At 41.9% G+C, this 144179-nt stretch overlaps 1 protein-coding gene across 8 annotated transcripts; it reads left to right on the top strand.

Moving 5' to 3' along the window:
* The first annotated feature begins 72776 nt into the window (after positions 1–72776).
* On the top strand, positions 72777–143721 carry dab1a (DAB adaptor protein 1a). 8 transcript variants are annotated; one of them, XM_028404074.1, is made up of 16 exons: positions 72777–72833; positions 103309–103591; positions 117293–117432; positions 118996–119094; positions 123730–123861; positions 127319–127438; positions 127858–127896; positions 128347–128409; positions 129759–129812; positions 133158–133304; positions 134950–135012; positions 135135–135231; positions 136060–136466; positions 136611–136806; positions 136889–137037; positions 138355–138435. In XM_028404074.1, the coding sequence occupies exons 2-16, from the start codon at positions 103522–103524 to the stop codon at positions 138433–138435; spliced, it is 1857 nt and encodes a 618-aa protein (XP_028259875.1). In that variant the 5' UTR covers positions 72777–72833; positions 103309–103521. The 8 variants fall into 8 exon arrangements, with proteins under 8 accessions (XP_028259875.1, XP_028259874.1, XP_028259876.1 ...); XM_028404073.1 differs by lacking the exon at positions 72777–72833 and adding an exon at positions 81086–81310; XM_028404075.1 differs by lacking the exons at positions 72777–72833; positions 138355–138435 and adding exons at positions 99975–100147; positions 141774–143721.
* Positions 143722–144179: the final 458 nt, after the last annotated feature.

The raw sequence follows: 144179 nt of genomic DNA, 5'->3' as shown, positions 1-144179 counted from the left end.
GGGATGAACACAACTCTAATCCTAATTTTTGTCTTCTGCTGCTGCCCTCCACTGTCCCCCCCCTTTCCTGTGCCAGTCTCCTTGTGCCTGTCATTTCCACTTTGAGTTGGTCAGCTGGTCTCAAACTCTCATTTTCTGTATAGTTTTTTTTTTAGTGGACCAGTCAAAAATTAATGGCTAATTCTCCACATGTTTTCCTGAATGACTAATGTAAGCTGTGCGGCTGGATGTGTGCCCTGGTATTGTGGTTGGAGTAGTAAACGGTATTTGGTGACATTAGATGCTGACATTTGTGTTTAGCCTTAGGGCACATTCAGATTGATTTCTACACACTGTCAACGTTAAAACCAATACCATCTCTGCCCTACCTTCTGACCCTTTCCTGCAATTTTACTCATTTATGAAAGCACTGAAAAAAATGTTTTACTGGGGTTGTGTGTGTGTGTGTGTGTGTGTGTGTGTGTGTGAGAGAGAGAGAGAGAGAGTGAAAATAAAGACAAAGCTGTGGGGGTTGAGCCATGGTGTTGCATTGTGAGCTTTGGGGCAGGCTTATATTTAATGGCTGGACTGGGGCTAAATGAGCTGAATTAATAGGGTCTGCTCTGAACACTTACATCCCTGCTAAACATACATTTGTGTGTGTGCCATTATTAATTGGGTCATCTTTCAACCATTACATGCCCTCTAAGCCTAGAATGAGTAGATGTTCATAAGCAACAATTTTTTATTTAATTATTTTTAGCAATATTTCTCATCTGTTGGTAACATTGTTTGTCACAAAATAATATTTTTATTATTATTTTTATCATCACAATTTTTTTCTGTATTTATTTTGCAATGGTCAGTATTTTTTCTCTTTCTTTATACATATCAGTATCTTTGCAGATGTTCTATCACATATAGAATAGTCTGTCCCTTGGTGAAAGTCTATGCGTGTGTACCAGGCAAAATGTTGGCTTAGAATTAAAGAGTCTTTCCCTAGTGTGTTTTTTGCAATCAGTCGGGTCCAGGATCACTCTTCTCCACACCCCCCAGCTCTTTTCCTTGTTCTTATGTCTGCTCTAGCTCATTAATCCCAAGATTTCCATATTGGTTCAGCCCAAGTCAGCCTCAGCAGGGGTCCGTCTCCCCACAAATAAGGCCAACCATTCTGACATGAAAGGATACAACCTCAGAAGAACAAAAAATTGTGTGTGTGTGTATGTGTGCATGTTTGTGCACATGCATGAGTATAGTATATATAAACCTATGTATGATTATTAGTAATATTTGTAATTTTTTGTGAAAAACAGAAATAAAAGATGAAGTAGTTATGGGGAGATAAGCGAATCAGTGTGAGTTACACTTTCAGGAGAAACTCTGCCACTTGTCTCTCACTATTTGAATCTCTGTCTTCCTGACCTTATTTCTCACACCAATGGTGTTGGATTGGGCAGGAAGCGTTCAGACAGACCATGAGAGGACCGTGTTCAGAGGGTCATTCAGACTGTCTCACTCTATCCTCAGGCAAAACTCAAAAAGTACAACCATGACTCACTTTGTCTCACAGTAGGAAATCCTCTTGATAATAATTGAACCCAAGCCTCCATCCTGCACAGGAAACTGTAAAAAAATACCTATACTAGTTTGCAAATAGCTCATAAAAAGTTCACACATAAACACATATGCATGCATACGGCGTGTTGTGCAGGATATTGTGCAAGTGTTTCCTCAGCAATATATTATCTGATTAGGCAGAATTAATGAGACCCAGTGGAATGATAAAACTCCTCTTTTGCATCCTTCCTCCCAGTTATCTTACCATCCCTTTATTCTCTACCTCTTCCTTTTTTCATTCACTTCACCCTATAGCTCCTGTGTGTTCCTCTCTCCTCGTCAGCCATTACCCCTCTGTTCTTGTTCCTGCTTTATGTCACTATTTAAAAAGGGTGTGTGGGAGTATTTGCCATTATTTCTTCTTTGGGTATTTTTTTAATTTCATTTTTGACAATATTGTTGGGCAACAAAAGATGGCAAACCGATGGCGAGACGATGTGCATATAGATTACATGCACATTGATGTTTGCCTATACCCTTAAGCCATTGTGTCACTTCACACAGAGCTGCATTCTTAATTTGCCAGTAAGTTATATTTAATCTGTGCACATAAAGAATTATGTGTGATTAAATTCTACTTGATATGTGTGAAAGTGAGGAGAAGCTGCTTTAACCAGCTGCCTGTTTGAATATGTGATCTGGCATAAAAAGAAGAGGCAGGAAATTTAGTCTGCTTTTATTTAATAAATAATACACATTATTTGTAGGACTCTTTACCCGCAGACATGATGATGTAGATTGTGTCTGTGTTTAGACTTTGTGAATTTGATACAGGGGTTGTTTTTTTATGATGCAAAATATACTTCATTATGAGTGACACCATGAACACAAGGACAAAGAGGGAGAGAGAATTTGAATATGTGTGAGAGCGTGCAGTTGTTCGTGTAGCCTTGGGGCTGCTTCTTCTGATTTTTTTTAAGCAGAGTTTCATGTCTTCCCTCATTAAATCACACAGCCTTTTTTTTTGAAGAATTATAAGCATGAGCATACTCATGTATGAGGTGTGGCTGTGACGGTAAATAATGAGACTGGGTTCATGTAAGCCAAATCAACATTAATCTTGTGAAATCCGGGTTTTAATTTTCATAAAATAGGTGAGGGTCACTGAATGCAAAAGGTTTGGATAAAATGTAAATGTCCAGGTGAGGTGCATATTCTTACAGCCAGTCATACAATAATAATAATGCATTGGTCTTATATAGCGCTTCTCAAAGCACTTTACATTGAAATGCATTATTCATTCACACAGTGGCGGTGGTAAACTACAGATGTAGCCACAGCTCCCCAGGGGGAGACTGACAGAGTCGTGGCTGCCAATGTGTGCCTACGGCCTCTCCGACCACTGCCAATTCATTCATACATACACCAGTGAGTGCACTGGAGGCAATGGTGGGTAAAGTGCCTTGCCCAGGGACACACAACAATGACTAGGGAGGAGCAGGGTTCGAGCCGCCAACCTTCTGGTTATTGGACAACCTGCTCTACCACTGAGCCACTGCCGCCCATCTTCATACAGCACTGCTTTAAAGGTTTTTGTGAGATCACACACAAGTCTTACACAGTAGCAGAATTGAGTTTATTGCCATGTAAGTGAAGAGGTTTCACATTACTAGGAATTTGCCTTAGTGATTTAGGGCATACATAAAACAAAAAAACATGCTCCATCAACACACATTTGCAGAGCAGCTTCCCACCTTCTGCCTATGAAAACAGTTGCTGCTTCTCTCCCTGCCGTTTCCTTTCTGATGTTGTCTAAATAAAAAGCATGTTCTATCATATTAAATGCTGTTTCTCTACTTCCAAAGTGAACCTTACCTCCTACATGGCTGTGGCTGTGTTCCTCTTCTGGGTAAATTAGTGAGAGTTCAGTCTCACAGCATTTTATTTTAAAAATCTACTGGAAACTGCTGCTATACTGATGTATACTAATGTGAATACTCTGATTGACTAAAATAGAAAGTTTCACAGCGGCTGACGCTATGCTTACGTTACGCTTCTGGTGTAAATCCAGCTGCTGATTCAGCTCATCTATGTGATGGATAGGCACTGTGCATGGAGCAAAACCAAGAGCCATTCTGGGTTCAATTTTGGAGATGGTCACTTAGAGATCACCCTCCACATTCATTCACGATCTTTTGCTCTTTATGTAAGTCAGAGTCGAAAAAGTATTTTCACATTAATACACAGAACTAAATGGCATCTAGTAGGCTCTCGAAAACACCAGTTTCCAAGAACTGCTAGTCACTTTTGAATATATGGATTTGCTGTGCCTATGGCATCTACAGTGCCTCTATACTTGGAATGATTGAATTATTCTGAACCAATATTTGAAAGATATGCCTTTATTTTCAGATTTACACTTTGATTACCTCTCAGTAAGAAAGTACATTTTGTTGTATAGTAAGTATTCTGTTTGTGGGACTGCAAGATCTCTGATCCTTCGATCATCTTGTCACTGGATTGTGCTTAGCAAGAAAATGTTTTTGTAAGCAATCTGCAACTAGATGGACTCTCCCCATCCTCTGTTTCTCCTTCATTTTTTGTCCATTCCAATCAAAGTGTGTTGGACAGATGATGGTTCCTCTGGAGTTTTGATTAATAGCATCACATTTAATTCAGAGGAGCCTGGTACTAAGAGAGTGAGAAAGAGAAATGGACAAAGAGAAAATAATAAAAGGAAGGGAAGACAGTGTGAGAAATGGGGGATGGAAACAGACATTCAGTTCCTTTGTGTTGCTCTGTAATAACAAGTCTTTCTGTCAGTTGTTTCTTCAGAGGATAAACTGTTTTTGACACTGCATCTCTGGAAAGACTTCTAGTTCATTTTTGTTTTGTTTAGGTCTACACTAGGTCTACTGAATTCAGTGCAGTATCATTAAAGGAATGGCAATTTAGATTAGACATTATTAGGTTAAGGTTAGGGTGAAAGTTGTGATGATTAAGGTTAGCATATGTGGCTAGAGAATGCATTCTGTCAATGAATGTCCTCACAAAGTTGTACAAGGTTGTGTGTGTGTGTTTGCTATGTTGTCTCACATTGCAGTCAGGCTGATAAGGTGAGAAACACATTACATCTGCTACACACTGACTGTCACTGCATCTTGTTTGTCAGTCTTGGCACTGCATGTTCACTGAAACTGGTGCACATCTGTGTTCACTGATGTGCTTGCTTATGTGTGTGTGTGTGTGAGAGAAAGTGTGTGTGTATACATTGAGGTGAGTTAATTTGAACTGCAGCCAACAAACATTTAATTTTCTCTGATGCTCCACCTTCACAGTCACTCTGTGAAAGCTGCAAACTCTGTATCATTAGCAGAATACATTAGTCTCTCCTTGTGAGCTTGCCAGCTAAAACACCTATTAATATTCACATCCCACTCTTAATGCAATCAAAGAAGACAAAGATGGCATCAATTTTAGGAGAAATTAACTCATCTCCAGATACTGTCGGGCTACAAAGCACATAGCACACATCACAGACATGCACCTATGTGTAATCATGCACACCTATAAGAAGTTACAACTGTATCTGTGTGTTTGAGTGATTATGTTCTTGTGTGGGTGAGAAATCCAAATAGAAAACGGGTTTATGTGTGGTGAAATTGGATTTTAATTGAAAGTGAAGCTTGAGATTAATCTGATTTGTGTTTTAATTTTATTTATGTCTCTCTCTTTGGTGGTAGTTAAAATCTTATATACTCAGCTTATACATACACTCAGTGACAAGAGTCAGTCTTTGCCTGTACCAGGCCAACCCCGCCGCAGGTAGTTTACCTGTGATATTCTTTATTTATATGTTGTCTTGTGCATTTTTAATTGCATTGAGGTGCTTATCTCTTTCATGCCAAGCATTTCAGTAGGGTGAGACACAGAGCTGTAGAGTCAGTCAGGATGTCCTGACCCCCTCTGTGTTGTGTTTTCATGGATGCTGTGTAAATGGATTCAAGCCTTACTTGCCCTCCCACTCAGCAGTTCTCCCAACCTTACTCCCTCCTCCCTGCATGATGCTTCAATATTTCTCTCTCTCTGCTGGGCTTCAGCCAGTTTCTCTGTGTGTTTTGACATGCATGCAGCATTCTTTCACATGCTGTTCAACCCAACCGGCTCATATTCTGAGTGTCTGTGATTTGTTTAGCCCTCAGCCATGGTGTGTAAGTGTCCATATGGGTATGTGCAATTACTCATGTCCCATGTACGTCTGTTGATCATGCAGGGGGACCTCATACACCTGCTAACCTGTCCGTGCACACATCTGAAGACTCTCTAGGCTTTTTGTGTTAATGTGTTTGTGCGAACCACAGTGAAGAGTTTAAGTAGTTACACGTTTGTTGATCACTCCCTGTGCGTGAGACCTTACTGTATGTAGTGATTTGTTGCATGAGATATTTGCTGGATACAGATGTGTGTTCATTAATGTTGTTTACTGGAACGCTGTTGCACCAGGAGTATTGATCCACACCAGGCTCTGTGTGCGTGTTTGTAGCAGTGAGACTATTGATCTCTACCAGTCCCAGTAGTGTTTATTCCTATAGCAAGTGTGTCAAAAGCCAACTGTAAGTAATCCCTCTTCTCTACATCTGCCATTTTTTCAGCTTTTTTTCTCTCTTGTACAATTTTTCACTCAGATTCAAATATCTTTTTAAATGACTGTTTTTTACTGCTGTTTTGCTTTTTCACAAACTAAAAGTGTGTTTTACGTATCTTTGTTTTTATCTGTTAGTTATGCTTTGTGCAACACACCAACCATCCTTACATTGTGGAATGTGAACATACACATCAAAATACATATGACTACATTCCACCTTTCCATTTTTTCCTGTTTTTTGTTCTTGCCAGTGAAATCTATTTATTGTGTGTGGTGGTTTGTGTTTGAAGCTACAGGGATCAGGCTATCTCTCTAATTGCTTTTGACTCCCAGCTTTCAGACACATTACCATGACAAGGCAGGTTCTGAATCCAAACTGAAATTACATGAATTGTTTGCGACAAAGCACAAAGACACATACATGCACTTACATGGATACATAGACTTTAATGCTGTTTAATAACAACCCACACTGTATCCAGTGCTAAGATTTTTTTTTGATTAAAGCTCAAGACTTACATGCAACACATTGCAGTAGGAAAACATGTATACCAGGTTCACATTACTGTTGGGGAGTTTTAACTGTCCCAGGGCAGGGTGTGTTTGTAGCAACAGCTGGTGACTCCAGTTGTGCAGCTGGACTCTGTTGATTAAACCGCTAAACTGTATTTTAGTGTACTGTGACAAAGGCGGTAACAAGAGATACAGTGCTTACCTGCACACAAACTAACAAATATTATATTTTCACTATGTAAACGTAACTCCAGAAACTGCAGGCTATCAAAACATGTAACTAATGTTTCTCTCTTAGAGTGTAAGAAACTGCTAATCTTCAGGAACAGACTTATTAGCTGCTGATAATTATTGCTTCCTTACAGCTTTACATGTGTTGGTTGAATTTGGATTTCAACAGTATGTAACATATTGATGTCTTTACATATAATAAGAGAATAGGTTGAGTTCAACATTTTAAAAATAAACTACCTGCTGTACTTTATGTACTGAAGATACTGAGGTTTAAAAATGTGTCATTATTTAGGTTAAAAGGAGAATTTTTCCCATCCTGGCAGTGTTGAAATCGCTTTAATCATACTGCCAGCCAAATATGGCTGCTACATATACTGTTACCTAGTGTCATACGTTTGTGTGATGATTGAATGCTTTCCCTTGGCTGAGTTTTTTAATGAACACAGTGCATTACTTGGCAACCGAAATATACACAATCATTTTATTGGTGTTGTTACTAGGTTCCATTACTGGAACTATTGGAACTGAGTAATGCTACTCCAGTGGCTTTAAACAACTCCAAAGTCTGGGCAGAGAAACAAACCCTGAGAGTTTTTATTCCCACTGGCCACCCTTAGTAAAATGTATGCACTTGTGATGAATAGTTGGGTAGTGAAATGGATTCCACAGGATAGGAGGGGAGATGAGAACTGGGAAGGGGCAGCGGTTGAAAAGAAAGGTGAGATCGTAATAATAAGATTGGATAAGAAACGGGAGGAGAAAGATGGAGGGCAGCATGGGTGTTATAAGTGAGGAAAGAGGTTGTTCAGGGTTGAGCAGTGAAGCAGAGAAGCTGTTGCACTCTAAAGTGTTTGTGTGTGTATGTGTGTGTGTGTGTGTTTGCAAGTAAGCATCTGCATTAGATGAGTTTTCAACCCCCAAAACTCAAGGAGCTGAGTGTCCTCTTACTGTCTCAAAGTCACTTTCCCTCCCCCTTTTTGTTGCTTTTCCTACCCATCTCCCCAGCAGCCATATTCATACGCTCCCCTCTCCTCCCTCTCTCTTTGACACAAAGTCTCTCTCCCTCTCTTCAGGGGGTCCAGTCAGCTCTGACATTAAGATTCACACCACAACTCCCACTCATCGAATAGAGGAGTATGACTAGGCTAGACATGCCTCTCCTCTGCTCTCCTCTCCTCCCAGCCTAACCCTCCTAAGATCACAGCAAAGCCTTGCTGAAGTCTGTCCCAAGTATGTTTTTTTTATGTTTTTTTTTTGTATGTTGAGACATTGGTGTGTGTGCATGTGATCAGTGTGTTGTCTCTGCTTTTCTCTTTTCTGCGCTGGCCTTGGGATTGCACCTCATTTCTAAATTTATCCTCAAAGTGTGCCACCTCTCCTGTGAGCTGCTGCTGGGATTCTGTTGTGGGGTGTTGGGAGGCAGAGGGCGAAGAGGGGTGTAGGGATTGCAGAGAAGGGGGGAGAGCAGTGGAAGTTGGTGGGTAAGCAATAATCCGGGGAAGAGAGGGGGGAGGAGTGGTGAATAAGTAAGGGGGTTGTGTGTGCTGTATGTATGTGGGACGCAGCAGTTTGCATCCTTTTCTCTGCTGTCTTCCTCTTTTCCTTATCTCTGCTGCCATCATCCCATCTCTGTCCCCAGGCTGCTGGGTTTATTTGGGGATTAGCATTGGGTTTGTGTTTCTCTGCTCATGTTGTGTGCATGTGGTGTTTGCACTCAAGTCAAGGCTTCTGTGGACCTTTTTTGTTTTGCATATTTGCATTAAAACATGCTTGTTGTACTAAACACAAGCTACGAGTGCATGTATGCTTAAGTAACCACGAGCAACACATACAGATGTGGACAGTAATCTGCAGTCCCTCTGCAGCAGATCACGTACATGTTGGGATTACACCTGGATAAATCTGTATTTTGTACAAGTGTATGTGTTTGGGAGGCTGATAAAGACATGTATTCACTTGTGAATACCCATGAATAGAAAATCAATATCCTCAGCAGGATTAATTACTGGGCACACAGCACGTGCTAGCACCAGTGTGTACATACTACCCCTGTACACACACATGACATTTGCTCATCTTGTACAATATTAGTAGGAGAATCTACAGGACTATAGTGTTATAGTCTGCCTGATACCAATTCACGTCTTCTTTGATGTTAAACAAAAGCGTTTATGCTGAGAGAATACGTGGCTCTGTACGTGTCAAGATGTGTGTGTTTTGTACAATAGCTGCCATGTGTGGTTAATCTCTCACCGACAATAGCCTCCCTGAGCTGCCAGCTCTCAGGCCCACAGGCCTGGAGTAAAGCCTGGGGAGCGGGGTTGGAAGTCACCCAGCCCAGACTCAAGGGACTAGGCTTGGACTGCCTCCAACTCTCCCTGTGTGGGGATGATTGAGGGGGCTGCAAGGACACTACTTTTCAGCACATGAGGAGACAGGGGGAGAGCAGAGGAGAGATAATGAAAGGAGAGGAGAACAGACGGGAAATGAATACGACAGAGAGGGAGTGAGCAGAGTATAGAGACTAAGTGGGGAAAAAGCAGTTAATCTTAAACAACCACAACATCAAACAATATAATTCAACATGTTTGACTATTTACTAAATCGTTGTCAGAGGTGAGTACACTATTGTACAAACACAACTTTATTTTATGTTTTTAGGTGTACTGTTAATACATCTGCCATTAGATGCTAACAGAACCTATGATCATATTGCCCACATTCATCCAATCATAGAACCAATACAACTGCAAAAGTCTGAGTAGGGAGACTCCCTTATATTTGTGAAAAGATGATGATGTTTGGTCTTGCAATGGTCACAAGCTATAAGGCAAGCTAGCCATTTTTATGGTTTCCATGGTGAGCTGACTACAATTTTTAACCCTTTTTACCCAAGCCTCTTTTTTAAGGCATCAGCTTGAAAATGGCATGCCCAAAATGAATAGAGTGTATCTCAGCAACCACAAGGTGTATTTGAATACCTTTGTCATAATAAAGGGAACACCTGGGAGATTTGCTCAGATGTGTACCGGTAAGTATTAGTTTGTATGCCTCTGGCTCTTTGTAAATTAAGATGGCACAAAGCAAAAATGAAAAAATACAAAAATACTCCTTTTACAATGAATATCAAATAAAAATATTTCAACATGACTGCCAGTCTTGAATAAACACAGACATGTTGGTCTATCTGAACCAAGCATTGATTACAAATTTACAGGAAAAAGACAGATTTTTTTTTTTTACTCGTTCTTTTATTTACTTTTTTATTCTTTATATTCTAATTTACCAAATATTTATAATATAGCAAAACAACTGTAACAGTGCCAATTGGTAAAGTCTCAGCTTTCATATGACACCTTGTTTGTTTGTGTGACTTGAAGTATCACAGAGCTAGCAATAACCATGTGGCAAGTGGGTCGACTTTGATATGAGAATTTTATTTTGATGATTGATAATTGATTTGTATGGTGTTAAGTTATGTTTGATGTGTGTAATTATGGCTTATATGTGCTTGTAGTAGAGTTTCTCCTGTTTAATTTGATATGCAATGTGATTATTTTTTTACATGGTTAGTACCGTGATATATGGTTTTTATTTTTGGGTGCATGAAAAAGCCCCCGTACATGGGGGCCGTGGGGTGGAAAGGGTTGAACAATTGTAGGAGCTACATCAGTAAACACCTTACTTCATATTTGTGGGTGAGGACAAGCTGCTAAATAAGAATGTTGCATGTAGCATGAAATCACAGATACTGTACATATACGTTTTCTGCACAGATATGTAATTTTATATAATCGTTCTTTCTCTATTCTACTTTCAATCACCATAGATTGAACTGAAAAGATACTATATTTAAGATTTTAAATTAGTTGTAAAGTTTACTTAACATTTACAACATGATTGGTGAGGACACCTGCTATAATTATTTATGGCATGTACTTGTAACAAGCAGTACTCTACCTTTACTCAGTGTAAGAGGGCTAAGGTGTGAAATTTAAATGGCAACAAAGCCCAGTTTGTAAATGTATTCATCCAGTTTCAAATGGGCTTAATTGCCTCGATTAAATAACCCTCTTGACACCAAGTGTAAAGATACAGATGGTGCAGTTTCAGAGTTTCTCTAATTTCCCCCCTGACGTAGTAATCTTTGAAAAGAAAGAGCACATTCAAAGTTCACCATCTGTATCTTTATGCACCACGATGAGAGGGTGATAATTTATATTTTCTTTGAAACCTCAAAGACTATATGCTAATCCTTTCTCAAATGATTCACATTCCCTGCATATGCTTGAATGTTACGTAATTGAGTCCAATAGACATTAATTACAAAGACACCCTATCTTTTCAGTGAAGAAAGAGGAATTCATAACAATTTTTAAATGGGAAGAGGACCACCATCATTTTGCTGTGTTACGAGCTGTACTCATTCGTTCCTTGTCATGCACCTGGATGTCAGGCTTCAGCAAATGCAATGCTGGGTGAATGCCACTTAGGGGCTGACTTGCAGTTATAATTTGTGAACTTTCTCTGTCACCTTTAACAGCCTATTAATTGGCTTTTAGAATTTGTTTGGCAAAAGTTCACAATATTTATTCTCCTTAGTGCCTTGTCTCAGTGTGCTAATGTTACCTTACTGTAGCAAAAGCCTGTATCGAGTGGATAACAGCATTGAATTTGCCTAAACCTTTAACTTTTAAACATTGACGCTGATGCGTCCAGTCAGTCACCTTCTTTTATTTATTTTTATCATTTTACATAAAACATCTGTTGCCTCTGCTCGATACAAACTAACTAGTGTTCATAGCCCGTGGCAGATCAACTAGCAAGTAACCCTTAACTTGATGTAAATTAGTGAAGCCTAAGCACATATAGTGATGAATACTGTGTGTATATTAGTCCCTGACGCCTCTTAAAGCAGAAATATTTCAAAATCCAAAATGTATACAGTTACAATTGAAAATGGATGTACAAACAGTAAAATCAGACAGTGGTAGTGCTTTGTGGTTTAAACAAAAATCCCCCAGACACAACAACACACACTGTAGCTCTCTTTTGTAGCTACAGACCGGGAATTGCATCCTATTTTTTCCCCCATAGTGGCTGCTGTTAGTGTGATTCTATGACCCTGTGGATTACTTTAATTCACATGGCTGCAAATACATGGCTTAAATGTTAAATGTGATCAAGACAAATGTTTGCTGTTACCTCAGCTGACTTATGCTGATGAAACATGAATGTTCCCCCTGGCTTTTAGACTGTACAGCATGAATGAAGCATGTGAAATCCACTCTAATTATTCTGACTAAAGCCAATCTCACAAGCTTTCAACCCATGCACATATACTGTATGTTTGTAAAATGTGTACATGACTATTTGTTGCCCTAATGCTTTAATGTCATTTTCTCTTCAGTCTTCCATCACTTGCGGCTGGCACATACACACATTTTCTGTTTCACAGACACCGTCAAAGATGCATATAGCAGAGATAATTTGTGGTGAGAAATGTGTTTTCAATAAGACCAGAAACTTATGGTTTACTCCGTGCTAAGAGAAGAGGGCAAAATGAGCAGTTTTTCTCCAAGGAAATATCTAGAAGGAGATTGGACAGCTACGGCACTATCACAGATAGTACATGGTAAATGAGCTTAGACTGTGGTAGTCAACAGGGAGATAACTATCTCTCTCTCTCTTTCCTTCGCTCTCCCTTTTGCTCTCTCGCTTCTGTCCTGTTTCTGACTTTTTTTCTCAGCTCTCATTTATTTCATCTTTTAATATGCTTTTTTTCCACTGCACTTTCCCTTGTGCGCACTGCTGTAACAGCATATCCATCTTGTCATTTTTTTTCATCTTTCGGTAAGAGAGCGAGAGAGAGAGAGCGAGAGGGAGAGAGATACTGTAGCCCTGCGTATTTAGCTTTGTGAGAGCATGTGGCTCGATCTGTGCGTGTGTGTTTGTGACTGCCACAGTTATGCATGCCTGCCTTCCAGGCCGGGCATAAATCATCATTAGAGATGGCAGGTATGTGCATGTGTGCAGTTGTGCATGTGCGTAAGTGTGTATTTGATTGTGCGTGTACAATCGGACAGACCAACTGCAGCAACTGTAGCCTGCCATGCTCAACAGGCTGCCTTATTGTTACAGCTCCGATGCTCTGTTCCACTTGGTTTCCAAGGTTTCCGAGACCTGGGACTGCTTTAAAACACAGACACTTGTATGCACACACACTCCGTGCTGTCACTGGCTATGAGTGACCTTGCAGAGTGATGAGAGACTGGTTGATAAACTCTGCTGAGAGACTATTTACTCCACCTCTATAAAATGTCCTGTACAATGCTAGCAGGAAAGCGGATTTGTGTTAGTGGACCAGTGGTTTACACACAAGCGCATGCTCTCTGCTGAGCAGCCATTTCATTGTGACTCTGGGCCTGCAAAGAAAAACAAAAGCTGGGCCATAACTACATTTCATATTCAAATCAAATTCCCTATGTTCTACTATAATGACTATTAGGTAGTGTGCTTCATCCTTTTTGGATGAAGCCTTGCCTAAATTACTTATTGTGTTTGAATGATTATTATTTGAATTACCCCTTTAAATTTACTCTTCTTTGTAAATAAATTGGAAGAAATATGTTGTTGCATAAGTACACAGAGCACTACAAACTGTATGGATGAGGTTAATGAGGTTTAGGTCTGCCTAAATCCTGCCCAGACAGCAGCAGGACCACACTGACATCCTTGCTATAATAAATAGTATATAAAAAAAAAACTCAACCGGAAATGTGCAGGTCAAACTGCCAAATCAGTTCAAATGATGTCATATCCTGATATTGACTCAAAACAATGTGCCTGTACAGATACTGGTTCACAGGTGATGTTATTGATCATAGAGAACATCTTTTAAATAAAGTTACAATTGAAAAAAGCGCACAGACATACTACAGTTATGTTGATTGTCACAAAGTATTAGAAAAGAATAATCACCATCACAGCATTTCATCCAAGCAAAGTTTGATGCTCTGAGAGATTAGATAGTACACATGAACCCTTAATGAAACAAACTCCTGTTGTGGGTAAGGGGTATCAGAACTGATTGAGTTGATTGATTGTTTCTTCTTGCTATACAGTCCACTCCCATTTGACTCATTTGTGTCTGGCGATGTTGAGGCCAAAAAATGATTGGTCACCCACACACTCTCACAGTAACAGATGAGTTTGGTGATGTAGTAGAAGAGGACACACGCTTTAGTTTTAGCCAGGGATTATTAATGATAATTTCCTGCAACCCTCTAGTTACTGCAATCAGGCACATTCATCTGGATGCTGACTGAGAACAGAGCAGAGGGGGACGGGATCTGTCTTATTTTCTGTCTGCCTTCTTCTCAGCCTTCTTTTCTTTTCATCTCATGCTGCATCTCTCGGGCTGATTTGTATGTCAGTCAGTGTCAGATCTTCCGTGCTAGTCCTCTCAGCTGTGTGGCATAGTATTAATATGCATTTTGTTATCTGTTTGAATATTGCTCTGCATTCTAAATACTCTGACTATCCCTCTGCTTCTGGTTTCATTCACCTGGCAGACCTCCAGTACTTTAACTGTCGTCTGTGTGTGTGTATAGGTAAGCGTGTGCACATGCTTTTATATCTTTGCCAGTCATGGCGTTGAGGGAGGTATCACAACTGATGCTTTCTTTTTTGCTTCCGTTCATTTGTATCCCATCATTCATTTTGTGTGTGTATGTGTGTGTGTAAATGGAGGTGCTAAAGACTCCAGCAGTGTGATCCACAGATCCATTATATTCTGCCTACCTTCTGACCAGCTAGGGTGTGTTTCTGTGTGTGTGTGTGTGTGAGTGTGTGTGTGTGTGTGTGTTGGACACCAGGCAAAGGAAAATCAATGGTATTAATTTGCAGAGGCAGTGGTGTGAGCTGAGGCAATCTGGTGCACACTGGGAGCCACGCTTTGCTCTGATTTACCACACACACACACACACAGACCCACCTTCTCTCCAATTTCACCTTCCCAAATCGCACCTTCCCTCCTCTCTTCTCCTCTTTGGTTTGCATTCAGAGACAATATCAGTTTACAGTTTATGAGGCACACAGGAATGTCACGCTTCACACACTCCCTGCCTCTCTCTCTCTCTCTCTCTCTCTCTCTCTCTCGTACTTCTCTCCCCTCTCTAGCTCGCTCGCTTGCTCTCTCACTCACTCACTCATTCACTCTCTTTATCGTGGTGCAGGTAATTAAAAGGCAGGCTGCTCCATGGTGGCAGCTGGGAGGAGAGGACTGAAGGGAAGGGCAGGTTAGAGTCACCACAACACATTGGCCACACTGTAGCTCTGCCAACACTGCACGCACGCACACGCACACACACACACACTCTGTTTGTCAAATTTACTCATACAGAGACAGGTAGCACATATTTTTGCAGTATAGATTTGTTTCAGGATATTTTAATTTAATTTTTAATTAAATCTGAGAGACAATAACATTAAAATTGACTCATAACTGGCTGGAAAAAGAAGATGTCCATGCCTGTAACTGTATGTTGAATATGACTGCTAAACAAAAGTCTGTTGCTATCCTTGTCTTTCTGAGCTGACAGCCACCTGCCATGAAATTCAAACTGAGTCAATTATCATGTTTTATGAGTTATTAAAACCAGCAGCATACACACAATTTTCACTGTGACAGTTAACCTGAGTTTGATAAACTCAGTGGGACATTTTTCATATTTTCATGATGTCTGATGATCTCGTTGATGGTTCAGATAAATATGTCATTCAGTGTAGAAGTAGGACAGCACTGTGTCTACATTACTCACAGCTATTTATCATGGCAATTAGGATGCATTTTCAGCTTAGTGGTGGATGTTTGTTGCATTTACAAACTAAATGAGCTGCCAATCTCCATTACTGTATATCATCAGTGTTTATCCTGGGATTTCAGTCATGAACAGTTGTTGTGATAAAACTGCCTTTGTCATAGTTATGTGGTTAAACTCACATACACATATACAGTTATGAGATTTACAGTAAATACACAAATCACAGGCACCCACTCGCATCTCGCCTCAATATGTCCAGCATCACACCAGACATGACTAATCCACTGTAGAGTGTCTTAATCCAATCAGACCTGTTGACTGTTGAACCGAGACTCAGAAGGCCACCGCTCTGGTATTGGTGAGATTTGTGCACTCTCACTTCTGACCACACACAAACACACACACACACAATACCTCTTTTTTCACTAATAAGAAGATAAACAACCCTGGGATGCTTTAAAAAAATAATTTACTAATGTCTGAACAGAAGATGGAAGGAATTTAATAGAGAACCAACACGTGTTTTGTGATGACCCGGTGACCTTTGATTAACAGTGTAATCATTTGATCACCACCTTAGTTGAACAAAAAAAGTAAAAAAAGTAGATACTACCAGCACTACCAGTCTGTGTGCACTACGGTTGCAGTGGTGTCATTTTAACACAGAAGAAACTTTAATGTGCTGCAACTACAGATAACACAGGCAAATACACAGAGTCTCAAATCACCAGCTTAAGAGAATTAGATAAACATATGGCCTATTTAAATCTGCTTATTTCTTGCTATGCTATGTTCAATGTCACAGTAAATGGTGGCCAGACAATAAGCAAGTTCTGTGACCTGTAAAACCAGGCAATTAGAATCTGTCCTAACAAATTGTTTTTCCAAGTAGTCATTTAGTCTTAAATTGTTGTTGTTAAACATGCAAGAAAACAATTTATTGTCATTTCCCTTCAATTTTCCAAACAGTTTGCATTCAATCATGTTTCATAATTTTTTATATCTTCTCAGCTTATAGTTTTAAATTGCATTTTGTCATCCATGCTGTTTGATTAGGATTCACCATAATCTCCATATTTATGAAGATCATCAAATTTGACCTGGAACATTGACCTTGAAATTGTGGCAAATTAATATAAGGGGAAAAAAGCCTTGTTATATAGTTTACATTTCAGCTTATCAACCTGGCATCCTGCTGCTGATTATGACTGACATGCATGGGTGCACACTGTTTTTAAGTGACTTTGATTTCTGTCAATGCAATATACATCAATAATATACAATGCAACAATGCAAAGCTTCCAGGTGGCGGTTATGTAGCACTTGCTGATAATCTCCACATGATGGTAAGTCACTATTTTATCTATTTTTAATCTCCTAAGCGGCACTCTATACGTTGCTATACATAGGATTGTACCTTATCCTTCTATCATTAGCCCAGTAGCAGTCAACATCCACACAGCCCCCGAGCTCACCCAGCTGTCACACGGACTAGAAATAGTGTGAAGAAAAACTCTGATGATGTACTGTGCTGATTTTAGTTGTGTTGACTCATCATTGACTATTTGCTGTTGTTTGTGAGGCTGTGGATTGAGGACCAATGTTTAGCTATAGCTTTTCTCTGTCATCTCAGCCGAGGAGAAAAAGAATCTTTTTCTCCAGTCTGCTTTCATCTCTGAGACCTCAGACTCTTGCCTGTTATTGAATAGCTGAGGAGTCATTTTCTAGTTCTTGTGTCGGGAAGAAGAAACTCACAGAAGACAAATGGTCCAATTCGACTTTAACAGGCCCATTCATATTGTAATAGAGGGCTGGAACAAAGCAAGGAGAGAAACCGGGACATTAGGAATGGCATTGTCAGCCTTACTCAGTGTGTTTGACTCTGTGAGTGTATATGTGTGAATGAGAGAGAGAGAGAGAATGAAAGGAAGAACGACATCGGGGTAAAGGGAGAGAGAGAGAGAGAGCAAGAGAGAGAGGTTTTTCTCTTTAATTCTCTCTGTTGGAGATGTACTACCTCAGGGATATTCTGCCATCTGATCCACTTTAGTAGTGTGGCAAACAGCCAGGGCATCTTTTCAATTACACAAAAATGGATAGTGTGTGTGTATGTGTGTGTGCATGGGTCTGTGAGTACAGAGGGGCAAGACAAAGACACAGCAAGGCAGAAAGAGGGAGTGAGGAGGCATAATGTGAGGCAGTGAAGGTGTAAGCCAAGAGGGTCTTGTATTCCTTCATTGCTGACTTGGGACTCATCTTGAGGGAAGAGTGCAAGATGAGAGAGGGAGGGTTAGAGAGAGAAAAGGCTGGAAGGGGGCTTTGCCATGGAGGGAGAAAATACTGCTCATCCTCTGTCTTTAAGCTGAGCAATAATTTAAAGTCTCGGCCCTCTGAAGCCTTGAATCCACATTGACTGGACATCTTAAATCAAATCAGGGCACTGGGATGGCTGCTTGGTGTGTGCGCGTGTGTGTTTGTGAGTTGGTCCACATCCACAGAGGGCCCCTGGTCTACTCTGAATTATTGACGGTGGAGAATAATTGATTGGTTCACCTTCAAGCCTATCAGCCTCCGTCTGAGTGCACCACCTCATATCAGTATGCCTCCTCCTGTTTTACTCTCACTCCCTCACACTTTGGCTGTGGTTATTTTCATTCCCGTTTTCTTTCATTTCTTTCTATTTATTTTTTTTCCTCAAAGGTTCAGTTCATCCAATAAGCACATCCATTCCACATGTTTCCACACTTGGTAGTTGCTCCCATAAATGAGGCCTATTATTATAACTATAATGTTACAATGGTCCTACAATTTTAAAATGTTCTTAAAGGGTAGCAATATTACTTTAAAGATGTTGGTCCATTCTAATATCGTGAAGCCACAGGAGTAACTATCATAAAAATTTAGGATATAAACAGTCATTTTTTCCCATTCTGTCCTCCCAGGTGCTGTGACAGCCCTGCCCCTGATACTGTGCACTATGCGATCAGTCATGGCTACCTATAGTGCACCAGGACATGTATCCAATCAATAACATGATTCTGCAGGCACAAGATTGCCATCACATAGAACTGCTACCCTGATACATGTGCGCATACACAAGTACACACGCAGGAGCAGAGGTGCATACATACATGCTGGGCTGACATCTAGCCCCGCTGCTTTGACAGGGCGGAGATGAGGTGAGGATGGATGGATAGATGGATAGATGAATGGATAGATGGGGGATGGAATGAAGGTAATGGAGAGAGGTGAATGGTGCAAATGCTGTTGCTGGATCACTGTCAGTAATGGTGGAATTCTGTTCTGGTTTAGGCCTTGCTGAGAGCTGGACTGTTTATGATAAGTCTCCAGGTATGGATTTTTACATCCTCCATAACTCTGGCTGGGTTTCTGGCAGGTCTTAGAATTTTAAACCCAACAAAATATAGAGCTCAATTACCAGCTTACTGACAAATCCTCTAGCCACAGTGTTTGCTGCATCTCTTGGGCTGTTTGGGGTCCTTTTTTTAAAGCTGCCATGAACCCTCCCCTTTCTTGCTATAACATGGCAGCCTGGAACAGCCTCTTTTTGAAAGCAGACTGTAGCAAAGATTCCATATACCTTTGTATTGTGTCAACCAGAGGCATTAGAAACACAGTAATCTTCTTTAGTCAGCATGCAATTCAAATAATATTTATGCTTATTACATGGACCCTGCAGTTTCATTTGAAACTGTAGAAATGCTCCAAGCACACAAGTGATAGTGTATCACAGTGCAAACTGTACATTCTGATTCAGCATTATTTCAGCTACAAAGGCGCCGCTGCAAATCCCCTACTGGCAATTCTCAATTCTCTTTTCTTATGTTAGTGTAAACAGTCTGCACATACTGCTTGTTGTATCTATATCAGTGTTGTGCTGGTGGGATGCATACAGTACTCAGGTGTGTTATGCAAATACATGAACCTGGATTAGACCAATGGGAGAGTTAGGATAGTATAATCCTCTCTCGTGTACATTTCATTATCATATTTACACCACAGCAGAAGAGGCCTTGTCCTGTGTAACAACCCCCTCTGACTCAACCCATCTCAGAGAGAGAAAGAGATACAGAGGAGCATTCTTCTAGTATCTCCTCACCCTCTACTTTCTCCTCTGAAAGTGCTGACTCCATCACAATGCCTCACAGCTAAAAGAGAAGCCAATTAACTGAATTCGTCTCTACTCTCTTTCTTTGTGTGTATGTAGGTGTGTTTGAGTGCATCAGAACCCACATTCATGTGCTCACCTGTTTGAGTGATGCTAATCCAGCTGCCTTAACTTTATACACAATCTGGGTACACACAAGTGATGACACAAAGAGTGGGAAACACACAATGCCACACAAAAGTAAGTCCATTCCATCTTAGCTGGGATAATGAATCATTGAAATGTATTTCTAAGTGTTTTATGAGCTTCTGCGTCACATTGTTCAGTCCTGCTGCTAGCATCCTTTGCTTTTACTGTCACATACTGGCAGAGGAACACAACTTCTCTATGGGATAGAATTATTAGATGGTCCTCAGTCTCAGCTCTATGTCTTAACTGTGACAATATGGAGAGGGAGAGTGGGAGAAAGAGAGTGGGTAATTGAGACAGACAGAGCAAGAGAGAGACTATAGTACGTGCCACCAGAGGTAATTAGCAGAGCAGCTGTTTGAGAGGGGGAAGCTATAGCCGTGACACTGCAGGAAGGAGCTGGGGGAATAATTAGCCGGTAACACCCGTCAAGCTCTCACAAAGCAGAGATGTGTTATTCCACTTCTGCGCTCTACTGAGGAATGCCAGACTTCCACACACAGTCCACCACCTACTGACTTAGAGCCTGCAAATCTTTCTCTTTAGATGAAGTAGGCTGTCAGATATGGATATGGTGTGTGTGATGTATCTGCTCCACAGTTCCATATTTAGTGCATGTTAATTGGGTATTGATCATAGTGCAGTCAGTAATGATGTATGACATTTTCAGGTGAGTCTAGCAGTAGAGTGCTTGTTATGTATGCATGCAAGTATGTGTGTGTTTGTGTGCATTTCAATTATCAATAACCACACTGTGTATTCAGTCAAACCTGCCGAGTGGAAGACATTCTTCTTTTCTCTCTTTAGCTCGATCAATACACTTTAGCGTAGCCAGACTCCGCACCATTGTGCATCACATTTTAATGCAACAAAGCAATATAACTCGAGCAAATGACATTTTCTTCTGCCTTTGTGAGAGAATTGATTCTAAACAGCAGGATAGTTTGTAATTTATTTGGCTGTGTGTAGTTTTAAAGTTGCTGTGTGGATTGTTGCTGTCTCTGGAAGTTGTAAAGAGAACGGTATTGAAGTAGAAGAGGCCACAGTAACTGAGTTCATTATGTCTGAGCAACTAGATCCTTTTGTAAAAACGTGAATTATTTGTATGCATTTCTGTTTTAGAATAATTGAATGACTTAATAATCATGTGTGTAGTTATATAATTTTATACTGGCTCAGTAAGGGATTCGTGGTTGTAGAATTGTATATAGTGTTCTGTCATTGTCAGTGTTGGTGTCTATGTGACACAGTGACATATTAAGCTTCTTACACATTAGGACTATATACGCCTCTGTCTGGGTACTTGGAAGGTTTAAATTAAATTTAAACATGTATATTATGATATTTTTGCTGTTTACATTGTGGTATTCCGTGTGTAGGTGGAATAATGTTCCCCTGCGCTCACTCCACAGGGCAGGGAGTCATCCATGAAGACCTAACTGTACAGCAGCAAATACAGTTACGGATGCTATTGTCATCTGTCTCTATCGGTCCACTGCTGTAGCGGTAACCAAGTTATGGTGCACCTTACCACAGTTATGTCATATCCCAGGTGTCACATCATCTGCCTCAGAGATACTATTCATCTTCAAATCTTTTTTTTTACCTTGAGCTGTTGGAAGCATCAGATTAAATCCACTTTTGTGTAAAAATGTAGACAATCCTATAAAAAAGACATCTCCCTGATAGTTGTAAATAATTACTTGTATAAGAGAAAACACATTTTTTGGCATTACTGACTCTTGAAAGCCTTCATAACCAAAAATTGCCATTTTTGTGTAATTATTATTTGATTTTTTTAAGGTAGGTTTCCTGTATGTTTTAAAGAGTTTCCACTTGAAAAGCTGGATTATACATAGCAGTGCTTCATCATGCTGTTTTTAATCATGTTTTTAGTTCAGTTTAATTAAAACTAAGAGAAAATTTGTATTTTTGAGGTGGCTGACAGGGATCATTTAATGAGTGTACAATATTTATTTAATTATGCCCCAGTGGAGGAGGACTTGTGTGAACCTCCATCACATGACCTTGTCAGACATTTATAGGCTAATCAAAGTCTGTGTTTGGTTGGCATGCATGCAGATGTTATTAACTCGGATATGTTGCTTCCTCCATCCTCCTCCAATTCCTCCATCCTATTCTTCCCTCGTCCATATTGTGGATAAGTGCCTCTCCATTTCAGCATCCACTGCGGTTATGAATAGACTCCATGGTGTGTTGACTCTGCAAGGAGGCCTGTCAAGTTTGTGTCCACTGTGAGTCCCTTTGTACTGTGCTGAAGCATTTAGCAGCTGCTCACTTTCTCCCCCCACACTCCCATGGAGTAGGTGAGTGTGTGTGTGTGTTTCCGTGCCCTAAGCACTCTCTACCTAGAGATTACCCTTCATTTTCCAGTGAGCCACTAGAGCTGCTGACACAGCTACTTCCTACGGAGAAACTTTGCATATGTATTGACTGTGTGTGTGTGTGTGTGTCTGTTGCCATGTCTCTCTCCTATTCCCTCCACAATACAAGCTACTGAATATTGTATCTCAGCTTGCCTTTGATACTGTCATACCTCTTCATTTCATTCATTATTCTTCATGTTCACCAAAGAGATTTGTATTTACTTTGCATTTTACCTTGTAGCTTTAGGCCTGTTAAGGTTGTTCACAAGTCCTTCAAAGCCCACTGGTGTGTATAAGACAGTGGACAAAAGTAAGTGTGTGTGTGTGTAATTTTGTATGGGTGATGCTGTGGGACTGGTTTTATTCCCAGCACTCCTGAGACAGCAGTCGGATGGGTCATAAATATACAGGAGCATCTGTTTGAGGTTAACACACATGCATATGCACTGTCCTAGCAACCGGAAGGGCGTTGGCTTTTTTCTCCCCTGACAAAACTGACACATCCCTGTGGGAGACTACATCGTTATGGCAACTGGGACAGTTGGATTTGCATATTCATGAATACTAATGAATGTGCTGGAATGGAAATTGAATGTTAAAACTTTCTTCTAAGGCCATATGGTGGACAGAGCTGAGGGAGGGACTTGAGTTCACTTTGAATTTGTTTATGCATGTTGTTATAAGAAAGATGGAAGAAAGACCTGATAGAAGGGTGCTCATGCCATGGATGGTGGGGTTACAGCACAGTGCTTCTGTTTTTTTTCTTTTTTTTGCTGCTGTGAAAAGCACTAAGAACAGTTGGGTTGGTAGTTATTAGCAGTGTTTCTGGCATGATGATGGGCACTCAATCCATTCTAGTCCAGGTGGGTGCAATAAACAGAAAGTCTTTTATGGCCCTCAGTCATTCTGCTGTGTTGTTTTAGTGCAGTGAGCGTCTCTTCAATTTCTTTTTCACTCATGGTTTAGGTTAAGTTTAAAAACAACTGCTTTACCATCCAGCACCACTATTGTAGCTACCATGTTGGCAAGTCCTGCCCGAAACCAAAGCAGACAGACCTGTCTTGCAGAGGACGCGACCTCCATGCAGCTACCTGGAACACATATATATGAAGAAACAAATATCACTGCAACAGAAACTTTAAAAATCCTTGTTTTCTACCTGTGTTTCTACTTGTACTTACCCCTGCCTGACAAGACAGAACTCATCAGTGGCCCTGGGCTGCTTTTAAGAATGCCATTTATTTCAGATCACACACATGGAATAATTGCGAAATGTTATCGCCTCCACTAAAATTATAATTGCCACCTTACCACACAGAACAGAACAGATGAAAGTACTCCTGCAAGCTTTCAGCACCATAGTGCACAACACAGACACACACACATGCAGTGAAGTAAGGGAGGAGAGAGGATTCCCTAGAGATTGTTGCTCCTCAAACAGCAGACATTTACAAGTGTTCCGTCTCATCAGGCCCCCTCTCTCCCCCTCTCTCTCCTCTCTCCCAGCTCTACACCATCACAGAGGGAGGAATACAGGTTAAGTTGTGTGAAATCACCGTGACAGTACATGCAAATTCACCGCAGCCCACCCACAATGGAACCTGTCAATCTGAAAGTCTGTCTCTCTCCTTCTGTATAGGCTTACCTAATCAAAATGAACCTTTTTTTTAGTGCCATCGAGATACTGAAGTACTCCTGCTTGAGGCTGTTCAGCTCCAGTCTGTATCTCATCTAGCCAATCGTTGTCCCTGGGCAGTTTGGCTTGTTCATTTTATTAGTTTTGCACCTGCATCTGTATGTATGAGTTGTAATTTGCATGTTTATGCAAACTCTCTTTTCTGAACACCAACATATACGTCCCTAAGAGCAATTTCACTCAACCGAGTTCAGGTCCCACCAGCAAATTATATGCTTCTTCTTGCATGTTCTTCAAGCAATCGTCTTTGGCAGAACATACTTTAAATCCCTATTTCTTTCTCTGTATATTCTCAGCTCTGCTCTCAGCCTTGCATTTTTTTCTAATGTTTTAGATGCATACAAGGCTTTATCCTGCATGTCTTTCCATACATACAGTAATCTGCTATGTCACCCTGTCTTGTGTGTATTGCTGGTCTTACAGAGTTATACTTTACATTTGGACCACACGTTTCTCTCTGGCAATGACTTCTGTATATTTTTCTGTACTGTGTTTTGTTAATGCAGTTTCTCATGAAAACTCTTCTTAAGGATTTCTTTAAGTTAAGCACAATGTTGGATTCAGGGATGACACGATGTATATTCAGAGGCCAAACTTGGTGAAGAATCACAACCATGCAGAGGTAATTTAAATCTCTGTATGTATGGGATTCATACAGATCTCTCAGGTGTTGCTAAGAAAGTTTGTTCCCTGTTTAATAACATCAGTTTTATCCACTTCAGTCATATGTTAGAAAGAAGTCAGATAAAGAAAACCTGTGAGGGGCTGGTGGTGTAGATCAGGAGCTGCCAGGATTAATGCTGTTCCCCACAGACAAGATAGAGTGAAAGAAGTTTGGACTCGACTCCGAGTGTGATGTTACACCTATTATCACATAGTACCCCACATGTGTATACATGTATATACACTTATTCACAGGATTGTACACAAGGACAAAGAAGTAGAATGCTACATATTATTTACACAAATACATCTTGTTTCTTTGAACATCTGAGAATAAACATTTTTTTGGTTCTTTATGATAATCAAGGCCAAACTCACTTTCTTCTCCCTCTATTTATGTCTGTGTTATCTGGAAGACTTTTATTTGCCTGTTTGAGGTTGTTGTCACAAGCTCAATTTGCATGCTGATATCAACTCATTATGATCTTTAACTGAGTTGATGAATGTAGATTATGCATCTTGCTACTTGCCGCAGTGGGTGCACATGTACATACACATGCATATCAGTACACACATGCATACAAACACACTCGCTGGGATCATAAATGAATATGTATGTCCTGCAGAGGGACGGAGGAGAGAAAAGATGAATAGTAGTGCTCTTGTACAAACTGATTTACTCTCTTCCAGGCAAAGCGGTATGAAGTAGCACAGAGAAGTAAGAGAAAAAGATTGCAGAAGGAGGTGAGAGGGGTCATTTATTCTCTGTAGCATTATTCTCTCACATATTGCGTCTTTCTTTCATGCTTTTTACTTGCACACCTACTCCCAGTAGGGCGTGCTACTTTCTTTTCTCTCTGTTTCTTTCCTCTCATGTATTTCAGCAGGGATAACAGGCTAATGTGATGAAACCAAACGGAGACAAGTTGTGGCAGCAGTAGGAAAGACGTCAACATTTCAAACAGCATGGATGACCGAGAAAGAGTAAGATGAATGGCTCTCATCCGTTCCAACAACCTGATGTGGGATTATTTCCTTTTTAATGGCTCTTTGTAATTAGAGTAAGAAGCCTGTTCCTTCTTTTTGTCTCTCTCTCAGTCTCTCTTCTTATCATTTAATCACTGTGTAAATGAAGTGATAAAAAGTGGAGCCAGTTGGAGCAGAGTGAGGAAGGCAAACAGAGGAAAGGATGTCTGGATTTAGATTGTGTTTTTGGCCACTCTGACTTGTTACCAAGCAACAGGCATAAAAGTCCTGAGTCACTGAGGTTTTTGTGGTGAAAGCAGCTGACCTCACCAAAGTCTGGGTCAAAGGTCAACTCAGCCTTCCTTCCAAGAAAATATTGACTCACGGCAAATAAAGCTCCACAGTTCCATGCTGCCCTCGGTGCTCATGCGCGGAAAGATGGAAGGAAACGTGCGAAACATTTGCATGTCCTTTGTGGCTATTTTCTTGTGTATGCATGACCAACACTCATGTTCATGTTTGGGTGTGTATATCGTTGAAGTGACCAAGTTAACCCCAGTAGCATGTGAGTCTGAATTATTCATAGAGTGAAAACCCATGAGACAGTCTATCCTCAGTGTTACAAATGACTACCTTCGTCTCTGTGTGGGGACCCAGGCTTCACGCAAGATGGCGAGTGTGGAGAGTTCATGTTTATTTTATGTTTTTACATGTGTCTCAACGCCACAAATTGTACACGGGAATATAAATATTTTACCATTGGATGTATCTGTAGTGCAGAAGACAACATTAAAAAAAGCAACATTATTATTATGATAAAAATTCTTTAAACATTATGCAGATTTTAAAGGGTTTTAAGGTCAGAGCCCCCACCCTACAAAACTAGAGCGGGACTGCGATGTAGTTAAAAATGAACATATACAATATATGCCACTTACGTAGTTTATGTATGTATTTGTGATGGTTGAAATATACATCACATTCTTATTTTACACTATTCTTTCCATGTGATTATATTAATATAATAATATTAGTTCTCAACAAATATTTATACAGATGTCAAAAAAACTTGTTTTTCTATTGCATGAACTCTCAGTGATACGTTTTATCAGCCTCAGGCTTCTTTTATTAGAAATATATGGAGAGGAGTCAATATTGCCTACAGAGACTTGGACATGATGTGTGATCAGCGCTACTAATCGGCAGAAAAGCAGACAGAGTGGGCACACCGTGACTCAGCTCCTTCCTCTTTGTGTCTCACTGTGTGTCTATTGCTGTGTGGGCTGGCCAGCAGCTCCCTGTGGCCCTTAACATCGATGAGGAAACCTTCAGTGAGCATTGATGATGACTCACAGAGCTGATTCTATAGTCATGAAACTGCTGGATTCTAGCTGGTTCTCACATACATATTGTATACACACACACACAAAACAAATGATCACGAGTTGACTGGCAGGTTCTTGCTGTGCATCTGCATCATTGTCTCCGTGCACCATGTTAAATCTGCAGAACGTTCATTTGTGGCGCCCTGGGGGCTGATTTAATGCTTGAATGAAGTGCTCACTAATAGCTTTGCTCACGTATGTGCCTACACATACACATACACAAGGCACTCACAAAAGCGCACATGCCTCATTCAGACAACTCCAACCAGTATGCACGCTTGTACTCGTATTAACAGCAATACAAATGGCTGCCACTTTTCTCTGTTGAGCAGTGAGAGGGAGGATGGAGGGGGGAAGACTGCCAAGATCAGACTATCAGGAGAAAACAGAGAGAGACACTGTAATATACTGTCTCTCAAAGATCTCTTGTTTTATTCCTCCAACTGGCATGTGTTTTGTTTAGCCCACGCTGTTCCAATATGCTAAATTGTTTATGTTTATGTGCAAGAAGAACATTGAGCAGAGATGACTGGGTCAGACACCAGCCACTTGTTTACATGCAGCTGTCTCTAATCATCATGTCACGAGTAAGACAGTGATTATAGAGGACGAGATGGAGACCGAGACAAAGCCTTTCTGCCCTATGGCCCTTTTGCTCACTTTAAAAATGTTTTGGACGTTTTCAGCTGTCAGCAGGACTTTTGTTATGATGCCACTAATAGATCATTTAAACATCACGTATAAAACAGTAATGGGACAGCATGCTGTAGCAGTCTATTGAATCATCAATGAATTGTATCACCCACACTTCTCACAAACCATAACTGCAGAAATTACCATCACCAAAACGCAACATTTGCTTGGTAAATACTGATGGTGGGTTTGTTCCACGCCCGTGTGTTTCCTTTGTGCTAGGCGCTCACATGTATGAGGTTAATGTGCAGAGTGTGAGTCGTACGGGAGGATTATTCAGATGGTTGTTGGGATTTTTATCTGCTTCATTTAAAAAACAGCAGCTTGTAATCAAATCCATGTGAATGCAGTGCTGCTGGCTTGCAGTATTGGGGGTGTTTGTGTCGTTTTGTACACTGAGGTGAATTTTTTTAACTGATGTTTAAATGAATTCACCAAATTACTACAATTTTGAGATATTCTAGTTAGTGTGACTGAGAGGCCTATAACAACGTGGGCCACGTTATTTCCACTAAATGCTAGAGCTACAAACACTTTCACACAACATTCATTGTGTAGTTTGGATATCGGTGTGTGCACTCATTTTATGTATGTGTGTGTGTGTGTGTGTGTGTACAGTGAATGAATGGACATGACTTTCGTGGTTTGGACAAGAATGTCAGCCTTGTAATCCAATCACAGAGCTGGTAAATTAAATTATAGAGAGCAGCTAAGGGATGGGTGTGTCTATACAGTGGCAGGCAGAGAGATGGAACTGGGCTCTTTGCCTAGAAACAAGGTTACATACGGAGGCTTTATCCACACTTACTCTGCTATTTTGTGAAATGCAGAATTTCTATGCTTTTTGGCCATTTGTCTTCATTCAAACACAGTTTTAGGTCAATAAAAACCGACCTTCAGGAAAACAGACATTTCTGGCTTCTGATGTGAGTGTGCACAATTATTTTCTTTGTTTACAACAGTGGATGTGGCCAAAATGGTGCCCAACGTGTCAACAGAAATCATTTTTAAACTATGTTTACGCTTTGTAATTCAAATGAAAAAAATTTATTTTAAAAAAATTGCTAATGGTGAAGGTTTCTTAAACAGGAAGAGATTAAATGATTAGCTAAATGAATTTAGAAAAAAAAACTGCTCTATTGTTTAGGAAAAGGATGTGCTTAACTCACTTGCTTCTCTAGGTAAACGCTAGTGTAATTTTTTTTTGAATTGGCTTTTTTCATTCTAACTATTGCACTTCCCATCCTGATGTGACACTATATAAATGGCTGTGGACAGCATGTGTGTCTTTCCTAGAAAAAGAACGGGAATGAAAAATATCAGACTAGGAGAGGCAGCTTGAGTTAAATGGGAAAAGCAATCACTTTGGTATAATACCAAATGATCTTGAATGTAAAAATTGCAAAGCAGAGGCCGGGGGAGGCTGAGTGAAAGAGAATGGAGAGATAAGGCACATAAAGAGTACGGAAGCAAAAAAATGCAGAGGCTGATGAATACAGGCAAGTCATAACTTGTATATGTCACTTGAAAAAAATGTTGTCAGTGTCTCTGTGTTTTCCTCTAAGTTTGCTTTCCGATCTCTCGGAAAAAAAATTAAAAAAGGTGCAGATGTATTGAAACCAAACACACATCCTGCCTGTGTTGAGTTCAACTGAACAGCTACCTTGTCATTTAAAAAGCCCCTGAGTACAATTAGCTAACTCTGTGTGGCTGCGAAAAGGGTTCTAAGAGATGCTGGTTTCAGCTTGAATAAGGTTAGCTGCTATAATGCTGCTGAATAAGGTTAGCGTTGCCCTTGTATATCTAAATGGGGTTCGCAATTGCAGCTTGTGCTTTGGTAATCATGACGTTTGTTCTCCGCTGAATGCTATCGTCGATGCTAACCCAGTTTCATCAATGCTAACTCTGTCTTCCAAATTGAATTAATTCACAGGAGGATGTCAACAATAACCCCCAGAGCGTGTATGAGAGGGAACAGCTGAATCCTGAGTGTCTTTGCTTCCTTTGACTCCGATACAAATGAAGCCTTGCAGCAAAGATTGTGTCTTTTTTAAATGTCTTCAGAATTTTCTCCCATTTGACTTAAAATCATATAATCTTGTATCCGCATATTGACTCGACATGCTGCTAAGATTTAAACCGTCAGAGATAATGGGGGGAAAGGAATATGCAGACATATGTGTATGAGTTCCTGTGTGAAGTAAAGTAAATGTTTTGCATTTTGCCTCATCTCGGAGACTGGATTGTAAAATCCTAGCCTGTTTGAAGTATTCGTGTGTGACCGTCTGTACAGCGTGCTCTTACACATTAGTGTGTTCACCCACGTGCATGAGTGTGCACGTGCATGCGCAGATGGATTATTTGCTGTGTGGAAAAAAAAGATCCACCAGCCTCAGCCAATTCTAATGAACCAATTATAGTAAAGTCTTTTTCCTCCTCTTCTATTTGATAGTTGGACTCATACTGTGGATTAAGTTGCTTTACTTTATTGCATCTCATTAACTCTACCAAAACAACGTTTGATGTTCCAGTCAGCTGTTTAAAAAGGACCCGGTTATCAGAATTAGACCCAGAACCAAAGTCAACAAACAGATAAGTGCTGGAGACTGGATGTGTTGTTGAAATCAGCAGAAGTTATCACACATCACTTTAAATTTAATTGTGCTTCCATGTCTGTTGTTACCAGTCATCGAGGAATTTTCATTAAAGATGTGTAGATGCCAACAATTCGTAGGAGCAGAGCTTCAATTAGTGGCAGTGTTTGTGTTTTTATGTTTTATGTTCCATTGCTTTTGTTAAGTGTTTCATACTTAAATAAGAGTATTGACTTGTAATCTGTGTTGCTATAGAAACCACAAAGGTCAATAGTGTCTGGGAGTTGCTATGTGAAGGCTCTGCAAATTTACCTGTCTGAGCAGCAGACATCTCTGCCCAGCTTTGGGTCTCTCCCTCCACTTTTTTAAGTCCCCCTCCCCCTTCATCCTTTTCCTCACTGGTTTATAGACAGATCTCATCTTCTCACTTGCACCACACATTGTACTTCTCGAAAGGCGCTCTCATCAGCACTGACAGCTATCTAATTGCCCTTGCATCCTTATGAATAGCCATGTTGTTGTGTGTGCGGCGTTTGCGCCCGCCCCAAAGCTATTACCACAATGCTGGATCCCCACTACATTGTGTGGTATTTGATAGTGTGTCTTTCATTGTGCACTGGCTGTAGCCGGTAGTGTCTCATCAAGTTTACAGGTCGATAGAGTAGTTCAGAACGGAGGATGTCCGTCAATGATAGGAGGTGAGAGGGGGAGGAGGAGGAAAATGAGTGGGGAGGAACAGACAAAGCAGCCCTGCCCTTACAGATTAATCTCCTGGTTTTGTATTCTGGCAGGTCAAAGGCAGTATTTTAGGACTGGGCTGATCCACAGATGGATATCACAAACAGCAGTATAATAACATTTAGTGTGTTGGTTTTTAAAAAGATTTCGATCAATTCTGTCCATTTTTTTAAAAAAGCATGTTAGAGTAGTGATACATTTGAACAAGGATTTAAGTAAAGATCATGCACACATAAGCAAAGAAAGCCTACACAGTCCCTGAGTTGAGACAGATGGCAAACGACTGGTGGATGAACCAAACTGTCCGTGTTATCTTTAGGTGTAATGATGCAGTTAATGATTCTGCTGTGCTTGAATGCTATAGAATATTACATAAATTACAATGTATGCATTATCAGTTAATGTGACAGACAGACAAATGTATCTTATTTTGATTATCGCTGTTCATTAGCCTTCTCTGTACCAGGCCCTGTGTGATAGGAGAGTTTAAAGCCAGGCAAAGCATCATTTTGCCCTGAAACTTGGTCTGTTTTTAGCCCCATCTGATTGGATTAGTTGGTTATTAGGATGCGGCGCTGAGCTTCAAGGCTACAGCATATTTTATACCATCCAGACCTCGTGGTGGGGGGATTCAGTTACATGTCCACGGAGAGAGAGAGACAGACGAACTGTATGTGTTTACATATTATGTGTTTATCTGTACTAGTACTGTATTTAGTGTCTGTCTGATGATAGGACCAGTCAGTCATTGATTCTGTACTATCCTCTCCAAGGGACAATGCCACACTATATCCTTCAACACTTCTGTGTATTTGTCAGTGTGGGTTATAATAACTTTACCTGAGCACTCTCAGAAGCTGTGTTATCATGTTTGTTGCGACCTCTGTGGAGCTCCCCGGAGTATACAGGAGGCACTGGGATTATCCTGGCCAGTCTCGCATCACATGAACCAAGTCATCAGTCACTAATGTGTGTGAGGATGTGTGTGTGAGGAATGCACACACTTCAGCTCTGTAGTGTGAGAAGATGTGGGGATATGTGAACATGCACAGAAAATGTATTTGCATGTTTTCACATGTCTGTACATGATGGCGGCCAGATGTGAGATGCAGTTCTTTTTTCCTGCATGTGTCTTATTGAGCCATGCAGTGCTGTGTTCAGAAACACTTTAACAAGACTGAGACCAGGATAAAAGATACACAACTACAGCATATTTCCATTAACACATTTTTCCATCTCTTCAATGGGAAAGGGTACATTTGCATTAATTCCAAGTCAAATGTAGTCACAAGTGTTTATTGGTGCCAGCTCCAATCAGCAGTGATGGAACATGACCATGAACCAGTGTTCACTTCCTGGTTACTCTTCAGCTCAAATGTCACAAATCTCATTCTTGAAAATCATTCATTGACAACTTCAAAACTAAAGTGTAACACAACAGTAGAAAAATATGTATTGGCCTCCATTGTTGCTAACCTTTCATTACACAACCACTAAAAACAAGCCAAATTCATATGTGAGGATCAAAGATGTGAAAAGTACCAGAGACCCTTTCTTAGTACAGATAATAGTCAAAAATTCTTCTTTAAGCATCATACTCAAGTAGAATTATTGAAGTAGTCAATATTTTTTAAACTTAAGTATTAAAAGTAGTCTGTCGTCTTAAAAATGTACTCAAGTATTAAAAGTAAAAGTACAAGTATGAAGTAACGAGTTATGAGTAACTCTGTTACTCAGTCTCTTTACTATGTAGTTAATAAAGACAGCAGTCCAGACTTCTGTCCATGTAGTTTAGTGGTTCTGTTGTTGCAGCAAACTGAGGCAATAATAAACCAGCTCCACCTTTTTGTCAGCTTTTTGTAGTCAGCTGCAGAGCCATACTGCTCTGGAAGTGATACTGTAATTGTAATGGAGGCTCTGCTCCAATGTGGCAATGGTTGGGGGTTTGTCACTTGTTCATGACAGTGTGTCGGCCTAAACACAACTTAATGCTACAATTCCCAACATGAATAAAGAGGATGCAGAGATGGATTCTCAGGATCTTTACTTATGTAGAAGTGGTATAGAACAACAGAACAGTCATTAGTTTAACTTAAACAAATTCTATAAAGTTATAATAATCATAACTACAGTCAAACAGCCACCAGGCTCCGTGTATTCAACATAAATATTTCTCCCTTTTGCACAAAGCTCTAATGTTTATAAAATAACAACATATCAGTAACAAACTGATATACTGGAAATGTATAATACAACCTCACATTCACCATTACATACAGCACATACAGCAGAGCAGTCTTTCCTTCTAGTAAATTATCCGTCTATCCTCTAATATTTATCACTATCACAATGTGGTGTGTTGGAATAAAAGTATTCAGCTCATCATAATTATGTAGTGAAGTTAAAGTAGGAGAAAAAAACTATGCTCCAATAAAGTACAGATAGTTGCATCAAGACAAAAGCATCACTTCATTTTAGATAAATACATGAATAAAGCAGATCTCTTTTATTGTTCTCTCTTTAACTACGTATATTGATACATTTACACTGCATATGAAGTCTCTTGGTAATAATGTAAATAGCTTGGTTCATTAATGAGCCTCAGAGTGAAACCAACCAAAATAACACCATCACACTGAAAGGAAAATCAGTCACGGCTGCAGTGGTCAACCTTGGAGAAACAAACAAAACATTAGCAGAAGGTTCTCTTGTTCGAGGTCAGCAAAGAAACCCTCTGCAGTCTGTGAGAGAAAGATTCATTTTATTATTGCAACTATTGAAACATCTTTCAGGGGTTTGAGTTAAAATAAAACAAAATGTCAGAATGAAACATCTGTTGGTTACATAACACATATGCAAAAGAAATATATTTATGCCTATAACATGAATAAAATGGTGGGGTGTGAATAAGTGTGGCATGCAGTTTGTTTTAACTCATCGCGTCGTTCTTTTGGAAGGTTTTTTTATTATTATTATTTATGTGTACAGGGCACAGCCAGTCAGAATTAAGGTCAGAGGACAGGTGTCAGAGGTCAGGGACACTCATAGACCTCCTCCATACAGTTCTCATCTAAATGCTGCACTGAGGTCAGATCTGTGATAGAGGCTCTGGGCTGAGGTTTGCCTGTTGGGCTGATTTGTGATCAGGCAGAGAACAGTGATTGACTGAGGCTGGCTGGTGGGGTTAAAGGTGAGGTAATTGGTTGTAAGCTGGAGATTCGAGGGTGGAAAAGCAATGAATTGTGGTCTGAAATCTATCCCATAAGGTTCTGAGTGTCGATGTACCAATGATGAGGCAAAGTGTCACGTAAACAGTGTTTAAAGTTCAGGAAACATATTTCTTTGGAGGACAGTCCAACCTCTATACAAGGGGCTATTGTTTGATATTCTTACTAAACAAATTAGGATGGAGGATCTGAGTCCAATTTGTTTTCCACCGCAGCACTAAATTGAAGGGACTGAAATAGAGGACCAAGCCCTGGCAAATTTGTTATAGACTTTGGATCACTGCTTCATTATATATCTCATTTTCTCTCTCTAATATTACAGTGCATGTAATTTCCCTGCAAATAGCCAAAAAGGATGTATTAGTGTTATCAGGCGCTTGGGCTCTGATCTGTGCTGATACATTTGAAGGTCAGACCTCATAGAGGAAATGGAAATAAAGAGTATAATTTAATCTCAAGTGTACTGTAATAAAACCACACACACAAAATGTACTGCAGAGACAACGTGCAGCCCATTGTTTTAAAAGCTGATAGACTAATTGTATTGCAGTGAGAGCCATTTGGAAGAGAGAACACATAATGAAATAAAAACAGAATGGATGGTGGATATGGAAATGTGGACTGTTTTTGTGTGTGATAGAAACAATCTGACAAACACACTTTAGCGGCGCTACTTTGTGTGGATCTATGTCTGCTGTTTACAACAATAACTACATGTGGCCTGACCTCTCCTCATCCCCCCCCCCCTTGTTTATTGCCTTGGTGAGCTTTAGATGGAGGTCTCAGGCTGACTATGTTTTGTCTCCAGCACAGGCTAATAATCACTAATGTGTTAGCTGTTTAGGTGCTGTTTTCACAGAAAGTGCCAGACTTTCAGAGGAACAGCAACACTGCTTCAATTTGCACCTTGTCTTTACAAACGTGTGAACAACAGCGAGAGAGTGCTTATGTGTTACAGTGATAACCAACCCTTAGGGAGGTCTGGAATGATGCTAGTTAAAAAACCATAAGTGTGAAAAAATGGTAAAAAAAAAAAAAAACATCATTAAGAGAGAATATGGTTCATTCTGAGAAAATTCTTTACAAAATGTGTTTACTCCTGCCCCTTTCATTCACCTCAAAAATGCAGCACACATCGAAGATGACAGTGATTCATGTGTGGTCGAACTGCATTGATAGATATGTGAAATGAATTGCACACAATAAAAAAGACAATTTTGCCTCTAATGTAGGGGATTGGCCCTTTGTGACAATCCCTATAAAGAGACTTAACGTCCCTGTCAGTGGCTTCCCTGTCCCCAAGCCTCACCGCCACCACTTCATACATATACATGGCTACTAAAGAGATGGTTCATGAATACTATCAGAGCCTCCAATGCTAATAGTATTGTCTGCGGTCCTATGCGACTGTGTTTGAGAAAGTGATGTGATTTTTTCCCCCTCATCATAAGTATTATTACTGCCTGTATGCATTCAGCTGTTTTGCATGATCTTTTCCACTTGTCATCTGTGCAACTTTGTGCTTATTGGTCAGTTGTGTATTTTCATAACCGTCTCTGCTTACCTAACATCATTCTTGTCTTTACTTGATTCTCCCCACTGGGATTGCAAGCTTAGATCAGGCTTTACGGGGTTAACCCTGCGTGTGGTTTGTGTGTGTTGTCTCCACACACGTGTGCCTGTAGGTTTTTTAATCTTCGTGTGTGTCCATGTGGGTGAAATCTTTTAATGCAACTGTTTATCAGAGGAAAGGCCTGAGGGACAAAAAAAAATAAATCTTTTCTTCTCTCTAACACTCACACACAAACACACATGCCCTTTAATGAAATGTTAGCTGCTGTGGAGTTTTGTAGCAGGTCTCTGTGTCTCAGCTTGTGAATCTTTATTAGTAGTGACTTAGTATTGTGTATGTTCAGGGGAAGTTAGCTTTGTTAGACTGCAGCTGCCTGCAGCTTTCGCTTTATTACACTCTGCTGCAACTCAGCTGGAGAACTAGTCCCCAGCCTACTCTCTCTCTCTCGCTCTTTACTGTAGGTGTGTGTGCGTACTTGTGCGTACCTGTGGCAGCTGTCACGAGCATGCTGTCTAATCAGGTAATGTGTCACTCCTCACAGTGGAACAGATTCCATACTCTGGTTGCTGTCACTTTAGTAGGAAATCATCACAGCGCTTGGTATAATTTTAATTGCACTGCAGGGGGATTGTGCATGTGTATGTGCATTTGAATAAAAACCACACGTTTACTTAAAGGTATTATAGAAGAAACTCTGATGTATCAATTGATTTTATGGAGACAGATTGTAATGAGCTTGCCTGTGGACTGATCTTAATGCAAAGGAATTGGGGAATATAAGGCCATGAGTAGGTCTTGTCTTAATGTGCAGAACTAGTTAATGTTAGCTAAGCAAAAGATTTGAGTGTGTAATAGCATCTTATTCATCAGGACTCCTGCGGCACATGCTAAATAACCTAGACTGCCCATGGCGAATAATATTAGCACTTAAGGATAGTCAGATCCATGTAGTCAAGTTACAGCATACTAATTAGCAAACACAACAATTAGCCAGCTCATTGTCATTACAATGTAAGTACTATCCATAGTTGTGGGAAATGACGGGGTCAGGCAGAATGCAAGGTGGAGATATATAAATCATCTTGAGGATTTAAACCTGCAGTAATGCCCTGTAATGCACATGTACCTGCTGATTGCTCACTTGAATGAATCAATAATTTTACATAAAACGTCACTATTGATAAGAACAGTGTCCAGAGCAACAGTTAGTTCTCCAGAAATAATTGACTACAGGAATTCATGATTTACCGGTATGAATGAAGTATTGATTATAAGTACGGTAAATACTATTATACTACCATAAGTGTTGATAGAGCGTTGTAGTTAGCCAGCTCTTTGTAACTTAATTGGACATAATTGCTATACAGTTTATACTGTACATTAGATACAAAACATACAGTAGTGCAACATAAGTGCAGGCAACAGTAAGTAGCTGCAGAGTTGATAGAACCTATGGCCAGAATATCAGGTACAGTGTGAGGTGAGCTGTTGCCTTTGTGTACATCTGAAAGCCAGTACTCTTACTTGCCTTGTGGTTGGGGTTGTAACTGAGGTAACTGTGAGTGGATTTTGACACTGTGGCTTATTTTCTTTCCTCCTCTGTGCTTCTCATACAGAAGAAAGCTGATTGGCAGCTTTCTGTGTCAAAAAGTCACAGCAGCATTTTTCACATCACAAGTAAGCTGCCCTTAGGACTAACATGTGAAGGCAGCATTTCACCCTGTGAAAGAGGAGCTTAAAACACACATTCTGCTGCTTTATATACACTGGAATTTACTGTGGGTCATAAGCAAGGTGTTTGCTAATACCTAACAAGGTTTTTATATTCAAGACTATGAGCATGTGTGTGTAATTTGTAAGTTTGATAATAATGAAAACATTCCCCACACATGCTTCTCTCTGCATCTGTAGCCATTCTAAACCTTTCTTGTATTAATGCTGTATTAAATGGTGACAATGTCCATCTCTAGGCGCTGATTGTCCATCACTCATTGTCTCATGAAGTGGCTGCACTGGCTTTGAAATGCTCAGGGATTCCTTGCATGTCATAAGCAAAATCTGTACAGGGATGTGACGCAAAAGCGGTCAAAGCAGGTAGGAAATTTGGGTGAAAGCAGAGAGCACCAGATCCAAATCTATATAGTCTCGATTCCAAAATACTTAAAAGAGGGAGGAAAGACAAAGTTGGGTTATGAGCTGGCCAGTAGATCTGCAGCTATCAACCAGAGATGGTAAATAAAAAAAACTCTGACACAGACAACCAACGACAATCAATCATTCTGATCCAGGTGGCTGGTTGCTCAGTCCATCAACCCTTTTCAGCTGGGGCAAAGTGGACTCCATAAACTGCCAGCTGTGCCCAGTAAGAGACACACTGGATCACACCCTGACCTCCTACCCATTAGATCTAAGGTATCGCTGCTCTTTCACAGCATCATAGCATCAGCATGTATCTGTAGACTTGGAGGGAAACACATGGATATTGACTGACTGAAGCAGGGCATGGCTCTTTGAGGGGGAAACATTCAACAGTGCCTTGAGGATAGATAGGATTGATCACAGATCCAGTTGAAAGATCATCTACATGGATTAGCAGAGGAGATGTGGGCATCTAAGAATATTTTTATCAATTTAAATAAGTCTCATTTTTATGGGGCGCATCAGTTTAAATAGCAGCTTGTTGTTTCACTATCAAAATGATATCTTTATTATGGAACTTCAGCTATACAATATAAATTACTTTGACCTCACCAGGTGAAAGACTTGATAATGACAGTGACTGGATTGCTACAGAGACAGCTCTGTGACGGGAGCAGCCAGTATGTGACAACAGAGGCCATGCACTCTGACAGACCTCACTCTAATGCTGTCTAAAATATACGACTCTAGGTGATGCGCAGTACTAATTAAAATTGATTTCAGAGCCCCGCTGGTTTTGTGCCCTTCAGTAATAGCTCTCGTCTCTCTGCACTCCTTCATTGTCATTTTAACAGCTTTTTGTCTTGTCTTGTTACTGCTCTTTTACTCCTTTATTTTTCCCTTTGTGACAAGCAAGATGTCGATGCATCCGCTAATGATAGCAAGAATATTGTCATTTATTACTGTGGTACAGTGTGCACGCGCACTCTCAGACAATATGTGTGAAAGCAGACATGTGTTCACAGACACACACAAACACACACAGACGTGAGGATTTCCCAGCATGACCTTATTAAAAGGAGTCATCATCATTGGAGAAAAAAGCTAAGTACTTGTGGAGAAAATGACACCACTGCTAATGAGGACATTGCAATGACTTCCTGCAGACTTCCTGAGAGGCTATAAGAATATAAGGGAACGGGTGAACAGGTGTAAATGGACACTTGGTGAGCTGTAGACAGTGGGGTGTGGCTGCAGACAGACATGCCTGAAGTGGTGATAAAGCTGCAGGCTGAAATGTCCAGTGGATCCAGACAAAGAAAAACACCCCATCAACATGTATACGTCAGGCCCCTGTTCTTCTTCAACCTGTGTCTCTGAGCCATTGTCAAAGTCTAAACCAATAGATAGATGCAGGAAACATATTCCCTCCGAGCCTCTCCTTCTGTCTTTACTTTTCCTCTTCTCACACTTACAGCTTGTCTTCCTCTTGTAGCTTAGTTCACATCCTCTCATAGCTCCGCAGGATCCACAATGTTCACACAGTCCACAGATTTATGCCTGGGTTTTGATTTGTGTTTCTGTGCAAGCACCTGATAGTGTGTTTGTGCATGTGTGTCAGTTTGTTTTGCGTGTGCGTTTTTGTGCATAGGTGTGTGTTCCTCTACCTGGCCAGGCTTGGGATTAAATGTCAGTCTTGTAGATTGATGTTCTCTCTGATAGAATGCCACAGCAGGAATGAATCCACTGCAGCTTGCAGATGGGAATAGAAAGACACACTTGGATAAAAAAAAAAAAAAGTATTGAATTTTCCGAATGCATGCGAGTCAATGGAGCGCACACACACAGACTCAAATGCTGTAATTTTCATAGCCATGGTCCTTCAGCATTTTCCTCACAAACAAAGTGGTTTGTTGGCTGTAGATGGGCCATATTCGACTATGGATGAGATGTTACTGTATGAGGGAGCATCAGCAGGAAGAGGGCAGAAGGTTAAATGCTTCCTTTTTCAGCACATACAGGGGTCACACACTGGTAATGTGCTGTGAGTGGCTGGCAGTGCGCCACATGGAAAGGGCACACTTCTACAGTTTCAGCAAAAGTGGAAAAGCATGAGAGAGCTTGTGGGTGTGCATCTGAGGATGTGAACATATATGAGTAGGTGCATGAATATATGAAAGAGTGTGTGTGTGTATGTAAGTAGGAGGAGTGAGTGATTCAGAGCCTCTCGTGCTGCAGGTTTGGCTTTTGTCCATTTTTGGAGAACATATTATCCGTCTCTCCTCTATGGCTGACCTCTCTAATGTTTAGGAGCTTTTTAATATACGACTCAACTGCTGATTATGCATGCACATAAATGATTGGGACGGCACCAGCACTAAAAGATTTAGTTTGGTAGTTGGTTAATGTGTTGGCAGAATCTTAAAAGTTTACCTTCTATTTATTTATTAAAGCAAAACAATAAGTCAGACATTTGGGCACTGCTTTGTTGATGTGCCGTTTTGTTCTGTTTGTGTGTTGTTTTCACTTCTAAACCTGTTTGTAACAAATCTGATGTTTTTCCTCCATTTCCCCACACTGCTTCCTCTTGGAACAGCTGAAACAGGTTAGTACCTCCTTTTCACTCTTTCTTCCACCACTGCCACTCCTTATAAGATGTGACTGATGCTACTCAAGGTCTGTTTATGTGGTAGTGCGTGCGAATGGCACAAAATAAGCCTGGAGAACTATTATATAGCCTCTGTTTACTCTTTTTCCCCCCCTATAAAGTACTGCTTTGAGGAGTCCAGGGTGCCTTTCTATATTTCTTGTGGGATTTTATGGTAACAGCGTGTTTGCTTTACACCCACAGAGTCTCACAGAAATACTACATTTCTCATTTTTGGACTGGAAAAAACTGCATGCCACATTTATAGGCATTAAGTCAGAACTAGTCATGCTAGAAAATGTAATTCACTTCACAAAGTCTCACATTGTCCAGACTCTCAAGTTTATACATGAGCCTATCTGGCCTGTACAAATCCTCAGAAAGAGGAAACGTTCTTAGCGAGCAGCAGCAGAGGAGCTGTCCTTGGTGCTGAAATCACAGGAGATTTGAGAGCTGGAATTTACTGTCTCAACTCCAGTTTTCTGCTGCAGCAGGAAGGATAATAAATGTGCTATATGGGACTCCTGATTATATCAAAGTCCTAATAGGAAGTTGTTCCTGTTTGTTGGGTTTGTTGGTGAAAAGGTAGTGCTTCTTTTTGTCATTTCTTACCCCGTCTTTTTCATGCACTCATTCTCTTTCAGTTTCAGCATGCATTTGTTCAGCCCTTCCTCTATCTGATGATGCTACTCTGATTTTCTTTTGCCACATTCAATACTCATAAACAATGAAGCTTGGTTTGGTGTAATGTACTCACACTTGTTTTAAAAAATACAGGTGGTATGAAGGGCATGTTTGAATTTCTGCCTTTATAAATAATTGAAAGTCGAGCTAGAGATCCTAGCTGGTGTGTGTGAGAATAGAAGCATTAGCTGATCTAACACCAGGTGTGGAGATCTGATTGATTTGGTTCTGTCTACAGTACAACAGTGGGTTTAGCAGCATTGCATCATGATGCTGCTGTCAGACAAAAACCTCATACCTCCACTGTTGATGTTTTACTGTTTCTGACTGGAATTGAATTGTGCTTTTCTGACCGTCATTGTGTTTTTTTCTTATGTTTTTCTTTGTGACCGGAGGGCCCACAGGGTCCCATTATGAACCCAATGTGCGATTTCAAAAAGTGTCCAGGCATCAATTGGACTATCTGACTGGATCTTACTCTGTATCTTACAAAAACATACATTTCAGCAGAACAAGCCTTGAATGTGACAGCAGCGGTAGGTGTGAATATGGAGTGTGTGTAAACAGATGGTGGGGAGCAGTGATGGCAGAAGGCTCAGAACTGTCTTCACTTCAGCTCATCTTTTGTCCATGTACACCAATGTTAGCTCACATCACACTGAGAAATGCCTCCAGCAGCATCTTTCCTGCTGGTCCACATTCTTCTGCACAGTCAGATACAGCACACACACACACACACACACACACACACACACACACACACACACACACCACACACACACATTCTTATGTGCCACATCTATGTATGTGCAGTTGTCCATCTGCTTTTTTTTGTACGCATATTTATGTGTTTGTTTGTCCACATGCACGTGGACCTCAGCTGTAAAACACACAGTCATTAGATGTACATTCTAAAGCACACTAATTAACAGGCTCATTAGGGCTCAAGCAACTCTCCTGCTGAGGCTGAAGAAAAGGAGGATAGTCTGACACTCTCTCTCTTTCACACACTCAACAACATATACATATGGATACTGTGGTCTATATCTCATTGTACAAATTCAAACAAACAACACTGGGTATGTGTGTACTGCATACACAGAGGCACATAGACACAGCTACAAATACACATGCACACAGGCTAATAAGCTTTTTTTAATCAGGGCACCATCCATTACCATGAGAAAGCTCCAGGTTGTGCTGCCATGCGTGTGCATTGATAAAGGTCATTCTTTATGTACAGTCATATTGTGACATTAAACTGTAATGTTGTAATGGGGGCCAGACTGACGTCTGTCAGTCCAGCTTGCACATAAAGTACAGCATGTTAGATTTCCCACAAAGCATTCATATGAGAACCACACCAGCCTTCCCTCCTTCATTCTGTCCTTATTTGCATATCTGTGATACATATGCAAATATGGCTAAAAATTCCCTATATGGTTTAGGCAAAGACATTTGCCTTGTTAGGTTAAAACAACATTTAACTTAATGCAAATTGATGTAGTCTCTTTTCTTATTGTTGGATTTATTGACAAATTGTGTAACTAATATATGTATATATTGCTTTTTTATGTTTATTTTCATTGCAATTGCATTACCAGGTGTAACATTTTTGTCATTAGTATTCCTGTGTGTGTTTGTGTACACTTGTTTTATGTGACAGCGTGCACTGTGTATGCTTCTCAGGATTGTTCTTGTTGATGTGTTTGCAATGCTAATGCAATTTTGAATGACTTGAATATGTGTGAATGTGTAAACATTTCAAATGACATGTTTGTTTTATAGGTAAATATAGCATATACACGTGTTGCTGCTCTCTCTCCGTTCATATGATAGCCATGGGAATAGCAGAGTAAATTTGCCTTACAGACATGTAGCTAAAACTCTGACTTATATGATTTTCTGTTTTCCTCAGGTTATACATGAATGATTATTTAACACACACACACACAACAATTTGTTATATGCTGCATTCTGTTTTCATGATGCCGTTCTCACCAGGCAACTCGCAGATCCCATAATTTAGCCCTTATCTTGCTGGTGGAGGTTGTTTGTAGGGGAATGTGTGCTTGTGTGTAGGCGTAAGAGTATGTGCTTTCAGGCAGCCATTTTTTTGTGCTGCTGAAACAAGCACTAGTGACTCCCCACATCTTTTTTTTCCACCACCACCTTGATTTGCTCTATTGTTTGAATCTAAAAAACATTTGGCATTTGCAATCACTTCCTGCTACTTTGGCTAATTGCTGCATTTCATTGAGTAGGTGGTGCAGCGAAAAGGGAAATTGCAGGCAGCATATTATAAAATGTGCAACACTTAGTCAATCATCCAAGTTATTTACAGTGTAGATGTGAGAATTTAACTTTGGTAATTATTGATGCATAAAGCTGTGTGCCAGTAGAGAAGGTTTAGAGGAGGTGAGCTGGCTGGCTTCACAAACCTGGCCAGGAGCTGAGAACTGAGATGGGATCAATGGAGCAGGTCTTATTTAGATTCCAATTACAGCCATTTCTGATCAATTGGCTCCTCTCCTCACTGTCAAACCATGGCTCCACCTTTGATCAATGGCCACACAAGCAGATGGGATCACACACTCAGACACACAACCATAAACACACTTTTCAGTCTTTCTGTGTTTTGCACACACACGCATGCACACACACACAAGAAGGGACGCAAAAAAACCATCCCAATGTGTTTGATCAATGCCCAGTAGGCCTGAGAGCAGGATCTGCATTATTTCATGCTCTGTAGTTTGAATTGATCGCAGGATAAAATGATTAGTGAGGGAATCTTTTATGTGGTTACTTTCCCTTTCCCCTCATACCAAGCCTCCTGGAATTCATTTGCGAGGAGAAACATTTGTCCTTGGATGTGTGTTCCTGTGATCTTTTTGATCTGAGTGAACATCTTTAAGGAGCACCACAGATTCCAGTTGCTTTAAATAAATGAGAAAGAGAAACCTGAATGTTCAACACCCAGATACATAGTGCTTCTCAGAGGGCATGGTCGGACAGTTTGTGAAAGTGCTCAGGTTTTCACTGTGCTAATAACAGAGACAAAGAAGGCCCACATGGTATAAATATATTGATGTATTTACAGCTTATGACACAGATTAAGATGCTTTGTTTTTCAACAGACCATACATTTCTACATCACCTTAAATGGGCACAGACTTGCACTTTCACAAAATAAAGTACAGCTCTTCCTTTCATCAATACTTTGTGAAAACATGGATTACAACACACATATAGGATGATCTTGCTAAAAAAGGAGCCATGTGTTTTGTAGTGCTACCTGATAGTCTTTTGGTGGAATGATAACAGTTAACCCAGGGGGGTCTTTGGGCCCCATGGTGTAAGTAAGTCCAGTATTCCCTCTGTTTTATCGTGTTGTCAGTCTTTATCAACTCCTCTGGGAAATATCCCATTAAATGCTCCACTAGTATTATCCAGCTTTTCTCTGCATCAGCCTGTGGTATGCTGTCTGCTTCAGGTCCCAGACCAGACAGTCTGTTAACAAAACTCTATACTACCACCAAGGACCCAGACATTTGTTCCCTGTATTAGACCTTGACTTTTTTCACTTTACCTTCATTTTGAACCACTGTTTGGTCAGTTAGGCGCTGGTTAGGTTCAGGAACAGATCAAAATTTGATTTGAAAATAATCTCTGTTTCTCTGTTTCTTAAGAGGACAGGGTGGGAATATCAGAAATATACAGAAAACTGATTCCTTTTTGAACCGTTATGTTGTATCTTTTAAAAAAAGTTCCACAAATAAAAAGAACATATTCTGTATTTACAAATTGTGACATGGAGATCTTTGCTTTGCTAAATAACCACTAAATGACCTCAATTGCAGATGGCTTCACACATATGTTCTGCTGTATGTATTCACACACACACACACACACAGTAGCTTGAACTCCTCCCATGCACTCTTCCAGCATGCGTCTGTGTCAATATGTCTGCTTTGTTTGGAACGCCAGTTCATTTTGTTGACTTATTTTTTGCATCAGAAACAATCGCTGCAGAGATTGAGAAAGGGATTAATTTTATGCAAATGTATGCAAATAACTGTGACACAGAACTCCATCCGCATCGTTGCATGCAAATTCTGTTTGCTAAACAGCCATATTGGAAGAGCCCTTATTTCCCAACCCCCGTCAGATCCCACCCGTCCCAATCCAAACTCCTCACCCTCCCATCCCCCGCCAGCATCGCCCTATGCTTCCTTTTTTTATCATTTCCCCTTTTGCCTCCCTTCTGTCTCCCTTAATCCCTCTCCAACCTTTTTCTCACTTGGCCATCTCCTCTAACTGGGCCGCTCTCCCCAGTCGTACCCAGAACCCCAACTCTCACCCCTCCTCCTCTCTCGCCTCTCTTCTGTAATCCCCTGTCTTCATTTCTCCCCCTCTCATCCTTCTGTGTGCTGCATGGCTGTTAGTGGTGTGAGGAGGCACTAATGGGGCTTGAGGAAAACATTGTCATAGCGCCTGAAAAGCATGGAGCCTGGAGCCACGCAGGAGGCGGCCAGGAAGGCCTCACATTAGACTTGCTAATGGAAGGTTAACGGAACACAGAAGAGGATGGAGAGGGGAAACACAACAACTACATGAGATAAAGAAAGGGATGGGACTCCGGTGACAGTATGAACTGTGGACAGAGAAAAGGACAGCGTGAGAGAGAGAGACAGTGACTGTCACAAAAAAGCAGGGAGAGAGACAGATAGAGGAGCTTCTAGGCGAGATGGCAAACATTCTCATCCTCTGTCTGCCTGTCCTGCCAGCAGTTTGTGGGCACAGGGAGCTGTGTGAGAGGGAGATGGGGCCTTTTTACTCCCTCCATGCTCCAATCCTTTTTTCTGGTTTCCCGTTTTATGAGGAGATTGTAGCATCACGCGTGACGCTTCCCTTTGAGGGCAAGGAACGTGTGTGTGTATGTGTTTGAATGTGTAAATATATAAAACCCACATTCACCAACCCCAGACTTCCCAGACAAGCCCCGTGACACACACCACTGCCATCACAGCAGGATAGAAATTCTTATAAAACTTGCCCATCCATGATTTTGTGCTCATTTGTAGTGGCACCAATTAAACTGCTCAGAAATAGATGCATTAAACCTTGAAAAAGAGTTTGTCTCACTGAGGCTGCAGTGCCAGAACAGCATTGTGTCAACTTGTGCGAGTGCCATGTGCACTCATGCAGTTGGTCACAGAAGGAAAGCTAAGAGGGAAAGTATTTCCACGCAGCATGTGTGGAGCAGCCAGCCACAGTCTCACACCTAAATGGCATTCGTGAGTAATATGCTTTTCTCTACTGCAAGTGCAAGCAATGCAATACAGCTAAGTAATATCTCTCTGCACAGCAATACTGGCTGTCAGCATTATATGGATGACTTGATGTGTGTCTGTGTGTATGTGCACACTTGTCAGATCAATTTAAATTGCAGGTATAGCAGTTAGAATGAACTGTTTAGAGAAAGAGGGTCCTGCATTAGCCATGCATCATTAGCATTTGTGACCAGTCGCATGGTCGACTGTGTCTCAGCCATTTGGAAAGAAGTGCAGAATGAGACAGTAAGACCAACAACAGTGAGTGCAGAGGGATGTCCCTTCCTGACCTCCGTGCAGTCACATTATCACCAGTATTAGTGGCAACATTCCTGCAGTGGTTTATTCCAGAAATACAGAAAAAAGGCAACATGTACAATTATACACAAGAGTATGTATGTGTAGTGCATACTCTATGTTGGTAAATGCATACATTTCTTTTAAAAATATAGGCAGAGCAGACCCACAAATACAGCTGCTCTTATTTACCCATTTACAGTGGCCTTGTGTAGGAGCAGTAGTAAGATATATTACTATATTATATAAAACTGCTCCTTGCAATTCTTTACCGTTCACATGAATGTCTTCATGTTGTCTAGGCTTTGACCCCATCACTCTACACAGCAACACCACAAGAATGATTAACCAGTGAATAAGGAGTAGCAATATAACCCCATTAACCCATAAAGTACTGCTCTTTGATTAAAAATAATGATGGCTGGATAATGTGTCACACTGAGGAATATGAAAATGTATCACAGTCTTGGCTTTATTGCTGTCACTATAACACCATTTCACCTGCTTTACTTACAAAGCCTCCACTTGGAACATAGAAACAGAGCATGAAGGAGTTTTAAAGACTTGCAAATAGCAGTTTACAAATTCTGTATATACACTATAAATATGCAGAGAAATGGGTAAATAAGAGTGGTTGTATGGTGGCTGCCGTCACACATTTATCAACAAACAATGTAGACTTCACATCCTGCACATGCACATACACTTAAGTATAAAACCTTTGTACCTAGAATTTATTATACTTTTATCTCTTTCTCGATTAAAGCATCAGTGCAGTGCAGAGGAACTGCATGATCAGGATCAACTTATCAAACAGGCTACATCTTTTCTCTTGTATCATTTCTTCACTTACGCACCCCTTGACAGACTTTTTTCAGTAATATAACTGATGCAAGTTAATTTCTCAAAATGTTAAATAGCTAACTTATGTTAGTGGTAAGGCTTTTTTCATACTCATACCTACATTTGACTATTGTCTTTAACTGTGGAATTTTTTTCTACATTTCATGAACACGCATCAGTTCCACAGCAGGAATCTTACCACAGAATGCAGATCTGAAACTCTGGCATGTCATGAAAATGAGATTCACCTGCTACTGATAGGCCTAATTAGCATTTTGTTTGACAATGTAACAGTCATTCATTGATGTGCAAAAGTGAGCACCAAAACCTTTCATTTTTTCCATCTTAAAAACATATTTTTATACAAAATCAAGCCAATTTGTAATAACCTGGAATCATTTTTTAATTCACGCTGACAAAAAAGACAGCGCAAAGGGATGAAAGATGCGGAGTAAAAGAGAGAGACAGACAGGCAGGGACACACATGCAGGGAACCAGACAATACAGATTTATGTTGCAATACAATGGCATGGCAGTTGCTGACAGCCACTGCAGTGACATCCAGACTCCGCAGGCCTCTGGCTCTGTTCTCTGTGTGTCTGTATGTACAGACTCCAGTGTCTCCAGCAGCTCTCATCTGTCATGGCTACAGATGGCTGCTGTGCCACCATGAGACACTGCTCTTTGGTTATGACAGAGTATTTGCTGTGTGTGTACGCTAATGCTTTTCTGTTTATGTGGCTTGTATGACAAGCTAGCTAAACGACCGAACTAAACGCCTGCAGCTAAAAGCCTAAACAAATATGTAACATGCGGTTCTGACAGAAGAAGTCCTTGTATCCATTTCAGCTGTTTAGATGTGTTTTAGTCCCATGAGGCCAAACGTGTTATTCTGTCACTCTCAATATTATTCTGCAAAGTTGTCTGAACAACTGCAGCTTAGCTGTTCCTGTTGCCTGCCTTCTAATTCACGCTCCATTCTCATGCTATAGCAGAGGAATGTGTAAAGAAGTGAGTCGAGATGGATGGTGGGACATTGGGAGAGAGAGAGAGAGAGAGAGAGAGAGGGAGGATGATGGAGTGAGACGGTGCGGGGAGTTTGATTCCTCCAGTTGTCAGAGGCACTGCATTATTGATGTGTTGAGGATCCCACATTGTCGCTGAGATTCTCAGTTTGTCACGTCACGTCCTGTATTTGTGTGTGCGTGCGTGCGCGTGTGTTATAAGCCTCACTAGTTTGTTGTGGTCGCGCAAGTCCCGTTGGAGTGCTACCTGTCAACACCTCCATATCACAGGCAGCTCAGTCAGTGTCTGTCTCTGTTGCGCTGACCACATGGGAAGGCCGTACTCAAACACATACACTTCCTAAGCGATTTGTGGGCGGAGGTGACTGTGTGTCTGAGAGAGGTTTATGTTGTATTGAGGATTCTCCTGGGCTCTGCTGCTCTCTACGTTTCCACTCCCTGCATGAATGCAATTTGGCTTTGTCTGTCTGCATTATGAAGTTGGAGGTAATTTTAAGGAGTTCACTTTGTGTGAGTGTGTGTGTCCGTCAGTTGAGATGATGAATCTCTGACATTGAGGGATGGCCCTTCTGCTCTGAGCTTTGTCTCATGAATTCTTTAGGCAGTCTCCTCAGCAGACAGCATACCTCACTATTAGAGAAATATTCAGCAGTACATGATCAATATATTCATGTCACACTGCACACTCACTAGTGCATAAAGAGGAATGTAGCTAACAATCTGTTCACTCTTTCTTTATAATTAAGTAGTTAATTGGTTTGTTGATAACATGAGAAGTTTTTCTTTTCCTAGAAGCTCAATGTGACATCTTCAAAGTAATTATATTATCTAAAAGCAAAAGAATTATATTATACACCGAACTGGCAAATGGTCGTTTTTTTAAACAAGATTAAATCCTATTAATGCTTGATTAGCATCTAAAGAGAGCAACCATTAGCCCAATTGTTACCATTAATATTACATTAACATTAGTTGGTATTCAAATGAACCCTTTCCAAGTGGTCGGTTTCGTGTAAAGCACTTTCATACATGCACGTTCATTTGATGGCATCTCTAAATGAGCACCCTGGTCATATTTTCATAAAAGTTGCAACACCAGTCTCACCTGTGTTGGTCTTTGTGACATGCTGGATATGCTTTTAAACTTTTAACCTGCCTCATGTCTGAATGGCATGCAGTCGTATTAGCTCTGCACAGGCTTTGATGACAGAGCGGCTGTCTGGATGCAGAATCAGAGGGAACATTAGGACAGAGTTCACAGAGAGGCAGGAAAAGGCCATGTAGAGGGTGATGCAGGAACAGATGCCAAAGATGCAGATACAGATGATACCAGTGCGGCACTAAACATTCATTATTTCTTTCCAGATTTGTTTAGTTAAGATCACATTTTCTCTGCATGAACCTAATTACTTTATAAAGAACCATCATGAATCTATAGAGAAAAATAAATGCTGCAGTAAAGTTCTTACTTTTGGAATGTCTTGTGAAGTTTAATGTCTCATTATGGGTGCAGCAGTGTAATGTTTTAATTTATCTGAGGAATGATGGCTTGTTGCCAATCCTCTATATAGTAAAGTTTTTTCACACGTTGTCTGTACTGCAGAGGCACATTAAACACTGCAAGATGTACTGTTGGTAAGGTATGCATGCTTAGCAATTTCAATTAAATACAAGCGCTCATAGTAAGTTACAGCAAGTAGAGTCATAAATATGTTTGACTGCAATCATATATCGTTAGTTATTTCTTGGCTTTTATTGCAGTGACCTTAAAGCATGTATAATCCATGGCTGCTATTTGGGCTCCAGGCGAGCACCACCATCAAAATGACACACACCCTCACCCTTCAAGTTGCAAAACTCCCACTCGTATTTTGCTTTTATCACATGTCATGAACTGAAACGCGGGATTCCATTTCACAGGGACTGTGAAAGTTATAACTTTTTATGACAATTTGTTCATTGGCGAAGGACTTCACTTCACGAATTATCTGCAGTGAACAGCAATTATCTGAGAAAACATTACCGAAAGCAAATGACAGATGGACAACCGAAAAAAAGAGGGTGAGAAAATCAAGAGAAAGGAATAGATGGAGAGAGAGAGAGAGCGTATTGTGCTGGCCACTTTCCCAGAAAAGAGGGATCGATCACTAGAACGAAAGAACCTCACTATTTCCTCTGTCAGTAGAAAGAGCCGGGCTAATAATGGAAAGCAGTCATCATCTCCCCCTGCTCTTTCCTTCTTTCTTTCTCTTTATTCCATTTTTCTAGAAGAACAATCATAGTCTCGTCAGAGGGCTGCCTCACTCTCCCACCGTGATCTGACATTTGAAAAGCAAACCCGTTTAGCCGGAGATGTGGGCGTTAAACGGCAATGAGCTTCTGAAACACTGACTCACGACATCCGGGGGTTGTCACACACACACACACACACATATATGCACTCAAACACACACATACATAAGTGGTATGCTGCATGAAACTGTCAAAATCCCTCAGTGTATCCCAGCCCTACATCAGAAACAATGGAGGAATCAAGAAGGCTCCAACTCAATGGTCCAATCACAGCTGCCGCCTCCAAACTGCCGCTACCTGCTAGTCATAACGAGCTAAACGACCTTTCCACCACACTCGTTTCTGCCACTCAAACCCTGTCAGTCACTCAGCTCCAAAACACAATTACTGCCATTCAGGAAGTCGAGAGGCCGAATGTTTGCTACTTGTCATTTATGCAACTATGTTTTCTTTGTGTGTGTGTGCTTATGTTCTCTCCTTGTAGAGAAAAAAACTGTGAGGTTTTCCTCTCTTTTCTTATATGTGATGTTTCTTCAGAAAAAAATATGAGCAGAAACAGAGATGTGCTGTAGGTTCAGTAGCAGTTTCTTCATAAGCCTCCCCACCAGCGACAGAAGCCAGAGGCGGTGTGCTTTCAGGCTGTGTTTGTCTGTCCGTCCTGTTCTCACCAACATATCTTACATTTCTTCATATTTGGTATAAAAATGTTTGCTTGCATTTCACACATGACTAGTTCATCTCCTCTCTTCAAGGCAACAAGTATTCTTATTTCTCATATTTAGTTTCAGGTCTTTGCAACACACAGCTGTCCTCTCCAGCTGAAGATAGCATTTATTTATTTAGTGACAACTTCCACTTCATCAGATCTCTTCATTACATTTATAATGTTGTAAAGATATGGAAAGAAAATTACTGCCTGGCTGACAAAGGTTGTCAAAGAAAAGGAAAGGAACTGTTGGAACCTGAGGCTCTGGAATGCTGGTTGGCTGCATACTGTTCCAAGATTTAGCTGTGTCATGCTTTTGTTGGCATGACAATGCATCCTTAAACTGTGACCTGGGCTACACACGTATACCATGATCCACTTGTTGATTTCAAGCATCCAAAAATCCTTGATGCTGATTCTTAACAAGGAGTCGAGTGACATCAAGACATGTATCAGAGTATTAGCAGCTTCGTGATCACCAGTTGCAGAGGCAGACTCCACATGCTGGTAAACCTGTGAAGTCCTTCCCACTGATTGATTGTGATATTCTTGAAGGAACATTTTGAATCATACATGTGATCTTCCACTTACTCAGTACAGCTTACAGTAATGAAGGAAGCATAATGAGAATGAAAATCCTCACGTTGCTGTAGGTCCTGTGAAATGTACGTACAAGTAGACTGCTCAAGGCTGCCCAAAACTCAACCTTAGGGTAAACACTGCTGGGTTGTGAGCATGTGCATTATGTTTGTGTGTGTGTATGTGTGCACCCTGCTGATGTCAGAGAGAGCAAGCTGTCATTCAGACAATAAGATCACAACAGGGATATGGCATCAGAAAGTGACACACGTCAGCGTGATACCTCACAGCAGCGACTGTGTCTGCTGTCTGACACACTGGAAGGCAGAGAAATGCTGTTTCAGACAGATAGGCACACTGTAGGCACATAAATAGACAGAAACAGACTAGTCCTTTTTTACAACTACATGTCAGACTAACCCTTATGCACGTTTGACTATTCAAATCTTCATAGCTATGTCATCATTCCTCTTTTCATCATTTAAGGACTCATTTAGATCATACTCTTTCTGCTTTGTAACTGCTGTTCTCACCACTTGACGTTTCTTCTTCTCCTTCTTACTTATTCTATTTGTCTCCCCTTTCATCTCTTCTTCTTCTTCTTCTCTTCTTTTCCATTTCCTCAGACTTCTTACTTCTCATCTCCTCTTCTCTTCCCTTGTATCTATGTTCACAACCAGATTGGTATCTGGAGCACAGTCAGGGGCCATTAAAATTCAACGGCCTTGCACAATAACTTTAAAGGCTGCGTTTTAATAAAACACTGATGAGGAGAACATCCTATCCTTGCTAAATAATCAGATTTCTTCTTTACTCACTCAGTTTTGGGTAGATGAGAAATTTTCTGCAGCTTAAAATATAGGATTTCGTGTATTGTAATGAAAATCCTTTTAACTTAGAAAACAGCATCATAAGTGAGGGAATCTACAAACTTGTAAGCAACCAAATAAATCTTTATACTCTGTTCCCACATTTCCACTTTGCACTTGTTCAAAAACAATTTAAAAGAATATGTTGTGGACACAGAGAAGTTACACTCACTTTAGTGTGAATTATGAACATGAACATGAACAATGTCATGCAGTCATCAGCTACCTCATTTGTGGGCTTCATCATCATGAGGATATGATGAAGTCTTCAACACATTAGGAAACAGTGGATTGCTCAATTCAAACATGGCAGAGAGGCCTGCAAGATCACATGCATTCTGGACAACCAGTCCCAAGCTTCATCACATGATCTTAATGAACCCCATGATCCTTGGTATCTAAGGATTTTATCCACAATGAAGAAGCAGATCCAACACAACATACAAGGCGATTATGTTGCCTTTTTGTGATGGATCCCATAAGATTTTTTTTTTATTATTGTAATCATGATAAGACTTTGGTCCGCCATCTTTCTGACAATAAAAAAGATAGTGGAAGCACCTAGAATCTCTGGCTCCTAAAAAGGCTAATCCATGAGGTCTGCAGGCATGGTTATGGCCTCCATTTTCACTGCGAAGGTAGTGCTGCTGGAAAAGTACCTGGAAAACAGTCACACTGTTTCAGAGGGCAACCACAGTGGTAATGGCTTCCATTCAGGAATGTGGATTTGAACTTTTCTAGCACCTGCCCTCCTTACCTCGTTTGGCACCCTCAGACTACCACCTCTTCTCAAAGATCAAGGGGGAACTTTTCTGCCAATGTTTGTTGCTGTGGACCGTCTTCTTAAGGTCTGAGATGTCAACTACAAAAACTAGATCCATATTTTTCAGCCTGACTGGACTAAAGCCTACTAAATGTTAGAGGAAATTGCTAAAAGTGGTCAAATTTAATTTCTTCTACCCCACACCACAAAATTATGTTAAAGGTCACTGACTTTATTTTTTTCGGGAAGGTCAAGGGGTTTGTGCAGGAGCAGCGGAGCTCTTATTGTTCCAGTGCTCCAGACCTCAGCTCACTAATTCACTGCACCCTTTTATCTATTAGGCAAATAACCTTTTAATGCTTGGACTAGCCTCGTAAAAGCGTGATTAATGGCTTCAAATGTTCCTACTTGTGTATTAATTAGCACAGTGAATTTAAAGTAGTGGGAATGGACACAAGCAGAGATCACTTTGTTGTCTGCAGCCAGTATCTTGCTTGAAGTGAGCATGTATATCTCTTGAGTCCAGCTCTATCAGCTACCCCTCTGGCAGTCTTCGATGACAGCGTCTCAACACAAAGTGGCCATCTTTAAACGGACAATGTTCTCTGCCACAATATCCTCACCCCCTGCCGTCAGCTGGAGTTGGGTGGTGTGTAGCCTACATGTCTGCATGTGTGCAGCAGAGTGGGATTATGTTAAAGTATGACACATCTACTGCTGACAGTGTCGTTTTTACTTTGGTTGATATGGGCTCTTGCTGGCTAGTCTAGACATTTATGCCTACACCTCATCGCTGTGTGGACTGGGACAGAGACTTTGATGTTGACATCTACATTAGAATAGACAGGAGGAGAACGAGAGGCAGAAAAGGATAGAGAGAGATAATCAGAGAGCAAAGAAAGGCAATACAGTCGGTAAAAAAGACATTTTTCAAAGATATGTTGCCGGGAGCCACAGCCAACTAGAATGGATAGATATCCAAACAAAATATTCACACACATACATACAGATGCACCAGGAGCAGGAGAAGCATTCAAGCAGTCTTCTAATCCAATGTGTGTTTCTGTGTGTGTGTGTGGGGGTGTGTGGGTGCATAAGTATCCATGTGCAAGACAGTATTTTGCTGCTGGGTTTTTGTGCGAACGGCGGGTTTGGGAATCACTTAACTTCTGTCACTAGCTGTTATGTCTCTCCCAGCCAGAGGGACAGAGGGGAAGACAGAGGAGGAGAAGGAAAGCGACAGAGTGAGACACAGAGATAGAAGGAGAGAGGCAACCCAGGAAGTGCACAAGTTTTACCTGAGAGACACAAGCTTCTTAAAATTGTTTGTTGGACGTGGAGATAGGCTTTTTTTCTGGGGTGTATTATCTGGCCTTTGTAGCCCTACACATTCGTTCTGAGTGTGATCCAACATTCCTTCATCACAGCAGATCCCTGTCAAAAGCTGCAGATTTTGGTTGACAAATACGGACGTACTGTACCTCAGTGTGTTGGAATGTGGAAACACATGCACTGACATCAATGAATACAAGGGCACTCATCGTTCCCCTACGTCTGTGTCACCCAGCCACCCTCACAACGATGTGAGTTCCATCTCTTTATCCTCCTCCTCTCATCCTGAAAGGTCAGGGCTCATCACCATGTCAGATGGAGTTTATTCATCCCTCCTCTCCTACCAACGTCATTCTCACCAGGTCGGCTGTCAGAGTGAGTGAACATCGAGCACTTGTCAAAATCACATCTCCAGGATTCTTTGTTCTTTCTTTTTTTTTATATAAGTGCTTAAACGCTGCGTCTCCCTCTGCATATGTTTCCTCTTTCCATATGTTCAGCTGCTTACATATTATGTAAAAGTAGATGCACACGTACCAGCAGACATGGATTTCTTTAATGTTCATCTGCTGGTTTGTGTTTCTGATTTGCTTGCAGGTGAGAAGAAGAAAGCATGCAATGAGGTTTTCTTTTATTCCTATCCATTATCTTGACTCTGGCACTTCTGGCACTGCTGTGCATTATCTGATTGCGCACAGAAATTCCTTGATGCTGCTGGCGCAAATTGGTTTGCCAGACACTGTACAGGAGGGAAACTGAGAGAGGGTGGAGGGAGGAATCAGTGGCAATTAACATCACCTCTTTACACAGACTATTTAAAATCCTTTCACTCTCAGCATAAAAAAATCATTCTCTTTCGTCTCTATCTGCCTCTCCTGGGCTCTCCCATGCCTTTTTATATCCTCACCAAAATATGAGTCTTTGAACTCCCCTGTTGCAGTAGAGAAACACGGAGGAATCAAACAGCCCATGTCTGCGCACACTCAGACGCTTGTTAGAGAATTGCTGGTGTCAAGATGCATTGAACAGGTCAGACTGGAAGCAGTGTGATGTGGGCTAATTTAAGGCGTTAAACCAAATGAACATAAATGTTTTTGCCAAATAGCCCAAAGCCATAGTCAAGAAAGATTAGAGGTGGGGGCTGTGATCTAAAATTGTGACTCACTGTCAGATGTGTTACACTAAAAGCGGAAATATTTCTTGCCAGAAGATGCAGCCTGCTGTATTTGGCCCTTAATTAACCATCTTGTAAAAACCTGCTCGAAAATTAACAGTTTGTGGTTGCTGGCAGCCGTAATGGCTATCATTAATTCTTGTCTGCTTTGCTGTTGTGGTCCTTCAGCTCCTATTGTCTTTAAAGCTGGGGCTAATATGAGTGTAGTGCATTGGGCTTTCATTCCTGCTCTGCAACCAATTAGAGCGACAGCAGCTCGTCTGTGTGGTCCAGTGGAGCATGTCTCTGGTTCTGTCCAAACGTGGCCTCACTGCTGCACTCTCGCTCCCTGCTGAAAGCCTCCGTTGTGACCATACAGTGTATTATAGGCAGGCCACATCTCTTGCCAGCTACTGTGTGTCAAGTGTGAGAGGTCCTGGGGGCCTCAGTGACCTACCATGCAGAAGATTTGTTATGAGATTTGCAGTGAGTTACATGGAATGTATGTGTGTGTGTTTAGGTTAGGGGGCGTTCAGGGTACAACATGGCTTTTCCATTGGCTAGTACTTATCACCCAAAGTCAACCTAAAGTAATATAGCAGGTTTTAGCCACAAATCCCGTAGCCTTTAGTGAGGGCAGAGATTGGAACACAATAAAAGCAAGAGAATGGCAGTTTTATAAAAACCATACATGTCCTGCCATCCCTGTTTGTAAAGAAAGCATGATAGATGGAGGGAGAGGAGCAGGGACAGAGAGAAAGAGACAGCTGTAAAGGCTTTTGATGCAGGACGAAGTGAGCAATTGGTAACCTGAAATACACTTAAGTCTGGCTTATTGATGCGGATGCGGTTGATTTGATGCACTGGCGGATGTGAGTTCCCTTTCAACCTGCAGTACTGCTGGATCACAGGCCCAGACTCCCTGGAGAGCTACACCTTACCAAACGCATCACTCAGCTATGGATCGAAATAGAAAATGAATGTTTTTTTTAATATAAAATCACAATATAGACAGGTTTTTTAGGTTTCTCTGCATGTCTTTTTTTGTCATCTTTTGTGTGTCATCTGCTTCAAAGAAATAAGTCCGTGCTACTCTTGCTGTCAGTTTCACCTTGCATCAAACAGTCAGTGCTCTGTCTCCATATTCAGTTCTGAATTATACATAATAATGCACAAGTCTTAATTCAGTACCTGTGCACACCCTCTCCGCCTGTAAAAATCCAACTGATAGAGAGATGTACAGGACTGCGGTCTGTAGGAACAGATGATGATTACTGTGGCTCTGTGTGAACAGCCTGTACTGTGCTACAGCTGTCAGAAGATATAGGGAATCCATGGGGGAAGCTCACACCCACCCTCAATTACAGGCTCACACTGACAGCCAGCCTCTCTGCTCATCAGCAAGCCAACCCACCCAGTCATCATCCAAGCCCAACTCGCCTACCCCCACTCCCACTCTAGACGTCCCCCTCACCCAGTTTCAGCTAACCTTTGCTGTCTTTAAGGCTGGAACATGCTCGCTGTTTCCTGCAGCCATGACACATGGTGCTTATACAATTAGAATTGAACCAGTTCACTGATGGAAGATTATTGCTTCATTATTTGAAAAACATATCAAGTAGAGGAGCATTTGAAATATCCATAAATGTGATATTTTATGATATTTAAAGTTAACCACAAATCAACAGTCATTAGTAATGACTAATGTTTAAAAAGAAAAGAAAACACAATACGTGCACCAAAAGGCATTTAAAGGGTTATTATTACATATCCATAAACATGTCAGCATTTCAAGGGCATGCATATTTGTCCTCACTAAAATATGTGATTGTACAATCATGCAGCGGCCTTTAGTCACATTGGAGTTGTAGTCCACTCACTTGGTGACTAAACCATCCCACCATGACTCGTCAACCATAACAGCTCCTTTCAGGATGCATAGATTGCCTTGTGGTCTGAGCCCAGGGGGGTAGCAGTAGGTGATAACAGAGGGGGTGAATACACAGCATCAATAACCAGCAGGTTACTATGCAGCACATTGCCTCTCGCTACAAGCCTTGTTCACCTCCACCTGCACTTCACCTTCTGTCTCACTTCTTTCCTCGTGTCTTCTGTCCTCTGATCACAACAGAAGAGCTCAATACTTTTCCACTGAAAGTGATTAATATCTAACTATCCACTTTCTTCACATCCTTTTTAAAATGTTTTACATTTCTTGATCCTTTCTTTGTCAGACATTGCCTCTGATTCTCCGCTCATCCCTTCTCTCTGTCTTTTTTTATTTTCTCTGTCTGTCACTACACTCTTTGTCTTCTTGTTCCCTGAAGCCCTAATCAAGGCTCTCACAGGAGGCACATGGAGACAGAATAGAAGAGAGCACAGAGGCTCCCAATTCGCTAATAGGGCAGAGGTTGGAATCTGTCAGCTGTGGCCATAAAGACTTTGGTGCTGTGGCTCTGACAGCACACAGCTTTTTCTAAATAGCAGGAGACCCAAGTGCTAGTGCAGATGGCACTGCACGGTCACAGGCTAACTGCTAGCAGTAACGCTATTTGGATGTGTCAAGAGACCATATGATACATTCAAAGACTTTGGAACAAAAGTGTTTTCTTTAACAGAAATCCTACCTTGTTTTTTTTTTTTACATTCCTCTCGCCTCTCTTCCCTGCAACTTATCCACCCATCACTTCTTCCATCTCCTCCCCCACTTTTTGTAGCTTAAGCTCAGGTAATTTGAATATGTAGATGTGAAGTATGAATGATTAATTAGGATAATGCAGGGGAATTCTGAGTGCTATACCTTCTCCGTGCGGACATTGGATGTCTACAGCTAATTTGCATAGATCTTAACCTCACCCCACCAGTGTACACTGAGTCCACTTAAAATAAATCCAAAAAAAAATCATCAATATGAAAGATGACTGTTAGCACATGTAACACTGACAGTTTTGTCATTCTGAATCTGTTAAACTATCCAGAGCCCAAATGTTCAAGTCACCATGGGATTGTAGAGGAATGTTAGGGTCAACAAATGTAATAGCTGATGTATTAGCCCAGCTTATAACCTGACAAGTTACATATATGTTCCACACATGGGGTCACAGTAATCGATCATTTTTCCAAGCCATGACCAGTTCGATTTTTCCTTCTCTCTAATTGGGCACAAGGGGACACGCTGTGGTAGGAAGGGCCTGCGGTATGATCACACTACCCTTTGTGGTGGCAGTAGACACAAAGCACATTGCTTCACTCATATACAAAGAAAAAGAACACAGAGAGTTGGTAAGAGATATTACTTTTACATTTTTTTGTTTCTTCAAAAAATGTGTTTATGAAAACAAACAGTGATCATTTTCACATCGAGCTCCTCAAGAGGTTGAAGCATTTAAATCATAATTGATAATGTCGACATTTAATCTCGTCTTTTACTGTCATAGACGGTCCCAGACAAACCTTGTGTTAGATGTCTTCACTTCAGACTCCCCCACCCCCACTGTGGAGCGAGTGAAAAATGTGCAGAACAGCTGTAATTGAAATATAGTCAGAGAAGATTTCTTTCCTGTTAAGTTGATTTTGATAGGCTCCAAACTGTGCACATATTTGCATATTTTTAATTAAATATCTCCATTTTTATTTATTTATTTATTTTTAGATCATCTAAACCAGCCTGCCACTTCCTCTGCTGTGGCGTTAACTAATTACTGTTTGCTCTGACTTGTCACTATATATTTGTCTGTTTATTCATTATTTATGATACACTGACATGTCTTTTCCATCTCATGAGGAACCTGTGTGTGTGTGTGTGTGCGCCCCCCTCGGTGCTTGCGTGTTTGAACTGTGTGTTCCTGTTATGTGTAGCCCATTTACATACTTCCTCTCAGCAAACATTTCCCCGCATGTCGTTTCCTTGACCAATCACACCTTTGCAGAATGGTTGCCATGACAGCCTCATAGCCTCAGCCTCTGCAGGGCTGCTGGAGGTGTGTGTTTACTGTGTATGTGTGTATGTACAAACTGGCATTTTTGTGTTTTTGCTATAAACACATTGCCAGAGAAAGGAAGTGAGCAATGATAAGGGTTCTGTTTAGTCCCGTGGCCTCGCTGGTGCTGTTATCTTATCCATGCTGTGAAAGGATTCTCTTTCCAACATGATCAATAGCTGAGTGGGAAATGAACAGTTAAGTTCTTCAATCATTCTCAATCAATGTATCTTTCTGAGCAGCTTAATGCAATATTTGGCTCTGGATTTGCTAGAGTAACAGTCTTTGCTGCTCTATGACCTTGTGAGGTGAACTCAGTCTGCCTGCCTGTGTATCTATGTGTGTTGTTTTTTGTCTTTGTGTTGTGTGTGTGGCTGGTTTATATGCAGCCAAGTGCTAGAGGCTCAGTGCAGAGTTTTTTAAGCATCCCACATTCATTCCCAATTTGCTTTACCAACACATATACTACACAATTTGCCCTTTGTGGGACAAATAAAGGGTACAAATGCTACACTAAAAGCACACAATCACACACACACAGAGCGGATGTCAAAAAGAACTGTTCTGTTTTCTGGATTCTGTGGGTAAGGCAGCTGAGATATGAATACTTAATCACACATTCACAAAACAATTCTCCACTACCCACACACAGACATACACACACCAAGAAGATTGAGAAGATTGAGGGAATGTGAAGAATGTACAATGACTTGTAAGTCCAGTAAGTGTTGCGGAGGAAAGGAGGAGGTGTGGGCACAGGGGCAGTCTGGGGTCAATTAGTATTCATAAAAGACAAATGAATCCATAGCTGCAGCCTAATACCAATTACTTTTGATCACCTAATCAATTAGAGTTGGTTAGGGTTACAGTAGCTGAATAGAAAATTAGCTGCAACATTCACCATTGGTGTCGAGATGACTTTTCATCAGCCTCCACATCGGACATGTTAATTTCCTCATCAAGGTAGAGAATGGAAGGAGATTCACTCATCTGGTCACTCTCTCTCTCTCTCTCACACACACACACACACACACACACACGGTTATCACAGACACTTTATTAAATATCCCTGTGGCCCCTTAATAGACAAATAGCATCTGATTCTATCAAGCAGAGTGTAGAGAAAGAGAGGGAGGGGAGAAAATTAACGGAGTCCTCAGTGGCAGAGAGAAAATGCAGCACTGAGAGACAGAGTAAATGAGTAATTCAGAACTGATTGATTGTACAAGAGAGAGTGAAAAATGGAGAATGAGAGAGAGCGAGTGCAAAATAGGGAGAGATATAGAGAGGGAGAAAGAGATAAAAAGGGCCATAGATTGCAAAAGAGGAGGCGGGATTGGAACTGTGGGGAAGAAAATGGAAGATGGAGACTTGATAGATGGATAGCAGCAGAGACAAGACTCAGACAAGAAGGAGATGGAGCCACCATCACTTCCCAAATCCTTTCAGGATGGTTCTCAAGTGTACACTCTTGTACATGCCGTAATGTCTGGTGTTACTGCACCTTTTTCCATACCCACCCCTAACCTAGTTTAAGTTCAGCCAGTGCCTCAGGCCTGTGGAAGAGGAGTGGCAGCAATATCAGGTCAAGCCCGCGGAGGAGAAAAGCCCAGTGGTTAGTATTCTGAGAGTGTCAGAGGCAGAGGGACTGGAGGGAGATGGAGGGGGGAGAGTCTGGTGGGGGCAGGGGGAGCATGTCTGATGGATGAGGTTTTAACTTATGGGAAAACAAACCAGTGGCATATTCCTGGTCCTCCTGTGTGTGTCTTTTGATATCATGGCCCTTCCAGCAGTTTTGTTGAAAACACAACAACTAGTGAAGTTAAGATAAAATGGTTTTGGTTAAATACTTCACCCTGTGATGAACTAGTGACCTCTCCACTGGGCTTTGCCAATCATTTGGCCAGTGCCAGCTGGAATAAGCTAACCTCGTTGACTATCTACAGGGCAAAGCAGGTGTAACTTTGTTATGGCACCATAATATAAAATGTTACTGTGCACAGAGGAAAACCATTTTTTAAAAAAGTTTGATGAGTCACGATGATTGGGACAAGTTAAGCTAGAGACTGGAATGTTCAACTCCAGGGTGCACTCCATGACCCACTGTGCCCAAGCACAGCCTCAAAAAGCAGCAAGCCAGAATTTAACCAAGGTCTGTCCATGTGTATTTGTATGTCTGCACATGCATGTGTCTTCATACATACTGTAGCCATGTGTGAGTACATGTGTGATACGCACAGTATGTGAATACAGATGGTATATGTATGCAAAGAGGTTACAACTAAGGTCCCTCCAGGTGGTTGTTCATTATATATACAACCACCTGGATACTGTAAATGTGGGCTGGATCTGCATGCAGTACATGTGTAGCTCACACCTGTAAGGTGTGGTATGAATTCATTTTTATTCCAGTTCTGTCAGCCCTCTATGTCTTGTACTCTCTCTAATTTTCCTCTCTCTTCTCCTCCTTTCTATCTCTGTGTCTTTGAGGCCAATGGCCAAGACAGGCTTGCACGATGCAGTATTGATGTGGACGGTTAGTTAGCTCTTCCTCCACATATAGTCTTTCCTGTCTAATTAGTGTCAAAGGAAAAGAGCATAAGCTGTGTGTGCGTGTGTGTGTGTGTACATGTGTGTCTTCTGCTCTCTTATCTCAAAGCTCTCATTAACCAGGCTTTGTTTTCCTTAGCTTCATTAGCATTCCCGTGACAGCGGGTGTTACCTTGGCACTAGGCTAAATGCTAGGCTAAATGGTAGCCATAAGTATTCAGTTTGCCCCTTTTCATTAACATTAGTCTGTTTACGTTGTCTGTATGTTTGTAAGTGCAGTGACACAGCTTGTCCTAATAGCTCTGTTGCCATGGCGCTACATACACAAGTGTTTGCTTTAGTTGTTCTGCTTTAAAATGATAGGAGACAAGTCATCTTTCCTTCAGAATATATTAGGCTTTGCTTTCACCTTGGGGTGAATTAACTTGTCTGTGCCCAAGAGGAATCTCAGTCTATTAACATGAAGGCAGCAACTGCACAAACATGTTTCCTCTAGGTGTGGGACACTCTAATATCACTCCATACCCAGAATGCAGAAAGGAAACAGAGGAAATTGGAACAAACAGGAGAAGCACCAGGAGGGTCGCTGGTCCAGACGTGGGGGAGGCTGATGCAGGAGAAGCAGAAAAATTGAAAATGGATGAGTATAGCAGGAAGGGACAAAGGGAGTGCAGGAGGTTGTTTGTAGGGTCCCACAACATGTTCATTATTGAGATGAGGTCTTCTCTGGGGAATGTGTAGTGAATCAGTGGAGTGGTAAGTAACAGGGACCAGACTGTACCTGACAGTAGAACACCTGGGCTAAGGTGATGCAGGAGCGAAGGGTGCAACTACCATCCATCTGTAATGATCACCATGGAGACCATATATACTGGTGGCAAATTGAGGAGGTGGAAATGTTCAACTGAATCGTCAAGGGAGGGATAAAGGGTTGCCCGCTCTGCATTTTCTCCTTCTACCACTAATACACCTGCCACCACCCCTCGAATGGCAAAGACTACCACGAATTACACATTTGTAGTTATGCATATTTCTCTCATTAAATTCACAATGTACTACACTTTTATAGTTGATTTATGTAAAGCAGGTGTTCTTGAGCAGAGCCAAAATTTAGGTGATTGGAAAATAGTTACACACCTAACAGTCCAGTGTTTGTGGATCATACAAACAAGTCTTTGTAGAAGTCGGCCTTGTTAATCAGTCACTGTTAACCAGCTCATGCAGAAAGCCTTTCCCTCCACTTCAGGCTCCTGAGGCACAGGATATGATTTTGTATTTTTCAGTCAGTTGTGGTGTAATAGGTTTGTCTAAATAAGAGCAGACATGTTTGATTAAAACTGCAGTGAAAATACTGATACTGTAGTGCATTTACTTTCTTTTGACAATCAAATTCGCCACCATATCCTCTGTGACTTCTCTTTTTTCGCATTCCGTGGCTGGAGGATGTCGAATTTTATCAGCTTCCTTACCAGCAGTGAAAATAGCCAAAAGATGTGAGAACGCATTACAGCTATATATCTGGCAGGTGTGATGTGCTACTCTGTGTGTATTTAAATGAATTTCTCCCTGGTTACTCTATTCAGAGGTCAGAGCTTCCACAAAACAGGGCTCCTGCTGCAGTGAAGGTGGAGGTTGGGTTTTTATTGACATAATGCTGCCGCCAGTCCCACTGCAGCTTTAAAACCAGGCTGAAGGAGATTAATGGGAGAAAGACTTTAAAGTATTTGAAACACCATTGCATGTCAAGTTCACTGACTTTACTGAATGCGTGAACACTTCACAGTCAAAGAGCAGCTGCTTCTTTGGATTGGCTGTTTTGTTCCACTGTTGAAAAATAACATTAAGAAACTTGTTGTAAAAGAGACAGACCTCTGACTGCATCATCCATTATGTGCAGCCATAATAATGTATTTTGAGTAAGCGCTGGCTCCTCTGTCAGTTGAGTATTGCTCACAGAGTGTGTTCAGACAGATGTGAGTAATTATGAAAAAAGCTGTCGTACCTTCTATCCATCCTTCCTTACTTACTTCCTCTCCCCTCTCTTTATCACTCTACACCCACATCTCCCCAAACCGCCCACTAACCTTGTCTATCAGCAGCCTGGTGCTTACGTACCCTTGCAGAAGCTGAAGTGGTCATTATTCACAGCTTAGGCCATGACTATTTCCTGTGAAATAGCTCACAATGGGCTAACATGCGTTCAAAAACGCAATTAGCATAGCGATTAGCATAGTTATTTCACATGTTAACCCGTCCAGCACCTCTCTCAGGACCCCTACAGTCAGACCTGACAATCCACTTATAATGAAAGGACATGCATTTCCATCTAGCACTCGCTGCCTCTGAGGTGGAAATAAAGCAAATATGGACTCATGGAAGGAAATATTGTGTCACTAATTTATGCAAGAAAATGAACAGAAGTGCCTGTTCCCATTTTTGTTTCCTTCATACCTGTCCTCCCCCCCTCCCCGTCTTGTCACTCTTGCCCTCCTCACATCTCCAAGTGATTGAGTCTTTATCTCTGTATCACTTTGGCCTTTTTTGTCCACAATACATCCCCAAGGATTCTTTCTCTAAATGGAAAACCCCTTCAGTGATGGATTTACACACACACACACTACACACAGAGCTCAAACAGGCAATATAATAATATTATTTCAACAGCATGGCCAGTGACCCCTCTAAAAGACCCCCGCCATGACTGTATACACATAACCTTAATAATTCACTCACACATGCACTCAAACACACACAGACACACACAAAGAAAAGGTCTAAATAATTTACAGACAGAGACGTCTAGCCCCCAGCATGAATAAGTAAGAAGCAGCGAACTGGCCAATTGCACCCCTCACGGCTTCTCTCTGACCACGTACACAGTTTAATCAGCTCATAAATACTGCATTGCTTGCTTACTTGATAGTCTCACTAATTCTGTATTCAGTTTTGTTTTCATTTAATTACCACTTAGCGAGTCCACAAATTGTGGTGTTAAGAGATAGATTGGAGCTACTTTTTCTCATGCATTTAAACAATAGAAATGTGCGAGGGAATGCAGATGTTTGAATCAATGCTGTAATTAAATCGCATTAACCTACTGTATGTGTCGCTTATCTTCTGATTTGTTTTATGCTCGTAGATGGAGTGCTTCTTTCTTTTGTTATTATGTCGTTAAAAACTCTTAACCAACTGTAACTTGTCACACTTGACACATGTTATAGATGAGAGATATTCCACTTAGTGACACTTGGCATGGTGACTATAGGATGCCAGAGGCCACTGACTAGTGCTGCTGATGACAGAATTGTATTGTGTGAATGTAGACTCTTAAAATGATACCAAGCACGACATGCATGATAATATTGTCATGGCTGCTGATATAAGTACAAAGAACTTCACTGCTGTAATAATCAGATATAGTTCTACTAATAGTATTACTGAAATCTCAAATAGCTCACAAAGGTTGTTTCACTCAGCATCATTTTATTGATTTTTAGATCCATAAAAGATGGCTCCTTAATTAGATTGTACATTTCCCAAATGAAAGTCTAAATTCTTAAGTACTACAATACACACATGAGGCATTTTGAACTCAGCAACACAATACATAAAACATTGCCTTTAAATTAGAAAACCATTACAATGGTGCGTGTAATTCCAGGTTCCCTCTGTCAAAGGGTTTGTAGGAGGTCTGTGCAGACATGTGGAGGAGGCCCTGGGACATAAAGTTTATTGCAGAGAAACAGGTGTACTGGCTGTGTGACACAGTGTGCTGTGAACTGTTCCATGGGTTTATGTGCCGGTCAGTCCGCTCCTTCTGTAATCTGAGGATAATAGACTTGATTCTGCTGTTAATTCTTTTGTGTCTCTTTGGGTATATATTTTTCAACTTTCTAACCAGAGGAGCTTCTCTCTGTTTGAGCACTGTTGGAGATGGAAGCTCCTGCTTGGATTTCAGTTGATGAGCTCTGCTGCTACAAATTAAAATGCATAGTTCTATAGTTCCCTCTGACGCTCCATTTTTGATCAGCACTACAGGGGCTTAATCCAAGTGTATGTCCTTTTACCCTAAACCTTCAGCCTTTCCCAGTCATGTACTGTAGTAGTAATTGTAACTAGAGTTCAGGTTTACTTAAAATGAATACAAACCTTAGTTGCCCTTTACATCTTCTAACATTTGCCAACAAAAACCCAAAAGCAACCTGGGTAAGTTTGGAGTAGTAATCAAAATATCTGAGCAAGATCTTTATTGTATGTGACTAAAACTTGCCCAAACCTATTTCTTTTGCACATCATCCCTCTCAGCAGGGGATTTTTTCTGCTTTCTTGCAAATATCTGTGTGTGTATGTGTGTCTGTGTGTGTGTGTGTCTGTGTGCCATTTTGTTAATTATACTAACCAGTTAAATCAGTGAGGCAGATAAAGGATAGATTTTGGAGCAACTATAGGATGAAATGACAGGTTCTGCAGAGTGAACCTCTACTGTATGAGTAAACTATTGTGAATACTGAGGCAAAAGGTATGAGAGGAGGGGGAGGTAAAGGGAAAGATGGCTATAGAGGGAGGGAGAGGTAAAGGGAGTAAGAAAGTGAAATAGCGTAAAATGCTGAGCACAGGGTGCTGCATGTTGGCAGGTATCGGGGGAGTATTTGGTGGCTGGAAGCCAGTATGAGTGAGATGAGGGGAGGCGAGTCTGCAGAGCCAATAAATTACAGGCCTTCAAGCCCCACTTTACATTAATGGAATGTGCATCGCTGCTCTCTCCAGTTGGCCGCTGAGATTAAAGAGTAGGGAAATGGCTGTGGACAGGCTCTGCCCGGCCTGGTCTCTCTCTCTCTCTCTGTGCTATGGGCCTTGAGAAATCCACAGAGTGGCCCTGTGGTGCTCAGGCCCACAAAACAGTAAGGGCTGCTCATGGAGGTCTAGACTGAGCCTTTTAGTCAGGATATCTATAATATCCTTCCCCTCATAATCTACATTTGCACTCACAGCACAGATTTTGGTGCTCCGGACCAGGAGAAGGTGTGTTTTTTAGAATCAGCAATAATAGTGTGAAATCCTCACTCGGGTTGTTTGTGTGAAATACTGTATTAAAGATCAGTTTCTGGGGAAAGTCAACCTGGATACACCATGGCACTCAGAAGAATTCGAACAGATTATGTGGGATAAAGTGTGCGAGTGTGAGAGAATGGCTGAAGCATATCCATGTAAACCCTGCTCTCTTTCACAGCCCCTAAACCCATTACTTCTCTATTCATCTCTCAATTGAACTGAGCCACTGCTGTGTCTCTGCCTGTCGACTGATGGCTTTACACTTGTTTGATGGAATCAGATGCATCTGGGAAGATTCAATTAAAATGCCTTTGCCTTTCTTAACTACTTCTCATTGCTTGCATGTCTCCTGCCAGTCTTTTAAAGTGATTACACACAATTATTTCAATTAGATGTCAGGAAGTAGTGTCATCATCATCAGACAGTAATCAGGTTGTGGTGGAGCAGTGGGAGACAGAATGCGACAGCTCCTCTCATTCGCTTTCATTAAAGATTTAGGAGAACATTGCCGATCATTTTCACTTCTTTTTTTTTAATTTTCCTTTTTTTTTTCACAATCTGGCACACTTTTAGAAATGCAGAAAAGACACTTTTATACCCCCCACAAGCTGCTCTATCTGTGCTAATGAATGAATTCCATTTCTGGATCTTTTTCTGAGAGACGGGAGGATGATGGGGGTTTGAGTAAGACACAAAGGAAGAGCAGACCTCCTGTTGCCTCCTGGACAGATTCAAATAGAGCAGGAAAAGAAATACAACCTTCTGGCTATGCTTTTCAGTAGGGAGCAGTCATAATAATACATGAGTGTTCCTTTTGTTTCACTGAGTTTCATCTAAATTCAGAAAAAAAATCCTGCTGCTCTCTTTTCCTTTCTTCCTGCATGTTTTTGGTAACCCCTTAGAATGTGCAGTTAATTATAAAAAGGCAGATTCAATAAAATAAACAAGTGCATACAGGGGAAAAACAACTTAGCATTCAGAAAATCAGAAACAAACACTGTTTTTTGTTCCTTTGTGTTCAGCAGGAGTGGATGAGTTGGGCTATGTGAGATGCTGGTCTGTGTTTCAGCTAGAGTTCCAGTGTGGTGTCCTTTGGGAGCAGAATATGCTATAGGAGTTCCCATGGGACTGTGGTATGGTAACAGAGTTTGCGCAGAAGCGGCTGGGGCTCCGTGTTGTGATAACAGAGTCTTTGCAGAGACACGGACAGCATAACGAACAACCCAGCACCACCACTGCAGCATGCACAAACACTTATTTGCACACGTGTGCATACAAGGTCAGAAGCACACGTGTGTTCATATGGAGCACATGTTGTTCTCTGCAGTCCCACAATATTGCTTATTTTCACACAATGAAAGCACACACACGAACACACACACACACACTTTTATGAGGTAGCCCAGCCCTCTGCAGCACATGCTTGGTTGCATAGCCAAGGCCACGCTGACTGCATGCTTCAAAGCAGCATCAGTATGCTGCGGACATGGTCCTGTGTCTACTCCACTCTCTTCTCCCTCCCTTTGTCCATCTCTCCTTTATGCCTCCCTATCAGTCCTCTGTCTAACCTCCTTCACTTTCTCCATGCTCACTTGGCCCTAGTACTCCCTCCCTCCTTTTTTTTGTAAAACAAAGCCAAATCTGGGCTTGTTCTCGCTATAAGACTACTGTGTTAATCTCTTCAACCTTTTCCTCCTCAGTACACTCTCTGGTCTCCCTCCCTCACTATCATTGCATCACTGCTGGCTGGGCCTTAGAGTTTTTGGCTTGAAGTGGGAGGCAGCATGCTAGGCTAATTATTATACAGTTGTGATCCAGCCATATTGGCTAATGTTGTTTTTTCCTGCTTCCTTTCAGTTTGTATTGTAACAAGGAGACGGGCCCATTAATTGCCCTGCTGATGGCTGTCATCATCCACACCCCTCTATGTCCAACACAGAGGGGTAGGACGTGGATGTGTTTGTGTGCTTGAGTGTGTGAGTCTCAGTGGGTGTCTGATGGGAGGGTGCTCAAGTGTGGAGGACTCATCATGGGTTATTAGGAGCATGCAGGGGGGCCATCAAGCGTGAGAGATAGAGAGATAGATGCAGCAGAGAGAGATGGTTAAGAGAGAGTAATTTCCAAAGCAAACTTTTGCTGGTCCGTTTGTGTGGCTGTGGGTCATTTCATTGTCCTCTCCTCTCCAACTCACTAACATGTTTTTGGGGGATTTTGGACAAACTCCTGTTGTCTTGAATGATATATTTTTACAAAGAAATGCTGAACTTTATAACTGTACATGAGCCATAGTTTAAATGGTCACAGGTCAATCAGCAGGGACCGAAATATATTTTGTGCATGTGAATCTTGTGTGGTTTTTTTTTTTAAGCATCTTGTGTTGAAATCTTGCCGACATCTTTTAAGCTAAACACCAGCAGTGTTGAGTCTTCTCTTCTTTAGCACCTCACTGCAAAGCACATCATCACTATCATATGCTTTGCTTTTTGCCTAAAACTATTTGTTAAGTGTATTTATCGGCAGCATCAGAACTGTTTCTCTACCATCGGCTGTGCTGTAGTCAACTCAGTTTCTGTCTCCATAGTTGCACTTCCACAATAAGCAAATCTGTCTTCAATGTAAAACCTGCACACAAGTCTGAGAATGTTGCCAGAGTTTTTAAACCCCGACATAATACAGAGGGATTCATCTGGCACTGATTGTCTGAGCTTGCTTAGCAATGTAACAGATGTTCATTTATACTCCCACATATAAGTCCCACACAGTCGCTTTAATGGATAAAAAATGGTTGAATATATTATGTGGACATGAATAACATGTTGGATGTAATAAGTAGTATCATGTGGCATTTAATGATGGACTTGGGGAGATCATTACAGACTCTCTGTCACACACAGGCATTATATACAGTACTCACACTGGCCCCTCTCATTGGCTGCTGTTAATTTCCTGCGACGCATCCTCACAGCACATGAAGGCAGATAAGAATAAAGGATAAGAATCTAGACAGTCTAGTACACCATGATTAATTCATTTCATATTCTTCTTGCCTAGAATGAATGTGCAGTTAATATTTAATATTCCTATGCTTTTTCACATGATTGCAACACGATTATGAGAAAGAGACAATGTGGGTGTGCATGTTTGGGAAGTGAGTGTGAAATAACACGTTTTTTTTTAATTGCATTTTTTAGTAGTCTTTGAGCTTACCAGTAATTCTAATGTTGCATTTAAGTAATTGAAACAGAAAACAAAATGAGACTAAATGGACAACTAAAAAGTGAACACAGGGTTACACAGATTACCATATAAAGCTGAGTGTGTTGTGCAATATAAGAACAATAAGCATAAAATAAACACAGCTCTACCTACACGTTCATGCCTTATGCAGTAAGAATTTAAAAACTGGGTGGTATTTTGTTTAAACATTAAGCTTTTGGCACAAAAACAGGGTGAAAAAAGGCAAGATAAAACATAATAATACATTCATTGAAATTATATAATTGGTCATAGGTAGAGCTTTTAATAAGACTGCTGATGGTGTATTATTGGTGTTTACTACAATAATATACAATAATTTAAGCAATCTGGGACTGTTGAGAAGTTTCTATGATATTAAAACACCCCTCACACCCCTGATTGGTTGACTTGTCTACCATTAGGCAGGCGCATTGTAAATGAAACACTGCTCCTGAGCCAGGCACATTGATTTAACAGTGTTACCAAATGTTCACTTCAGTGCAGACAGAGACGCAGGCTCCTGCCTTCCTGCCATTCAGATTGCTGCAGTTGTAATTTGAAGTAAGAGCCGTAGGGCTGATGAAGAAGTTAATTAGAGGCCAGGCCAGTTGTCCCCACCTTCTGACCCATTTCCACCCCTGCCGTCATCCCCATCTGCATCTCTCCTCATCTGTCATTCGCAGTCCCATGTCTGCTAATGAGCGTATTTTGGGCCATACATTATGTCTGCGGCTGTACCTTTTTCCCAGCACAGTGAAGCTTCACTCATTTTCTCCACCAGAAAAAAAGGAGCGAGAGAATGAGAGAGAAAGAGAGCTATTACCATGCTAGCACCATGTCTCCAATTAGATGTCTCTCTCTTCAAGCTTCTGTCATTTCTCCCCGCTCTCTCTATCCTCTTGTTTCTGTCATCTGCGGGTGTTGGAAGCAGGCTGTAAAACAGGCTGCTTTATCCAAATGGAGACAAGCCCTGCGGTCACTGTAGTTTTGTTACTGGGGCAGAGTCACATTATTCTCTTTAGTCTGCCTGTGTGTATGCTTATGTGTGTATATGTGTATTTTGAGGCTGTGTGTAACATTAGCCTCGCAGTCACAGGTAATGATCTCATCTCCCCGCTGGTGACTGGAGGCACACAGAGGGAATTACGCACAGACAACACACACACACACAGTGAAAGGGAAAGATGGGGAGCAGAGATTGGTATTGTAATGGTGCTCTAATGGGCTACCTGACAAGTGCTTTTTCTTAATGTTATACCCCCTCTCTCCCTCTTTCTTTCCCCACCCTCTTTTCTCCAGGTACATTTTCCTTCTTTGGGGAGCAGTGATATGGACACCAGGTGTGGCGACACCAAGGTATGCATTCATTTACCACGCTGTAATGTCTATAATGTTTGTTAACATTATGTACATCACATTTTCCTCTCATCGCAACAAGCTTTTCTCTAAGTTGTATATTTTATTCCAGTATTCTTAAATCAAATCTATACCAGAAAGCATATTTTCTGTGCAATGTAATTCTAAACGTGATGCACCTGTGGAGCCATCAAATATCCTCAAAGAAACTGATTAGTGTTCTGCTGGCATACTGGCGTAATCCTGTAGTGTAGCACATTGAATTTTACAGATGCAAAAATTACCTTTGTGCAACTCCACAGCTGTCAGTGATAACAGAAATTGATGAAAAGTATTCACAAGAGACATATATCTCAATTTACTGCTCTGCACAGAGTAAATGGTGACATCTGAAATAGAATCTCGACTATCATATTGAGTGAAACATTGAAACTATCACAAAAGAAACCAGAGACTCAGCAATTAGTTTTTGGCCCAGAATGCATCAATTACTCGATTTAAGAGTGTTATCACAACAATATTATTCTGAATAATTTTTGTGTAGTGAAAATTATCATGACAGCGAGCCCTATTATCAATATGGTTTCAATAAGACAGCCTGTCTGACAGCATTTGTTTAGCTTTGAATCCACCTGCTATCAGAGCTGCCATTTTTATTTACCTTTGAACAGCCTCTCACCCCTTCAGACAAACCATGACACTCTTATTTGCTCTATTTTTCTATTTATACCCACCGAGATGAGCAATGAGCCCCGGGCATCCCTCACTCACTCTCTCACCCAAGTACGTGTAGTCCCACACTGGCACAGAAACACACTTTCTCCCTCAGACATGTGTGCACATGCTGTTAGTTAGTGTTGACCTAAAGGTTGTAGCGGGTTTCGTCAGCTGTGCGTCTGGCCACATGTACTGATGTAATGCTGTTAGCAGCGCTGTGCAGCCTCAGAGAACACATAAAGGTTTGGTGTTCCTGCTGTGTCCTTGCTTTCAGGCTTGTGCTTCATGGCATCAAACGGAAAATCCATCCTAAAAACCAATAACATTTGCTGTTCTCTGGTTTCATAAACATGACTAGGTTTGCAAACATGAAAATGTAACAAACAAGATGGTTTTGGCAGTCTTCTAGAGACACATGCTGAAGCAACACTGACAGTGACTAGGCTGATTTTATGAGGATGTACCTGGTAGCAGTTATCAAAGCAATTACAATATTATTTTTTTCAAATGTTAGTTTATGAATTCATAAAGTCATTTGACTTTTTTGCCAGAGAGATAATGGGAGGTTAAAGTCAATACCAATACCATGACAGACAATTTGTTTTGAAGTGGATTTTTAAACCATAATTAACTCCAGCAATCAAAAAGCAATTAGCAGTGAGTCATTAACCTGCCTGTTCTTTTCTGACCTCAACTAAGAGGTGAGTTTATCACATTAAATATAAGGCTGCACAGTGTACGGGCTGGCGCACTCACAGAGGGAGAGAAGGAGAGCTGGAGTACGCCTGCGTAACTGAAAGGGTTAAAAATGAATGAAGACAACATCCATGTGGAACAGTCCATTCTGCATTATTTACAATATTGAGAATACTCTGTCAGCTTGACTTGTTCGATCACCCCTGCCTTCCACCCCCCTCCTCCTTTGATTACTACTGTACCACCACCCCCACCCAACACACATACTTCACCTCCCCTCTGACGACACGGGCCAAGTCTCAGTCCAGTGGAGCAGGGACGTGTACACCACAAGTTCAACACTGCTTTTTGTATTCATTTTTTTGAGTTTGACACTTGATGTATTTCACAGATATGTTTACAGGCAGCTGCTCTCTGCTGTGAATATTCTCAAGTAGCAACATGTGGTTTGGGCCAGTGCTTCAACAGAAGTGACTGATTGCTCTTTAGATTATGCAGTGCTGGTATAATTTATTTAGTGAGTAGCTGTTGTATGATTGGCACCCTCATACAATAATGTAGCAAATAGCTATTACAGGTCTCCTAACAGTCAAGTGATTAGTACTGTATGTCTGTCATGAACTGTCTGAAAATGAAGGCGACTTCCTGAAGGCATTTCATCTCATATGTAGGGGATATACAGTGTAACACATACACTTCAAAGCCATAAAATCAGGATAGAAATGCTGTACGCCCAAACAACACCCTGCACTTTCACTGCCTTCACCGTATGATGCAAAACTGTAATCTATGTAGCTATGAAATATCATAAAATAAATAAATGGTTTGGTATTAAGCTAAACATTATCACAAGTGCCAAAAAAAGAGAAAGAATACCTTCCTTATTTTGCTGTTAATGTTGTCACTGCCACCTCCTGACACTTCCAGTGACACTCTGTTAATCTCTTCCTGCTAATAAACCTTCTTTAATTACTTCTCAGACCCGAATTATGCTCCTATTATAACATGTTTACATTCACACAATGCTTTACTAAATAATTAATTTTGTTTTTTTTGTTTCCTCTTTTATAATCTCTCAAAAACAATTGTTTTTGTCCTGTTTGTAACACACCATAAGCGCTACTTATGGGCTTAGGCATTAAGGTTTATGTAAAACTACTAAATATGGATCAATATCAGTTCACAATTGTGGATAAGCTGATGAGGTTTTGGTGGTCAAAGGTCACTGTGACCTCACCTGATACATTTTTGGCCATAACACCTGTGACAAAGGACTGACCTGTTTCAGCTGATCATATTAGTTGTCACGGAGGCAGCCAATCAGGACGCACATTACTCCATGCACGAGAAGACTCTTTCCATTTTTAGTAGTATGCAGAGGTTCTGGGGAGATGTGCAGTGTTGTGTAGTTGTGATATTGCACGTTACATAGTGTTTAGTTTTTTATCTGTGTGCGTGCAGAGTTCAGTACACCTGCTGGGAATTTGTTTGTATTAAGGATTATATAGTGTCAGACGATGATGTTGTAACACCGACTGCTGTCACAAGTTTACAGCGAATTGAGTTTACTTCACTTGAATCTTCATCAGTACTCAGTTATCACTTGGTTAGGCTTAAAGGTAGGGTAGGAGATTTTGAAAACTCAGTGAGAGTCAGCCAGATTTTGAAAGTAAACACACGCCCCTTTCTCTCGGAGCTCACCCAGAAGCCACGCCTCCCAATCACATGGACGCGCATTACCTGAAGAAGGGCTGCTGTCTGTGACTTCGGCCATCATGCACGTACCTCTCTGGTGCACGCAGAGCAGGAAGAGAGTGACAACAAGCCAATACTGATGTATTTAGCATTTTATAGCTTCCACAGATAATTAATATTCTTCGTTTTAATGCAAAACTGCCGAACTAATTAGTTGCTATCATTTGTAAAGAGAAGTTGCACTAATTTAACAAAAAGTGCATCAGAATTAAATCTCCTACACTATTTTTCAGTTTGGGTTGAAGCAGGCTGTTTCACCACACTTACCAAGCAAACTTCTCTGCCATTGCCTTGGCTACCACAGTAACGAGACTTGCTTTGACCAACACAACACGACCACAGGAAGGAGCTAACTATGCTTACTCCAGTTGTTTCAGTCTCCTTCATAATCTGAGCTCTGTTTTCGTTTGTCAACAGAATCATACATGTCACTTAAAGTGACAACTACCAAAATATACTTTTATTGATTTCCTTCTTTACAATGATCATGAGTCTCAGCAGACATAAACTGTAGCCTGACTGGTTGATGGCATTACACTAATGTAAGCCAATGTGGCCTTTATTCTAAGAAGAAAGATGTGCTTGTGGCTCTGTGGGTATATTCCCATGTCTGCATATGCAAACCTCTTAATGAAACATGATGAAATATGATGGGTCCTCCCAGAGGCAGAAGCCCTCACGGTTACACATCCTGATAAAAGCATAAACATGTGTGACATTTCAGCAGAGCACATCTTTGTATCTAACCCCTTTATGGGGTTAACACACACACACACACACACACCAGTATATTGGTTTCTCCCATTCATACATACATTTACAACAGTCTGTAATTGTGTCAGAACCTGCTGCCTGTACAGAATGTGCACATAGAGTTTTCACATGCAATATATTTTCCCTCTTCTAGACCATCTCTCCTCATCTCCACATGCTCTTTTCCTCTCTTTACATCTGTCAGGCGCTTGATATCCTGATACATCTGAGTTATTGAAGAGTGGCATGCTTTGATAGCCTGGTTATGCTGTGATATTTCATCTTTGGAAAGGGGGGGGGCAGCATTATAGCTCTGCTCCATTTGCCTCTGCCGCCTCTCTGTCTTCGATCTGATACACATCCACACACACACACACACACACACCACACTCTGGTGTGTTTACTAAGTACAGGAGATAGTAGATGAGACAGGTCATTGCGTCTTGCGTGTGCGTTTGGATCAAATTTAATCTCATCCTAGTCTACATGTGTCTCTCAAATTCACCTCCAGACATATTGATGTCTTTTCAGAGGAGACTGTGTCATTGATGGGTGTCACCTGATCTCAGCTGTTTGGTTACAATATCACATGAGTGCATTATGTTTTATATATATATATATATATATATATATATATATATATATATATATATATATATATATATATATATATATATATGTGAATATTACAATGAGGGATGGGATTTGGAGCTAACGTTAGCTTACACAGCTACAATTAGCAGTTTAATAAGGTGTAACAGCCAAATAATAGTGACTCAACTCATGCCCTGTGGGTGATGATGTGTCCTGTTCTGATGTGTCCTCTGAACTGACTCAGTGTTGGTTTCAGTTCATTTAACATGTAAACACAGAAACAAAAATAGAAAATACGTGGATGGCTTGAATAGCATTTGTTAGTCATCATAGTCCATCACTAATCTGTCACTGCTTAACAACCTTCATGCTTTTTCTTCCTTTCCCTCATCATTTTAGGGACATGTATGATCACTTAAACAGAAGTGCATAGTGGATATATTACTACTCTAGACTTTCACTTCAGTGATGATGATGTTTGTTTCACGTGTCTCTGTTTTATTATATTAAGGCATCATGTATGTTAGTTTGTAGCAGTTTCTCTCGCCTTTCTTGGCTACCAGAGTGGTAAGTTGGAGCCTCGCCTAGACTTTTTCAATGTTTAAATCCAATCAACTGACTGTGCCACCACATCAGAAATTTATCTTCACCTAGAACCTTGAATCCTGTGTGTGTGTGTCGCCACATCATTATGTTGCATTACGTATGCTAAGCACACGTGGTCACCCACCATGATGTCTTGTGACATTGAAAAAGGGTTTTTTCATCAGAGTGTTGTGACAAAACTCACGCCCTCATTAGTCTGCTGAATTTACATTCTGAACATGGTTCAAACTAGATTCAAAAAATCATTCACTTGATTTTCAATGTTTTGTATTTACACAGTAGATATGTGCTCCAGATCTCTTCCCTTTACATTCTGTCTCAGCTCAGCTTGAGCAATGGATTCTGTGCAGAGATGTCTTGAACATGTTTCAGTATGTTTTACCCTGAATGTGATGTATTGAACATTTCTGGTCAACATGTTTCATGGCTTAAGGTTTTATCCAAGCTTACATAAATGATGAGCTGGCTGTTGCAGACCCATAGTCCCACTCTACTGTACAGCTATTACAGTAGTGCAGCAGTGCAGTTCAACTGTGCTCAGGCAATTAGAGAGCTGCCTTTGTTGCCTTTAACGAGTTTGACCCGTTTTGCTGATAATACGCATAAATTTCCATTCTTTCTCCTCTTCTGTTTTTTTGTCTTTCTGTCTGTCCTCTTTATTTCATCCTCTATCTCTCACTGTGTCCTCTTTTCTGTATATGTGTAAATCAGAGGAACCCTAATCCTGTGACAATGATTTTTGGAGAACACTATGAAGGACCTGACCTTCACATTCTTGCCAGAGGTCATAGCCATCTGGACATTCTCATGGATTACCCTAAAGGAGCTGTGTGTGTGTGTGTGTGTGTGTTACTACTCAGGTGTTTCTACATGACAGATGTGCATGCGTGATGGGGGTGAGAGGAAGGAGAGAAAACTAGCTCGTGGCTTTCCCACATGCAAGAGTTATCTGTTCAGCCAAGCTGAGACAGACCAACAGACTGAGAGCAGAGGAAGGTGAGCGAGAGAGGCAGATACTGAGGGAGGGAGATACAGAGGAAAAAAGGGTGTGAGAGGAGATAGAGAGGAGGGCTGTGCGGAGATAGAGAGGAGTGAACCACAGCTAGACTTTGTTAGGAAAACAGAAATAAAAGACAAAACCAAGAGAGAATGGGGCAGCGAATGAGGTTATGCAGCTGGGTTTTGTTGAGAAATATCAAGAGTTAATTGTTGATTACACATAATGAGGAAATTGATTCGTGTCTACAAGCTTTCAAAAACACAACTGTCACTGCATCATTCAGCATCGCCTTGTGACTCATCCTCAAACGTCAATCTGTAATGTTGAGCTTCCTGGTGTAAAAATTTACTCAGCAATGAGAAAAACAACATGATGTGTTGTAACCATGTGAGCTGTGTGTGAGCTTTTTTGCTTTAAGTACTGATGAGATGAGAAAATATTCTTTTCAGACATTTATCTGATGCTAAAATGTTGCACAGAAATTCTGCACAACATATCTGTCATATCTTAATGTGAAAGTTTGAGTTTTTAGAATTTAATTATTGACCATTTCCACTCATTTAAAAAAAACAATCTAGTGTTTTTTATTGAAGCATTGAAGCAGAGTGATTTTACTGAGTACTCATGCGTGACAGAAACAGAAGGATTTATACAAGCAGACAAACTAGAGACAGAGATCCCCAGCAAATCCAGTGTGGACGGTGTCCTTCTCTCTAGAGCACTCATACTGAATCCACAATCCACTCTGACCAAGGAGAAAAACACGCTACATGCTACACCCTCTAGTTCGTATGGGGAAAGATTCATGCAGCAGCGGCATGGCGAGCTCAATCATACCTCGAAGCTTTGAGGTGCTTCTCTAGAAGACAGAGGAGAGTCTGTGGAAGCCAAGTTCTTTAGAGCATTGTCAGATCATGCAGTGGTAACATGTTGTTAGGTTGGAACTCTCATGTAAGTATCTTGAGTCATCTCGTTTAGATTACTGCAATTGACTTTTTACTTGTTTTAATAAATTGCTCTTAAACATCTACGAATGATGCAGCATGCTGCAGCAAGGCTTGTATTGTATTCTGAACAAGCGACTCCTCTTTCAGTGGCTAAACCCCACTGTTTGTTCTGTTTGTGTTTACTGTTAAGTCACCTCTGTTTCCTAAGGGGTGACTATAAAGTCAGGTTATGATAACCAGTGTATCTCTCCAACCTGACCTCTGACTGTGTGAGTCTGGAGGAAGAGGTTTCAGGTGCAAGAGTGCTGAGTGTCTTGCAGTCTTTGCAGAGATCAGAGGAATTGTGTTCACACTAAGGCTCCTAAACTCCCCCCTAGCAGCACCACACAATTGTAGAGGAGGATGATTTGGGCTCAGGGAAAGGAGGAGAAGTAAGGAGAGGAGGTGGTGTAGGAGTGGAAAGTGAAAAGAGGCAGATTACAGGAGTCTTTCTTTCTTTCTTTCTTTGTAGTTTTGAGGAAAAACTTGAAGTACACTCCCACACTTAAAGCAAAAAGGTCTGGTGAATTTGCCAAGTCCATGACTCACATCTGATTTCAGCTTCACGACTGAACTGTGGGTGGTTAACTAATCAATAGTCTGTGCTGAATGACTGGCTGAAGGCTGCTGTGTGACTGGTTGGTGCATTCATGAGTCTTTGAGTGAGTCTTTATGTCAGGATTAGGATGGGTGCGTGGTGTGTGACGGTGAGATTTGGGCCGTAGTGTCATCTCTAACCTGCATCTGACAGTGATGCAACCTCAGCTTCATTCACAAGTTCTTCATCAACTTTTCTTTTTAAATCTAAATCCACCAATCAGCCGCTCCTTCTCCATCCTCTTTTACTTCTTTGATCTTTTGCTCATTATAGTTCTGTAATATACATTTTCTAAATCCCTTACCATCACCCAGTGGTTTTCTTCTTCTTCTCCTCCTCCTCCTCTTCACTCCAACCCCCCCTAACCTCACTCCTTGAAAGCTGGAAATCAGGACAGTTCAGCAGTGGAGGGGTTAAGACGAACCCAGGCTTGTGATTGGCTGCCGGCCGGCGGTCTGAACCAGCCTACAGAAAGAGGTAACCAGGCAACCTCAGAGAGGGAGAGAGAGGGAGAGGAAAGAAGAGGGGGCAGAGGACCGAGGAAAAAAAACGCGCTGAAAGAAGCCTGGCATAGTTTTATGAGGATTGTGGAAAAAGATGTAAGGAAGCTTGTGAGCGCTCTCCCCGGGATGGAAAACTGGATTACTCTGTCTGCTGAAACACACTGTGGATGTCTGAATATACCAGGAGCGGGATACACGGGAATGAATGGATTCTAAAGCCTTTTCACAAAATGGGAACTAACTGTGCTCATTTCCGTTGTAGTGTGAAGGTAAGTGCGCCAGTGCGATGCAGAACAAGTGGCAAAGTGTGCTGAGAGTCCAGGAAGTGTACTAGAAGATCAGTGTGTGATAGTTGGTGTATGTAGAAGCCTGTGGATTCACTGTGCTCTGCTCATGTCATTGCAATGAATTATCTATTGCTGCTGCTGCATCGAGATTTTAATGTGCGCGCCCGTGTGCTGGACGGTTGTGGGGGAGTGACCCTCTGAGAAATAGTAGTCAGGGGCTGTGTGTGTGTGGCGGGAGGAGAGACCGGGGTTTTGCTGCATTTGGTGCGTGTAGTCACTAGGGCGTCCCTCTCGTGGAGACCCAGCGCCAGAATATAGGTTACAGGGTGACGAACGCATCTTAAGTTTTTATGTCGGACACACAATATTACACATTTTGTTTTGGCGTGCTTCCCTTGCCTGGCGATTCCTCCTCCTCCTCCTTCTTTTGGCACCAGGGTAGTATCTGCTGTGACTTTTATAGCCTGCTTATTATAACGCTATTTTTTCTCGTCCAAGTTCAGCAGACCCTTTACTGTGTTTTCTTTTCTGACCTTTCTACACTTACCCATCATTTCCTTTTGTTGCACGGCCTCACACCATTGAAAACTTTTATCAAACACACTTTTACGCACGGATCGTTCTGTTCCCGCCTGCTGTTCCTGATGTGTCCGGGTTCCTGGCTCGCAAATATAGAGTCAAGTAAAATGAAGCGAGAAGCGGTAACATATGCTCATGAGGTGTTACTGCAGACATGCAGCCAGTGGTCTGTGGGCTTCAGCAGGTTCCTTGTCAATGATCCTTAGTCGATGGAGAAAGAGAAAGGGCGAGAGTTGAATGAGCAGCCCGGTCAGTTTGCTTTGGGGGCCCAGGCTCCGCTGCAGCTAAAAGCCGCATTAATCATGGAGCTGTAGCGCTGCAGACTCTCCCTCCCTCTCTCTCTCTCCCTCTCTCTCTCTCCCCCTCTCTCTCTGTCTCTCTCTCGCCCTCGCTGCCTCTCTGCTTCTATCTGCCACACAGGCTGCATCAGCTTCATGTATAGGCCTGTGTCTATGTGTGCTTGTGAATACTTGTGTTTTCCATACTTTAAATGTGTTTTTTCTTCTTCTTTTGTCACTCCCTGCTTCTAGAGCAAGGTGCCTTCTGTTTATTTTTCCTGTTCAGTATCTGCATCATAACATACTGCACATCACATGGACTCACACATATATACCTCAGAAAGGTCAAAACTTTCAGATCCTTATTTTACAGTAAGCATAGTGTGTTGGAGTAGTGTTAAATTATGTCTACCGGTACTTAAAAGTAGTCATTTCAATCTTAGTAATTTTGTTTTTGATTATTTCTAAAGTGTGGTGTTGCTACTTTGACTGAAGTACAGGATGGGGATACTTTTTCACACTTCTGCCAAACAAATCTCTTACTTTTGCCTGTATGGGCCCAGCTGGCGACTTCAGGTTGTCATAGAAACCCTTCAAGTATTGTGTGGAAACTCTCAAAGAAAACACTGTTGAAGGCGCTCTTTCTCCTGCTTTCAGTTCTCATCTCCGTCTGCTCTGTCTACAGCCTCTCTTTTCTTTTAGTCCATTCTGTCACTTTTCACAGCCTGCCTTTCACATTTTATAATTTTTCCTATTGCAGTAAAGTTCTATAGGTTTTTTGTCTGTGTAGTGTGTATGCTGTATAACAGTAGACAATGTTCCTGAATGAATGTTGAACTAACTCTTGAACCGAAAATATCTGTTTTAGTCCTGAGGTCAAACTTCCTGTGGAAGCGTGATGTTCTTGCTCCTAAAGTTTTTCACAGCCTTTGCAAAAATATGTTTGTTCCTGAGATTTTGTATCTCAGTCAGAGACATGTTGAACCTCTGATATCTGGAAAGCAGAGACAGTTTTATAGAGTCCTCTCACACCATGTAAATGTCTGAAAAATAGAGTTTAACCTGTAAAGAATGACATAAAGCCTAATGTCTTCCTTTAACTAGTGTAAATTTAAATGGTATGCTCAGGGGGCTGTTTGAAATGCTGAGGCCTTTGTCATGGTTCACTGGCCTGCTGGGAGTTTTAATCCAAAAGCAAGTGAATTGTCCTTGAGACTTCAACGTCTAGACCACACATGCTAAAAATATACTAAGGCACTGAAATCAGTCCAGGTCTATTCACAAGGTTTTTTTTTTACTGTAACCTTATCATTCGCCTTGCTGCCTGTTTTGCTGAGGCACCCCATTGACACCTGTTGCTATGGATACAGTTCAATGGTACAATAAATTGACAGGCTATTCAAGTTACCTGCTCGACTTGATGGTGGCTGTGTCTCACTGGCATTTCTATAAATTAGCTGTGGTGAAAACAATGAGCAGGCAGCTGCAGAGGAATTAAACATGTGGAGATAACACCAAGTCCCCCACCTTCATTATATTCTTTTCCTTTTTGACCTGAACTCAGCAAAGGGAATGTCATAATTGTCCACATTTTATAAATAACTTGACAACAGCAACTCAAATTTCCAGTTGCTGCTGGGTTCATTTTAAACAATTTTGATATTTCATGGACACTTCCATTGAGTCAGCTCCAACTTTCTTTTCTTTTTTTTTTGCAACAATGAAGACTTCCCACTGAGGTGTCATTTTGGCCCGCTCCCAGGCAACATATTCCAAATGCAGACATGATTGAAATGACACTTTTTCTTTTTAGTTCAGAGGTAAACACAACTCATGTTTAACTTTGCACATTCATACAGTGCTTTTTCAAACCTGTCCTCCCCATCAGTTGTGTCCGGTATAACACATGCAGTCACTGTAATTCACTTTTCACTCCTGCACTCTATATGCTACCTTTTGACCCCTTTTACTTCTGTTTCAGTTCACAGCTCTGACTCACGGATGAAGCAGGGTTCATTCCTCAACCCAGAATTACTGTAACCTCCTCCCACCCCTCTTGAATCAGTAATCTTGCACGTTAACAGAAGGGCAGATGGAAATCCCAGTGAAATTTATACTCTTTCTGTGGTGTTTTAAACAGGTCGTCCCATGTTAAGTATTGGTATTTTTTCACTGGGGGTTTCTCTGTTACACAGACTGAAAACAGAGAGAATTGACTGGCTTTTGGCTGGCTGCCATTCCCATTGATCCACTTCCTGTGTGAGTGTGCATGTGTGACATTCTCTCAGATATAATTGGCATAGAGAATATCTTTGCAGCCCGCTGGGACTAAGTGTGTATATATGTACCCAGTTTCTTGGCATTTATTTACTGTGAATGGAACAGAAAGTGCATTTGTGTCCGGATGATCAATATTCACATGGCCATAAGACACAGTATGTGCTCAGAAATATCATTACCACCAATCATGATTACCTCCTGAATAGAAACAGGCACAGTACAGCACGTCACACACATGAAGACACAAACTCACACAGAGGACTGCGAGAGAGCATGGCAGTCCATCCAGAGGTGCAGATCAAGCTGCCAGCTAATCTGCCTCTGCAGTTTGTAATCTATAATCTTCTCAAAACACTCACAATCTGTCCACACACCACTGGGATTAGCATCTGCAGACACAACAACAGTGCACACACGCACACACACACACACACACACACACATGAACCCTTACATTCAACCATGAAAAGACGGCTGTATGAGTTTGGCATGCTCTGCCTGTACAGCTCAACTTCCCAGCTTTATGGAGAAAAGCTCCTTTCTCATATGCACGGCTACCCTGAAATTTTCCGGACATCACCCAGAGGAGCCTTATGTGGAAACACAAATGTCAAAATCAGTTAGATCATGTCCACTGTGTGTTATCTATCTGATTGAACTACGAATAGAGCATAAAATTGCCAGGCTCAAGGCTTATGAGAGGGGCCTGTTTGTTTTCACTCAGATAGTCCACAAAGAGTCCACAATTTGCAGGAGACTACATGTCAATCACAAAGTGGGATCATTACTTGATCATCACTTATTTTTGTCTGCTTTTATCTGCCACTTGAAGTTGTTGCTGAATTGTGTTAAAATAGACCTTGATGGTGTTATACACCTTGATGGTGTTACACAGCATAAGTATTTTGTACTAATGTCTGCCTGCCTGTGTATTGCATTTTTTTAATACTGTCTACATCACAATCACTGTTACAGTAGATCCACTGCCACATACTGCTTTTGTATTGCTGGACTAAAAATGACTTAACAACTGTGGTAATTGCCTTTATTTTGTCATTCACAAGTCTTTGTAAAGCCTTTTGCTTTTCTGCACTTTTATCAGTTCTCTACATCTTCACCATTACTCCTTTTTTTTTGTTTCTCAGTCTGTGTCCTTGATTTTTCATCTCTGCCCTCTACACACAGCACAGCTGCACCTCTTTGTCACTTCCTGTTTCTTTCTTTTCTCTCCCTCCATCACTCTGCCTGTAGCGTAGCTTCAGGGATCCTCCTGTTGCAGATAAGCTGTTGATTATGGGACTGACACTTGGGTTTTTCTTTTTTTTCATCCGGCCCACGTTTGCACTGCCAGTTGTATTTCACTTCACATTTTCCCAATCCTGATGTACATTTGTCTCCTTTTTTCCCCTACAGAGCAACACTTTGGGGTTAAATCACAAAGGTGTTAACTGTTAATGAGTTTTCACAGCAAACAATAGCACTTTAGAGAAGGCATTTTCAGAGGATCACACACACATGTACACACACACACACGCATGCACCTCACTGGAGTCACAGCACATTAACACTTCAATTAATTCAACGCTTTACATTCTAATTTCCCCAGAAGTCAAGATCCCTGACCACCCTCCCACTCACCACCACACACACACCAGGTGCCCTGTGTCATGCCTCAGCAGACCCCAGCAGTATTACATGGTCCCTGTGACATTTTAGGTACTGAAGAGAAAGCGACAAACAAAGCATCACAAATTACATTTTAATTTGTGTTCTTTGCCTTTTATGCAGCCACGTACAAAGGAGCAGAAAGGCCTTTCTACAATATCTTTTATTCAAAGAGTACAATAGATAATGAATCCATGTACAGCATGAAAATGGGAGTAGGCTCTCAGTTTTGCTCGGGGGTTTGCTAGCAACTCTTCCCTGTGGATCAGCTCCACTGACTTCCACACTCACTGGGAGACTGCAACAAAGTTAGAGAAAGAAATAGATGAAGACAGGAATGGAAAGATGTTTTCCTCAAAGGATTTCCTCTTTGTATTTCTTCCCTTCTTCCTTTATCTCTTTGTCTCTCTCATGATTTCTCTCCATCTGTGCTTTTCTGTTGCTGCTCACTAATGAATTTTTAACCGTGCTGTGATTCTTCCCTTTGTCTCTCCCTTATGTTTGTAACAATTATCCACAATTCAATATCCATCATTATCCAGTGTGTTCTGCATCTAATTCACAGTGATGCTTCACGCTATATGTAGTTCTAGTGTAGGAGGAGGAGTGCACTAGTCATGTGGAAGTGATGCAGCCTGTCTGACCCTGAACGACAAGGTGCTGGTAACCTAATTAAAATCCTTCTATGCAGTGGTTGGGTTGCCCTGTGTGCTAAACAGCTGTTTGAGAGAATGAAACGGGAAGAGAGAGAGCAAACCAGTGCCGCCTCCCTGGGGCACCTGGTGCCCAGCTTGTATAGCACTGGCTGGGCTCAGAGGAGTGCTTGGTGCCCGGATACTCCTGCATTCAGCCTGGAGAGCTCACACTGAAGTACACTGTGACACTCATCCATGACATAAATGCACCTCCTCATGCCTTTTTACACATTTACAAACCTGTGTGCTTCAGCTCATGAAAGTACTGTTGTAATCACAGAATGTGGTTTTATGCACTTTCATGGGTCATGAAATCTGCTCGACCCATAAAACAAGTTAAGTTTCAATTAAGGTGGAAACATAAAAATGATCAAAATGGGACTCGTTTTTTCATACAGCATGAAACCTCTGAGATTTCAGCTGTAGTGTTTTTATCTTTTCTCACTGCAGTGTATCTGCAACTGATCTTTGAGTGAACTAATTTTAAGTTTGCATCAATAGCACAACTAATTAAAATCACACCATTCATTTTGCCTATGTAGGCAAAATGTTTGTGAAGAAAATGATCTGCTCAGGGCTGAAGTGAGTAATAACTGAAGCTGCTCGGTGTCAGCGGTGCTGCAGAGCTCTGAGCAGCTGCTCAGCCTCAGCTGTTTGTCCTCCACATGGTCAACATCCACATACATTGTCTGAGACTCAGAACCACCATGCATTTAGAGAGTTGAAGGGAGGAGATAGAGTGCACTCATATTTCTAGCCATGGTCATTATAGGATATCACTCGCTTTAGCCACTATAGTAACCTGAAAAAGAGTGAGGAAAAACAGATTATGAATCAAGAGGCAGGAATAATATACAAGTGGATAAACGAGGTCGCACTCAGTATAGTTTGCTCCACTGCCTTGCTGGTTCCAAGTTTTGCAGGCTTACACATCATCTGTGTTGTCTTTGCATTCATTCTGCTAAGTAGAACAGGTGGTGTGTTGGTCCAGTCCAGTTAGAACTGTGTGAGCAGCTGCAGCTGCAGATGCTTCACTATACTGGTGGATGCAGATAGCTGTAGGACTTCAGCTGGTGCTGTGTGCTGTATTTGATCAGTGGTGCTTTATGACAGTTGTGTTACATATATAAATGCAGTATAGCTTTCAGACAGCACAGACTTCACTTCTCTGTGCCACAACCATTGAAAACAAATGTTTCACAGCAGTAATGACCAAAGCACAGTTATGGCTACAGCCACAATCACAGTGACAGCTGTGTTATTCCAGGGCTGCAGTCATAATCAGAGCTACAGCCTGTCACAGCAGTGGCCATTGTGGGAGTTCTTTATTTCAAGCTACAGGTTATAGCACATTTCTTGCTGCATTACAGCGGTCTGAAATGCTTGTTGGATAATGTTTATTTCACACCAGCAAAGGGTAATATGCTGAGTCACGGCCGTAGATTTAAACTGGAAAAGGAAAACTGAAAAACTTTTAGGCATAATTTAAGGTGATGTGTAAACCATCTCTGAGTAAATGTAAAAACTGAATGAAATGTATTATAATTAAATGTGATCAGAACCTTCTTATTGTGTAACATGTATAAGAATTAGCCCTTGTAGTTAATAGCAGATAACTACAAGGCAGCTGTGTAAGAGGTTTTGACACACATATATATATATATATATATATATATATATACATACATACAAAAATATATATATATATATATACATACATACAAAAATAAATAAAGCAGTCCTCACTTCACTGATAGGTATTTGCAGATCAGATCAGCTCAGTGCCAGTTAGTCTGGCTCTGTGCACATATTTATTAAGCACGCATTTACAGAAAATGAAAGTACAGCTGTACCGTTCATTTCTGACAGGCCAAAAGCAGCTTAATGCTGCATTAAGCACATTTTTGACTTGTATTGGCAGAAGGTGGTTGATACTGTATCAGCTTATCAAGTTTTAAGCCTGCAGAATTCTGCAGTAAAAAAAACTCCACATCCAACTAGATTCTCATCTCATCACCTCACCGTCAAAGACAAGTAGGTGTGTTTCTCTGGCTTCTGACATCAAATCACTGAGTCTAAATATAGAACTGGTTTGGGTGGATGGATGAACTTTCCATTGTGTCACCCACAGATTTCTTAAAATGTGAAAAGTTAGTGTAGATGCCACCCACCTGTCACTTAAAGTGACCACGCCCCTTAGTTATATTGACTTTAAGACTTATTGTAATTTAAATGAGTGAATTATATTAAAATTCCACCGCTGTACTAATTGTACTTGCTTTTGGAGCTCAATTACAAGAGTTATAATTTCTGGCACCTCTGCAGTAGCTCCATTTCTCAGCTTTGGAGGTAGTTGCTTGGTGTTGACTCGCACAGAGCTCCCGACCTCTGTGGAATTAGATGAACGGTCCAACAAAAAATATTAATATTAAGTACAAACCAGTGGACGTGATTAAAGAAAATACTGGTAGATTGTTATCAGCAGTATAAATTGACCAAAAGTAAATTCAGTTGTAATTTCTAGCTTTGGTGTGTGAGAGTAAGTGTGTGTGCATGTGTGTAGTCCAGCTTTCAGTCAGGGACCTTCTTTAAGGACGAATGGACGATTCAATCACCTGCTCCTAGGTCATTTGTGCTCCTTGATCGAGTTCCACTGAGCATCTACCAGACTGACACACTCTGCTGAACTGCAGGTGCACACACACACACAGAGTCATATGATGAAGAGGATATATAACTGAAGGGTAATTTTTTTCAGTATGATGGTGTAATAGTGCATTTGATGACTCTCACCCTCAGGCCATGACCCTTCTTTCCATCTTCCTTCCTCTCTGACTCACACATTTATACACACACACCCACACACTCTGTATATGAACATTAAGATATGCTGTATTTAATTAGTTGGATATGCTTACAGATAACGACTCCCCTCTGAACATAGCAGTTTGAGGACAGGGGAGTACGATAAGTGATTTTTGGGAACGAGGGTGTTAAAAGACCACCCATTCAGCCATGAGGCCAAGCTCACTCTGTGTGTGTGTGTTCGTGACTGTGCATAAAGCTGGATTAATGGGATAGGCAAGATCTAAAAGGTTCAAGATTAAATGACTGTGAACTGATTTGATGGTTTCAATCTCCCACACCCATAACAGCCAGGGTTGGAGCTGACAGGTTTTTTGGCCTTGGCTCCTTTGTGTGTTGTGGCCGACGAGAATACAGCATACTATGTGTTGATGTGTGTATTTTTTTCTAGATTTATATTGCTTCAGGCTTGCTCAGCAGCTGGAATTATCAGCTGTACTATTTCAAAGGTCAGATCTGTATGTTTTTTCTCATGTGGGTTTATGAATGTATGTTGACAGACCAGCCACCGAACAACTGCAGGTTGACATCATAAAGCATCAATGCAGCTTTTATGAATACTTGCGTCCTTCTGCTGAGAAGTAAGAACATGGATAAAAGAAAAACGAAAAAGTACAAAAAGTACATGTTTTAAGTAGCCATTTAAAGTGAAATGAACTACTCAGAGATGTCTGGAGGGGAGGAGTGAATGAATAAAGGAGCAGCAGGAAGTGAGAGATGGAGAGAAGTGAGGTGAGAAATGGTTGTGATTGCCTGGTCTGCTTGGATAAGCTCTGCTCTGTTATTAGCCATACATATATTTACTGATGTGATGTACCCAGCTCACCTCACCCAGCCCTCTCCTGCACCTGGCATGTGCCCTCATGTGTGTGTGTGTGGATGTCTAATGGGTTTTAGCGCTGGTGATGAGACTACTGTCTCACCTTTCTCTCTCTCCCTGCCTCTCTGGAGATGCTGCACTAGCCCAAAGAAAACCGACTCTTACCCTGGCCTTTGCTGTAAATCACCCCTAAAATGAGTTCTTACTGTGATCCCCTAACGCTGCCTGGTACCTGGGCTCTCTTGAGAGAACAATTTAATGATCCCCTGTCTGATAAACGGAGGACGCGGGAATGAATGGAAATGTGTGCTGAAGGGAAAATTTGAAGTCCGTATTGTCTATCAAGTGGCCTTCTCTGAGTGTGGACCTCTTCACCAGAGTGGATTGACCTCTGCAATTTATTACCTACATCCATCACATCTTAGCCCTCAGGGACACACACGCAATAATAATATCACAGCAGCCCCATACAACTGGCCATATCACTGCCTTCTTGCTGCTCTGGCTGCCTGTGTGGTTTATTAAATGTCTTGCCGGGTGGTGCTGTTTCTTCCTTTATAGTTGTCTGTACAACATGTTGCCTCCTACTGTGACTATACCGTAGATGTTTAATTGAATATATGCGTATGTTCGTGGCTGGATGTTTGGATGTAAGAATATCATTTATTTTTCATCCTTCTGAACCCCCGACCTCATCAGTATCCTAATGGATTCCTCCCTCTTCTCACTGCCTGTTTCATCCATTCTTCCCACTTATAGTGGAGAACTTTGGTCTCCCCCTCTGGCAGGGCAGCTCATCCTCATCTGGAAAATGTAACACAAGATTGATTTTTCACAGAGATTGTGTATGTTATCTAGTGCCCATGTGTCTATATAGTAAAATGTGTCAGGATGGAACGTTGTAGCTAAAAAGGGCAAAAGATACATTGAAAGAAATAATGTGTAAAATATTGTGAAAGGGTGTGTTTTAACACAAATGGTATCTTTTTCTAAATCGGACCAAGTAATTATGGTAGGGTCAAATGAAGCATATTATGTCTTATGTTTTTTTGACCAGTCTTAACTATATAATATATGTATGCTATGATTGCTTACCATTGTGCCAACATGGACCATTAGACTTGATGAATGTGGTGGCAGTTTATGTGTTGTTTTCATGTGAAAATAAATCCTAAATCTGGATTAAATACCCTTACAGCCTGTAAAAAGGCTACGGCGGCACTGGAAGAGCCAATACTAAGTTGTGAGGAGATTTTGAGTGCCTGTCTCCTCAAAATAATTTGCAACTTTCATCCAAGCCATCTGTTCATACATGAATATCAAAACAGTTTGCATACTACATGCGAGCAAATAGGAATTAACATCTACAACCTGTTGGTCTCTGTTGGACTGTATAAAGTAATAAATGATGAAACTGATGAGAACATTTATTAGAAGATCCTCAAGTGAGAAGTGGGGCGAGCATCCCTAGCACTCACTGTAGGCTTTAATTAAAGCTTCTGCTACAAACTAAGTTTAAATTACACCAGTGGTGCAGTCTGCAAGGCAAGTAAATCACTTTTGGATATGTAGGTGCTGGCACTTTTTAACACATACCAAATATCACTGTGATGTTGCAGCTTCCCACTGACACTATATTGAAATGTTGTCCACATACATTTTGTTACATATATAGGAGGTGGCAAGGAACTGGCACATGTGCAAGGACACTTTCACACACAGGGTTGAACTCCAACCTGTGTCACAGCCGACACACATACATAGATTTGAGTCATTAAAACCATATACTTAATGTGATGGCCATTACTTTAATGGACAGATGGGCTGAGAAGGCCCTAAAGTGAGGTGTGGATGTAGGGTGTAGTGTGTGTCCTCCGTAGTCACGACTGGGTGATGTTTTCAGGGGTGTGACCGTAAATTAAGACAACAGCAGAAATGGGAGGGATGGAGGAACACTTCCAGGTGTTGCACAGCATTTAATCACTCACCTGTGAGACTAATGGAATGAGCCAGCGGACACACACACACACACACACACACCCATATGTGATTGCAGGTACACGCACACTCATATACTTGTGGGACTAAGTAGCCAAACTCTACTACAGTGAACACACCACCTCGGCTGGTAAAGGCTCATTCAAACACATACACAAATACATGACAGCTTGCTGCGCTTCCCCATCTCATTACACTGCTCATCTCCTGCTCCTCTCCTCCTCCTGTTACCATCTGAAGGAGTCACAGGAGAAGGAGGAACAGAGAGAGCAGCGCAGCATAGCTAGTAGGTCAGGAGGCAGAAGCAGCTATTCTCCATTCAGGCTGTGGCTGCAGGCAGCGCTACAGGTAACAAACACATCAGTCACATACACAGCACACCTGTTACTGTACAGATGGCAAGCCCTGGGAGAGAGGCAGGCAGAGCAATGAAGAAAGATGAGCAATCAGACAGAGAGAAACACAAAGGAGTACAGACAAAGGAAGGGGAGGAATGATGTTTTTCGTGGGTAAATTGTTGAAAGGGATGGAGGAAGAGGAGATGCGGTGGTGGTGGTGGTGGTGTGGGTCAGGGAAGCTGCACCTGTTTGTGTAGTGTTGGATTAAGGGGAATGTGGCTGTGGGAAGGGAGGGATTTCCTCACCTGTGTTTCCTGCCTGGTGCTGATAGTGCTGTGTAATCTACTAAGTCCCTCTTTGTGCTCTCTGTAAGCCATTATACTCACACACATCTGCATCTCTTTTTATATCTCTCTTTCTCCACAGTAGTCCTCATCATTACCTCTGTCCTCATCAAAGACACTGTAACATTCTCGGTCTCTGCTCTTAAGATCTGCATTATAATTTAGTTCTCTGTAATCATAGAATAAAAGATTTTTGTGTGTGTGTGGATGTAGTGTGCCTCCAGCTACATATCTTAATCTCCTGACTATTACATATTCTTCTTCAGCTGGTGGAGGCATCTGATAGGATAATTTCACAGCCCTTCTGGCCTTCATCTTGCTCCAGGAAGTGAAGGGGACAATGTGTCTTGGGAATTAGATGAGAAAGATAACAGACGTGCTCCAGACTTTTCTCTCAGACGCACTCTATGGGCTGAATTCTGTGAGTGCGCTGAATGTGTTCTGGAAAATACAAATTTTCCATAAAAAACTGCTGCTGTTATTTCAAGTTCTCTAATTTGTAAATTTTTCCAAAAAACAACGTAGTTTTCTTTTGAAATGTTAATAGAATATTATTCACTGTTTTAATTACTTTAAAGCATATTCATTTTCTCCACATTGTCCGGTTTTAAAGGGGTTTATTTCAACAAACCAATGGGATCCTTCAGCAATTATATTTCACTACGCTGCTGATATTCATTTTTCTGTTAAAACATCCGTATGCAGTAACGCTTCTGTTGCAGGAATTGAACATGACATTCATGAATACTGATGTTCTTCTATGTTCAAACACATAATATCAGTGAAACATAAAAAGCCCAATTTAGCACTAGCAGTATTTTTAGGGTGCTGCCCGATTTTCTTGCAAAAAAGCTTAAAATATGAATTTGTCTTCTGGATGTCTCCTTTTAAGTTTGATCTACTCTATCTCATAGACAGGAGATTTTTAGCATTATCTTTAAAGCCATTGCTGAAGACAAAATACAATCTCCACAAGTGCAGGTTTGTGTTATATTCCTGAGAAGCAAAGAGGTCATACTGGGCATGCAGCGACTACTGACTGTAATACTAATCCACATACGTAGATGCAATGGCACTGGAACAGGGCAGACACAGTCAGCCTCAGCTTTTTTATGTATTTGGCAGCAGGCGATGTTGTGTGTGTGTGTGTGTGTGCTGTGTGAGTTTGTGTTTTCAGTGTGCATGTGAGTGGGAGAGGAAAGGGAGAATCAGATTGCCTATTCCAGTCACACAGATAGTCTTCCACTCTTCAGCCTGTGACAGCACATTTCCTTCCCTCTTCATGCTGGTTGCCTCTTCTCCACCAGCGCTCTCTCTCTCCCCCTCTTCTCTCTCAAATGCAAATGCACATTCAAATTAGCTTTATTGGCACGACAGTGATCTTTATGTAACCTAACATACGATACAATAATAACAGTGTAATTCTTGTTCTTCTTTGTCTCTTAATTGCAGCTGCCTCCTTTACCTTTCCCCCAACCATTTGTCTCTGCAGCTCTCACTCTCTCTCTCTCTCTTTTCTTCTATCCCTGTCCCCCTTTTTTCCCACTCCTCTCCCCAGCTTTTCTGGCCCTCTGTGCTGGTGTATGTATTGGTATCATTAGCAGCTACACTATGATGGATGGCACTGAGAGGCTAGGCCCTGACGGGGTGGGACTCTGCCTAAGCACACCATCATTACCTGCACCACGTATACACACACACACACACACACACAAGTGCAGATGTTTCATACTGTGTGTCTGCTCCAATGTGCATTTGAAACTCTTGCATTTCAGACACAAATGACATCATTTAGTTGACTGCTCACAAATGAAAAAATGACTATTGAATTTTGAATCTCTGTCTCACATACACACATACACACTCTCACATGTAGAAACACACACAGCATTTTCACAGAGTTTTAAGAGGTTTGTATCGACTCAGAGCCCCACAGGGAAGTGAATGCCAATAGCCCTTCCACTCTCTGTGAGAGTTCAGACAGACCAGCAGTCCAATAGACCATAGGGTGCTAAAAGGGTCTATTTCAAGAGCTGGCAGAAAGTTTCACCTCCAGGATCTTTCACAGTCTCAATATGCAGTATGTGATTTTTGCACATTGCTATGGTGTGCGTGTCTGTGCACATGTGTGTGTTTGGCAGGAAATGTTTGCGTAAAGTTCAAAGAGATTCAGAAATGGAAATTATGTAAATCTTGTCCTAAGTATGACAATCCCGTGGTGATTCAGTCTCAGGCTGCTAATGACATCAGAGAGTGCGGTTTTCTTTATCTGAGCTTGATGTGCGTGTCTGTCTTTGTGAAAGACGGATGGACAGCTAAGTAGAACAACAAACAAAGTGTTATATATCCAGCCTATGGTGCCAGACACTGGAGCTATACTCTGTTGTGAATCGGCGTGATGGCTGATCACGTTGTCAGAGTCCATAAGAAACAACAAGGCCTTATTAAACACAGACACTCAGTAAAGATTGATTTTGTTTGGCTGTCTGTGTCTTAACTGGAAGGGCAGGCGACTGTGACAGTGTGCGTGGGCGATTAGACACACAGGCAGGAGGCAGGAGCTGTGACTGACTGATGGCCGCTAGTGGCACAGGCAGCACGGGGGAGACCTGGCGAGGGGATTTAGTTGTACCCCTGTGGGAATTTCTCCCAAGGGTTAAAGAGGTAGATTGAACCGAGACATTCTCATCGGGCTCAGAGGAACAGCAACTGGTGAATCAGCACAGCCAACCCACAGACAGAGTTTGTACTCATTGAAGTTCACCAGATGTGTGTCTTGCTTGCTTTAAACTGCTCAGCTCGGGCTTGCCAGCGGCTTGCAAGTGAAGATGTTTGGGAACGTCATTGTTGAAGGTTAAGCCTCAAGCATCCTTGACTTCTTTTAGTCTCTGCAAGCTTTCTTTATATCTTTACTAAAACATATGCAGAGACTAAGCAGAACTAGGCTATTTAATACTTAAACTTCCTCATGAGCTGCTAACCTTAGGGATACTGATGAGCCAAATCATAATCACAAATGTCTAATAATAATAATTTAATGTAATAACGTTGGTAGTCCTTACAGCGTGGCCAAGACCTCTGAATGTGCCTATGATATGTGGCACAAAGACATTGTCAGCGCATCCTTTAACATTGTCACATCAACTATTCCACCTGGAGCAGCCCACATTTCTAAACCAGCCATAATGATGGTCCTTGTCAGAGTTACTCTGCTCCATTACTTCTGTATAAGTAAGCTAAGTGGTCATAAGATTTAATTTGTTTGTAAGGAATGTACCTAAGAGAGGAAACATGATTTTATGTTGTCATTGTATGGCTGTTTTTGCAGTGTTGATGGGGGTTAGTGTTGAATCCACTGCCCTGCTGGGGCCTTGGATAGGGGGGTTTGCAAGACATCTGCAACTTTCACAGTTTGAATCTGGCCAGGGATTTGTGTCGCATGTCACACCCTCCCTCTCTCTCTCTCTCTCCTCTTGTTTCTTGTCTGCCCTTCACTATCAACTGGCCATGAAAGGCAAAGGGAGAAAAACACATCAAACAGCTGCAAAGCTACAAGGCTTCAATGGATGAAATAAATTAGAACAGATTTGACACATCTAACAATTATAGTCTAACCCACTTTTCATTTTTCAGACGGGCTGCAGTCTTTCCTCTAAAATGATCAAATACATGTAAAAACGAGGCTTTCCCCTTCCCGTCACAGCAGGCTTTAGGCAGCTTTAACTGTCATACAGTCCACAATACACATTATGTACATGGGTTGACTTGTGTAGTTAACATAGTCCAGCTGCTGGAAACAGCTGTTTAGCTGGAGCAGATGTCCACAAATATACTGTCACACCAACTTTATCAGGGTGTCTTTCAGTATTTAGAGCCATCCTGAAATGTATTTATAGTCAGTGAAAGGGTGTTTATTATGCTTTTCCTTAAATTAGAGTCAAGCTGGTCATGAACATTCAAAGCAGCTCTGGAGCCGCTCCCTGACACTCAGCTCCAGAGCTCCCTTAAACGATATTGTTTCTGTTCTATTGAGTGTGCTCCTCTGATTGCACTGTTTTTCTTTTTACCTATATAGGAGATGATCATTAGGTTTGAATAAATACATTTATGTGAATGCCTGATGACCTGGTGTACTCCTTCCTTTATGTGTGCAGATTCTCCTTGACTTCGTAAAGTTCAGTGTCTGATTGAAAAGAATAAACGACAAGTAACAATGTGTACATGAACAAAACTTTAGAACTTTATAGACAGGGTAAAGTTGCTCATTCCATTTCCATAAGAGTTTATCCCACTAGTGACAGACATGTTTAGCCACCATAGCTCCCTGTTTCACTCTTTCACCTTTGGGGAAAAAAAAGGTCACAGCTGTTTCGCATTTAGAAATATCAAATCAAAAAAATAATCAAACTCAAAAATTCTGAATGTCCAGTTTTTGACAATTTTGTCATTTTGGGTAAAAATGTATGAAATACTGATATTAGTTTGCCTGACAGGAGCAACAGTCGTCCCACATCTTTATCTACTTTTCATTCATCAATCAGTGTCTCTGTGTCTGCTTTTAAAGGCACAGTTTTAAAAGCCTGTGGTACGTCATTGTGTGTGTTTGTGTGTGCGTGTGCACGTGTGTGTTTGTGCAACAGCACTGTGCGACACCATGATTAAGTGTTTTGAATAATTGATGATTGCATCCCTCATTAAGCCTCAGTCTTCTGCTCCGGCAGGCTCCGGCTCTATTTTTATGCACCAGAATCCTCCAGTCTTCTCTTCCACTCCACAGATGTGGTGAATCCATCACTCACTTTAGGCTCTGCTGATGGGGGTCCAGAGGGGCTGTGAGGGATCTAAATCATGTTGAGTGGACATTTTTTAACTGGGCCAGGACTGAGGATGGATTTGCAGAGAAAAGAGCGGCTCCTGGCTTACTGGGGATACACTGACTGCAACGCTAAATTATGTTGTTGCTAAGCCAAGAGTGAGCGCACGGTTCATTTCTTGACCTCCATTGCAAAACCTCCTTTTTTTATTGTACCTTCTGTCATTCCCTGTACACAATTTATTTACTCGTTCACCCACCACTGATGCATAAAATTAAATAAGTAAAGACCCCATGAAAATAAATGAAAATGGAATTTGTTTGTAACTGAAGGGTCAGAGGAAATGGTGGTCAGTGTGTTTGTACTGCGCTCTGTAAATCATGGAAATCCATTTTCATATTGCTGACATTTGCCTCGTTCTGTTGACTTCAAGCCACCATAAAGGCCTGAACCATTCAGAGGATGGAGCTGCAGTTCTTCTAGCACAAGTGGCTTCAGTTTGTGTGTGGAGTAATACATGGCTGTATGTTACATCTTCAGAGATGAATAAGAGGAAGCAGCCAAGGAGCTGAAGAAAAGCATGAATTGCTCAATTATCATTCACTCCTTGTATGCAATCTTCAGCACACGTGCAATAAAGAAGATGAAAATGATGCAGGTTGTGGTAGTAGAATAGTGGAGTAGGACTGACGGAGGCGGTGAGGAGATCAGACTGACAGACACAGAGCTGGAATCAGAGTGCAGCTTTCATAATAAAAGCGTATGCATGCATGTATGTCAGCAAGCCGCTGCTTCCTCTCTGCATGAAAAGACAGCCTTACACACATTGTTGAGCAGGACCAATTTACATTTTAGCACGTTAACAAGCCAGAGGAGATACACACACACACACACACACTCACATACACAGGGGAGGTGCAAGGAGAACAAGATTCATTTTCATCTGTTTCCCCTTAAAACATGAGAAAGGAGGAATTCCCCAATGGAAGCAATGCTTTGATATCTACAGCCCTGCGTCTGTAAATAGGTTAGGTGAAGATGATGTGTGTATGTGTGTGTGCATGTTTTTTTGTTAATCTGCACGTGTTTCTTGTAGGTTATCCTATTTCTGGCAGGAGATTGTGGGCTGGAAAGTGAGTGTGTATGCTTACCTTTTCCTGATAAAGCCTCTGCCGAGCGTTCCTCCTAGTCATTCAGGCAGGCAGGGAGCCATGTGGAGCACCTAGAGCAGCTCAGAACCCTGTGTTGCCCTGCAGAGTGTTTTTGTACTGGCTGGTGGCCTGGCTGACTGCTGGCTGAACTAGATGCACTGCTGTTCTTATAGGACTCCAGGTCTGCTGCAATAGCTAACGCTTTATCCTCTAGACAGCTGCACAAACACTTCTGTGGCACCGTGTGTGTATGCGGCACAGATGTAACCACCACCAAAGTTTCTATGTCTCCATTATCTAAAACAAACTAGCGTTTCTCTAATCACTCCCCGACAGTTGACATCAGAACTATGTTTTCTATGTTAAGTTAATTGAGCTTACATTGGACAAAAACAAAAAAATGTCTCTTTGCTAAGACTTTATTGTGTTTATTTATTGTATTGTGTACCAGCAGTACAAACTGTATTTGTGTACTGTGTACTGCTTGGTTTAGTTTTCCTGTTTTCTCCTCCTGCTTTCAGTCCCTACTTGAATCTAGGCTAAAACAGTATGTGGCCAGGTTTGCATTTGTCATGCATTCAGTCATCATCTCCATCTATCGTCATATTTTTCTAACTCATCAGTAATGTGAGGCTTGGATTGAGATCACTGCACATTGTTGGACAAAGTGCAGTGATATGCAGCAGTAATGTGGGTGGCACAATGAACTTCAACCCACAGCTCATGTTCTCAGGTCTTTTGATCTCTCTCTCTCTCTCTCTCTCTCTCTCTCTCTCTGGCTCTTATCTTCACTTGGCCACACACTTACACAGAGTCTATTATCCCATTCAGGCACGTAACCTCCTCTAACCTCCATTAGTTGATCTTTTACCCCTTCTTCTCTTCCTCCCTGTTGCGCTCCGTTTCATTCTTTCTCTCTGTCTTTTACTCAGCTGGTTGAATTGTTGAAGCTGAGCAGACGCTTTGTTTAATCTACTACAGCTCATAAACCGGTAGGTTTTGTATTTAAAAGTTTTAACCTTGTGTCTGGATCTAACATTCATTGACATGCATGACTCTGTTTGCCCTGCTGGTGTACTGTGCTCTATATGACTTGACATTTTAAGGCGCATTTAGCCATTTCAGGGCTTAAAACTCTGTTTGATTTTGTTTTTAGCTGAGAGAAACATTGTTCATTTAAAGCTGAATCATTGGGACTGTGGCAGAATGTAATGCAACCTTTGATATCCAGTAGTGGTTATAAACCCAGAGGAGAGATGTGTCACTGATAAGAACCCAGATCATTGGTGTTAGGATACAAAGGTGGCATTGGTAAAGTTGGTGTGTGGGTGTATGTGTGTGTGGTGAGGTAGTGTAGAGGTGGTCTCTATGATTATTCATATTGAGATGGCAGGAGAGCTGAATGAGTGCAGCCACTAATCTAACTCTGAGCCTGATGGACAGAACACAATTACCCTGAGAGAGTGGGAGGTGAGAGGAAAAGGAAGTGAATATAGAGCTCACACCCCCTCACACACACACACACACACAGACCTCCTTCCCCTTTTCTTTCTGTTTTCTTTCCATTTCGTCTGGCAGACTTCACTGTAGCTGCAGATGATTTCTGGGCATTAAGCTCCTGTTGGCAGCATCCTGTTTATAAAGTCACACACATACAGAGAGGTGCGTGCATACACACACGTAGATCTTCACATCACCCACTCGCGCCTGTTGGCAGTGCCCCATTTACAGACGTCCAATTTACTGCTCCTTCCCCTCTCCTCCTTCCCTGCACCCTGTGTCTCCCCTGGTATGGCTTCAGATTGCTGTCTAAATCCAGACACACTAAGCCATGTTCACATCCTGCTCCGCTGCTACATTTAGCTTGCGAGCTGATTCCAGGTCAAACTGCCAGTACAGCGTTCACGATGGCTTTTGATGGTGCTGCTCTCTCCTCCACTCTATCTGTGTGTGTGTTTAAGGCAGGGAATTTGTACAGCTTGAGCTAGACATGGACTGCTTTTTTTTGAGAAATTAGCTTGTTCTCCCCTTCAGGGACTGTGGCTTTAGATGTAGAACTCTTCCCTGTGTCTCCAGAGTAACAACCATATGTCTGGGGCCTCGGAGACGTCTGGAGAGCAAGACTAGAGCAGATTTTTCATTTACAGTGTCAGAGTCTCATTTTTCACCAGCGAGCTGGTGGCTGATTTGATGGGCTGGACTTCTTCAGATACGTGAGTTGACTCTCACGGGAGTAATTTTGCAGACAAAACTCATTTTGCAAATTCTTACTTGTTATATTTACGGTCATGCACTCAGTGTAACAGCACCAAAACACGCCTTTGATTATGTTTTTGGTAGTTGTAGTGTAGAAGTTGTTTTTTTTCCAGGTTTACAGCACAGAGAGGGTTTCTGGACTGCCTGCGGTTTGAGGATTAACAGACTGCCTTTCTTAAAAACAAGCCCCAGATGCTGCCTGAAAGACTTCAGAGCTAGAAGGAGGCGAACAAATTCAGAGAACAAAAAGGACAGGGAGGAGAGGGACAGACGGGGACACATTCAGGGTTAGAGCTGAAGCCGCTCAAACTCCTTTCAGTTCTGATTTTACTTCCTTGGGCTTTTTTGTCTCCCCTTTTACCCCCTTGCTCATTATCTTACTCACCCACTCTATGTTCCCTCACCCCTCACTTTCTTTCCACTCTGTTCATTTCTCTTCCCTCTAACCCCTCTCTCTTCATACTCACTCTCTCTCCATCCATTTGGTGGAACAGTGCTGCTGATAATGCCTGTAATTGGAGTGACTCACACTTTTCCAGTGTGTTTGGACCAGATAAAGAATATTGTCAGCATTTTGCCGACATGGCCTCTGCTGGCAGAATTAAATGGACTCTGTTCTGTTCTGTCTGCCGCAAATTAAAAGCCTCTCAATTCATCTGTTCTAGCCTGAGGCTTACAGGGGCCTCCTATTCACACAGAAACACCGTGGAGAGGGGGAGGAAGAGAATAAGAGAGATTTCCCTCTTCCCCAAGATGCACCAGTTTGTGGTTTTGTTCAAATCTGCACTCAGCCAGTTAGATGGAGGAGGCGAAGGAAAGAGAGGTCAAGACTGATAGTTTAAGAAGACATGAAGAGCAGCCCAGGAGGTAGTCAGACTCATTATGTGGCATGCCAACCTGCAGCTGTCTCCTGCCGTCTTTGTACTTCAGCATCTCCAAGTAGAAAAGGAGCTTTTTTTTCTGCATTTGTGCGCGCATGCAAATGTGCGGTTTTTTTTACGCATTCACACGACAGGGTTAGAGTGTTGTTGGCTGCTAGTTTGTGCTTACCACTGCCAGGCAACGCTTCAGAATGAAGTAGCGGCAGATGGGCAAAGAAGGGACAGAATGATGGGGCCACCGGGGCCCGTCAGGAACTGGACAGAGCCCAGGAAGGGCAACTGGTGTGCTAGTTGAAGAAGAAATTAATAAAACCTGTTAGTTTCTGTCTTGTTGGTGAAAATTATTTTGATGCCATTTGCATGTTTTTTCTGTCTTGGAAATGATAAATAAGGCATGTGACATGGGATTTAAACTCCTCCTGCAGTGGATCTTTGGACAAATAAAAGGAGCAAATGGTTTATTATTACCTAAATTGTATGTCGTAACCTTCCATAAGTTTGCTGCGCACAAACAACTCAACTTTTACTGTGCAGTGAGACAATCAGGCAAATCATTATGTTTCATTTTAGCCACAAAAACTGTGGTGTAAATAATATGTTCATACTGCCCAGTTAGAGGTGTCCTTCACCACAGCAATGGGCGACGTTATTGATGATAGAATCAAACTAGGAAAATATGTTTACAGTCCAGTTCAGTTAATTAAAAGCCAGTTGAAAGTGTACAGTAATAGTGTTTTTAAATCAGTTGAAATAACTATTGCCTGATTAAAATCAGCAGCGGATCAGAGGGGTGTGAATTTTCCTCCAGAAATGTCCTTGCTGAGGCACATTATTGACAGGAAGCACAAAGTGTAGTGCAGGTCTCTCAGTCTGTTACCATGGGCAACGTCTACTCAAAGCAGATCAGAAACAAGCTCATTCTCATGCCTGCTGAGAACTCTTGCTAGGTTTCGCCTGCCAAGAGTAAGCACAACCTAACTCAAGCAAACCTGTTTCTTCCTCTCTTTCTCCCCCAGCTCTCTGTGGGTGTGTGTGGGATGTTGTGTCAGGGCTAGAGCCCATTCCTCTCCATGAGCCTGTGTGCCCACACACACGCCTGGCGCCTCCACGCACACACCCGGCGCCCACGCACTCACAGCCGGCACTGACGCTGTGAACTGGACCCTCGGAGCCCAGCAGATCCCAGCTGAGCCAAGCGGAGCGGAGTCTAGCCCAGTTGGAGCCTGAGGATGTCAACAGAGACAGAGCTACAGCCAGCGGTCAGGCCCAGCAGCGTCAGACGGGACTCCAAGAGGAAAGGTAAGAATAGTGTCACACCTGCTGCACACTCGGGACCTGTTTTGGAAAAGTTGCTTTGAAGACAGCACTAAGTAATGAGAAATAAACTCAAGTACTGATAATAATTCATTTATGCCAGCTGAAAGATGTTTTTCCACAGCAGCAATAATATGAGTCAGTGTGTTGGAACCCTAAAATTGTTGCAGCTAAACTGTTGTACTTTAAGTGCATGAAAGACCCTTTTTTGCACTGGTTTGATTGCACAATGCTTGATTGGATCACAAAATACATGTTCAAAGGAACCTCCAAAAAGCATTGTGATCTTAATATCTGGACAACAATATGGTGTGGGATGCCTTTGACCACATAGCTTTATTAACAGGACAGGACACTGATACACACAGACGGGCAAGACACACCTGTCAGGGTTGTGTCACATCATCTTAAAATAGAAGAAAATTACGATTTAACGTTTTTTAAGGTTGTTCTCTCAGCACTAGTCAGAAACACTGAAAAAGTGTATGCCCATCAGCTACTCATTTCTCTTTATTAATGATGCAGAGTGCTGTTGGGCTGCAGTTTGGGTTAGACGACAGAATGCTGGGCGGCTGTTGTTCATAGCTAATTAACAGGTGTGGGGGTATTACGGTACAGTAGGTTGCTACCAAACAGGTGCGGTGGTGTTTTGCAGTGAGATGCAAAGAGATCCAGGTGTGATAAGCTCCAGAGGCAGGTAGCTAGCAGGTGTGTGAGAGCAAGGCTATGCGGTCTCAGAGCAGAGGTGATGCCAGGGGCCAGGCTGGCAGCCAACACCCAGCTGCTCGGTGCCACCTGCCCGACTGTGAGACTGACGCCCGGCATTCACTGAATAAGCATCTGATTGATGTAGCAAAAACTCTGGACACCACTGGGATCAGCACTTAATGGATACACACAGCTACACAGAGTCTCACACACTCACTATCACCTGCAGCAGATGCCTCATTGCACACGGTGCGCCTCAGCCTCTGCAAACAAGCATTGGTTCCTCCATACACAGTGTGTGAGGGAAGGCTGAATGCCTCTCATGTCCTATTTAGAAACAGTATTGTTCTGCTGCAATGGAGATCATGTTCATCATTCAGACTGCTCTCCACATTTGGAAGATGCAGACACACACACATACACACACACACAGGGACTGGGATTGAGGCCCAGAAGAACATATGAGAGGGAAGATGAATGGTTTGCCTTCAGCACTGAGACTTGAGGGCTCTCTCTCTCTCTCTCTCTCTCGCTCTCTCTCTCTCTCTGTCTCTCACACACACACACACACACACCTTATAACATCTCTATCTGTATCTTTTCTTACAAAGTGGTCATAGATTCTGTTCAGTTACAGACTCATCCAGTTCAGCTCACACTGAGTGTATTCTTCTCTCTTCTCATCTGGGTCATTCTTTCTGACAGAGAGACACTCACACACACACACACACACACACACACACACACACACTCTCTCTCTCTCTCTCTCTCTCTCTCCCTCTCTCTCTCTCTCTCTCTCTCTCTCAGCAGGGTGATGAAAGTCAAATGCAATCATACACCACACGCAAGCAACGAGTGAGCTGTGAGAGTAGGAAACTTTGTTAGCGTGTTTCTCATATATGACCTGGCCCCCACTGTTCTGTGCAGTACACACACAGTGCAGACCTCTTAAGTTTCTGTCCCACTGGAGTGGATGAATTTACATGAAAATAGATCTGCTGAATAGCCAGTTGTCATTAGGGTGCATATGGTGGCTCCGCTGTAGAATCCCTGCAGGATAGTCCCTCACATTTCTAATATCCTTCGTCTCCCCTCCTCATCCTCCTCCTCAGACTCCTAAATGACCTTGTCCTGGATAAGTGAGACACAGAGGAGAGACTGATCATGAAGAGAGAGACTGAGTGAGAGAGAGACTAATGAGTCAATGTGAATGAGAGCTGTTTAATCTCAGGCCTTTGTTTCACAGTTCTGTGGAGAAGAATGTAATGAAAAAGACTATGGGACTGCTACGTGTCACACATTAATCACGGACAGTGTGTTGCAGCACAGTGTGGGTCTGTATGTGTGTGTGTGTTTTGTTGCACCTATGCAATTATGTTTCATTTGTGCTCAGGGGTCATATTTTCTAAGAGCCGTCTAAAGGTTTTTATTGAATTTCCCTGACACTGTAGAGATAACCTTTGACCTTTTAGCATTTACATGACCTGAACTGAATAACTGCAGCTTTCTGCTTCATCTGACAATGGATTAGTCAGTCTTATTGGTCAGAACCAAATCTTATAGAGTAATAGTCTTTATTAATCCTTAATAAATCCAGAAATATTACATCTCTGCACATTCCTGTCTGATTTCCTCCACGTTCACTCCAGACAGAGCCTACAGTGTATGTCTGTTAATAACTATGAATGTACCATTTTGATATCCTTCACCATCATAAAAACATGGAGTTGACAGTCCACCAGAACAAGCACTTTTATGTGAATGTCAAATTAGAACAGTAAGCCAATTTGACATTTATGAACAGCCTCAACAGCTGCAGACAGTTTTGTCTCCACTTCAAACTTTTACATCTCAGCGCCCACCTTGCTAATGAAGTATGATGAAGCGTGGATGCCTTACTCTGGGGAGTCTTGCATTCACTGCTCAAGCAAATCATTCTGACATTACAACAACGCTATGTTTTGTCAAATGTAGTGTAATTAATATAATTACAGATTTCGCTTTAAACTGCTGTGAAATGGTTACTGATGCTGTGCTTTTGCTTCAGCCGTCATAGGAGCTGCACTTTCTGGTCAATACAGGGTGCAAAGATGTCAGAGACCTTTGGATTTATTTTACAATGCTTTAATGTGTTTCTGTTGCAGAGAGGGACACATCAAAATAGTGAAATAGCTGTTGGTGAAATGTATTCTAATTTTGTAAGTCGCTTCAGATAATTGATTGAATGCAAATTTTAATTTTTTTTACGTACTCTACATATTTCTCTTAAGATGGCATTGTGCCTGTATTGTTGGTCCACTATGAATATTGACAAGCCTGATAATGTCCATAGTGTCAAATTTTTGCCAAATTGCCAAATGTTTCTGAATTGCACCTCTGATTGCTAAGCTCATCTAGTCAAATCTGATCTATCATTTAAATGTGGCTAATTTTTCTTAACCTTCACATGTAAACAGTTGGCTTTTATCAGCCTTTTTTGGCCATGATGCTAAAGTTTCATCCTCAGTGTTGTATCCATAACCATCAGGTTTTCAAACAAAAGACCCCATCTTTCTCTCATGATGTGACGCTGAATATGATTACAAGTTAAATAACTTTCACTGCTGTCAACACACACACAGTCAACTGTCACCACAACTCTGAAAAATCACAACCACAAAAGGATTTGGCTGAGGAAGTGTGGGAGGGTGTTTCTACAGTGTCACTGGCAGCCAGCAGCATGAAAAGAGTGGTTAAGGGTTATAGCTGTGCAGCTGTTAGTGTTTTTTGTTTGTGTGTGTGTGGATGTGTTTGGGTGTGTGTGTGTGTGTGTTTGCTTGTCTCTGGTGTGCGATTAGCAAACACATTATCTTCTTCGTGTGGATATTATGCACACATCCAGTCTATCTGGCACAATCACCGCAGCCATTTACTCTGATATCTTTCCCTGGGGAATCTTAGAGCACAAACAACGGCATTTTGAGTGTTTGTGTGTGAGTGTGTGTGCCTTCTATGAGAGGTAATCAGATCTGTTCCCATCCAATCAGACAGAGATTGAATTGAATTGGCTGGCTGCTGTTGTGGTTGTCAGTGGAGGCCAGTAGTGGATACCAAAGGATAGAAGAAGGGAAAGACACGCAGGCAGTGACACTCAGAATCCAAATGTGGCCTTTCTATCACTGAAACTATATTTAGAGATAAGTGCCACTTCTCTCTCCTCTTCTCTTCCATGCCATTCTCTCCTCTCCCTTTATTTGTGGAATATTTGTGATCTATCTATCTATGCTGCTGCCTGCTCTTTGTGGGTGGGATGGCCAGGCAGGTATCTCATTCCTCTCAGTAAACCCACATCCTCCAATGATACACTCTTTTGCCCCTTTTCCTGAGTGTTCAGAAAGCTTCATCCAAGCTGCAAATGTGACACAAAATTAGCATTCAAAATGCCTGACTCAGAGAAAACCTATCAGTAAAAGCTTTTCATTGTCTGTGTGTGTGTGTGTGTACTCTGTGATCTTCTCAGTATGTTCAGCTTCATCCTCTCCTCCACAGTAGTTGGTGTGGCTTTGCCCACCGCATCACTAACTACAGTCTCCATAGCAACAGTTTGCTCCCTGTTCATAATTTGCACAAAAGGAAAATGTCCCAATGTCACACACAGACTCTAATAGAGGCCAGTACTCACACCCTGCTGTGCTGGTTGAAGGACTGTGTGTTGAAAGGGCATTTCTTATTTGTTAGTGGCTGACAGGCTGCTGTTTTCCATTTTATTTTTCTCACAACAAATAAAAAGACTCTGCTGAGTGCTAATGTAAGACACAGGAAGTGTTGGACCATGAGGTTTAATGTGTGTTGTGAATTCTTATATCTATATGTAGTGAGTGTAGGTGACACTGTCTTTGACTTCTAGCAATGTGAAGCAGTGTGTTCCCCTGGCAGTTGTCATGAAATTACACACTTTCTTGGTGGAGGTAAGATACAGCAGACAGCAGTACCGACAAAGACGGCTGCTAGCGAACGAACAAAGATAAAAAAAACGTTCTTGTGTGTGTTTTATGAAGAAGGAAATGTCTTCAGCATGTTATATAGACCTCAACAAAAAAATGTGTTCTGTGAGTAAGTCTCAAAGCGATGAGAAACTTTCTCTGTAAAAAAAAACTTCAAAATCAGTGTTTTACACATTTATTGTCACCTTTTTGATTTGTATAGAAAGACACTAAAAAAAACGTTATCTCTCCACAGCAGGTGGTGCTTGACTGACAGCTGACAAAGCTCTGCTAGTTAGTGTAGCTTAGCTGTTATATTGAGACTTGTAGTGTACAGTGTATGTATGACTAATTTTGCGTCTGAAATGACTGATCTGGTTACGTTTTTAACTTTTTCTTAGGGTGATGGATTACTTAGCCTCTTAGCTGCGATATCTGAAGGTGTTAAGTCCTGAATGAGACAATGCAAACAGAAATAAGACAAGAAGCTCCACAAACAGAGGGCACTGTAATTACACATTTAAATATGAAATACCGGACCCTCTGCTTATTTAGTACCTGCATGTCATTTCTTCAATATTTGCAGTTTCTGTATTTCTAAAATATTGAATATAAACTTGTTTCTTTTGTTTGTACTGACAAGGTTTACAAAGCAGCTATTTACAGAGCTGACAATCTGATTTAAATTGTCGTACAAGATGTGAAATTGATTATAGTATGTAAACAGTTAGGAGATAAGAGAGAGTTAAGCAGATGGCAGAGCTTTCTTATGCTTTTCATGCTGTATGTTATTCATCAGTCCCTCTTTGCTTCATCTCTCTCTTCCTGGACCCTGTTGTGTGAATGAAGGCAGAGTGTTCATTACTCAAGATGAGACATGGAATGATAGAGAGGAAAAGGACTACAACTTCAAGTGGGTCTATATTCTGGCTGAGATGACAGACATGAGAGAAGGCTTTGTTCTGGCACACTCGTCCCGTCATGAAAGGAGGTCTGCTGTGTTTTGAGGAGTTACCTGTGTTTCCTAATGCTTTGAAGGAAGCAGTGTTCGACACACTCACATCCGCATGTATATTAGCACACTTTACACACACTCAGGTACACAGAATGTGGGATTTAGGAAACAAATAGATTTGAGTCAAATAAGTCTTTAGATGTTTGAAGAGACAAATTTATGTGCGTGTGTGTGTGTGTGTGTAAGACTGTGTGTGTTCAGGTGAGGGACTCGGAGAAGAATGCCAAGGACATAGTGTGTAGCACGTTCTGTTCTGCTTTGATGAGAGGAAGCACTGAATGTGGTGGAGGCTCGCTGTGTGGGGCTTTGAAAAGCTACTTGTTCTTCTTAGCAAAGGTAAAATTGAGCGTGTGTGGCAGCTTAGGGGTATCCAGTAGTGTTTTCCATGGGGGGCGCTGCTTGTTTACACAGACCACTCTGTGATACCCTGTCAGAACCCAGAGGACACACACAGACACACACAAACAAAACACACATGGCACATGATTGCACACACTCTGAGACCATGCTCCCGTTTGTCAGTGAGACCAATTACCCTGTAATTAAATCTATTGCGAGAAAGAAGCTTTACCACTAAGAGTTCTACTTAGACTAAAGGATGCAGTGAGGACAGAAAGTGTTGACAGAGTTGACAGGATTAATGATGGCATCATGGTTGCTTTTTTTTTGCATAAAAAAGGATGAGATACAAGAAAATATAAGAGATGTGATTAAATTGTACCTTTCTCATATAAAACATTTTTGTGTTTATTACATGACTTCTGCTGAAACCTGGACTGAGACGACTGCTGTCATCCACATCCAAGTTTAATAGAAAACCTTAGGAAGCATCCAAGAAGGGTGTGTGTTGCTCCATGTAAAAAAGAAGCTTGATGTTAAGGATGCAGGTTTTACACATACCAAACTGGACAAATGTGAACAGGAGACAACAGTTGTCTGTCCTTAGACCTTGTCCGTGTTAGTGAGTTATTTGCCACCCTCCTTCTTTTTAGAGAATGTATGAAATCCTCAGATCTCTCAGATCATTGGAAGAAAAGGTGCCACAGACACAGTTCAGGCACACATTATGTGTCAGGGTTTGTGTACACTCACCACCACAAGGATGAGTTCTGCACTGTAGCTTTAAGAATGTTGTCTTGCTTTTTTGAAGCATAAAATCTTTTAAATTATATTAAAAAAAAAACATCAGACCTGGCAGCAGCACCAGTCTCCTTAGGAGTGTCTTCGCCACTGTGCAGACAAGTCAAAAGTTTTCTCCGTCTGCTGTTCCAAAGTGACCTTGATAAAGGGTGTGGGTGTCTGAGTATGTGAGTGTGTGTGGGGTGGTAATGGGCAGTGTGCTGCGTCTGTCCCTGACGTATATTTCAGCTCTAATTTGTTCTGTGTTTTCTGCCAGAGAGGATAGCTGGATGCTGTGGGACACACAAGCACATACACACACACACAATTTCATGCACAGGCAGCTCAGGTCTCTGGCTGTGCCCCTGCTATCCAGGTCAGAGCAGCTGGTGGCTGGAAGAGGGAGCTGGAGAACAGGAACAACAAAACTGACAAAGAAAATGTGAGGATATTGAGATGAGATGAGAAAAACTGTACCACTGTGTCTGTCACATTTCTCAGATGTCTGAATTTAGTTACTCTTAAGACTTCCTTCATGATTTTGGTTAATCCTCAGCGGGTGAGCAACTGGTCTCTTAGAGCACAGATGCTAACTGATTCATGATTAAATGATTAATCATATTGAGATCCACCATTAAAGCAAACACACTATAGTTTAAATTACACATATTACAGAACCGAAGAGCTCCAGGGAACCATCTTAATCTCAGCCAAGTGCAGCCACGTTGCAAATAAGACACACAACACTCATTTATTTGATGAGTGGCTGCAGTGCTTTATCATCTCATTTTGCACCTGGTGTTTCACTGCAACAAATATGGTTGTATTTTTGTCATGTGTGTACGTGCGGGTGCTCAGTCAAGCATGAGTTTCCATGTGCCAAATCAATCTGCCAGAATTAAGTATGAAGCTGAAGGGGAAATGTGTTGTTTTCTTGGCACATGCTGTTTGTGGGTTTAAAAGAGTCTGTGTAAGAGTTAGAGCGAGAGCTTCATCTGAGCAAGGCTCTGATAGGTAAAGAAAGCACAAGAAAAAAAAAACATTCGTGCATACACACACATTCAGCAGCAGGGTTTAGACGCAGGATTAATTGGAGAGTAACTGCCGGGTTCCCTCATGTGCTGTTGAGTGTTTGTTGGGAACCATCCCAGCTGTAGTTAAGAGCCTCTGGGTGCTTCTTCATCTGGAGCACAGTGAAACAAGCTACACACTTTAGCAGCCTCGAACAGTACAGGCCTGCTGAAAATACATGGAGGAGTGCAGATATGCGCAAATGTTTAAAATTGCATCAGCATTTGTGAATGGAATATCTAACATAACTCAAACAAACCTCTGGAATTCAAAGCAAGGTCAGGTGTCTTCACTTTTATTTGGTATACAGAGCTGACTCACCTCTCACTCATTCCTTCTCAACTACCTTAAACTAATGGCCGAAATCTCTAATGAATTTAATGAACTAGTCTGTTACGCCTTATTGGCCTTACACTTGGCTTCAGTGCAGTGTGCAGTCTGAATACAGGTCATCTAAAACATGTTTAGGAACACTACATGATTTCTGTATGAGTGAATAGGTCCAACATGCATGCTGATTGTCAATGCTGTTAAAATGGTGGTTATAAATTATGACGACACTGAGAAAACACAGGCACTCAGATAATCAGACTACTGGAGAGACACACATATTCACTGCAAAGTAAAAATTAACCTGCAGCTTATTTGAACTTTGACTTTCCACTCTTTTGTCCAGACAGAGTTTGAGTCCTTATACATTCCTGCTGAATAGTTTTTTGTCATTCCATTTATGCTGCCATTGCATGCACATTTCTGTGCACATGTTCCTGTCGTTATCAAATTATCAAGCTGAATAGCTGAGGCAGCATTCTGCCTGCTTGGTACTTAGTAATCACATTGGCCTTCTACAGATCTGTAGCTACCTCCTCCATTAGCAAAGTTGTTTTATTTTTTTTTCATGTTATGTTGTGTGTGAGTCTCAGACACCAGTGGAGGGTTTGTGACCTCAGGAACTCATCCTTGTTCAGATTATTCCAGAACATTAGTTCTGGCAGAGCAGAGTTACTGTCGGACTCAAATGTATGCCTGATGTAGCATCTATCTGAACTGGGAGAAGTCAAAGAAAAAAAAAAAATCTGATTTTAGTATGTATGTAATGCAACTGTAACCCCGTCTAACGGGATCATGCAGAGACAAAGAAGGGTTGGTGGAACAAGTCAAGGGAGAGAGTGATGGAGGGGCATGCAGGAGCCAGAAGGTTACAGTTGCCAGGGGCGATGCTAGTGGGCTTCCCTGAAGGGCTAGACACACTGTACCAGCAGTCACCTGCCATCTATCACCTGTGGAAGAGCTTGTGTGTGTGTGTGTAAGAGAGAGAGAGAGTCGGGGGGGTTCTGCCTGTCATAACGCTCTAATCCTGAGTGACATTTATCCAACAGAGGCTTCTCTCATTCATCCATCCATCACGTTCTTTTCCTCCTTCCTTCTTTCGCTCCTTTGCTCTCTGCTTCCTGCCCTTCCCTCCCTCTCTGCTTGTTGCTTTACACAGACAGTTATAAACAGGCCCTGCATACCAAGTCCTGTCACACACATGCACTCGAGAGGGTACACTATGCACTGCTCCACTGTGGCGTACAAACTTTTGTGTTTGTGTAGTTGTGAATCTGTGCACAAGAATGTGTGTGAAGTATTTCAGAAGCACAGAGATCAAAGGATTTATAATTATCATATGTGTATTGACACTTTGCAGACATTTGCATTGATATTGTGTGCTGTATTTCTCTTTAAACAAACTAGACATAGTATCTGTCCCATCGGTGGACCTTTTAAAAAACCTTTCTACAACTAACACACAATGTCTTTCCATTAAAAATTGGAGCAGAGACCATGCTTCAGTTGAATGGTCTGATTTTTGTCTGGGTGCCCTTGAGGTTGAAAAAGTATGGCCAGCATTAATCCAGCTGATCAAAAAGGGCATTAGATCAAACTCAAGAGGTGGGCAATATAAATCCACAAATGAAAGAGAAGATAGTCTGTCCTCTTACACTTGATTTATTTTTCGTAGCTGCCCAGGATCTGGCATCCAACCTTTTCCATTTATCTATACTTCTGCCAGATGTACCCCTGATTTCTTCAAAAAGCAGCAAAGTGTTGACATCAAGGCAGATATTCTTCTGTTCTTCCTTTTATTTTATGCCCAACCTTGTGGCAGGTCACTGCTGCAGTTCTGTTGGGTTGAGGCTGCTGCGGCATCTTCCCCATCAAAGCTGGTCTGTACCTGGGGTAGCTCAGGCGCCAGCACAATCTCCATTAGCTGCCTGATTACCGTCATTGGCATTCTCTTTGTTGCTCCTTAAGTTTTATGTTTGGGCATAAAACAGGTACTTTGTGAAGCAGCGTTCTGGAGGTCACCAGCTCTCACTGCTTGCCATGCTTCTGCATTTGTGGCTAAACAGTAGTTCTGATGAGTCATTGTTGGTACTGACAGACATGTTTCAGGCTCGGTGATGGATGAAATCTCACTGGCTATAGTTAGGCCCTGATGATCATGATTTTATCCGATCACCGGTCAGGTTTTCCCCGATCTTTGCAAACATTTTCCAAGGACAACTTCCCAGCTGGTCCTGTGTGGAGTTATATAATATCTGTGTATGTTTTTGTCAAACGTGTTACACTATTGTTGAATATTGTATATGGCATTCAGATTCAATATATTCCTACTGTGATACTCTAAAGTCTTTAGGATTTAGAAACCTTGTGAAGTAGATAAATTGAACATGAAATTTCATTTTGAGATTTTCAGTGGCGTGCCATCTGTCAATTAGAGGGTCCAAGACTCCCCACGTTTCACAAGCTGTGTTGACCTGTGGAGAAAACATGATGAATGCTCCAGAAGATTCTTTCATTAATGTTATAGTATGGTAGATGGAAGTGTGTGAACACACTTGGGTTTCAGTGTGAGCATAATAGAGAAAGACAGATAGTGTTTGTGTCTGTGTGTGTGCACGTGCATGCGTAGTTATGGAGCAGCCATGACAGATAAAAGGAAAGATTCTTTCATTAGTTATGTTTGAAGCTCAGCAGGGTCACGGCAATAGCAGACATTTAATTACAGCAGACCGAATGCTTCCCCTGCTGACACACACACACACATGCTCACTCGCTCACAGGGAGGTCTTTCATGGAACATGCTTCCAAAAGGTAATAATATAAACCACTCAGCAGGAGAAGTAACCCTGGACCCTTTCTACCTTTTTCTTCCTTTCTTCCCCTCTTGGCCTTTTTCGACTTCCCTCTCTCTGATTGTCTCCCTGCGTGTGCTAAGTATAGCAGCAGTAATGGTGATAGATACAGATGGAGCAAGCAGGTCTTAAATGTCAAACTCAAATGAAAACTGCTGTTTCCAGTGCGACAAAAGCAGCTGGATACACCCAGTGTTATTTAACACTCGCACAGATACACACACACAGAGGAAGTACTACTCGGAGTATTAATGAAGAAACTGATTCTCAGATGAGTGCATAAAAACTGTAATTACATCATTAGAGAAAACTCTAAATTCAAAATAGTGTAAAAAAAAACTGTTCATGCAGCTGTGAATTAGTGTATAAAGTATGAAGCCACTTAAACTTTATATTATGTTTCTTGTTTTACATTTAAATGTTCATTGTGTGTAATAAAAGGTATTATTTAACACCCACTTTTACCATTAATTAGCCAACAGTAAGTGTATGTGTTCTTGCCATAAATGTCTTCAAAATTGGCACAACTGTTCAGTTTTGGTTTTTAACATTTAAGGCCATCCATCCTGCATCAGGTAAGAAATGTAAACATGGAGATTCTGATGAGTTTGGAGCTACAGTCTGAACACCGTGAGGCAGTGTTTTCTTTAAGAGTCCCTTTTTATTGTATTGTGCAAATGTTTGCACATTTTTACTTCCTGCATGCCTCACTGCTCTGATCAATACACTAATGTAGCAAACTGTCAACAAAAGGCACCGAAGTAAAAACAGACATAAACAATGCACAGTTTGAAGTAGAATCACATTTACTACGGTTTGTCAGACCTCAAAGATACACACAGTAATTAAACTCTGTGAGTAACAGTGAATACAACTTGTTCTTGTTTACTTTTCCTCCCAGGGCACCTTTAATTCCTGTTGGTAGCTATACAGAACTTGTCAAGTAATTTCACTGTATCTCTTTTATTAGATTAAACTTTTTGGTTCGTTTTTTCCTAAACGATTTAAAGCAATTGGGTTTTCTGACAGGTCACTTTGGATGTCAAGGAATTATGAAAATGTTCCTAACACATTGCAGCAGTGGTTTCTTTGTGGGTTAGGGAATCATCATCAGTGCTGCTGTGTGTTCATCTCTATGCACATTTCAATGGATGGTTTCAAGTGTAATGAAGACAATATTAAAATGTCTTCAAACCAACATCTTTGAGTCTAACGGAACCATCCTCCTGTGATCCTCCTTACTCCTTATCTCTGCCCAGCCGAGACGTGACAGAGAGCTGTTCTCTCTTACTCTCCCCAAAATAAGGACGGATATTTCTCAGTTCTTTTGTCTCTCTCAGGACTTGGAGGCAGACAGTTGTGATTTACGCCAAGTAGGCCTGTGACTGAGTGCGTGTCTGTTCAATGATTCAGAGGAACGAGTTCAGCCACACACATTTGTGTGTGTCTGTGTGTAGGTAGAAAGTCTTTTTTAGATACTTTGCTCATTCTTTCACTAGAGTTTTAAATAAATTAATATTCTACCTTAACATCTGCAGCTTTGGCCTTAAATGTCTTTGAGTATTGTCCATCCTTTGGAAATGTGTGTAAATTTTATTCAGCTCGGGTGATGCAGAGATTAGTGTTGGACAAAGATGATTCGGTACAACATTACACTCCACCCCTTTGCTTACAGGGCTCTTTTCTATTATACTGCACTGCTGTAGGGGGCTCTGTGAATGGAGGGAGTGTGAAAGAATGAGGGAAGGAGGAGTGGGACCTCTCCATCACTCCGACTATGACCTTCCAAGAGTCATGCTGTTACGGAGTACAGAACTAATGCCTCAATATATTATCTGAATATGCTGCATTATCATTATGCCTCTCCCTCTCACTATCATTCTGGCAGTCTTTCACTCATGTACACACAGTTGAAAACACAACGTGAAGATGCACACTCACATAGACGCACTACTGTTCCTCTGCACAGAATGTGATGATGAAATGTTTGCACACTGCAGGTCAGAGATAGAGAAACAGAGTGGAGAGAGCGTGACACCAAGGAAGTAAGTTTAGCCCCACGAGTAGAGACTCTCCCTTCCTCTCTGTCTGCTTTGTATAGTGTGTGAAGAGGAACGTGGGAGATAACATAGAGACTTCCTGGACAAGAACAAGGTCAACACATGCGCGCCACCGCCGACACTCACTAATGCATACACACAATGACGACAATCTGCTACACAATAGTGAGTGGGAAGAGAGAGGGGAGGACTGCAGGAGACACAGAAGATAAGAGCAAAATGTCACACCATTATTTTGTTGCAGAAAAGCTACCCAAAGAGAAGCACAGGCACAGTTTCAACTCTCATTCTGTTCAACATCATTGATTCACATGTTTGAATATATTGACCAGTGTCGTTCATATGATGACAAATTTCAGCACCTGCGGTGCCTGTGTTGCTGCCATCAGTAGCTTTGACCTGTACCATGGTTGTTTTTTTTGAAAGACTACCGTTGAAGTCTTTTGTGGTCCATGTGATTGATGACCCTGAGGTAATAGCACTGGTCTGAGGTAGATTGAGGTCCTTGACTGGGAGATGTACTGTAGACAGCAGAGTAAGTGCATGTGTGTGGGGTTGTGTGTCTGCAGGGCAGGATCGCAGCGAGGCAGCTCTCATCAGGCGCTTTAAGGGCGATGGCGTCCGCTACAAGGCCAAACTCATCGGCCTGGACGAGGTTACTGCCGCCCGTGGAGACAAACTCTGCCAGGACTCGATGATGAAGCTCAAGGTAAAAAGATTGTTTTTCCTGTTTTTCTTTCTGTTAGTACAACTCAAATTAACAATTAACTTGCTGTTTTTAAAAAGAACTGCATAAAGCTTGCCGCTGAACATGAACTTTGCATGCTAGCAATGAGAAATGACAAAACCTGGAGGATTTCAGCAACTACTAATAATGTAACATGATTGCTTACAATTAAACAAGGTTCCAAGACCCACAAAAACACTAAACACTAAATTGCCATCACAGTTTCCAGTCCATAAATAGTTCAACTTCATACATATTCTAAAGTTCAACATTTAAATATGAGTGTTCGGCACATCACAGCATGACTGCGCCTCTGTGTGTGTGTCTGTGCACTCCTGTTAAGTTTGTTACAGTGCTGCTGCAAAAATGATCAGAGGAGAGACTTGGAAGAAGAAGGAAAAAAAATGGAAGGGGGCTATAATTTATAGGAAAAATGATCATCAGTGCAAGGAGAAGAGAGGAGGTTAGCCATATGGATGAGAAGGGGATTGGGGTGAATGTCTCATTTGCAAGGACAGGAACAATTAGAGGGAGAGGTAGACAGATGGGGCAGTTAGCAGAGGAGAGATAGGCATATAGGAGGGGAATCATTTGGATGATAGGTGAGAGAGAATCAAGGGAGGAGAAAGATGAAGAGAAACAGATGATTTTGTATTCATTTATAAATAAAGTCCTTATGAACAACCTTGTTTTAGGAAATAATTGGAAAATAGTTAGGAAATAGTTGCTTCTTTTTTTCTGCAGGTGTGCATATGTTGTAGAAGCGGCTTATTCATTATTAATTGTCTTTTACCTGCAGGAGCTATTTAAACGGAGAAAATTACATTTACTTTTTGTTTACATGGAGTGAAAACTCTATCTGGCGAAAGACCTGTAAGGGTGAGAGAGGATAGACAGCTCATTGATCAAACAGCTTCCCTCCTCCTCATTTATTCAGACAGGAAATCCATCAACTCTTTTTCTCTGATCTCTCCACCTCTTCCTTCATACCGCTCCTCCCTTTTGTAGCCTGAATCCCTCATTTTGTGACCTCGCTCCTTTCTCTTCTTTCTGCCTTTGCAAACCCAGAGTGGGGGACATTAAGTGGAACCTCCACCCTTAGATACACTTATAAATCATCAGAATGTTATCATGCAGTATGTTGAGTGCAGTCTTATTATTTTTCATAAAGTGACATTTTCCTTAACGCCTTCCAACAAGCAATTATATAAATAAAGTTGTTACGTTCAGCATTTGTTTGCCAGTGTTAAAAGACAGCAGAATATGTGAGCTGCAGCCATGTAGTAATGTGGTATTCCTTGTGTATATATATATACATTTTAAATAAAATATGCAAAAAAAGTTTGGCAAACAGGCCCCAAAAGGACAGCTGAGGTTATTGTAGGTATAACTGAACACATTTCTCTCAGTGTGTCTGTAAACTTGCTGATTATACTGTGAATCTTTTTGATGGAGATCCAAGAAGACACTCCTTGTGGAATTTTCTTCACATGCATTTTCTATTCTGCTTCTAACATGCTTGTTTGCGCCTTCCTGGCTCTTCAGGGTATAGCTGCAGCCGCGCGGTCTAAAGGAGAACACAAACAGAAGGTGTTTCTGACAGTTTCCTTCGGAGGGATCAAGATCTTTGATGAGAAGTCAGGGGTAAGCTCTGAAGCAAATATGGTTCTGTTTATTTGGATGTGTGCTCCTGCATGAAGCATCTGTGTGTGTGTGTGTGTGTATGCGTGTGTGCGCACATTTGTGTTCTCTTCTGTTAATGAGGCATCTCTAGGAGAGAGAAGGGCCCCTGGGGAAATCAGGAGGCCCTAATTGAAACCCTGAGAACAAGGCCTCAGTAGATGAGAGAACATGGCTATCCCATTGTCTGCCTCTGTGCAAACAGCGATGACACTGGTTTCATATTATGCTCCAGGATTATGCATTTTCCATCTTACACAGCTGCATCACAGGTTAACCGATGGGATCTATCCAGACTTCCATATTTCTCCTGACTCTCCTTCCCTGGTTAGCCACCTCAGCTTCTTCGTATTACCTATAAGTAGAATTTTGAGAAAAAGTGAGTCAGAGATTTATGTTAAAGGAGCAGTCACACACAGAATGCTGTTTTAGAGAGTGTGTAATTGTAGCTCTAGGGGAAAGTGACCAAAAAATGCCCAGTGATTTGATTTTCTTACTCAAGGATCTTCTGACAGATATTATCGAGGTTCAATCCCCTCACTGGCCGTACCTGTCACTGTATCCTTGAGTAGGAAATATAATGCCTAGATTCTTCAGAATACTTTCTCTCTGGTCACTAAATGGGTCATTTTGCCCCCATTTTGTGGTAATGACGGAGAATTAGTGTTCCATTAAATCCCCAAAACTCAATTTTGTGTTTATTATAGGCTGCTGAGACTCTCTGTACATGTCAGTTTTTATGTTCAGCTTGGCAGCTTAAAAAAACAGCATATTTTTAAAACATAAAACAGCATGTGCTGCCGTGTGTGTTCTATACATATGCTGTGTGACCTGCCTGGTTGTGAGTGGGCCTGATTGTGGATGTAGCTTGAATATAAAGCTTGTTCATCCACACCTACAGTTAGCAGCTGACATGTTAATCTCAAGATTTACTTCACCAGTAGCTAGATATCGCTGACACTGAATGTGTGCATGTATGTGTATACAGCAGTAATTCAAATATTAGACAGGCAGTAAACAGCGGGAACCCACATGGCAGCCATATTGGATACAGCTACACACATGTATCACCAATCCTTCAATCCTCAATTTCTTCATGCCTCGTTTTATAACCCTTAATCTGATTCCCTTCAAACCATGCTGTATTATAAGAGAGTACTAAAGAGAGGGATGCAGAAGTAAGAAAGTTAGAGTGTTGAAGTTGTAGAAGAAAAGAAACAAGAAAAGGGCAAGATGGAGAGAAGATGAGGTGTGAAAAAGACTGATGGAGGGACGATGTGATGGAGAGACAGAGACTCACTGAAACAGAGTTAGAGGGATAGGTGGAGAATCAGTGAGCATATGTCAAAGTAAAGCTCTCTACAGGGAGGCCTTGTCCTCTGTCTCTGCACATTAATATTAAATATAGAGATATGCTGTCCTTACTATCAGTCCTTCAACCACTTCTAATGGCAAGGGAGGGGGAGACAGAGAGAAAGAGAGAATGACTCTGCTGAGGTTCAGGGATCTTGACAGTCTCATTCCCCGCCTGGGCATCAGTCAGCCAGATGGGCGGATGGATGTATGGGTGAACGAATGGATGGATGGCCTCTCTCTTGAAGGAGGGAAGGTCATGCTGGATGGAGGGAGGTGGTGCTTGAGATGGAGGAGAAGAAGAGGGGAGACATTAATCTAACAGAGGGCAGGCCAGCATGTCTCTCTCCTTGTCAGCCCCTCTCTCAACACACACACACACACATGTGTGTGCACTACCCTCTTCAACCCTTTTCAGCCGATCTCAGGAAGGCCACCGCAACATCAGGTCAAGAACTCACAAGAGTGAAGGGCTGCTGCCTCAGAGAATGAAAGCAAAAAAAACAAATACCATGCAAAAATATACAGCATCAAAGCCAGACTCTCCCATACATCCAGGTTTATTGCAATACATTCAGGTATATTAGATAATTTATTAAAGATTCTTTTTATTTACAATATTGTTTAGGGGGCAGAGATGGAGGTCCCGATCATAGGGTGAGGTGAAAAAAGGGTGAAGCTTTAAGGGCTTCTAAATGACAGCATCCATCTTTAAATACTGAGGTAAAAATCTAAAAACAGTCCCACTGGAGTTTGTATTTTGTTACTAATATCTAAACCAAATCATCAGTGCATGATTATTTCTGTTACTAGTGATATATCTGACTCTTTATAGTCACAGTGCTGTTTAGTGGCTGCTTTCTCTCAAGCTATATTTTCTGATGTACTGACCTCAGACCAACCACACCAGTTTCAAAATGAGTTCACCGAATTACCAGAGCCTCTGCTTTTGACCTGTGAGGAGGCAAGGCTATAAAGAAATAACTAAAAATGTGCAAATAAAAATGAAAACTCAGAAAATGTACATGTGGGACTCTGTAAGCTGAATGAGGCACATTTATTATGTGTATTCATGATTATACATTATTTATTTTGTAGACACCGGTGTGCAGTAGTGACTGAGAGCTCTCAGCAACTCAAAGCCTCAAAGCTAACTGCCAATCTGAGTCTGTCCTACTGGCTGTAGACTGTGCTGCCTCTGCAGGCCCTCTGATGATGTCTCCCCTCCAGGAGGGAGATGTGAAGTTCAGGGAGGAGAGTCAGACAGTATCCTGCTGCTTTTTCCCTCCTCCCTCCACCTCCCAGCATAACAGTGCATATCGTGGTTCAGTGGCCAGCAATTGCTGAAGGGCATGCTGCCCACAGTCCCCCCAGAGGCACTGACACTGTGTGTGTAGGACTGTGAGAGAGGGACTGTAGTGCATATCACCAGTCCTGGAGACAGTGTGCACTGTCAGTATCGACTTTTTGGATCCACTCACCTGTTTTTGCAAACAATCAACCTCCCTGGAGAGTGCATCTATTTAAGCAACTTTGAGGAACATCTGACAGTTAAAGCTGTCAGACATGTCGACTCCAGCAACAGCCTGCCTACTGGGACTTAATCTTCTTCCAAACTCAAATTCTGTCCAAACTCACCTAGAATAGCACTGCAGAAATATGCTGATTGTTTTTACCATAAGAAACATCTATCTTGTTTGCAGAGTAGTCTCAGAGATGAGTTGCAGAGATGTTTCTGGCCGTCCCCATTTTTTATCATTAAACTAATCAGGTTATAGTTATTAAAATGCTTTTTTAATATCGAAACTGTTTTACATGACACACATAAAAACAGGTTAATCATGGTAATTAATCCTAACCTTCCTTCCTCCATCTCCTTGTTTTGTTGAGATAGTTTGGAAAAGGTGGCAGAGTCTTATAACAGGCGCATTTCCCAGACATCGAGCACACTGAGAGTCTTTGAAAAAGAAAGGAATGCTTGCAACATGACCACAAATGAGACCAAGTGTCCCTGTGGAACCACCTCAGCACTTTGTTTAGAAGCTATGTACTGATTATGTGTGAACAGTTTCTACTATCTAAGCAGTACCAAGATCAACAGAAGCCATTGAATTTATGCAGTCCTTTCATTCTCTGCTCTGTTTGAATCAGAGTCCCTCTATGGCACCTCACCACCCACCAGAGATAATTCAATAACGTCTGCAAATGAGCTCCTTGTGTGTGTGTGTGTGTGTGTATGTGTGTGTATGTTTTGAGTGCACATGCGCTGCTTTAGCTGTCATTTTCAGGTCAATCTGAGGTCATAATAATAATCATTACTCCAATTATTAAATTTAGAAGACATCACTCATACAATGATTATCTATTTCTGCTAGTGCTCTCGGTGTGTGTGTCAGTGGCCCCTTGTTAAACCAGTGTCACTCCCTGTCATGTCTGGCTCCTGGAATAGCTTCAAAGTGAGCAGATGTGTGTGTTTAGCCTCTGATGTATAGCGCTCCAACCCCTAGCATGCACTCAAGGGCTGCTGGGTCATTATGTTATCTGTGTGTGTCTGCTCCCAGCATGCAGCTGGCATAGACAATAACAACAAAGCACATATTTAGTGTGACTTTACAGACAGCTATTTCATGGTAGGTTGTGAATTGTGTTTGTGTGTTTGCGTGTGTTGTGAGTGAGGGCACAGATGAAGTGATCAAGTCGACAGCTTGCCGAGCTGTGATTGTCACTGATCCCCCCTCTGTCCTCGGGAAAAACAGTGCCATCTGCCACGGGCAATGCCAGCTTGGCACTCCCCACCCAGACTAAACTAGAGAGGGCAGGGGAGCTAAAACAGTTTAATATGGGATACAAGGTCTCTGTGTGAGTGTTTGTTTTTGTGTGTACTCATGGAGAGTGTGGTGGGGGGGAATTGGCTCTCCCAAGTGTATGAGTGATATTACTGATTGATTTTGTCAACTCATCTATTAGAATATTCTTTTCATTAAGTGATTTCCATGGTCCCAGATTCAATTAACCTCCACTTTATAACATTAATTTATTAAATAACAGGTATGTTTTCTTTCCTCAGACATGTAGACTTAAGGCCTCAGATAACAAACAAAAGTATCAAGTGATTAATTTTCCACTTCAGGACAGACCACACGAGACCCCAGAATGATTTAATTAGTGACAACCATTTATTAGGTGCATCAGTCTAAAGAAAGATGCCTGTTGTTTCTCTAATTCCACCCCTGTGCCCTGCTGCAGGTCCTCCAACACCACCATGCGGTCCATGAGATCTCCTACATTGCCAAGGACATCACGGACCACCGAGCCTTTGGCTATGTCTGTGGGAAGGAAGGGAACCACCGCTTTGTGGCCATCAAAACCGCACAGTCGGTCAGTATTTGTGTGTCAAGAGAGTGTGTGTGTGTATATTTAAGAGCTTAGCAAGTGTCACCATGTGCCCTTTGTGTGTAGGTTAATGTATGATTCATCAGGGTCTTTTCTCAGAAGTACTAGCCTCTTGACATTTAGATAAGGACCCTTGAACAGCAGCTCATGTTGCTTTGTCTTGACCATCAAACAAACAGTTTACTGTGTAGAGCACTAGCTTTAGGTTTTGTGTTTGTGTAAAGGTTCATACATATGATACTGGTCCTGCAGCATATGATACTGAGTACCTCTTGGATTGTTGTCACTGTTATTGTATCTGTGTGCCTGGCTTGTTTCGGCAGAATCCAGGTGGCTCGCTCTGTAGCCATATTGATTTCCCATAGTGAGTCGATGAGGGTTTGAGTGTGTGTCACCGACTCTAATGGCATATCCATCCTCCTAGGGGCCATGAACCGCATCTCTTTGACTTAGACAGATACACACACAAACACATTTGCGGCCTGGTCTGTAGTCACAAACACACTAGTCACACTCGAAAAATGGTTGCTCATCAAATGTTACCCTTTCTAACACTATGGCAGGGAGCTAAATCCTCATCAGTTAGCTCAGCTGCCAGTTACCTGATGGGTACCTGAGGAAAGGTCATAATTATATTTTACTCCTATTTTCAGGTTTTGAACCAGCAAGTGTTGAAGCAGACAATGAGAGGGGTGGAGGCACAGAGCTTATGGCTGTGACTGTAATTGGAAAGTAACCACTTTGATGTGAATTAACAAAGCGTCTCTGTCGTCATGAAGACTAAGACTTAAGGTTGTTCTGAAAAGGCCAATTTAGGGTTACATTGGGAAGTAATTGGCTTACCGCTCAACTCAAAGTCTCACCACAAGAAAGACGTGTTTTATTAGGCCAGTTTTAGTGCAGATGGAGAAGCTCTAATTGTGTCTTTCTCAGTGTCTGTTTTTTTTAAACTTTCTGAAAAAGTTGCAGTTAATATGAATATGCTTGTTATAAAACCAGCCTTCCAATTTGTATGAAGGTGACAGAGACTGTAAAAGCTATTTACTGTCAGTAGAACATCAAAACTGTTCTTAGTTATTCATTGCTTTGTTTTTGATCCCTTGGAAAACATTTAAACAGATTACCAAGCAAACAGCGGCAGCAAATTGAAAAATAATATTGCAATTAAGTGATTTGGCCATCAATGGTGAGACATTTGCTGAGTTGACTTGCTATCAGTCAGGGGATGTTATTGGTTGACATTGGTTGGTGTATCACTGTTTCTATAGTGGCACATGTGCAACAATAGGATTCTTTTACAGAGTATGATGCAGAAAAAATTGCTTTGGGTAATTAAAATAACACTGTCATCACGTATTGTTCTGAGCATGACTCCACCGTTTAGAGTACTGTCAGCACTATGCAGCACACACAGTGGCACGGAGTCGAGCAGTGTCTTCATTAGGCTCCCAACTGTGTGAAAATATATTTACCTTTCATTATTTTATTATTATATACTCTGATTTAACCCTGGGACACCTGTCACATCTCTAGCTCACTAACTGTGTGTGGACTGTTAACCCATATAATACATACAAATACAAATACATACAGTGATATCACAAATCTTGTCCTCCCTGCTGGCTCCATGGTTGTAACTGCATAAGCTTTTTCTAATGTTCTGTATATTCGTGCATGTTCACAGGAGGCTGTCTAAAGTTGCCTCAGGAAATTTAGCAAATCAATAACTGACATTTATTACAACAACTTAGATGCAGGGAATGTCAGTGAATTCAGTGAGGTATTCTGCAAGTAACCAGCAGCTCATCTGTTGCATTACTATTCAGTTAGACTGAAGGCTCATGTTGTCAGTGCAGCACTACTTTTTTTTAGAATCATTTATTAGTGTTGCCGTCAGCTGATACAAGACTACTGATCTCTCTGTGGTCTGGTGAGCTGGCCACACCTCCACTCATCCTAACCCACTAAATTTTCAGCATTTACAGTTTTAAATTCAGTGCCTTTCTCAGCTCTGTATGTCTGCTCCTACCTAGAGTTTCATGCCGAGAAACAGGAACAGAAGAATGCGAGACAAATGGCAAGAATGGCAAAAGATTAGAGCACGTATTGTCAAATGCAGCAGATCTGAATTTGAAAGACTGACAGAATATTTCAGTGTTGCCTCAGCAGGAGAGACCGTTTACCCCAGTGTGTCTGTCACAAGCAATATAAGGCTGAGCACATCTTGCAGTGAGAAAACACTAAAATAGAACTACTTTATGCAAGGCAGCATTCAGCCTGTGAACTCGACGTGCACTTCACAAAGCTCCAGTCAATAATTGATTAGGTCTGAAACACCAGTGTACTATAAGATTTTTTGCTGTTGTGCTGTGACAATAGATTTAAGTTGTGAGTCATCTAACTGATTTGCTGTTGCTACTTTTGCTCCCCTGACAAGAGGTTGTTCAGGGGAAGATGAGGATAGCATCTGCTCTTGTCACTGTCTGAACCAGACCTAGAGGAGGAATAGAGCATGTAGTGATTGTGCAGATAAGCGTGTGTTGTCGCTCCCTTGGGGTGTAGGTATACCTACTTACCTTGGTTGGTACTTTAGATCCCAGTTATAGGCAGCAATGAGGCTCAGAGAACAACTGTCAAGTCCCAAGTAATGAATGATTTTAGATAGATATGTTTTTTTATGCTAAGAAAGTCCTTCAAACTTATCAGTTTGTTCTTAGTACAGTAAATAGCCTTGATTATAAGGGTCTCCTCCAACTGGCAGGATGAAGGCATTGTGTGTAATGATCTGAAGTGAAAGTGATAATTTAATTTGATTTGATGTGTGTGTGTTTAAATTTTGGCCTGTTAGTCTGTACATCAAATTCTTGTCAAAGGCGATTTCTGAACAACTACTTATTAAAATGTCTTTATATATGTTAAAGGTAGGGTAAGAGATTTCATTCTGATGCACTTTTTGTTAAATTAGTGTAACTTCTCTTTACAATCCGATAGCAACTGATTAGTTCGACAGTTTCGCTTTAAAACGAAGAATATTAATCATCTGTGGAAGCTATAAAATGCTAAAAACATCAGCCAATCCTACGAGGCGCCCCTGCACGGAGTATTGGCTGGTTGTCACTCTCTTCCTGCTCTGACTGGTTGGGAGGCGTGGCTTCGGGGTGAGCTCCGAGAGAAAAGGGCGTGTGTTTACTTTCAAAATCTGGCTGACTCTCACTGAGTTTTCAAAATCTCCTACCCTACCTTTAACCACTTTTATATGAGGTGTGGTGTGGTGTGGATGTAAACTATGCCATATGACTAGACTGATAGGAAGAGACCTATAACCAGGTCATGTAGGGCAGGTTCACCAATCACCACATAACTAAAATAAACACTTATAGTTACACTTTATGAGGTCTCTGATCAATAATATGCATGTTAATGAGTGTGTTCCTGGTTCCAGGCTGAGCCTGTGATTCTGGACCTGCGGGACTTGTTCCAGCTCATCTATGAGATAAAGCAGAGAGAGGAGATGGAAAAGAAGGCCCAAAAAGACAAGCAGTGTGAGCAGGCGGTCTACCAGGTACTCAGTCAGTGTTTTTTTGCCCTTTCCTTAATCATCTGCCATAAGCATGACGAGCATCATCTGAGAGATTCTTGACAAATGAGTCAGGTAAGAGTTGAAAAAACATCAAAGAATGACAGACACCCACTTTCAGGTTCCATCTGAGGCACCATCTGCCCATTGTGCTTATTTCACCTTCCTCTGTTCTGTCTTCTCTGTTTAATTTCTCTTTATCTCTCTGTCTGGTTCTCTCTCTCCCTGATGATTGTCAAATGATTATCTGAATGCTGGGAAGCTGCTGTGTCTTGCTGTGCTTTCCGCCTACTCTATCTACTCCAGCGGCTTAACTCTCCGCCTCTTCCCTCTCTTCTCTCCTCTGTTCCTCTCTCTCCTCCCTGTTTGATCTCTCCTCCTTTCCTGCCACCGCTCACCTGCAGACAATACTGGAGGAGGATCTGGAGGACCCGGTCTACCAGGTAACTTCTTGACCGATCACATCGCTGCTGTCACCTGCTGCATTTCTAAGCCAGTGTCAGCTTGCTCTTCTCTGTGTGCACTGTGGGGAGACAGCTCCTGTTTGTGTGGGAATAGCACCACATGTGCAGTTTGGAGGGTTTGCAGATGTGTGAATGAAGAGTCGTCTGCAGTAGGGGACGCTCATATCTGTGTGTTCATGGATCTCTGGCTGTGGGTGCATGAATATCTAAAAGACGTGCTGGTGTTCTTTGTTGCTGTGGGTTTTATTTGCTGTTTAACGTCTTCTCCATGTGTCAGTGGGATCTGGGCTTCAACTGCTTTTTAATGAGAACGTATTGACAATGCTGTTTGACTAATCACCTCTGCAGTTTCACCACTTTTCTCTCACTTTCTTTACCTTCCTATTTCCCTCTTGCTTCTTTTTTTCCCCTCTGCTGCTGACCCCTTAGTACATTGTGTTTGAGGCGGGACACGAGCCCATCCGCGACCAATCAGAAGAAAGCATTTATCAGGTACTCACAAGCTCAGCTTGTGTCTTACTTAGCTTTGAACTATAGTTACTGTGGTTAAGCTGCTGACAACAAGTTCCTAAAAGCATTTAAGCCACAGAGATTTAATCTTCCATTTACTGCCCAGTCAGTACTAGCTGCATTACTCTTTAATGGGATAAATATATTTCGCCTGCTCATGGAATTAATTGCTTCCTTTTTTACACATAAAATCTAGATATAGGGAATAAAAGACTGTAAAAATTGGAGGCAAACAACCAGCCAACGCTCTCCAGAGGCCCCTGACAGCTAAAGCTTGCTCCCCGGGGGAACAGGCCTTTCACTGGGTGCTCTCCTCAGAGATGTGGGTAGACCTCCGAGGGATGAGTAGGGGGAGGGTATGGTGTGCGTGGAGGGGATATGGAGGTTATTCCTGGCCCGCGTGGAAGGCGGACCCCTCCCCTTTTTCTCGCCTCCCCTCCCTCTTTTCCCGAGGAGATGAAAGAAAAGTGGGGGGAAAGAAAGATTAATCACCAGCCTCTCGTTTGATCTTTAAATAAAATGGATTGAAAATAGAGGGAGTGCTGGCATGCGCACAATCATACACAAGCGAAAACACACAAACAAACCCCCCACACACACACATCAGGCGTAAGAAACGTGAGCCTGAGCCAGCCTCCAGCCACAGAGGAACTAATGTATGAATAAAGATGGCAGCTTCTGGAAATAAACATGTGAAAGAAGTAAACAAGGCATTGAAAGGAGGAAAAAGAATGGGACAGGCTGTGCTCGATAGAGCTCCACATTTTTTTATTATCAGTCTTATTTGTCTTTTACCTCTCAGTCTGATTAGCACACATCCAACTGGCAAAAACTTTATTTAAGCCTAACCGTAGGAGTCCCAGGATGCGTACATATCAGCTCTCACTGCTCATTGTTTCTTCTCATTACACACACTGTCAAATCTATCTATCTCTGTGACATAGAAATATTACATGTCTCCATGTGTGTGACAATCTGAGTTATTACATGTCTGTGGGTGTGATAAGCAGTCTTATCCATTCTTTATTAGGAAGAGAGTGAGCGAGAGAAAGACCATCACTGCAGGCTGATGATATGCTGATTAACCTACCACAGGAGTTCTCACTCCACAGATTTTAATACTGATTATCCCTGCACCCACGTACACACATAAATGCTGAACTATAGTGATTGATAGTGCTCCTGAGGTGCCACATACCAGGGTTTTGTGTTGGCATCCCGTGTGAAGGTGTCAGTGCTAGAACAGCAAAGTGTGATGTATCACTCCTTGATTAATCCAGAGGTAATGGGCTCCTTCGGCTGTTCTCTGAATCTGTTGGTTGACTGTGTAGGTTCCCACCAGTCAGCAGAAGGAAGGGGTCTATGATGTCCCAAAGCGACACCCAGTGAGTGACCGTGTGTTTGCCCATGTTCAGACTCTCCCTCAGCTTGCCTCCCCCTCTCAGACAAACCTCTCAGTGCCTTTACCATTTTGTAGCTTAACTCTTATGTTAAAGTGACTCTACTTCCTGTTAACCAGGCGATTCAGTGTGTCTGACTTTCCCCTGAGAGGTTTGCTGGGATCCAGTGCATCGTGCAGTTGTGCTGTTGTACTGCCTGTGCTGTAATCGCTGTTGTGGCTGGTGCCCTCCTCCTTGTGCTCTGTGGTGCCTGCTCGTTATGGTTACCTGGGATAATGTGTGTGTTTGAATGTGTGCATCGTGTCAATTTGCTCAATGAAGCATGCTTGGCTGTGGTTTTCCAGTGGTGAGTCCAGTAAGACAACCTGCATGACCTTATCCCAGATTGCATTAAACAGCTGTTTTGTCACTGTTATATCTTTCTTTTAGTTTGACTGTACACGTGCATGTTTTGAATACCCAGGATGTTGAGCAGTTTTTCACCCTGTTCATGCAAATGAGTAAGAGTGTTTGCAATGGAACTATGTATCACTGTGTGTGTTCAGTAGTCATGTATGTGTGCGTGTGGTATGTCTTTAAGCTCATATAACATGTGCACAGTGCCAGTGGTTATAATGAAAGATGACCTTGACCACTGTCAGGCTGCGCTATAACTCAGCTGCTCTTTATCTGCCTACAAAGGTTCTAGTTATATTGCTGTCTGATTTAATCTGCTAAAATCTTCACACTCACAATAACCAGGCTGCTGTCCCATGGATGTGTGTGTGTGTGTGGTTATATGATGTTAAAACATAGTAGCCACAGTAAGTCTACCCAGTGCCCACTATCTCTGTGTGTATACCCCTGCAGTAGGTCTTTTATCCTTAAAGTGCTAAAACTGAGCTCCTCCACGTCACTACTGGCAGTCACAATCTCCCACTCTATGAATTTTGGTAGGTTGTGAATCAGTCTCACAGTTTCCTGGCTTTATATTATCCTCAGATTTGGTAAGAAGCTTACAGGCACCATAGTATTTCTGCTCTCTCCTCACCCAGCCCACAACACATGCTGCTATTTGGATTGCCTTTGTGCTGGCAGGTGTCTTAACGTGAACAAATCCAATATTTCTCTCTTGTTGTGCAACCAATTGGACTAGCCGTCCATTCTGCTTTAAATAAAGCAAATTCAACTCTCTTCTGCTTCCCAGCCAGTCAGAGGGAGTAAATATAACCCTGGATCAAAGGAATAAAAATGGATCATAGAAATTTCTTTTGTAGCAGATAACATGTGTTGCGATTTGCAATGCTTTCATTTTAATACAAATCCAGGCATCAGAGCATAGAACACACCGCAGCTGCACTGCTCTCTCTACAGGGTGAAATCTTTCAAGCATGCGACCATCACATCATGTGCAGAAATGTCTGAACGTGTGACAGCAACAGTGTACCGAAACAAATCCAAATATGTTAGTGTACTAGTATCTACGGTAGTATATTAGTAATAGTAAAATAATTGTTTAAATACAGTGAAATTGCAAAAAAATACTATAATCAAGCGTGTGCTGTTTAAAACCTAATTAACTGCACACACATTTGTAAAACATTCAAAACAACTAAATGGGGAAATATTTTGGTTTTGTGATTATTTTGATGTATTTGTATTTATTTTGTAGCCCCCAGAACAATGACTGACAAAAGACATCAGTGCCATATGTGCACACGCAGAAATGTGACCTTCTGTCTACAGCAGTCTCTTCAGTTGTTTACTCTGTCACCTTCTTAAACAATGGCAAATCAATAAAACACACTCACACACACACACACATTACACCATTTCAATCTACTGAGGCCTTGACCCTGTAAGACCTGAAGGAGTCCATTGAATCAACAGAAGCCCCTTGATGCCTCAGAGTCCACATGTAGAGGTCAGGACGTTTCCACCAGCTAAACACATCGGCTCAACACTGCATCAGTTATATGATATGGTGCTGTCACTTTAAATTACATCCCTTTGGTTTGAACAAAGGTTACATTACTGTCTGCATGTGAGACACAGAATGAGGAAAAAAGTAACTGACATGGTGGATGGGTGAAAGAGAGAGAAAAGAAACTCTCCATGATGGGGTTGTGTTGTATTTAGAGTTGTTAGTCTGTTTTGTGTAGTTTGCATGTGGCAGGTCAGCAGGGTTTTTTGTGCCAGTGTGATCCGTCACACAGCAGGGGACCTGCAGGGTGGTGTTAATTTAAGGGGCTGCGTTAATTGTATGCAGAACACATGTGCACAGGTAATTACTGTTTCCCTGGAGACGGCTAATTGATAGGTGGTGACTGTACCGATAAAGATAAAGGGCTGGGCGAAGAGATGGAGAGAGGGTATTGTGGGCACGGGGGGGGGGGGGGGGGGGGGGGGGGGGGGGGGGGGGGGGGGGGGGGTAACTGGCAGGGCGACAGAGACAGAGATGGGCGGAGATAGAAAGTGAAGAAGACAGACAGAGAATGGGCTCTGGAGCTGTTTGTGATGGAAACTGCAGATATAAAAAGAGGTAAATGTAAATACCTGCTCCACCACAAACAATAGTGTTTCATCAGCTAGATGGAAATCATCCATTATTCAGTTGTTTCTGAAGAACATAACATCCATTAGAAAAATGTTTGGAACTGATTATAGTATTGGGCCATCAGTATTTGCAATATCAGCTAATGATAAACATACTCAGTAATATTATTGTGGACCAAATAGTCCTACTCTTACTTTGCCAGACCAATCTGTGCGTCGTGTGTTGGTGCCAGTGCTGGAACCCGTCATCATTCTGCTGTGGCTCCCCTTTCATACTGTACACAGAAATATCTACTGATATGAGTCATTCTTTTTTCCATGTTAATGGTTTAATGGCTCAAAGAGAGCTGTTTTTTCTTCTTATAATGTAACAGACTCCCTGCCTATGCTCTCACTTAAAGCATGCTACTTAATCCATCTGTTCTTTGTGTGTCTGTGTGCCTCTGTAGCTCCCTCTTGACACTGGGGAGCAGGCTTTACAGAAACACAAATGGGGAGTAAAAACCCAAGCTCTGCGCTGTAGTTTAGACTAGAGATGGGGATGATGTTTAAACCTTTCTAAATCTTCACCTGCTCTCAAAGTCTGAAGAAGACTTCAGTCTATGTGTGTGTGTGTGTGTGTGTGTGTGTGTGTGTGTGTGTGTGTGTGTGTGTGTGTGTGAGAGTGTTGTGACTAGAACACCTGCAGCCCATTCCTCTCCTCATTTCACCTCACTCCCTTCTTTCCCTTTCTGTGTATACAATAATAACCATTTTCATCCCACCTGCCATCTAACACTGGGGTTATGATTGCAGAATGGACATCAAAACACCCCCCACCATCATCATCAACATCATCATTATCATGATCAACCCCTCCAAAGAGAACAAACTGAAAAGCAGCGGCAGCAGCAGCAGGCAGTGGCAGATCTGATAGACTTAGACCTGGAAAAGGTGACTCAGGTAAGGTGCACAGTGCTCTTGTTGTTGTGGTCCAGACAAATGTAATGTTCAAAGCCAGGAGGTTTTTAAGTATTTGTGAACATGGAACAGACTGTCCTAAAGGTTAGCCATCATCCCTCATGAACTATACTTCTTCAGTCCTCAGGTGATCTTTTGCCTCCCCGTCCTGCACCACTTTTGTTCTTCTCTAGTCATAAATGACCCCAACTCTTAACCTCTGCCATTTATAAATAATACATGCAACTTTGCTGTTGCTATAGTAACCAGGTTCAGACAGGGGATAAAGTCGAGGATAGGTGCACCCGTGCATTTACACCTTCATGTGTCCATGTGGGAAAGCAGGTGGATGAGAGAGAGAGAGGAAAAACTCTGCTTTAGTGCAGAGCAGAGGTCCTTTAAGAGCAGAGTGGACACAAAGGTCAGAGTGTCTGTCAGAGCAGTGGTGGGGGTCAGTGGGGTTAGCAAACAGTGGCAGTCATCTTGGCTGCAGAGACACTAGTTCAGCTTCACACAGTGCATTAATAAGCATTCATAACACATAATCACAGCAATGTGACCTCTCCACTCTACTACCACACACAAGAGAAGAATATTGAGTTGGGTGAACTAAAAGTGGACAAAAAGTCTATAAAAGTCCTGCTGTCTGTGGTGACTGCATGGACATTGTCCTGTGGTTTCTGTCTAAAGAACAGCGGCAACCTGTCACTGTCACAACATTCATTAGAGCAATGAAAGTGTCTTAGGAAGAGTGTTTCTGTGAACTTAATCCTTTGGACATTCTATTATCAGTACTTCCACCATTTTGCGTATTATGGATATCTGGCTTATCTTGAGTTGTTTTTCTCTGCTATCTCTGCAGCAACAATATTTAGTAGTCCCCCCCCCAACTAACTCTGTAAAAGCCATCTGGGCCCTACAACTACAAATCACCATGCTCACAGATCCATTTTCTGATAGATGTATAAAGAACTTTGTGGTCTATGTGTGACCCAAGAGAGTGAACGAGAGGGAAGATATTCTAAGAACATTCATTATCTCTAAAGAAATTATCCGCATCGGTGATTTATGCAAATCTCTGACCATGTATTCAAGGCTTAAATTCCTCTATCAACTAAAAATAGAGTTCCCTTCACTCGCCACCGGCCTAAAGATATTATTAATGTGGAAAAAGGAGATACTAAAGAGAGAGATCATGGGAAGACTGTGAAAGGAAACAGAACATATTCAGATCAAATGGAACAGCTGCTGTCTTTGATAGCTCTTCCCTCTGAGACATGTCTTCTGGAGGGGAACATCAATGACTTGTCCACAAGGAGACACCAGTGCAGGGGGTGTGGCAGTTGTCTGCTTTTAGATCATCTGATGGAAAACAAATGAATCTGAAACAGATTGTGATAACTCTTGGTAGGTATGTCATCATAATCAATCATTTCATCTCATTAATCCATCTCTCCTCACCCCTCTGTTACCTCCTCTGTGTTGCTGCCACAGCGCTCAGGTAGGTACTGCTAACATACCTAGCTGGTGTTGTGTTGCATGCAGCGTGTTGTGCATGTTGCACTGGAATGGAAACCGCGTCAGAAAATGTACAAAGCCTGAAGAATGCAGACATTGTTTCTGAGTGTATGCTTTCTCTGATTCTCAGAACATCAACCAGTTAGAGATTTTTGGAGACATGTCTACGCCTCCTGACATCACCTCCCCATCAGTGAGTAGCCCTCATACATACACAGTTTGTGATTTACATCCTAAAAGGTAATATCAGAAATTCCAATGCAATGTCTCCTTTTTGTTTTTGTGCAACCTGATTTCTAATCACAACCTGCACAGACGCCTGCCTCTCCAGCCAACACCCTTGACCCCTCACAGGGCCTGCAGCCTCCCACGGAACTGTTTGCTCCCTTCAATCCTGCGTCTGTGCCCTCAGGTAGGACCTTGTTCACTTTCTGCTCAAATAAACCACGGCTACAAGCAAGGGGGGAAACAAGCACAGCAGGAGAGATGCAGGGGATGAGGGGCGAGCCTAAGAGAGTCAGAAGATTCAGACACTGAGGAGAAAAAGAAGAGAAGGAGGGGGCGAGATAAATAGAGAGAGACAGAACAGAATTGAAATGTAGATGAGGGGAACGAGGAGAGAAGGTGCTGTTGGTTGTGTGTTGAATATGAAATGCATTATTAGCTTGCTACCTCAGATGCGGCTGATTTACGTGTGACTGTGGCGGTCAGAGGGAAAGTAATAAAACATGCTGAGAAGATTGTAGTGAGCTTCTTTTTATTAAAAGTGGTGTTTCCTTCACAGTTTCCTGGGTCTCTTTGTTTACTCCCCTCCTTGTCTCTGTTCATCTCTCCCTCCCTCCTCTCTCTGTACATATGTCAGAGCGACCAAGGTTAAATGTCAACTTTACCACAACAACTGGAGTCCACAAACAAGGGACTAGCATGTGTGTAATGGAACAAGCTTCTACTGATGAGTTTGAGTGATTTTAATGAGTGCGTGTTGAGCTCTGCCTTCTCATAATGACTCTGCCTCATTCTGGAGGTAATTATTTTAGTTCACCATGACCATTAGGAGACACCACATTAGCTGCAGGCAGAAGTAGGGCAGCGCTCTCCGGTGATGCATGTGTTATTGTCTGTGTGTGGGTTTGTGTGGAGAAGCAAAGCAGTGTATGCACTGTGGATATTCTAATCACTTCCTTATTTTCTTAGTTTATAAATGTGCAAAATTCAGTGTTTCTACTCATCTCACCACCAGGTTATGTGACGATGGGAGCAGTGCCTCCCGGCCACTGGTCCCAGCAGGCGTTTGCTGCACAGACACCGCTGGCCTTTGGGGTCCAGTCCCCTTTAGGCCCAGTTGCTCAGGTGCTGCCAGGTGGCCAGCCTCTCATCTGGGGCCAGGCCAACATCTTTCCTGCCACCCAGCAACAGTGGGCAGCCATGGCAGCCGGAGCCTTCCCGCCTACAGCCTACCTCCCTGCCCAGCCTGTGGGCACCCTGCCCGCCGCCATGTTCCAGACTCTCACCCCCGTCACAACTGTGACCCCAGCCGGCGAGAGCCATTCGGGTGCTGGAGCCAGTGCTTCTGCTCCCTCCCCTTCGGCGTCATCGAGTCCGCAGCACGGGGAGAGGGCAAAGAAGATGGGCAAGGAGATGTTCAAGGTAGGAAACAAATTACTATTGAGAGATCTTTGTATCATGTTTTTTTGTATCATGAAATGGCTACTAAAAAATTAAGAAAGTTAAAATTACCTTGCACAGTTGTAATGTTTTCTTGCCCTGACCAAAGTTTTGCCGTCCTTCAAGGATTTTCACCTGGCGAAGCCTCCGGCCATGCCGTCAAAGAAGGTTGATCAGCCCAGCTTAGCAGGGACCTCAGAGGCATTCAGCTCTTACTTCAGCCGTGTGGGCACTGCCCAGGACACGGACGACTGTGACGACTTTGACATTTCTCAAATGAACCTGACACCAGTGACCTCCACAACACCATCCACCAACTCACGTGAGCACTCCGCCTACGCCTCACTTTTTTTTCATGTCACCATCTGGTGTGTGCCTCATATATTTGCGGTGTTCTCCTGCAGCACCAACCCCAGCTCCCAGGCAGAGCTCTCCGTCCAAGTCCTCAGCCTCTCACGTGAGTGACCCCCCTACCGACGCCACAGACCCCCCCACAGACGACTCGTTTGGTGAAGCAGAGGGCAGTCCTAGTCGCAGTGGCGAAGAAGATGCTGTAAGTGTAGGATTGTGGAGTGTGTGTACCTCTAAGACACTCTTTACTGCTAGGACCTGTACAGCATGTTGAGATCTGCTGATAAATAGCCTTTGTAGCAGTGTTGGCGGGCCAGGTAATCACTCTGGCTGATTAGGGGGCCTATGCTGTTGTATCCCTCCTGTGTGTAAGTGTGTGTGTGTCTGTATGGAAATGTGCACATTGAGTGTGTGTTACTGTGTGAAAATGAGCAGTTGTATGCAAAAATATGAGGTTGAGTGTGTGTGGTCAACACAGCGTTAAATTAGGCGCAGGAATTGTCAGAGACATCATTAAGCTGTTATTAATACCAGGCAGGTAGCGTCCATACATCACAACTTCTATATGGACAGACCCATCTCTGCTGAGCAAGAAGAGGCAGAGTGCTCTAATTCTTCTTCCGTGGCCAATTAATATTTATTTTACAGCTCTTTAGTCTGAGAGAGAAAGAGGGAAAGAAGAGAAAGTCCATTTTTTGAGGGAGGGTCGACAAACTCTTTGCCTTTGACCAAAGTCATTGTAGAGTTCGTGTCCTTCAGAGAAACAAGACTTCTCCAGTACTTCCCCTGCCATTTTTCTTCCTGTCTCTCTCTGTCTCTCTTTTTTTTGTTTCTTTCATGGTTGCGTCTCTCCCTCTTGCGCCCCTCTCCCCAGGCGTGAAACATTAGTTTTATGCCTCCAATCCGGCTATTATTGAAAAAAAATAGAGGACTTTCACACTGCTGAAAATGTCACCAGGCCTGAATAACACACAGAAGCTTTACACAAACCCAAAGAAATGGGCATTGGTGGCAGCACTGAGTGACTGCGGCGAAAAGGTTACAAAGAAAAGGGACAGGAAAGATGGAGTGAAAGGCAAAAAAGAGCCTCCCACTCTCTCACCCCACACTCTCTGTGGGGTGAGGTGTAAAAAGCAGAAGTGTTTTCTGGGAAAAAAGCAGTGGATCAATAGGAAAAAAAACTTCACAGAGGCTTTGATAATAGAGCAGTGTAAATGAGCGTGTGCATGAGTGTGTGTTTAAGTGTATTTGCGTGTATTTGCAAAGATGTTCCCCAGAAGACCGACAGGCAGTGTTGGCTGTGGTTTCTTTCTCCAGCTGTCTGTATTTCTCCTTCAGAGTGTTGACACCTTTGCTTCCTGTTTACTTCTTTTAGTCTTTACCAATCCTTCTACCCTTCCTTCAGATGTATTCTCTCTGTCTCTCCTTTCCCCGTTATTTCTTTCTCTCATACTCCTCCTCTCTTGGACTTCTTCTTCACCCTTTTCTCTTCCTGCCTCCCCTTCTTCCCTTCCTTTAGGCATGTGGCTCTGGGTCGCCCTGCCCCAGTGAGACAGCAGAGCCCAGCCCAGAACAGGCCAGTCCAGAGGCTGGGAGCTAGATAGCAGCAGGGCAGGGTAGGTATCACTACCCCACCTCCCCCCTTCAAACTGCCACTCCTTCACCTCTATTCATTCATCTATTCCTTTTACATCAGTCTGGCTGAATTCACACTTTTACCTCCGCTACTTTTTATTTCTTCTTGCATGCTCAAATGAAGGCATGTGTTTGAGTGTGAATGCTTTCCCATGTGTCTGTGTATGACATGATGCTTGTTTTATATTTTGTGATTTGTGGTTATTTCTCCTCATCAGCATCAGCTGAACTGTTGTAAGTATGCGCTGATTACAAAGGGCATGTGTGACGAGTTCATCACGCATGATCATTTTGGCCATAGTGCTCTCATTGTGTCTTGTCTTTGTGACGTGCACCTTCAGTAAATCACACCCAGTTCCCTAAATAGCACACATCCCACCAGGAAAGTCAATAGTGTGTGACAGCCAATCAGAAACTGTGCACTTCAGTGAGCAGGATGTCTTGTGGGATTTGTGTGCAATATGCTGATCCTAGATGTTTAGATTAATATAAACATGATGTATGCTGACACTTTATGCATTATATATGTACTGTGACTTACAATCTGTGCATTATTTTGAAGGGATCAAACTGGTAAAGACAGGTCGATAGTGTGAGTGTGTAATAACACTTTTGGCACGTCATGCTACAGTAGAATTCACAACTTTCACAGGCTGGAAATGTCTCTTAGTTTTCAATGAGAAGCACACACACCAAAGAGGAGAGCCATTTTGATCCCTTCCTCCCCACTCGTCCTCACCCACACAATTCCCGACTGTGGTTCCTTAATGATAGCTGCTGGCACTCACACAGGGAAAAATGTAATGGTTTTGTTTTCATCAGCTAATACTGGGGTGCCAAGATTAATGACTGCCCCGATATAATTGGCATTAATTAAAACCCAAGAAGCCTTCAAGTGCTTCCTCACTTCAGGAGAGGGGGGGTGGCTGAGCAGCCTGCCTCCCTGTTGGCGGGCATCCTCATATTCTGACAGTCTGAAAGCTGCGGGGCAGCAGGTGGATGCAGACCTTAAGTGGAGAGCGAGTTGTAGAGTACTGAGTGGTGAATCTGGCTGGAAGCTATCTGTTATGGCCAGAAGCTCAGAGTCTCTCCTCTGTAGTAGGTGGACTGCTTTGGTCCTGGTCCAGTGACGCTGCTCCCATATGGTGTTTACTTGCTCAATCACATCGACTTTAGACATCTTCCCAAACACGCACACCTGTGCAATAGGCTCAGTTATTCCCCAGACAAGCACACCTGTGATCGATACTGTCACCACCTGTGCTCATATTGGAGCCAAGAAATTTGTGTGTGCGTCTGTGTGTGCGTGTGTTTGCTGCTGGCTATGACCGCCTGTTCTGTCCTCTCCCTCCTACTGTGTGGCTACGACAGACATGTGTTCAGGCTAGTGGGACTGTAAGTGTTTTTTCTGGGGTGATCTCATCATGTCCAGCGAATGCTCCTGAATCTCAGCCGTGAAATGGCCTGCTTCCATGGTTCACTGAGCAATCTCACATTGCACCCCCTGCCCAGGGCCTACCACTCACACACAGGCACACAACTGTCCAGACATGTACCAGTCAGGCCAGATATTTTGGCCTTCAGGCTGGTGCCACTCCAGCACATCTCTCATACCTCCAGTGAGGCTCTCTCTGCCTGACCGGAATTGATGGAGCTGAAGCATTCCCCGATTGGCAGCACTGGTTAGATGCAGGGTGACACGGCCCGGGCTGCGGCTCTGGTGTATTGGTTGAACAGTGTGTGCTTGCTGTCACTGCTTGTCTCAGCCTCTTTGTCACCTCTCTCAGGGCTGCTGGCAGCTACTTTCTGCTGACTGTCTGGCCTTGGCTGGCCCTACTCTTACAGCTTTGTATGCCAGAGCCCAAAGCCTCAGCTAAAGTATCCCTCCCTACCTGATTCCATTGTTTTTTTATTAAATGAGAGCTGGTGCAGTCAGGATTTAGTGTATTGATGAGTTAGGATTTCAGAAATCTCCAGGGTGCCACTGTATGCCCCGAAACAGCTGCAGATACAACATAAATCATATCTTTATTTGTGCAGATTGTTTTTTATAGTCTGCGTTTTTATACACAACCAAACCAGGAACTATTTCCCAACCTTAAACATCAGCAACAATAAGACTGCAGAATTCATTATATATTTTTTTTAGTTTAGCCTCTCAATTGATTTGTCTAGAAATAGTCAAAAGGCCTTTAACATATGTTTTTTCTGAGCCCACAGCAATGTGTTGAAATCAAGCGGCAACCTTCAGACACATGCCAAAAGCTTCAGTTCCTCAAATGGCCACTTGAGGCTGAATGTCCAACTTTACAGCAGTTTGTTCATAGCCTCGTACCAAAAAAAAAAAGCGTCTACAGATAATCAGTGCCCATTTTTAAGTTAAGCTAAGTAAGAAGTGAGGTTAAAACAGGCACAGATTGTGACACCCAGAGTCCCTATAAGAGCTTCAAAACTCTCTAGGAAATCTGTGGCAGACATCACACGTTTCATAATTCTTTATACAGGCTGTTGTTGAAAGGGTATCCAAAACCTAACAGGTTGTGTGTTTGTCACTAAATTTCTCTCTGCTCGCATTCTTTGTTTGGGTTTCATCAGATTATGTGAACATCATGGACTGTTTCCCCTGTTGGGGAGCTACGAGTAGACCTCCAAACTGCAAACACATTTCTCTGCACAGGGTGGGAGAAGTCCTTCAGGATATAACAGGCCAGCCCCCAATCAAGTTGTCTGCATGGCAGATTGAGTGGCTGGCTGTAATTATGTGTACGATAATAACGGCCCCATTGTGAGTGACTGCAGTGGGCTTGGTGCTCTGACTGCAGGGTGTTCCATCATCCACTGTTGTCTTCCGGCTCAGTTGGAGAGAAATACAGACATGATGACTCATAACTGGTCTTTCAAGGCGCTAGTTTATACCTCTGATTCATATTGGTCCTGGAGGGAGCCCGGCGTGGGAGAGAATATGCATGTGCGTGCACAGTGACAACCTCAGACACAATCACACACACACACATAAAAGGTGAATTTTTCAGCGAGGAGAGAAGACTGGACATCTCCTTCTATGCAGTGCACTACTGCCACCTGCTGGTGATGTTAGGTTCAGGAACTGACACATCGCTGCAGATCTGGATCTTACTTGTCAGGGCTTGCAGGTTGGTGATACTTACAGTTTAGTAAGCTGAGAGAATGAATCATAAATTTAGGTCTGCCCTTTTAACTATGTACTAACAAGAGAACTACAGGGGCCAGAAGTTAACAAAGAGTAGTATGAAATACTGATGTTTCTCTCTTTTTTATCTACAGAAGGGGAAGGACCCTCTCTACGCCCAGATCAACAAAGGGAAGAAGTAAAGAGACACACAGGAAGACAGACCTGACCAACACAGAGAGCGAAAGAGGAGAGCCCCCTAACTTGAGTGTGTGTGTGTGTGTGTGTGTGTGTGTGTGTGTGCGCGCGCTCATGTGTGCATGTCTGGCTTCTTCTGCTCCTTTCTCCTGCTAACAACCTCCCAGGAGGAGCTTCCACTCTCCCGCTGTCCTCCTCCTTCTCCTCTCTGCAGTCTTTCCTCCTCAGAGGAGGAGAGAGCCCTCTTGGTCATTCACTCCAGGCAGGAGGGACATCAATCACTGAGGCGGAACCTGTTCTCCCTCCACTGCGCTGTCTTCTCCTCTCCTCTTTTCCCTGTGGCGACTCACACCCAGCCTTACAGACATAACCTGCTCCTTCCCTCCTCCCTCCCTCCTCCTTTGCTCTCACACTCCTTCCTCTGCCTCCTGTGTCTGGCCAGAGACTGTGCTGCCAAGAAGGGACTGAGTCAAGCAGTGCCTCCCTGTCTCCGACACACCCACACACACAAACACTCATTGGGATTAGAAATGATCTCCTTTTTTTGTTTTGTTTGTTTTTAATGGACAGAATCTTGCATCTGTAGCGAGGAGATCCCACAGGAGGAGCTAGACTCTTAACGGGCCTATCAGGGACGGCCTGTTAGTGGGATCAATGCTTCTGATTGGTTGGTTGCTCCGGGCGTTTTCTCCCTTATTCTTGTGAGTGTCTGCTGGGATCACTATGCAGAAACAGACTCTCTGGGAGCTACTCACACACCAACTACACACATATACTTTTCACACAGCAGTCACACACTCACACACAGTCATGCTCAACCTTCTCTTACATGCATACACACTTTGTCCAATGTCTGTCCTTGCAGACAGACTCATAACCAGACATGCTGAGGAACGGACCCTGAGAGGAAAGCAAGTGAAACAGATTCTGTGATTGAACTGTTCATTCTCTATAGCTTTTGTACAATACTGATTTAAAAAATGAAGAAGAAATTGAAAAATGGAATTTTTATTTTATAAGTCAATCAAGCCGCTGGGGTCAGCTCTATAGATATAGAGTCAACATGGCTTTAAGGCATCTTATCGTTGGTTTGCCAAACTCATTTTGTAAATAATAACAACAACCATTCTGTCCACTGGACGTCTGTGCCATAAAATAGGAAGGCTTTAGTTATGCAAACTCTTGACGTTAACCCAAGCAATACCAACATATGTTTTCTTTTTCCTGTTCGCCTCCTCCTCGCTCCTTCCTCTGATTTTTATTTTTGTTCATGGATGTTGTTGGGTCTTCACTTACTAACACCAGTTCAGCTCTAAACCTTGCACCATGTTTGTCTTCTTACAGTTTTTGTTATCCAAAATCTGTGTACCACATCCCAATGCTTTTGTACCGCAAAAATCACAGCAGGCACAGCCTCAGTCAGTGTGGCCCCGCTGCTCTCCTCTCATCCCATTCCCCAACACTAGTCTTTAAGATAACAGCGATGCTCTGCCCATCTGTCTGTCTGTTGGTCAGGTGCCAAACTGCTAATGTCCGAGTGTGGACTGCAGCATCCTCTGCTACAACTACATCAACTGTGATGCCAATGACTCCCTATTTTATGGCCAGACTCCCCGCCCCCCATGCCCCCCATGCCACTTGAGAACTCTTTTGGACTATGATGTTGATTAACTCAAAAAGTTAGAAGATGAGCAAAGACGTTAATTAAAAAGGGAATCGTTGCTGTTTGAGTACATAACATTTCTAGACCTATTTTAACTTTACCTCAGCTAACAGTTTCTTAATGTAAATTGACACATTATTTTTATCTTTATGAATATGACATTCTACAGTGGGTTTTTAGATGATTTTTTGGTTCTCTCTTGATTTACGTACTCCACCATGTATTACTGTTACAAATAAACACATCCCAAATGACTAATACGCCTTTTTATGCGTCTGCCTTTGTGTGTGTGCACAACAGTGAGTGTGACTAATGGTGCGTGCCTGGTAGAGGTGACCCCCAGTGTGTATTTACTTAATGTAAAGCAAAGTAGCACAGTATTTAGTTGTAATTGAACACTGCTTAAATGACCTGTCAGATTCTGCTGCACAGAGAGCCTCTAATGCAAGCTGTCATAAGCTTTATTAGCAAGCGACCACAAGGACAACAGCCTTTTTACTCGGGCCCCCCTCCCTTTTCAAACAGGACATTAGAACCACTTTAATGCACTTTTATATTGGACAAACTTATTTTAATGGGCCAGACCAGTTTTACACAGCAAGTATTTGAGGGACTCCCCCTTCCAGATACTGTGTTATAGAACTGAATAGGATTTTGTTCTGTGAGAAATTCCATTCGACAGCTTGTGTCTTTCCAAAAA

Source organism: Parambassis ranga, chromosome 4, assembly GCF_900634625.1.
Source record: "Parambassis ranga chromosome 4, fParRan2.1, whole genome shotgun sequence".
In the NCBI taxonomy this organism is placed as follows: Eukaryota; Metazoa; Chordata; class Actinopteri; family Ambassidae; genus Parambassis; species Parambassis ranga.
The sequence above is the reverse complement of the archived record's forward strand: the minus strand, read 5'-3'. Positions and strand labels throughout refer to the sequence as shown.

Coding starts and splice junctions, on each gene's coding strand:
- dab1a (XM_028404072.1), top strand. CDS start 103,522: ATGTCAACAGAGACAGAGCTACAGCCAGCGGTCAGGCCCAGCAGCGTC. Junction 133,305..134,949: donor ACCTGGAAAAGGTGACTCAG/GTAAGGTGCACA, acceptor TCTGATTCTCAG/AACATCAACCAGTTAGAGAT. Junction 137,038..138,354: donor GCAGTGGCGAAGAAGATGCT/GTAAGTGTAGGA, acceptor CCCTTCCTTTAG/GCATGTGGCTCTGGGTCGCC.